Source organism: Sinohyriopsis cumingii, chromosome 6, assembly GCF_028554795.1.
Source record: "Sinohyriopsis cumingii isolate HCF-2022 chromosome 6, ASM2855479v2, whole genome shotgun sequence".
Taxonomy (NCBI): domain Eukaryota; kingdom Metazoa; phylum Mollusca; class Bivalvia; order Unionida; family Unionidae; genus Sinohyriopsis; species Sinohyriopsis cumingii.
In genome coordinates, this window is record NC_142966.1 from 75193247 (window position 1) to 75337425 (window position 144179).

At 35.2% G+C, this 144179-nt stretch overlaps 1 protein-coding gene across 8 annotated transcripts; it reads left to right on the forward strand.

Annotated features, from left to right (window-relative positions):
- The first annotated feature begins 32125 nt into the window (after positions 1-32125).
- On the forward strand, positions 32126-111723 carry LOC149797226 (KH domain-containing RNA-binding protein qki.L-like). 8 transcript variants are annotated; one of them, XM_089961916.1, is made up of 10 exons: positions 32126-32369; positions 59796-59929; positions 61204-61320; positions 62814-62957; positions 80029-80125; positions 86306-86386; positions 90957-91019; positions 92942-93229; positions 99843-99935; positions 104552-111723. In XM_089961916.1, the coding sequence occupies exons 1-9, from the start codon at positions 32243-32245 to the stop codon at positions 99920-99922; spliced, it is 1131 nt and encodes a 376-aa protein (XP_089818042.1). In that variant the 5' UTR covers positions 32126-32242; the 3' UTR covers positions 99923-99935; positions 104552-111723. The 8 variants fall into 8 exon arrangements, with proteins under 8 accessions (XP_089818042.1, XP_089818041.1, XP_089818045.1 ...); XM_089961915.1 differs by lacking the exon at positions 80029-80125 and adding an exon at positions 80200-80323; XM_089961919.1 differs by lacking the exon at positions 90957-91019.
- Positions 111724-144179: the final 32456 nt, after the last annotated feature.

The following is a 144179-nucleotide window of genomic DNA, read 5'->3' on the forward strand; positions in this document are numbered from 1 at the left end:
TGTGGCATCATGCCGCAGACATGTAGCATGATGTCCCACCCAGTCACATTATCCTAACACCAGGCCGACAAGTCCCTACACTAACCTCTTAATGCTGAGCGCCATGCGAGGCAGCTTTTAGTATCATTTTTTGTAAGTCTTTGATACGACTCTGCCGGGTATCGAACCCACGACCTCTCGCACCCGATGGGTCTATGCAATTTGACTTTGGAACGTCTTATAAGCAAGTAATTGACATTATAGAGAATGTGTACAGTTTGATGTTAATGAGAGTACTGTTTTACGAGGAAAATTGGCTAACCTGGATAGACTTCTGTTATCTTGACTAGTTTTCATGACGCTCGGCTTTTCCAAGGTCTGACGATGTATCTTCATTCTAGTGTTTTGTAGACCGCCACGGTGGTTTAAGTGGTTAGAGCGTCCACTTCGGGTGCGGGAGGTCGCTGGTTCGAACCCTGGCCGACTGATATCAAAAACTGATAAAAATGGTACTTGCGCTCAGCGTTAAGATATTAGTGTTAGGGCTGTCAGGATAATGGGACTGGGTGAGACATGATACTAAATGTCTGGGGCATGATGTCCCATTGCTAGACATCACTTTAAATTGCTACACTGCAGACGTAGCGATATGACTGAACAAATGTTATGTTCAAAATCACACACACACATACACACGCGCGAGCGCGCGCCCGTTTTTGGTAAACACAACGGTTGTCTGATAGGTTTATTCGGATTTGGAGTGCTGGTCAAGAGCTATTTACTTTATAAATTTTTACTCATTAGTACCATCATTCATATTTAGAAGATATATCAATCCAACAATAAGTAACTGTATTAACTAAATTAAAAGTGTCACTACTTAGACTAGAAATTTAATCTGGCGGATGGAATAGACCGAATAAGATGTGACGATCCGGTATTATATCAGTAATGCTGCAGATGATGTGCATTAACGAATTTCGAGCCCTCCAACAGCGATGTTGGCACGCTAAATACATGTAACAACTCAATAATGTAAAGAATAGCATTAATAAACATTTTCAACATATAGACTTCAACTTCTTTTCATTGAACAATAAACTATAAACTTAGCAATTGACTTGGTTAATCCGATTCCCATTGAAAACGTTAATTCATCATTCGGAATTTTATGATCTACGTGTGAGAGAGTCACTATTCTTTGTGTTGTCCATGCTACTAATCTGCTTCAATATTTCTCCTCCTTTATTCCTTCTTTCTTTCGTCCCACCTCTTCCTCCTTTCCTCGTGTTCCTGCCTTCTACTTCTTCCCACTTCCTCTTTCCGTATTCCTTCCTTTCTACTTCCTCCTATCTTCCACTCTTGATTTCTCCATCCTCTTTCTGAACGAATACTACAGTAGACATAATTTCTGGCATCACTATCCTTTCCTTCAGGAATCCATCATTCTCTCACATACCTACGGGGCCCCGAGTGGCCGAGTGGTCTAAAGCGCTCACCGTTCCGGATCACTGCCATCTCACCTCTGTCTGCGTGGGTTCGAGTCCAAGGCTCGGCTAGAGTGGGTACGTGGGAAAGCCTGCCAGTAGCTTCTCGTGGGTCGGTGGTTCTACCCTGGGTTTTCCGGGGTTCTTCTTCCACCAGTTATACTGGCCGCCATGTATAGCCTATCTTGTGCTGAAAAATGGCGTTAAACCCTAGAACAACAACAACTATAACATACCTTCTGTCGGATTACTGGGCGACCAACCTGACAAGGTTCCATGTAGAACTACAAATTTCTGATGACATAACTCATACAAACCTTGGACTATTACGTACGAATAATATTACTTCTATGAATATTGTAACAATCATACGCCATAGAAATAGTGATATATTCCTACCCGGTAATCTACAACGTAATTAATGAAGTATTCATACATACCATATGCGTCATAATAATTAAGAAATATATATCTAAATCATGGTCTAACTTCGCATAACGGGGGCCCCGAGTGGCCGAGTGGTCTAAAACGCTCTCCGTTACGGATCACTGCCATGTCACCTCTGTCTGCGTGGCTTCGAGTCTCGGATTCGGCTAATGTGGATATGTGAGAAAACTTGCCAGTAACTTCTCGTGGTCGGTGGTTCTTTCCGGGATTTTCCCGCGTTCTTCCTCCACCATTAATACTGGCCGCCATGTATAGCCTATCGTGTGCTGAAAAATGGCGTTAAACACAACAACAACAACTTCGCATAACCATCAATCTAAACTTATTACAGTCTAATAAATGCCAATCCGAATCATGACACAAGTATTATAAGGCATACAAATACACGTCATACACGTCAAGTTAAACCTTAATTACAGCAACTGAAGATAACAATATTTCGTCTTACATTTCGACGATTTTAAATCCAGTCTCAATTCTCCCTTACGAGAGAAGTCACCACGAATCTCAGAGAGGCCTTTGGTTAGAATTCGCTTAGACACAGTTTCCCTTTCATAGGACACCTTGAGCTGAGTCAGATTCACGTATCTGTACCTTTACCGAATTCTCAGCACACTGAAATCTTAGTGAAGTTCTCCAATACAAATGCCTGTTCCCGCTTAAATTTAGACAACGCCCACATTCTCTCTGAGCCCTCTAAGTCGACTATATTTGATAGGTCCGCTCCCCTCGTTTGAATTTATCTCGGCATCAACCGTCCCACTCTGGTCTGCATTCGCATGGAGGGTATAAGACCCGACTATGCCCGCGGCATAGTCGAAGTTAACCAAAGGATTACGTTCCTCTGAAGCAATCTTGCTGTCTCCGAATGGCGTACCGTCTAAACAGAAAATCATGTTCACAGTTATACGTAAATTAAAAATTCTTCCACGAGTTCGTTACACAAGACTCCCTGAGAAAATTGAATTTGTAAACCTTAATAGTATTCTCTTCTCGAATGTTCGTTGTATTCAGAGCTTAAGAGGTATAGATCTGTGTTTTATTAGAGAGAATTCAACATGTTAACAATTTATCAATTTCATATTCTATTCTAATGCATGAATTGTTGGGACGTTAGGAATCTTAATTTATAAAGCGTTTCAAGACTGATACGATACTTGATATCAAATAAATATCAAGTAACTGATGAATCTCTCTCTCTCTCTCTCTCTCTCTCTCTAACGGTAAATATCCGTTACATCTGCCTATACTAATACATTACATCAAATAGTGAGAAATTATCCGTTACTTTTGCCTATACTGATACATTACATCAAATAGTGAGAAATATTTCGTTAGTTCTGTCTACACTTATGCATTACCTAAACAAAATACTAATAATTAATGCATTACTTTTGCCTAAACTGATACATTACACGAAAGAGTGAGAAATCTTCCGTTACTTTTGCCTATACTAATACGTTACATCAAATAGTGAGAAATTATTCGTTACTTTTGCCTAGACTGATACATTACATCAAATAGTGAGAAATATTTCGTTAGTTCTGTCTACACTTATGCATTACCTAAACAAAATACTAATAATTAATGCATTACTTTTGCCTAAACTGATACATTACACGAAAGAGTGAGAAATCTTCCGTTACTTTTGCCTATACTAATACGTTACATCAAATAGTGAGAAATTATTCGTTACTTTTGCCTAGACTGATACATTACATCAAATAGTGAGAAATATTTCGTTAGTTCTGTCTACACTTATGCATTACCTAAACGAAATACTAATAATTAATGCATTAATTTTGCCTACACTGATTCATTACACGAAAGAGCAAAAAATAATGTTTTACTTTTGCCTAGACTGATACATTACATTAAATCAAAAATATATTTTACTGACAATTTTAGTAATTGCATATATTACTTTCTCACACGATACTAAAGTATTCACACAACGTTCCGTTTGTTTGTACTCCACTACCGATTTTAAAAATAAAATGTTTCAAGGATATAAAATATGCACAAAACGCAGTCATTTCATTCATTGATTTAAATGTTCTAACATGATTGTTGTCAGGGATTCTCAAACACTGTCAAATTGTTTGTCGTTTATAATCAAACGGGAGTTTCTTTAGTAACACGGTCGCCATATTTGCATCGGCGAGTCTTCAAACAACACGTGATATAGTTCACCGTCTTTGTTATGTTTATATCAATAATTCCGTACATTTTGGATTAACGTTTGTTGAAACACATGTATACAAGAGTTCCTCCTCTTATTTGTTCGATTTGTTTTAGAAATATCACAACTAGACATTGTAAATATTCGACGTAGACGGCACAGTATTACTGAAATCGACTGTTCTAGAAACAGTCAGTCTGTTTACATCGAGAGCTTCCGTTGTTTTGAAATGCCAATAAGTCGACAGTCTAAGCGACCTCTTGGCGACATTCAGGTTCGAAAATATAAATCAACGTATGAATTGACTAAGTTTTATGCATTTTTATATCCATGATGCTTTTCGTTTTTAAAATCGGTGATGCCGGTCCTAACAAACGGGATTGTGTGTAAATACTGTAAAATGTTAGGTCATCACTTTCTCCCTAGCCGAAATTATTGAGATGATGCGTGTTTCACAGCTGAAATAGGATCTGTATTTCACTGTCAATTTTTAAGAAACGAGAGAGAGAGAGAGAGAGAGAGAGAGATTAATAAGTTACAATTTCTTGCTATAATATATCTAGGTCAATAGTATATGCTCTAGGGCAAATTGGTTCATTGCTGTTAATAAAGTGCTTTATCCTCCAGTAATTCTCATTTGTTTGTGCATCCATGTATTTCAAAATCCAGTCTCCAGGTCTCCAACATAATGAAAGCGATGTCCGATTTTAATCTGATTGCGTAATTCTCCCGTTTGTTTCTTTTCACTCTGCTATTACGTTTGTTTGTTCCTTGTTTTGTTTGTACATTTCTTTAAAAACTTTACATTAATTTGAAGATGACTTAATTGGGTTAATTAGATCAAATAAATCGTTTAAGGCGGTATGTTAAGTATGAAGAAACCGATTGTCAGTAAGACTTCAACGCATATCATGATAATTAAATTGAAAGTTTTTTCGTTGCAAAACAATTGCTTTTGACTTGTTAGTGAAAAAATATATACTAAGGAATACAGAGAATCTCAAAACTATCTTTTTTAAAAGTAACATTGGATAAATGCTCTCTCTCTCTCTCTCTCTCTGATCTAATTAACCTTTATAAGTCATCCTTAAGTCAATATAAGGTGAAAATAAAACAATCTACATACGAAGCAACTAAAAAAAACAACATAAAAAACAAAACACGTAAGAGTAGAGTGAGCGAGTAACTATAAGAACGAATGAATAACTGAACAAAGAAATTCATCTACATGAAAAGAATCAAATGGGAGAATTACGCAATCTGATTAAAATCGGACACCGCTTCCATTATGTCGGAAACCTGGAGTTGAATCAGTCTGGATTCCGAAATACATGGATGCACAAACAAATGAGAATTACTGGAGGATAAAGCACTTTATTAACAGCAATAAGCCAATTTGCCCTTGAGCATATAATATTGACCTAGATATTTTATAGCAAGAATTTGTAACTTATGAATCTCTCTTTCTCCCTCTCTCTCTCTCTCTCTCGTTGACGGCTCCTGCCTAAGTGGTTAGAGCGTCCGCCTCTGAGAGATCGCGGGGTCAACCCCACTTCCGGCAGAGTAATACCAATCCACACTAATAAAATTGATCCTTTCAGCTGCATCGCTTGGCGCTCAGCATCAAGAAGCTTGTGCTAGGACCGGTCGGAAGGCGTCAAGATAATGTGACTGGGTGGGACAGCATGCTACATGTCTGCGGCATGATGCCCCAGTGCTAGACATCACAATAAACTGACACACTGCATTCGTCGTAGCGATATGACTTAGATTGTTAAAGCTGCGTTAAAAATTATTTTTAAAAACCCCACAAAATCTAGCTTTTTATCTAAACAACGACAAGAAAGTCTGTCTCAAAATCTCAAAAGAAGAATCTATTTCACAACTAATAATGATTTTTCTCAAAGAACGATACATTTATGAGAACGCAGTCCGTAACTTTTAGAAGGCTAGAGCACGGCTGGAAATTTCATTCATTTGATTTTCTTTAAAAGTATTATTGCAACATTCCTTGTTTTCTATGAAGATTAATATTCGAGTTCAAATGTTCTTTACATTATTTACATTGTGCGAAAATTCACTTACCTCGGATCACTGAAAGCATAACAGATGTTTTTAAAAGTTTCAAGGTGATCAAGCCCCACCCCAGTCACATGCCGCAGGTTGCAAAAGATTAAAGGTTATTATTCGATTGGAACAATTCAGTAGAACAAACTGTAGCAATAACAGATCGCGGTAAAAGATTTCCATATTGGCACCAATGACCTCACACGCGATCAGTGCGTAGGAATTAAACAGAAACTCTTACAAAAGAGGTTGTACGTTCACTGACCTTCACCATTAATGTTTTGTTGAGTTTGTAGCAAAGGTCAATATATCATATTGGTTGGCTCATCAAGGGTACATCTGAAGTTGGACATGTCTAATGACCAAAACAAACGATGATGAGGAGAATTCTGTGAACTGAAAATTTAACGAAAACCATCAAATATGAGCATACAGGTAAACAAACGTAATCCTTTGATCATATATTTGGTAATGATAATTTATAACTAGTTAAAAAAGATGATAAAATGAAGCTATAATTATTGATATCATGCACAAACAACTTTCGTTCTCACAGCGTTGTTGACAAACTGTCGGTGTTTCAACAACTAAGTTTAGGAAGAAGTATTACCTTTTATGTTGCAGAATAAAATGAGATACTATATTTAACACAAGGATAGCTGCATTGAATGTGTTCCCTAGATAGCTTGAATGGATGAATAATCATTAAGTAATATAGCTATTCGGACGGTTGTAAAGACAAATCATGGTTATTTGTACACATCGATTCAAAAACTAGGTATATGTGAGTGTGATTACTTTGGGATACTTGCAATACAGGCTGGTTCTGACTGACTGAACAGGTTAATAAGATTAAAAAAATTAAGAAATTTCCTTATTTTAACTTTAAAACGTATTGACTATTACACGATGTAGTAAACGCTTTGTTGATTATCGGAATGGTCAATTAGCAATGATTATGCACCTGGATCATTGTATAAAGCAATCCTAATAAACCATCAAGTCAGAAACGAATTGGAAGACCCATGTACAAAGACAAACTAGTGTTAGATTTAAGAAAATGTTAAACAGTGGTAGTTTATTAATGAAAAGACAACAAGGAGGTAAATATCAGCTATTTCGTATGATGTCGAATGAGCGAAAATCGTTTAAACCAAATTTTAATGTGATGGAACGAAATTAGATAAACGGAATTAGTCTGGGAAAAGAAAACAATCAACTTCTACCCTAGTTGCTTAAAGTTAATTATCAATTCAGTTCGTTTCCATCACAGGAAAATACTATTACATAACATATTACTGTTTTCATTTTTTTTTTTATATATGCGGTCCATTTCAATGGAAATCACAAGTTAAAGCAAGGTCCTTAATTAGCAGGACGAAATAGACCAACATAATTTTTAAACTTTATTCTTCATTTGCCCAAGTTTGTTCTTGTTATGGACGTGTTGAAGGAAACAAACCGGCTAGTTCAACAAACATTTGACTGTTTACTTAATACTTTTCATTTTCCATCTTCGTTAGCCTTAGTCTAATGACAAAGCACATAACGTGATTGATGTGGCTTGGCACGAACCGACCCAACAAATGATTTTGGCTATTTTTATATTTGTGGTAATGCCATTTGTCGACTGGACTCGAGAACTTAAGAGGGGAATGGTGGTTTGGGGAAGAGGTGAAAAGGAACCAAAATATGTATGCTTGTTTTCCCAAATTAAAGCCATATAGCGATTAGCCGTCTTCTCTTTTATACGTGTAAAAAATAAATAAACCATGAATTAACTAGATTGGAAGTCACCGCTGACAGATCCGGGCAATTACTATCATTTCGTGTTAACTTCACATTAGACTGAAATGAATACACCTCTTGACAAATGGGTGCTTCTCGATGTGAAAACATTTTATGGGGGCTTTTTTATTTATTTTGTTCGAGGCTGTTGTGACACTAGTCTGGTCATCTGCTTCGGTGAATGTACGATGATCAATAGTACTGAAAGCACAACGGGGAACAATAGCAAACCGGAAAGAAAACACCCTTTTGTCAACGTAATTGATTTTATACCTTTCATTTTGATAAACAAATAGGGATTATTGGTGATAAACTAGTGTTATTTGTTTGTACAGATAATAAGGCAATATACTATTATCCCATTAAACAGCAGCAAATCGACTCTTTGGTCCCAAGCTGATCATTTGAATGCATATAAATTGGCAATTTCGATGCTGACTTTCCTAACATCATACATCACAAGGTTGAATCTGATACACGAAGAATCAAAGTTCAACGATAATAAAGTTTCTGATAGGTAGAGTCAGAATAAATAGCGTTTTAATTAGCGGTTATAAAATGGATATTGGGTGTATGTTACTGAGATTGTAGAGTATATATATATATATATATATATATATATATATATATATATATATATATATATATATATATATATATATATATATATATATATATATATATATATATATATATATATATATATATATATATATATATATTCAGAGGAAACTCGGACTAGAGGGGAGGTATCAACCATTTAATCGGGCACAGCTGTCCTGATCATGTCAAAATAAAGATTTGTTGTTAAGTAATATAAATCTTCATTTACCGATTTGTCAACAGCTGGTTTTGGAATCCGCTTCATGATATAATGTGCACACATAAGTCGTTGATGTTAGGGTGTCATGGCCTGCTATATCCTGTTGTTGTCCAGGCCTGGAGATCACAAACCTTCAGTTTCAATCAAAGATTGCGTTTCTATTTCCAGACAATCGAGACTGATTTTCAAAAGGTAAAGTTGCCTGCGATTTGCAAAGGTATACTTTCAATTAAAATTAAACACAATGTTAAAATTGAATGATCTCCAGGAAAAGCATTATATATATATATATATATATATATATATATATATATATATATATATATATATATATATATATATATATATATATATATATTAACTTGTGCATAGCAAAAATTCTTTCATCTTACTAATATGCATTATTGAAATATATTTTATTGCAAGTGATCCAGATGGGATAAAGAATTATACCGGACGTCTGAGACAAACTTACAATTTAATTCCGAAATTTAATTCCGAATTGACCAATATGAAACAACAAAAATGTACCTGTTCTCGATTTATACAAAAATAGGTCAGCGAGACCAATATACACATAGGATCAGACAGGCAGAAAATATAGCTTATATATATATATATATATATATATATATATATATATATATATATATATATATATATATATATATATATATATATATGAGAGAGAGAGAGGAGAGAGGCATGCATATTTTCAAGGTTATTAAAGCTGTGTCTTGCTGTATGAGGCAAACATAAAAAAGTATGGAGTGCAGCAGCGTGTAGTTGCAGAAACAAATTAGTTGACCAGTTAAATAACTTGTTAGGTGATCTGCACGTATTTAGCACGGTTGCTTCACTAATGTCAAAATACATTTGCTCTAAGAAATTTATGTGTGTGACAGAGTTAAATTGGGGGATACTTGTATTCGACAGGTGTCGCTGAGTGCGGATTCCGGTTATTCGAACTGTATTCTAAGGTAATTGAAGCCAGTAAGCTGAACGGATCAGTTTCTTTCAGCTGCATCTTATTCGGATAGTGAGGCGGTAGTTACTGTTTTGGCTCGTTCGTTATGATCAGGTAGGTGCGGAACGAAGTGGATTGACGACCTTTGGCTAGTGATGTCCTCGACCTTGCAAAATATCACTGACTATATATATATATATATATATATATATATATATATATATATATATATATATATATATATATATATATATATATATATATATATATATATATTTATATATATGTATTATGATACAAAATAAATAAGTTCTGAATTGGACCCATATTCCGAATGTAACTGTGTCAAGCATGGTTGATATGCAGGTGATGAGAAATAGAATATACAGGTGGACAGGCAACGGCGTCAATTTTACTTCCGTAAAAACTTCCTGAATTATCGGTGAAAGAACAAGGTCAAAAACAGTGAGAGGAAGAAGTTCACGAAACTTTAAAACTTGTAGATATCGTTATTGTTTTATTTATTATTTTAGACTAAAAGTGGATAAAACAGAAATGGTCTCTTCACACTTCTTTGTGCTAACATGATTCCTGATAAGGTCACTAGCAGACGATATTTCTGCACATTTTACCTGGACCATGGGCAGTTTTTCCTAGATGCAATCACCAAAAATGTGCAATTTTAAACTAGGCACACTGATGCAAAATCAACTTATAAATTACAATTATAGATACTAACAGGAAACCTGATTTGTGTTATGTTTATGAACGTATTTTATGTAACGATATCTTGAGATTAAATGAATTTATTTCAGCTTCCAAACACCATATAAACTCAACGGGGGAATCTGCCAGCAAATCACGTATATGGCGGCTGATGACGTCATTCGGGAACCATTTATAAGCATTTTATGCGATGATTTTCTCATAACAAGTGTTCAAGAATTTCAAAAGGAACTTTGTGTCAAAAGTGAAACTCTGATCTCTATTCTTCTGATAATTCAAAAAGTGGGAACAACCACCAAAACCAGCTTTTATATATTGAAGGAGTGTAAGGGTGTAATGTTTGAGTTCCTTTTATTTCCTACCTTTTCAAAATGTTTCACTTCATTATGCTATCAAAATTCAAATGCTAGTACTTCTTGAAATGTAAACGGTTACCCCAGGCCTTTGAAATTCTATCACTGTAGTAATAAAATGGCAGAATATCACAGGAGGAAAATACCACACACACACACACACACAAACACACACACACACACAAACACACACACACACACAAACGCAAGGTTGGCAACGTAGTCTCTAGATGGGTAAGGGTAGAATAATAAAATTCATCATTTTTTTATATGGAATTCAAAATATGTTTTCAAATCCTACTTCACCTAAAAGAATGATTGCTAGTCATCTATCCAACGAGGTAGCATGACTGTGAGGACGGTAGTTCCACAACAATCAATAAAATAATCATTGTAAATTCAACGTTCCGCCATTTACTTTCTACACTGACAGAATTTAGAATTTTGAAGATATGTGGATTCCCTAATATTCAGTGGTGGTACGAGGTTACGAGGGTTCGAGATGTACGGGACAATGTTCTTTAGTGACGCCCTTACTTTGATACACAGAACAAATGCTCTGTCAGTTTTCACCCCACCCCACACCCACCTCCTGAATGTTTTATGAAGAATTCTCCCCCCCCCCCCCGTTGGATTCTGATACTCATCCATGAGAATGACAGTATCGTGTTAGCGCAGAATGGCACACGCCGTGCAAACAGCCCGTAAGTCTACTGAATAATTAAGAAATAACACAACGGATATTATCAAAACCTTTACACACTTTCAGTACTGCATACACATCACAATATTTTTGTATCCTTCTTCTATCACTTTCATCTTTTTGATTCTGAGTTTTACTCACATCAGCAGCCGTGGTGTTGAGTAAAACTCAGGATCAACTCACTTTTGGCTGCAAACAAAAGCGATATAATTCTAGCATGGGAAAGTGCTTCATTGATGTTTTGAAGTTTCTACAGTTTGGTTAGCATTGCAAATAACATTTTGTCTAAATAACTGCGGTAAATTAAAGATGTCTTTCACGTCACACATTTTGAAAAATTAGAAAACTGTATAGACAGTAGTCATATTTATATAGACAGCAGTAGTCCTTTCTCTCATTTTGACTTGCGAATAAAGCTACTGAAAATGTAAAACTTCAGGATTAGAAATATAGAATTTATTTAATGTTATATGACAGTATCTCGAGTGTCCTAGTTTATCTTTCCATGCATTTATATAGTGCTCTACAGGATGCAAGAGAACCCTGTCAGTTCAGCCAGGGCTCCTTGAACAGTGAGTAATACGCATAATTCAGTAAACGATCATCTGTATCTTGTATACAAGTATAAGATACATATACAACAATGGACTGTGCCCATAGTAGAACTGGCTATTCCGAATATAACTATGTCAAGCATGGTTGGTATGCAGGTAATAAGAAATATAAGATTCAGGTAGACAGGCAACGGCGTCGATTTTACTTCCGTGTAAACTTCCTGAATTGATGGTGACATATATATATATATATATATATATATATATATATATATATATATATATATATATATATATATATATATATATATATGCAATCGGTTCCTCCAACAACACGTCGGGGTCACCATTCCTAGAGCGTTTCGGTGCTGACCCACGGCACTCTCCATGATTGCGCCGACTGAGTTGATCAAACTCAACCCAGAACCAATTAGTTTTCCATCGCTTCTCTCTTTTCCGCCAAATCTAATTTGAGGCTTTCTCTGCCTGTTTGCCAACCTTGGTGACTTAACTTCATGCGGCTAACTCCTTTAATCTGATGATGGTGTTACGGATGTCTTGAGAATTGTAGCTGTTTCTTAACCTCTGCCTGCATCTTCCAAATCCTGTGCTGTTGTCAGGATGCCTCATGGAGCAGAGTAAAGGATAGAACCCGATGATAACGGTGGCGTGTCGTTTGGCATGGTTGATTGCTTCGAAGGAAAGATCCAACTAACACGAGGCGCACGCTAAGCGTGAGGAAATGATCGCATAAACGGCTCCCGAAATACCGAAATTTCTAAACCAGAAGGTCCAGACAGTGAGGAAACTCTCACAGTGAGACACACGGCTCTGACCACAAGTATATAGAATCAGGGTGAAAAAGATTTCATTGTCCTATCTTACGTTAAAGACGTGTTCGACCAAATTCTTGGTGCTGCTTATATAGGCACAAACTAGGTGTTTTCCTTCAAGCCCACACATTAGGGGGCAGGGGCCAGTTTTTATGTACAACTGTAATGCCGCAATCAGCGACCTAGTATAAAAAAAAAATCATAAAAAAGTCAAATACACAAGTGAGGTCAAAAAGGTCCATATATTTGGATACCTATATTAAAACAAAGCATAATAATATTATCCACTTGACCAAAGAAGTCAATGGAAGTTCATAGCAAAAGAAGTTTATGCACCCCAACCCAAAATTTCTACCTGCAATTTTCAAGTCCGAAGGTCATTTCTGACACCATGTGAAGCTCACAGTGCAAACACAAGCCCTTTTACAAGATGACCATGCTGCAAAACAGTGTGTGTACTAAACAGGCTGATGCAGCTGAAAATATTTGTCATCCAAGCCGTTTTTGAAATATTCTACTTTCTCCAAACCCATATGTTTACTGCTATGGGAGGCTAGCTCTTCTTCCTAGCCGACTATTGGTATTTCACTATCAACATACTGCAGAGTAACTATGGAAGGTGTACATGCCTGACGTCAATTTTAAGAACAACACAATCCCGAAACACCCAGTTCAGAAATATATCCATATCTTCAAATAGTAAAAATAATAGCTGAAAAAGTCACACCATAGCCTTACGTTAAGAAATTTAACAGGGGCCAATTTACGAAACTGGACCCTGCCACCTTAAGAGACTAAAATGAGACACACAAAACAGCCGCAAAACATGCAGACCGCAGTACAAATAAATAAATCGCAGGCTTTTCTCTTATTTTAGTTTTTTTTATTATTGTTATAATGAAAATAAAATCACAAAAATGTCATTCATATACGTTGACTAGGTCCTATCCGCACATTTGTACACGACAACGTTGACTAGATGCTATCCACGCATTAGTACACGACGACGATGACTACATGCTATCCACGCATTAGTACAAGACAATGCTAATTAGATGCTATCCGCATATTAGTACTGGACATTTGAATAGATCTTATCCTCACATTAGTACACAATAACGTTGACTAGTTCCTATCCGCGCATTAGTACACGACAACGCTGACTAGATCCTATCCACACATTAGTACACGACAACGCTGACTAGATCCTATCCACACGTTAGTACACGACAACGTTGACTAGATGCTATCCGAGCATTAGTACACAAAAACGTTGACTAGATGCTATCCACGCATTAGTAAACGACAAAGTTGATCAGAGGCTATCTGTGCATTAGTACACAACAACGTTGACTAGATTCTATCCACGCAGTAGTACACAACAACGATGACTAGATGCTATCCACGCGTTAGTACACAACAACGTTGACTAGATGCTATCCGCGCATTAGTACACGACAACGTTGACTAGATCCTATTCGCACATTAGTACACGACAACGCTGACTATATACTATCCGCGCATTAGTACACGACAACGTTGACTAGATGCTATCCGCACATTAGTACGCGACAAAGCTGACTAGATCTTATCCTCACATTAGTACACGACAAAGTGGACTGGTCTTATCCTTACATTAGTACACGACAATGCTCACTAGGTCCTATCCGCACATTAGTACACATTAACGTTGACTAGACTGTATCCGCTCGCTAGTACACGACAACGTTGACAAAATCCTACTGTACTTATCTTTTCACAGATTGAAATCCAGCCAAAAACTAACGTTACAGAACAACTCTTCACGTTGGCTCCGACATACTTCATTGTGATGTCATAACTAGTATATTGTTGCGTCAGCCGCGAATTCCATTTTATCACATAGTCGATACACTTTGCCTATAGTGTGTTTAGTTTAATATTTGTAATATTATAGCATGGGAACATATCACTTAATGTGAATCTGATTGGTCCAAATAATCCCATGAAATAATTGTGCAGTATTCTCTTTACTAATTAGCTGCGACCGTGGGAAAACGTTTTAACCCTTTATTCTGAAATATTTTGTTTTCAATGAATATTATGGCGGAAATTTTTCGATTCGAGTCACGAATGAGATTGGGGGAAAATGGTCTCGCTTGTCTGAATATGGTCAGTTTACCACCTTAGGGACTTGTTATGTCATGTATAACATATAACATGAAAAATGTATACAAACCAAAGACAGCAACAACAAGAAGTAAACTAAGGGAATTGCTCAGCAGGCATGTGGGGTAGGGGTGGAGTGTGGCGGTATACCTGTAGCATGCAATCCACCCTATATACATGTTAACTTACAGAAGTAAATAAATTCACCTCTGTTCTCAGAAGGATGTAGACACAAACTGGTCTCCAAACGGACAAGTTTATGCAACCGCTGCATATTTACGCGGTCAATATGTGATGTAATTCCGACTCAAAATGAATTTTGTTTACATATTCTGTAGTCTACTGTTCCAAGTCAAGTACTGCAAATATGTGGTCACAAATACGTTGCAGTAAATATGGGAATTTCCGCATCCAGTAAACTTTTTTTCACATGAAAATTGCAACAATGTAATGTTTAGTTGCGAAAGTGACACTTTCGGTTATCAAAACATGAGGATCATCAACTGTACTCCAACGGGTACTGCATCAAACTATTCGACATCACGCGCATTGCACATTCTATGTTGAAACATGATTTTGTCTGTGTAAAACGTTCTGTTTATTCGGATGGACGCTTGTTCTTTGATTTATAGTTTGTAAGAAAAGTATAATCTACTTTTAAACGTTACTACTAGTTCAACGTTGTTTGGGACTATTTTTCTACGCACAACAAATGAAAGGTACAACGTCTGTAAGAATGAACGAAATTATTCGTTTTTCTTTCTGTCCACATAAATTCCACTTAAATAAAACTGAAAAAAGAATCTCAAATGGGTAATGATTTAATATTAAATTTATGAAACTCGTTGAATAATGTCCAGCTTTTGCTCACCAAGGCTCGTAAAAGCGGGACATTATTCAACTCATTCCAATAAATTCGATATTAAATCATTACCCATTTGAGATCCTTCGTATAACATCGTCGGCCCTGTGTTCCATGATAGCAAATAAACAATTCCTGACAATAACATCCTGCGTATTAGGCAAAAATCTCCTCACGCTGTACAAAACCGTTTGAGGGAAAAGATATTTTAAAAAATCAGTCTATATTAACTGTGAGGATTTTCAGCTGCAAGCCCCATTTGATATTATTTTATCATTGAATGTTGCAGTCGAAACCCCTAATGATCACAAGTGTTGCATTAATAGTTAATACCATCGTCAGGGCGTTATCAATAACAGTGCTTCATGAGAGTGTTATATTATTATGATTTGTTTATAACACTTTGCAGAAGAATAATGGAAAACACATGATAACAAAGGTGAGTCGTATTGTTGTTGCTGTTATTATTATTAATTTTATTTGATTTTGTTGTTGTTATTGTTGCAAAGTATGACATTTACTGTAAATTGTAACGAAATGAGTGGTAAAGAGGTCATTATAAAGGTAACAGCTAAGTCGTCTGGATTTAGTTTTGTCTTTATATATTAAGTAAAAATCAATATAATATCAATCTTGAAAGCAAAGAATAAAAAAGAAAAAGAAAGAGAACAATCTCAAGAATGTATTAGTCATGATCCTATCTCGCCTCGTGGTAGGTCAATTAGAAGAACGTCTGACTCGTCATCTATGGGTCACAGGTTTAATACACACCCAGCCTAGCCCGGGTCGGCTGCCTCAGTCTGTCCTTTGGAAAGGCACTAAGCTCCGGTTTCCTCGCCATTAGTGTAACCAATATTGTGTTAAAACAATCGTTAAAACCACCATGAACATTAACAAGTACAACAGCAACAAAAGACTACCTTCCTCTAACTTGAGCGCATAAGTGATCAAACGGCAAGGAAATAGAGCTGAAACATATACCGAATTGTTATGTTAGAATGCTCGTTGAATTTATTTGAATGAGATTCGATTATTGGTTGAATTTCTTTCAATAGAATTTTAATATTTGTACATTTGAATAATAGCATAAAGTCCATCATATTTTCGTTGCCTACTTTAGTCTTTATTCACACACACACACACACACACACACACACAAGAAGCATTGAAAACACTTTGATCCATGTCACCTAAATCTAATTAAATAGTATTGTAGGGTCTTAAGGCAAGTTCATGAATATTCAAACGAAAACTGAAATTAATATAGGTGTTATATTTAACGTTTGTCTTCAAACTGACCATAAACGTTAACAAACCTTTAGTGCTAACACGTGCGCTTATGGGTAGAAATTCAATTACCTATTCATTTAAATTCGAGGACAATGTCAAAGATTTACCCGCATAATGATCTCATCACAATCAATATCACACGGACACAGAGTCAAATTAATTAAATTAAATTTGATTACGTTGATTGCAAGTCAATGGAATTTGTCATACAAGTGAATTCGTGACATGTCCGATTAGACGTACTTCTTGACTGACCATAAAATGCGCAAATCGGACTATGGAATTTTCTGCTATATGACCCCTATTAGCACGATCTTTGTCAGCACGTTATCTTGTCAAGAGTGCAGTGAATAGCAATATGAGCAATATGACTATTCGGAATGTTGCCATTATGATTGCCTTGTATGATGGAATTTGAATTTCGGGTGATTTAGCATTCCTTTTTAGTTGTTTCCTTCTGAACGAATCAATTCAGTGTTGTTTGCTTACATTTCGCCTTGTTCTGTGACAAAATGTTTCCATACTAGCTGCGTAAAGAAATGAATATTCATATTCTAATGTTCTATTCGAATATTCACAAAAGGAGTATTCGAATACTTGGATATTCGTTGCAGCTTTACACAATGAGACGAAAGCCATTTAAACATGGCAAATTAAATATCTATGAAGTACAGAAAGAAATCACCATTTGTCATATGACTATAGGGGTTATGGCTGATATGACCTTGCACGGTATTTTCTATCGTTAGGACTTGATATCACAGTAAGGAAACTGTATACAATTCCCTAATGTAACAGGTTGTTGTGTATCAAACAAAGCAACCCCCTTAATGACACGATTATATTACTATGGTTTCCTACAGATGGGCTTTCAAAGTGCACAAGTCTTCGAACCACTTTAGATACCTGCAGTCCTGAAAGAAAACGTTCCACGTAAGAAAACAATATATATGTCAACACGTCCGAGTTTAGTCTCTTTCGTTTTGATGACAGTGGATGATGGTAAAAAGCGTGTAAGTATGGCCCCAATACAAAGCTTACCCATGGGCCCCTGTCTTATATATTGTGTAAAAAATAGTTCGTGGGCCCCTATGCTTTACATACTCGTGCTATATGTAGTTACGACCCTGAGGAAAGGGCACCTGTCTCAGTTAAACTGCAGCAAATAGACTCTTCGGCCTCAACTGGTAATTATAACGTACACGTCAAGAGCTGATGATCCTGATGATTCCCTTCGGTAGTCCCCTAATGAGTATATGTAAGTGTATATGCGTTTGTCAGCTATTTTGTATGTGTATTTTAACGCTGCATACAGTTATACAGTAGGTCTATTCATACAAATTGATTTCTCTAAACAAATATATAAATATAAATTAAACAATTTACTGAGGAAAGTTGGGAAGTTTGGAATATATGTTGGCATAAAAGCATGATTATTAACAACTAATTACATTATTAAAATAAATTAAACACACTTGTGCAACAAATCGAGCGTGGTTCGTACGAAAGAATATTGTTTCGGCAACTATTTTGTAACGTGTTCTTAACTTTGTTTTGTATTTTTGTTTTAAATACGCTTTTCATGTGGAATATAGTAGTAAAAACAAAATCGATATTATTTTCAGTGAAGCTCAAATAAGTAGTATCCGTGGTATGTCTTTTAATGTTTATACTATTCTTTTGTTGTCAACATCTATTTTTTAACACTAACTGGCCAGTTTATTGGCAATTAGTGTTTCTCGGTTTATTTATTATACATTTATTCCATCAGGAAATCATGCAATCGATTCTGTCTGTTTGGATATCACAAACGTCGTTCTTCTTTAGCTTCGCTCTTAATGAGGTTGGAATCACGTTGTTTATACCTACGCCCAAACTTCTGTATCATGTGTGAATGTTTTGCAATTTTTATCATGCATTAGACAGAGAACCTTAAAGGTAAAGGAATTATCATTTCTTTTTAATTTCTCTTTTTCCGTCGGAAGCTTTATCGGATAAACTCAATGCTATATAGTTATTTTGTTTAAAGACATTACTTGTATAGTCCGTGATTCGTGAAAAAATATTTTTTTTTATAGTAATCAATATTGAAAGGTCGGGCAACTCTTAAGTTCATAAAATGATATTTCTGTCTCGTTTGTAGGTCAAACGCGAGTGAAGTTTATCGTCGCTTTCATTATTTTCCTTGTCTCTGTCATCGTAAAGATCCGTAGCAGATACTTTATCATGTGGAAATTGTGGATCCGTATGAATTTATTGGTAGATATGGTTTTTTTTTTCCTCCAGTTTTCAGATTTTAAGGGGCCTGTTTCCAAACATATTTTACTGCTTTTAAAGTGTTTTGCTTTATGGTTTGCGGTTTTAATATTTTCCTGATATTTCAATAATTATTGTGATACTCGCAGAGGGCGACACTTGACAGCAGTTACTTCCCTTTGCCCTCGCTTGCGATAGTACTAACATGTAACAACGGAGTTAGGTGCTGTAGTAACGAGATGATTAGCGTTACAATCGCCTATAAGCCGTGTCCAACTGCAAACTGCACAGACCCAGATCTATTGCTCATAATGCGCAGACAAATCAGGGTCTATATAGTTTTTTTTTTTAATGTAATCAGTAGAACATACTGCGTAGATCCAGATCTGCTGGCTTATTATGCGCCGGCAGATCTGGGTCTGTGCAATTTGCAGTTGGGGTCTACTTAGAAAAGCGTATGGACGGCAGTTCTGCACGTAATCTCTCGAATGTATGTTTTGGTGCAAATTGCATAAAAAGGGCACGTAATATTTTACAATATTTGCTACAACTGAATTTTTAATATCACTTTCGAGTATTGCTGATCTAGTTCGGCTTGTTTTAAATTTTAGTTTTCCAAACCTTACTCAGGACTATAATATTAGTTGTTACTTTCACAGGCTGATAGAAGAACTCCTTTGATTATCAAGTTCCATTCTTTGTTTCTTTGTGAATCGGTCGGTCATCACGAAATCAGGTTTTTGTCAAATTCATGGATGACCGGCAATAATTACACTAAACATCGATACTCACAAGGTAAATACTATTACATATCACGTCTATGCGCAATTTCACAAGCGCGCTAGTGAAGGACATGATCAAAACAGAAGTTAAAGGGGGGGGGGGGCTTGTTTGTAGCAAAGAGGAAAATTCAATTAGGTTTGCATGTTCTAATAAAAAATAATATTTCGATTCGCGTTATGTTTACACGGGAGACAGTTATGTTCCGAGAAGGTTCACACAGTTGGGTAGATCTAATGAGTGTCGTATACATTTTCTGTCCTTTTCAAGGAATGAAATGCTATATTTGCTCTTGTATATAATAGGGACTGCAAAACTGCCGTCGCGTTTTGTACCGATAGGCTAGCCCAGGCTGTTCGTGCTTACAATGAGTTGAAGCAAACGGGTAAACCCTAATCTGTCAGTATGGGTATATGAGGTTCGCATTTCACGATAAATAAGGCACTCTGGAGACAAAAGAACCATTAGTCTCCAGGTACACCCCAAATCTCGAGGTCGAGCGCATATTAAAGGGACCTTGGGAACGGAATGATTTGATACTGAAGTACCTCTAAGCACCTAATGAGTTCTTACCATTTATGTAGCCGGATAGAACGGTCTGCGGTGTAATTGCATAATTGCCAATGAAGGTCCTTTGCCGATGAATGAGATGAAAAATGCTTTGAAATCTGATTAACTTTTTAGCTTACACATAGGAACGCTTGTCATTTGGTCAATAATACAAGGTTCTTAAACCAATACAGACCTATTCTATAAAGCAGGCAATTGATATTATGGACCCCACCGGCGATCGAGGTTAAATAAATATAAATGCGCCTGAAATGAGATTTTGAATAGGAGCAGCCCATCCCCAGGTGGTTTAGATTTGAAAAGTTTGATATTATTGAATATTTGGAATCGACTTGATTGTAACTACTGATCCAAATTTATCGGCTGACTGAATTTACTCAAGGAATTGTCCGTATGGACCAAAACGTGCTCTATTAAGTTTCTGGAAGAAGACAAAAAAAAAAAGACGACGACGACGACGACGACGATGGTGTCTTGATGATGTTGGCGATGATGACGAGGATGGCAAACACGACGAAGATGGTGGTGACAACGACGGTGGTGGTGGTGACGACGAGGATGATGATAATGACAATGACCACGATGAAGAAGAATGTATACCGTAATCCATAACATGCCAAGAAGAAGAATAAGTAGTAGTAGTAGTAGTAGCAGTAGCAGCAGCAGCAATTCGATCGATCGTTCGTGATATCATTAGCGCAAAGTGTGGGTCGAAATTATTTAAAAATACTGCATAAAGACGACGGGTTTTAGGCATATTCAGAGTAAATGGTTAGTGTCTCTTCCAGGCAATCTTGTATGTCTAAACTGATTTTGATTATTGAATACGAGATATATACATGTAAATCCTCTTGTCATCGGTCACTGCAATAACTCGGACACCATTGGCGCTAGCAATTTATACGTCACTCAGGGCCGTATCAGGTCATGTGTTGGGTGGGTGGATGGTGGTTTCAGGTCATGTGTTGGGTGGGTGGATAGTGGTTTCAGGTCATGTGTTGGGGTGGGTGGATGGTGGTTTCCAAAATTTAAAAAGGGCCCTTATTTTCCTCGAAAAGGTACCAAAGCAAAATTCAGTGTGTCTATTTACTCAGAGTGTGCATAATACTCAATAAACTGGGCAAGAGTAAACAGATGGTCAATTTTCAAATGTACACTTGAACCGTAGCACCGCTTTGTCAGGGGTGGGTGGGTGGGAGGGATGTATATCAATCATATTCACAGTGCGGTTCTTGTAACACACAATAGCAAGGAACCTCGGAATTGTAATTAATGTTGTTATTACATTTCAAATCAAGGTAAAGCTTTAAAAAAAAAAGAGGTGATAAAAGATTAGCCCTTCCTAAGTATGAAAAGGTAATCACTGAAAGACTCATACAGCTGCATATTTATATATCTACATGATCGCAGTCATGATGTAATATCATTTGTTTTATGTTTGCAAACACATGATTTTGAAAATTCCGAGGCTATGTCAAGCATACGTTTTCTTATTTTGTGTCACAATCCGCCAAAAATTGTGCTGAAAATGGCGTTAAACCCTACAACAACAATCCGCCCAAAAAAATACTTGTTCTTAAGTAACTACTTAGGGTCTTATTAGTGTACACCTTCCCTGTCAGTGATTTCAGTGTTGGATGCTTCCAGGACACACGGTACTAATTCAGTTCGCACAGTAAACCTATGCAAACATTAAAATTTAAATAACTTTAAATTTCTAAGTGCTCGTGATCAAACCTATATTTATCAGTACAGATGAAACCTGTATGACAGCTTCTCTGCAGAGAAAAGGATATGAGCCGCGGCATTTTCTGGACCCACGTGTGTTTGAAAAATTTGCTTTTGAATCGGCACCAAAGAGTCCGGTGCTGATTTCAGTAATGAGTGTTCCAAACTCAAGTCTGTTAAAAGATGAAATTCTCCATCAAGAAAACAATGTCTCTGTTTTTCAAACAACTAGGTTAAGCTCTCCAAAGATTCTTTTTCCTACAAAATCATTATCAACCAATCCTGGCCAGCCAAACCCATATATACTCTATTTTATGTTCACCTAGTTCCTGGCTGATTTCCCATTTTTCCATACAATTAGTACCGTGTGTCCTCCAGGCATTATGGTCCACACTGATCTTTTGTGTATTGCAAAGCAGGGGGTGGTTTAGTGTACTTCTTTAAATAGGTGTTTAGTAATAAGTTTTGAAAAGAGATCTACAATTATCTTGTCATGTTAAATCCAGTGATATTTTTCAGATCTTTTATATTATCGGAATTCTTCGAGGGTGTTCACAAACTGAATAATGCCACCAAACAGTAAACTTCCAAAATCTTGTTGAGAAATTATTGGTGATAAATTTCGTCATGTTAAGTACACACACACACACACACACACACACACACACACACATATATATATATATATTACAGCTTACATTTTCGTTTGTATGTACATCTTTACAACCGTGCATGACATTCAAAGCTTAAATCAATATGAAAGATAAATAATAAATAAAATACAATAAATAAATAAAGAAATAAGTAACTAGATAAATAATTAAATAAATTATATTCGGAACTACTTTTGTTCCGATGGTACAATATAGTGAAGGAAGGAGTCCAAGGCACAAATATAATAATGTCGGCCTTGTTAGATCTTCACGTAGAACAGTAGGGATGTGATTTTAATCAGATTTTTGTTTATTTTATCTTACATTTTGTGTTCTTTATTTCTTCCTGTCTTTCTTGTTTACTACATTTCTTTACTAAACGGAAACCAGGAAAATAAACCAGATTCAAAACTTGTCTCTTGTATCTTCCCTAACATTTAATAGGAAGTTAAGGTCGTGCAGACGTGGAATGCGTGTACTATTACATAGCACATTGTACCTATTCTTGCCTAAATAGAACTCTGAACTAAATGAAAAAATGTGGTTCACAGGGAATGAATTACAAAAGCAATATGGGAACCGTCAGATTTATGTCGTACTTTATTGTAAGAAATAATGAACTAAGTATAAAGTTCAACATTAATGTATTACAAACACTGCTAAAAATTAATTAATGCTCAGTCTCATTCAAACGAATATGCTTTGCATGGTCTCTCCCAAATATGATCCCGGCTTCGTTTTGGTAAGAAAAGACGGCATTGAACTAGACAGCGATATAGTATGCTTCGTCTTAACCTGTCATGCGGAAGATAATTTTCCTACATGTCGATATTCTTTAGGGATTGCTAATTCAGGTTAACAAAATGTAAAGTGTGTGTGTGTGTGTGTGTGTGTGTGTGTGATTTAGATTTTTAACGTAGCTTTAACAAATTTTCAGTCATATCGCTACGATGTCTGCAGTGTGGCAGTTTCAGTGTTTCCCTTTACCCTCATTTGTGCTTCAGAGACCCCCAAATTCTTAATTTGACTCCCAGTTTTGATACCAAAGTTCATTTTTTACTCAGTCTGACCCCCAGTTTTGACACCAAGGAGATTTTTGACTCTCACTCTTGCACCCCTAGGGGATACACTGAGTTTATAGTGATGTCTAGCACTGGGGCACCATGCCGCAGACATGTAGCATCATGTCTCACCCAGCACCCAGTCACATTATCTTAACACCAGGCCGACTAGTCCTAACACTAAAACACTAACCTCCTAATGCTGAGCGCATAGCGAGGCAGCTGCTACTACCATTTGTATAAGTCTTTGGTGTGACTCGACCGGGGCTCGACCCAGCGACCTACCGCCTCCGAGGCGAACGCTCTAACTACCTGTCCACCAGAGCGCTCTAAAGTGGAAGATGTTCATTTAAAACAAATAAATAAAAACAAAATCGAAATGTATCTAGGAAACAGAGCAACATTAGTAATATTAGGAAATGAGAGTTCCAAATGACAACGACAACAGTTACGACGATAAATATCGATGACGATGCCGATAATGGCGACGATCATTATCATGATAACGGGATTTATAATCATAAGGACATGTGTTGACAAGTTGTACAAAAATAATGGCAGTAAAGAAAATTGCTTTAATTCTTTAACGCGGTTGGATCTAGAATAAAGATACTGCTACACTGCTTTTCATATGCGTGTGTCCAAATGCCCTCAGATTTTTCCGTCACATCTAAAAAAAAGACATTTGATATAACACACTGCTCCTCAGGTGCGCTCTAGTTTCATTCAAAATGATATTGCCTCCACTAGTGAAAATTAGCCACTCTCATGAAGAAACGCCTGCTCATGGTTTTACATTGTCATCTTAAAGAGTCACTAAAATAACGAAAATATAATATAAAATGTTAAGCCTTTGGCCATCAACTTTAGCAGTGTCATTATCGTTTTCTTTTTTTCTTGCCAAATTTCGACGCAAAAAGACTGAAATGACAACACAAAACAAGGCTGACTCCAGTGTCAAACGGTCAGTGGCATTGCTTATCTACATAACTTTGCATCCCGGTGGCCTAAGTGGTTAGAGCGTCCGCCTCGGGTGCGGGAGGTCACTGGTTCGATCGCGGATGAGTTATACCAAAGACTTATAAAAATGGTACTAGCAGCTGCCTCGCTTGGCGTTCAGCAATAAAAGAAATAAGTGGGTAGGACTGTTCGGCCGGGTGTTATGATAATGTAACTGTGTGGGACATGATGCTACATGTCTGCGGCATGATGTCCCATTGTTATACAATCACCCCCCCCACACACACACACACACACATACCACTGGAGAGCAGTTGCAGACGTAAAAACTACTCAGCACATGCGTCTCTAAGTTAGCGCCTCTGTTGCCTGTCGATTCACTATGGGGTTTCGTACATTATCCCCAACTCGGCGGACACGTATGTATGTTGAGGGTTTAGTAAAACGATTCCAAACATTTGACACCTGTACTTTGATTACCCTGATGACTTGCTAAGGGATTACTTTTAATATGAACTAAGTGAAATTGTTTGTGTTAGCATGTGATGTTGCAAAACGTTAAATTGACCGTGCTAGAGATGGAGCTATTCCGCAGTCAGTTCTTCAGTTTCGGAGGTGTTTAATACCTGTAAACAAACGGAACATCACGGGCGTTTTCCAACAGTAGCTAGAAAAATACTCATATAAATAATTGCTATTTTGAAAGTCCCTCCTCAAGCCCTTGGTTATTATTGCGTCATAAATAACTTCAAGAACGTCACAGTAACTTGATGACGTATCATCAATAACAGTTACTTAAGTAATCGTTTAATGCTATTGAAACAGAAAGATTTTTTAAATTATTTCATTGCGAAGCTGCAGGAATAATACGATAAAAACCAAAAGTGTAGGTATTTCAATGAATGTTGAAACACTGTCCAGTGTTATTTTTCAGCACCAATCAATTAGGAAGAACCTGTTCCTCGTAATCTAACCGCATATTCCTCCGCCAAAAAGTTATTAGTCTGGAATACCCCCGAGTCTCTTTCAGCGAGTCGAAATGATTTGAGTCGCATCGGAAAGAGACCTGCATGTTCAGAATGTTGTTGCACGTTGTCAAGTTCTTCAACTTCAGTGGTACGTAATTAATGCATATCGTCCGCAATCCCATACTGCCTAAGGTGGAGCTGTAAAGTTTCGTATTTTGTTTAGGTTAGATTTTTAAAGATAAAGAATTCCACAGGTTTCAACACAGGTTATACTGACTAATTAAAAAACCTTGCACATCTTAGGTATTGTTAAAAGAAATTTTAATTCCTTTAATTTGGTGTATGATTAATTGGTGTAGTATGGGTTATAGAGTATATATCTTGACCTTACTTTAGATGTTCAATCAAAAGAAAAAACTGCTATCTCCACTTGGTCAGTTTCACTTCCTGGACTTAGTAGAAAATTGTAGAGAAAAAGAGGTGATAATTTTTTTATTAAATATTTTACATATTTGTGTTTTCATTCGTTGCACTTTCACAGGCTGTTTTCTTCTAGTCTGGCTAAGTTAATTTTCCCTATTGTAATAAATGCTAAAGATAGTGTACATTAGACTAATACAGACTGATTTTCGACGGATCAGTCATTTGGGGTAGCTATATGCACTGATCATGTACGATTTCCACAAGAACAATATCCAAAGAAATTTCAGCCAATTTACATGAAAGTAAAATAGAGGTATGCCAACATTCTGTCCAATGTGCATCTTGCAAATGCGAACAACTTCAACTTACAACTGACACTCTCTCAGAAGTTCATAATATTTGTAAAAGGGAAGTGATCGGCTTTGAAAAACACTGGAACTTAAGACAACTAATTACGAACATCCATTGGTCCTTCTCTGTAAAAAGCTATAATATTCGCACACCCTCCCGTCTTTTATATTATCACCTACAGACTAAAGAAAAGGCAAACAGGATGTAAAGATGCAATTAATAACTTCTAATCTGACTGTGTTATTCATAATATCAGTAAATAAACCACATTGCAAAAATCATTTGATTTCAATAGCCTCAAACTATTGCTTTTGTGCTAATGGTGATGACATGTTCTTGTGTCTTTTTGACGTCAGTGAAGCTGTTATGATCCGTTAGCAGCCACAATCTTGAGGCAGTTTAAAATTGCCGTTATGTCATCCGTAGTTAATATCGGTCTGCCCAAACTGCATGCGCCTACAAAACTTGTAGATATCAACCTGGAAAAAAATATGTTAAAGACTGCGCCCTCTTGCGGATTATTTGCGTCAAGCGGTTACGCTCTGATTTCATCGCTAGGGTTTGAGTATTGATATCATCAACGTCTTATTGTGCTTGATTAAAAAAAAAAATACGCTAATTTTAAAATAAAAAGACACAAACAACCAACAACTAAATTAGTCTGAAAACATTCTTCCCGACTGGCATATATCTTTGGTTGTATTTATCTTGAAGATATGAATTGGTATGTTTTATTATTTACGTTTCTTTTGTTAATGCTCACAACGACGTCTCCTACTCACAATTGAGGCGCCGCGCGTTTTCGTTTCACTTGTTTGTATCTTTGCTTTTTCCCCCAGGCTCCAGATTTTTGTTTTATCTTTCCACATGAATGTAATCCGAAGTTGACCGTGTGACGATGTAAGGATATTCTACAATCAGAAATATTCGACTCGCGTCGGGAGGTTGAGAATCTCTCTCTCTCTCTCTCTCTCTCTCTCTCACACACACACACACGTTCTCTCTCTCACTTTGGAAAGAGTTGGTTGATTTGCGAAGATCTACCGCGTTGCGTTTTAGGTCTTAAAACAACGCCTTTGGTAAATTGTTAGTGTTAATAGGTGCATCGGCAACCTGAGGTGCATTTTTTTTTTACGTTTGTGATAAAACATAATACTCTACAGTCTACCTTGATCAGCACACAGATCTTTTTTTCTGACTTTGGTTTTGACAAAGGTTACCATCTCACTTGAGCAACAAATAAAAATGTAAAACAATTATTTATTCGCAGCTTCAAAAACACCCCCCCCCCCCCCGTGTAAATTACAAGGGAAATAAAACATAACCAAAGCATATGCAGATATCATTAAATACATGCATATATAACTTTTACGTTTAAACTATTCAATAAAAAAGCCTTACCAATAGAATTTAACATGCAGCATCTTATAAAAGGAAGGCTTAAGGCTTTAGTCATTCATATTGCTAAATGTGTTTCAAATATCGCTATTTTACTCGTGCTCAGAGTTTGAATACAAGATATAAAGACTATTCATGGCCACTGAATACGTTGACTTCACATTTTAAATACAATTCGGGAGGTTTATTCCGTATAAAAAGCCCGATTAAGGTAATTTCTTACAGTCCGTCGCCCTTGTATGGTTGTCAATAATGACCCAGTGGCAAGTTACTACCCGATTTCATTTAGATGCTCTAAGTTATGAACTCGTTAGTTAAAAAATAGGTTTATCAATGTTTCGGCCATCAAAAATATAATTATCGTATGACCGCATCGACCCCTGCTTAAACCCCAACCCGCTCAAAAAATTATTATAAAGAAAATAAGAAGAAGGAAAATAAAAATAAAAATGCGCCGCAGCTACATCACTTCGCTTATTAAAGTGTATTATTAATGTATTTGTCGAGGGATATAAACTATAATAATTCGTGGCTAAGCAGAACATATATATATATATATATATATATATATATATATATATATATATATATATATATATATATATATATATATATATATATATATATATATATATATATATATATATATATATATATATATATATATATATACATACATATACATACATATACACACACATGCGTGTGTGTGTGTGTGTTCTAATTTCCACCATCGGATGATCCCAGATAAGCTACCGTTGTGTCCTTGGGCAAGACACTTAGCCACCAGAGAGAGAGAGAGAGAGAGAGAGAGAGAGAGAGAGAGAGAGAGAGAGAGAGAGAGAGAGAGAGAGAGAGAGATGGGACCCTTTTTCAAAATTATTTTTCAGTGCATTACAGTTTCCTTTAAATTGATCTGTATCTAAATTTCTTTTAAATTCTTGATTTGAATCCGTCAGCATCAAATCTATATCCGACGTTTCTGAACATGTCTGGTATTGCCTCTGAGAACTTAACTACAGTCAAAGGTAAGATGAGTAGAGTATTGTGGTCTGCTGACAATGACAATCCGATAGGAATCTTTACCAAAAGGCTCAATTACGGACGCTTTGTCATCATAAGATACTGTATCGAATTGTATCGGACTGTTTTGATTGTTTTACTCGGAAATTCTTTGCTTAGCTAAAGAGATTGCCTTATTTTTCAATAGTAATTTATTACATCACGCTTAGTCGAAACAGAGGCAAAGTTACAGGGGCAAACGGATCAAGACAATAACGTACATTATTCTTGTGCATCGCGCCACTAACTGCGCACGTCAACTCAGATCTGTTTCACACAATGTGATGTCATATCAGGGTTTGTATTCTAGTAATGCCGTATTTGACATGTATTGACAAGGTTCAAAACTGCATAGACCCTGATTTGTATTCGATATAATGCCGTATTTGACATGTATTGACAATGTTTAAACCTCATAGACCCTGATTTGCATTCTTGATAATACCGTATTTATCATGTTTTGACAATGCTCAAACGACATAGACCTGATTTGAATTCTGTGCAAATCCGTATTTGACATGTACTGACAATGTTTAAACGGCATAGACCCTGATTTGCCTCCGCATTATATGTTAGCATATATGGAGTCCCGACTGTTCGCATTTTGTGATTGTTATACGCGGATTCAATTGAAACAAAATATTACAAGTTGGTAAGCAATAACGTACAACATTAACGAAAACTAAAGAACGAATTGTATGTTACAAGCTTAAAATTTATTAATACAATTTTTATTACTACAGGGTTACGAATATTGACCATAAAATAATTAGAGTGGGGTCGCTAATATTAGCAAATTATGTGTGTGTATGTGTTTATGAGAGAAAAAAACAAGATTTGTCAGGTAATCGACTCGAAATTATCATTCATACAATTTATACTTTTCAATGTAATTTTATGTTTTTATCTATTTCATTTCGTTTTGAACTACACAACGAAAAACTGAATACCAGATGACGATCAACATCAAGGCTTTCTTCTAGTTAAAATATAATGCTTTGTTTACGCAGATTTTTTGGAAGAACTCAGAAATACCTTAAAAATAACCCTCAAATATGTTCAATGCTTTGTATTAGATTGTCAATTTGAAAATTACAAGTGCATGGATTTTAATGAATTTACGGTTATCTTCTCATGCGGGAGGAAGGCCGTAATAGCACACAGATACGTGATTTCCGAATTCATCCAGTATTCTGTCTCATTAGCTTATAGAAATAGGATAATTTACATTTACATTTTTGTTCACTATACTGTGGTCAACTTTAGTTTTGCTACCATGTTAGGTTTTCTTGTGCATCTCTGGGTACAGGTAATATCATGGAAGAGCACACGTACACACACACACACACACACACACACACACACACACACACATGACTTTAATAGTTGACATTTACCTTTTTGGTAAACATTATTTCTTTTCCTTATCTTTCTGTTCAACATCAGGTCGTCAACATCGTCAGTTAAACCGGATTTTTTTTAATACAAAATCTCAGATACAATAAATTGAGAGTTAATAACAGTATCATAATCTCTAAAAAAAAAAAAACAATTCAATGAGCGTAAACAAAACCTCATGGACATTTTAATGAAATATATATTTTGTTGTTAGAGGAAAAATGCCAAAAAATATACATATGTAGTCAGGATTGTGCTGATGTGCCATGATACGTTATATATGCCCACGCATATATACAAATACGGCATTACTAAGAATGCAAAATATACCGTCCCAAATTTACGAAAATAGTTTGATTTTCAGAATTTGTTTTACTTCACAGAAACTGGTAACATTAAATAAATTATCAACATTTACATCTCGATGGATCAAATTTTTAATTTAAAGTTGAGGTACCTATGAGTTATTGTAAATTCACTGCAAAGGAATTGACATTGTATTTTGAATATTTTTTGGCATTTTTCCTCTAATCTTGTGAATATAGTTTTTGAGAGATTTTTCAACTTCGTTTCCTGTTTAATTTATACCTCTTGGTGCATATTTACGTTTTGGGTGGTGTGGAAGGTTGTCAACGTTACCATTTTTGTTAAACAGGTTTTTGCTTGGTACTATATAGTCAGGATTGTGCTGATGTGCCATGATACGCTATATATGCCCACACGCATATGTACATCGTTTTGTCATGTCAAAGTAATCATTTCGTTTGTCAGGCAGACATGCGAGGGCTTATTTCCTTATGTGAGAGTAAATCTTTCGGCATTTTAGAACTCAACTTTTAATTAAAACCATATGGCCATTTGTGCGCTGAGGTGGCGTTAAACCCTAATACCTACATACATAAATCTTTCGTCACTTAAGCTTATTCGACATACTTGAAGAATGCGCATTCTATAACGTTATGTCAAATGGAAGAAATCTACATACTGCATTTTTCCAGGGGCAAAATCTTTTCACCTATTTGTCAACAGACACCGTCAAACATAGCGTCGTTACATTTGGACTGGACTGTTTCATTATTTATTGCTAACAACAATTATACATTCGTCATGTTCTAACATCCATATACACGTCAATGCTATCAATTATCTGATCTCACAAATATGTATTTTGAACCAACTTCTACAGAAATAGTCTCATGCTTTTCGTGTTCAATTCTACAGCAAAGAAAAAAACAATCTGCAAACCCAATCCCCCTACTACTTAAGTGCATTAGTCCATTGCGAGTCATGCGCACTGCAGCACACGTGTTCATAAACAAATTTCGACGAAGGAGGGATCGCATTAGTAGTTTTTGGTTTGTAGTTTGGATCCTAACCCCTCTTAACTCAGGTATCTTGTAGAGTCAAAGCTGAAAGCTTGTTAACATGGGAACTGAAACTAACAAAGACGAGCGTAACACGCCAGAATATTTAGCACAGTTACTAAAAGACAAGAAACAAATTCAAGCATTTCCAAATGTTTTTATTCATTTGGAAAAGCTTTTAGATGAAGGTAAGTTGAGTAATTTCTCATTTTCTGCACATCGGAATTTAGATTTCAGTGGCTGATTTTTCATGGATTGGAATGTATTTTACTTGATTAAGTGATTTTTATTCAGGATAAAAATAGTTCGTTGATATAAGCAAAGGCAAAACTTTTCACTCATTGATTGGCCCCGGTCGGTAAACGTAGACTGTAGTCTTGAGGAAAATATATCAGACGGTAATGTTTTATCTTTCGAAAACTGATAAAAATAATTTTTTTGAATATTAGAAGTTTACATTTATTGTATAGTCAGCTTTGAAGTAGAAGTAAGTGTGACATTCACTCTAATGCTCACAGACCTCACAAAAATTCCGACACAACTTGACCAACTTTTTGGGGCAGCCATTTTGGAAATTCCCTTGTACTGCAGCTCGTTTCTTGGTAGATAATGTGAACCATTTTTGGCAGTGCCAAAACTTGCATCACACTATTTTACTTTGACTTGAATTCATGAACTCGATCATGTAACTTTACTTCATTAATGTATTTCTTCAGCATCGAGAGGTCACTTTTGTTTAAACTAGGGAGTTTAAACTCACTTGTGCGGTAAATGTGCTAAAATTTGGTATCTGCAACGTGGTGTTTATCTGCACCAGTTGCTGCAGGGAATCATTACCATGCAGTTGTAAATTACTCTAAATTTATTAATGCTTTTTATAGTTTCTGATACAAAATATATCTCGTGTTCCGTAATTTGTCAGCAATAGCTAGTTCAAAATATACTGCACAAATTGAATTTGTTGTAACGTATAGAAAGTGCTTCCATGTAGTAACTGGTGTACAAGCTTACTGAAACAAGATTCTGTTAAATTTTTAAAATAAATTATCATTGATTTTATTTGAAAGAGTTGAGTACTAATTGTTTTCAATTCATGAAGTGCGGAAAATCTGACAACTGTTACATGTTTGGAAATCATTCTTCATTGTCCATTAGACTTCTCACTCAAAATGCAAAAAAAAAAAGGGACAAAGCTTATTCATCAGCTTTCATTATTTTGATCCACTGAGAATGGTGCTTTTACACAGTAGTATCATCTAAAAATTGATCTGAAATCATTATTTAGGGCTAATCATCAACCCTAATGCACGAGATATGGTGTGATGTAGAACTTGCTTATTGATGTATCTTAACTAGCCCATTACAGTACAGTGGCAGCAAACACATATCATAATATAGTAGCATTTTAATTGATGTTTTTCATGCACTTGTATCAGTCCACTGATACAAACCACTGCAATGTTACCTGGCACGGTATATGAGCATGTTGATTTTTTTAACCATTTTACAGCTTGACCACCACATGGATTGGAGCTTGATGGGAGAGCAACCTACTTGATTTAAATGACCACAGTTCAGATCATACATGTTTTGAATATGAAGTAAAAAAAACTATTAACAGAAAACTATTTTGCAAAATTAAGGCTGAGGTGCAAAAAAAGTGTAGTTGCATTTAATTATGTATTTTTTAAATAGTTTTTTATATTTAAAATTTAGCTGTAAAGCCATCAGATTTACTTCCCATCGTGATTGAAGCAGTGTCTTTATTCTTTTAATTTTTTTGTTTTTTTTCTTCATTTTAACTGCTACTGGATGGTCATTTGAATCAGGCATGTTCTCTCTACAAGCAGTGACATAAGTTCTAATTGTCTCCTGCATCTATCTTGCTTGTTTGTCAGTATTAACTGGTCAAGTATAATTATCATAATAATATCTCCTATTGTTGACTTACAAGTTGGGTTATAGCTACTCCATACTCTTATCTGACTTGCGTCACTCCATATCTTTTGACTTTTTTGTATTGATGGTATCATTATTATGTACTATAACAAGTTCCAAGTAGACTAGTTAGTGATCAAACTGACTTGTTTGTTTATCCACCCCCCACATTTGCTGCTGCTGAGAGTTGCCATGTATATTATCATCAAATGGGAAATTTGAACTTCAGTGTGCTATTATACAAGTTGTTGGGTTGAGCACCTGTTTCTTTTTTTTTTCCTCAAAAATTAATCCACTAATAAAGGTTCACTAAAATGTCAGTATTATCTAATGGAAACAGTAAAAGAAAGTGATTCCCATGTTCTGTGCAGTAATCACAAAGTGGACATACGAGGATGCAAGAGGAAATTAATGGATTTCAGCTTGTAATGGCTTGTGAGCCATGCAACAGGAGACTAAGGTAATGTTAAATTTGCATACCTATAGTATTTGATACTTTAGATATTTCTTTTTTTTTCTTTTTTCTTTTCCTCTATATTTTAATTCGTGAACTAGGGTTGGGAATGATTTACCTGCGAATTTGTATAGATCAGTATTACTCACTAATATGATAACTGTCAATAGTTCTTAGTTGTGTCAGCTCAGTGAGACATTTTAGTTCAGCAAAGCTCGTTTTATCATAAAATTTATGTCCAATAACTGAAAAAAAAGCATTAAAATAGTAAGTTTCCATGTGATTCCATCACAGTGAGATGTAAACAAAATGGACGATGTAGGATTAGATGTATTGTGTTACTTACCATTAGTCCACACAACCATTTGTGCAGTTATGAAAATATGCAGAATTTTTTTTTTGCATTCTAAAGTAAAAACATTAATCAGTACATATTATGTTTCACAAGTTGTGTATCTTGATACTTATGTATGAAGCAAGCTGCAGATACCAAACCCAAATAGCATCATATTTTACAATATAAATTTTTTTTCCTATAAGTGAACTTTCACTGTACAGTGAAACCTGTCTACAGAGGACATTGGGAGACTACAGTAGTTTACCCGTTATGACATATCTTTTATGTGGTTAAATATACAGTGGAAATTTTAAGGTGCAACTGTTTAGGTATATATTCATTTGAGTTGTACACAGATAATAGAGGTAGTTGTTACTTCCATTACTAATTAAAATGTATGGGAAGTAGTGAAAAAACTAATCTGATTACTCGATTTTCAGGGAAAAGTAAATACCTCCATAGTATCTGCCACTTTATTAAAATAGTACCTCTTTGGCTGCTTGAAAAATGATTCCATGAAAGAATAAGTACCTAAGGAATCTTTTTACAAATGTTTTCATGCCCATTTTACTACTGCTACACTGGGTTTCTCATTGTTTGAAAAGTGCTGTATTAGCATTGTAACCTTTTCTGTTTCTTGGTACTAAAATGGAGATAACCCTTTGGGTATATATTATATTTTTGCAATTTTAGTCAATATTTTATTAGATAATTTTTTTTTAACTATCTTTTTAATATGGAGTGAATAACATGACTAAAATAGATATTACAAGGTTTATTTGCCGTATGTATAATGTATGAACATTTTCTACCTGCTGCAACCTCAGAGGAGCCGAATTTCTTTTCTTTCAATAGGATAGTTACACTGTATGCATGAGGAATTGTTGGGAAAATGGTGGCTAGACCAAGTATAGTCACAGTATTTTTGTCAGTTAAACCCATTCTAAATTGTAGTCCATATTTTGGTTCATGCAAATGTGGTTCTCACTTAGTTATATTTTATTTGTAATATTGCTATTTTTTTCCACCTGTATATAATGTACATGTACTGACTTTTGTATTGCTGTGTGCAAGTCGGCATCAAGGCAGGCACTGCACCTCATATTTATTTGGCTGCTGTCCCCAGATAGCATGGATATAAAGTCTGTACTTGCCGTTCTGGTTGGTATTTTTTCTAGGAAAGGAATGATTTTGAAATAGGCAAGGTTTGAAAAGATTAAATCATTCTAAGCTAAATTTTTAACAAAGATGGGTAATACTTTTTCAAAGTTGAAAATGGGTTATGATTGAGAATGGGTTGGATCCAGGTTGTATCCATCCTTTATCAATATGGGTCATTTATAACTTCAAGTTTCAAGATTAAAGACACCCATAATTGTGAAGGTTTAAGTTTTAGGATTAGAACCTAACATAGGACTGCCATTGCCCTCCAGCAGAGTATGGATTGCATGTAAAAACTTCTATATTACTTTTGTATATTCTTGTCTTGCAGGGTGCAAATACCCCATTTCACAAGCAACAACTTATTTTACAACCAATTTCCTTAGAAATGGTGTCAGAATTTATCACAACTTTGGCCATACAAATTTCCAGATTTTTTTCAGCCACTCCCAAACAAGCATCGTTTCCAAAACAGTGAATGACATTTCAGTCTTTGCCAAGAAGCAAACCAGTACAAGTATTGGTACTGTCTTTTAAAATGACTCATTTTAAGCAAAAAACCCCCCCCCCCATTTCTTTTCACAGCATTTATATTTTTCTTATAAAAATCTTGTTTGCAGGTAACAATGGCTTATCTGGAACATCTATTTTATAATCTTTAATGACAGATAGGTTTAGAATGGAAGTAGAAATATAATTATATGCTATAAAGTGCTTTCTTGGTCATGCTTGACAAGGTGTCAAATTTGTATGAAATAGGTGACTCACATAGAGTATCACACAGTATCTTATGAGATTTTTTTATGTTGTATATGATTCTGTCATGAAGTTTTTGGTATGCTACTGGTTTGAAGGATTTTTTGGACATTATGAACACATTGAGATTGTATTAATGGCAAAAAAAGATTCAATATTTGTTTTCAATGCATATCTTTTTTGGTTTTGAGCAAAATTGTTAGGCTTGAGATATTTATCTGCATCACAGATTATATGGTTTGTTTGTGTATTTATCACGTTATGACATGAAGTGTTAATTTTCATCAAGTTTAAAATGTATCAAAATATGTTAGTCTGTTTAACTATGCAACATTTTTATTTTTGTCACAGCCCATGGATTGCTAGGTTGTGTGTGCTTATGGGGGTTGGGGTTGTTTCAAGCAGTATATGTAATGAACAACTATGAGGTTTGCCATGGTAAACCATCAGCACAGAATTTGCTTTACATTTTGATGTTTCCAATGGTCAATGCTATATGACAGTGGTTTGCAAACTTTTTTTTTCACAGACCACAGGAACATAACAGAGGGCCTCTGCAGACCACTTAGTGATATTTCTTAATGTTGATTGTACTGTTAGGTTTAGTTGTGCAGTCTTTCCAAGGACCACCTGAATGAAGCTCATGAATGACTGCCCTTTTCTATACAATGATTTAGAACAGAAAGATATATATATATATATATATATATATATATATATATATATATATATATATATATATATATATATATCCTAAGTAAAAGCCATTATAATGTGATGCACAGGGTCCAAAGAATAACATTGTGATACAAGTGGGATCTCATTTAAAGATTTTTTTTCAAAAAACTTCCCCATGGAAAATTTGCATTGAAATTTCACTGTCATTGGTGTTAACTAACCTCTGGATCATGTATTTGTTTTGTTCGCAGCATTTTATCAGACATCAGATATACTGTTAAGTTTTGAATTATATACATGCCAATATGGTGGTAACTGTACACTGTGAAGTTAAATCAACATAAAACACAGTGCTGGAATTATAAATCTGCTAGGGTTACAACTAATCGTCTTTTCTGAGAGCATGTATTTAGGATGTTAAAAAGATAGGTTACCTTAAATTGAAAAATGGGAGCCATGGTGCCGATGGTTTTATATATATATATATATATATATATATATATATATATATAATTTGTGTGATTGAAATACAGAAATGTTGGAATTCTTAATGAGATCAGGCTTTTCTATTGAACTTGTTCCCAGGTGTTCACAGTTCAGATGCACCTATATGTACAAGACCCTTTAGACTGCTTTGTAATGGTTCCACCTGTGCATTTACATTTAGACAAGCCAATCCCATCAGGAGGGGGATAAAATAACAATTTTGTGTCTTTCATAACAAAAGCTGGATCTGAAGTGGCATTCTTCAGGCTGTGGTGGTATTCTTCCTTTATAGGGAGATGTAATTACACTGTTCTAGTGCGAGGTAGAACAGCATTGTGACAGCGATTGCTGAAATGCTCAGTTGCCCATACATAAAGGGGGTAGCCAGTTGACGAGCCACAAAACACGACTGCCATTTATGTTGGGATGTCAGCTATCCAAAGGATTCTTTAGAGTTTATGATGCTATTCATATATTTTATATAGACTATCAGCTTGTCATTATTCAGTTCTGGAGTTGATCCAAGGGGGAATTGTTTTTAGCTGGTTTTGTTTTTGCATATACATTATGTATTGCGTGTTTATTTAGAAATCTCGTGCAAAATGGCTCTTTTATATTCTATGGATGTTGTCAGTTCTATGAAACACAAGAGTTGTTTCAGTTCTTAGTGAAAATCATTGTTCCACAGTGTCTCTTCAAGGATGCGCAGCTGCAGTGTTCACTCTAATTTCTGAAAAATTGTGTCTATAAATAAAGCATTTACAGTAACGAATATTTTCAAGCTCACCATTTTTGTTTTCATTAAATTCTTCTTGTATTTAGAAACCAAATCCCACCCTTTTTTTCTTCTTTTGAAATGTAGGGGAGTGATTTTCCAGCTCCTCATTTCTAGAGTAGACCCAGATTTTACTTTGGTAATTATATGAAAACTTAAAGTTTTAGTTTCTTCCAATATATATTGAATGTTATAAGGGATCAAAACCATAATTAGAACAAGTCCGTTGTTGAAAATGATTAGGATTGTATGAAGATTTTCAGAAGTTTCTGGCACAGAGATCAGTTTGTTATTGCAGGGATTATTACTGCTGGGTGTTAGACCAAGAACACATCATTACACATGAACTGCAACTGAACACCCCTAGCAGTCCAGCATATATAGGATCCATCGTTGTTTTTCTTCTAGACTATATGAAACATATTGTAGTCCTACTAAGTCTTGCATTTCCAAGTAACTACTTTGTGACTGGATTGTTAATCATAAAACTTTGTCTCCCCCTGCAGTAGATTTCTAGACAGAGATAAGCATATCAATTTTTCCTGCAGTAGCAGTAGTGTTCTGTTAGGACTTTGTGGTAAGAGTTTTGAAAATCTGGGGTAAAAGACTGTTTGCATGTAGATGTACAGAAAGTATACAAGTGCCTGCTTTTGATACTGTTGGAGTCCCTCAGCTTGTGAAATATCAGGAAAATTGGTGAAATTGGACATCTCTTGCTTATGATGTGTACATTGATGCAAAATGCAAACAAATTGTCATTTGTTATGTAGAGGTTTCATGAGTGCTACATGCATCAGTTAAAATTAGGTTACTGTGACTTGTTTTCAGTCTAGCCATACATACTATGGTGGTTTTCTTAAGATGTATATGGGTCTTTTTATTCACTGTACAGACAACAACATAAAATTTAATTTAATACAAGAGACCATTCTTGTCCAGTCCACCTGTTTAAGTTGAAAATGATGTACATAAATGGAAAAACTTGAAGATTGAGCCTTTAAATTAATCATGGATGTGGATGGCTTGATGTGCACATGGATGTCAAAGGCAACACGAATGTGGAGTAGATTTGGAAGGTGCCTAGAATGCATAAAGAAATATAAAGCTTCCTGACCTCAAGCAGACAGTCTTGATCTATGGTAGCCTGAATGTGTGAAATGTACCTGTATAACTTGGTGAAAGTAAAATCATTGGTTATGAAATATATTAAGGTAGTCTTTGTTTTGATTGTTTGATAGTGTATTATACATCATTCATGCATGTTGGGAAGGAAACCATCTGTTACTTAAATAACTTTATTTTCTCCCCTGTAAGATCAAAGTTAATTTTCTGTTAGAAGTGCTTCAAGTGCATATCTACTTTACAGTGCTTGTTAGTTTTTCATATTGTCCATGAAATGGTCAGGTTAGTTTTCCCTGCTATAGTACTCTGGTAATTTCTGAACTTGTATTTATTGCTTTGAGTTTAAAGTAGGCAAATGATAGAGAGTTTAGGTGTGATGAGTTTAGGTATGACAGATTGTGCCTTTTATCCAGATTCAAATTATATATACCACCAATTCCACCAATTCTGTGCGGCGGGTAATTTTGCGTAACGATACATCATTTATGTACACATTGGATCACTTGTTATTTTTGGTCAAAAATCCATTTTGTATCAAGAAAGAACGATCACAGTTTAATTAAAAATGATATAAAGTGTATAAAAATATCCTACATTCTGACTCAAAATGCATATGAAAATGTGATTTCTAGATGTCAGCATGAAGACCCACTCCATGACCTTCTTGAACCTGTAACCCAGAAAATCCTATTTACTATGTGTATTTTGGAATCATACAAATAAATGCATTATATAAAAGATGGAAATGTATACCTTAAAATAAATTCTGCATCTTAATCCAAGTTTCCAATCCTGCAAAAAGTTGTCCCACATGTACAAAATCATTTGCTACCCAACATGTCAACTTGCCACTAGAACGGCATTCTCAAGAAATTCACAGGCGTATAGTCTATTTCTAAATATTTTAGTAATTCTTTCCCTTAAACATGACGTAAACACATTACATCCTATTCATTGTTGTTTCTATTCCACATAATAGCTTATTTTTTTTAATAATGTTGAACTGTACTAAGTTTTTTTACAAGATCAGTTTAGTTTGCTTAATATCTCTTGCCATATATTGGCATTGTTACGTTGAATTTTGTAAAACTAGTTATAAACCTGACCTAATTACTCGACTGAAATGTTACAGAAACAGTCGAAAGTAATGTATTTCATTTCTATAGCCCAATAGATAAACACATCTTTTCAAAGCTGTGCACAGAATAAGCTGACATACTGCCAGTCATGAAAACATGGGTGTGGTATCCCCTGTGTCCAAAATTAATATTATTTTAACAGAATATTCTGGTGACAATTGCCTCTTTTCAAATGGTAAGCATTGCAGTATTTTTTTTAATTTTCATCAATCGGTCGAATTTGGTAAGCATTTTGCTTCAGTATTGGAGACGGAAACCTTAGGTGCTCAGAAATGCCCGACAGCATTGTACATTAGTTACAGGCAAATTCTCTACCCTTTATGGTTATGACATTCAATTTTAAAAGATGTGCATCATAGATGTCTGTTGTTGATTTGACCAGCTGTCTTGATTGAGACTGTTGGCACCTGTCATATTTGACCCAAGATCTAATTGTGTATCATGAACTTCCATACATGAATTTGCCCTTGCTGCCTTCAAGGAGACCCTTAGCACTTGTCAGCTCATTCCTGATCAGATTGTGTATTAATTGATACCAGAGTAGAGACTATCACTTGTCTGCTTAAGAGATATATAAACTGGCTTATAGTGGCCATCTGGCAGATTTGACTGCTTAAATGGACAATAGACTTTTGCTGGCTATCTCTCTCTGGGGAATGGTCAGTTAATGGGCAGAGGTGCTGGACGTTTTTTTCCCTCCATTTTTGTGTACATCAGTTTAATTTTTGTTTCTGAGGTGTGTCATCTAGGGGTACAAGATTGAGAGTCAAAAATCTCCTTCCCCTTGAGTCAGAACTGGGGGCCAGACTGAGTAAAAAAATAACAACTTTGGTATCAAAATTGGGGTGAAATTAAAAATGTGGTGGTCTCTGAACCACAAAAAGGCAAAGGGAAACAATATTTTTTATATATTACAGCAAGAATATTTCTTACAAACAATTCAAGATCTGGAGCTGTTTTTCTGCACACACACACACATGCACACACATTGCTGATTAAATGGTTGACCCATTAGGCTCATGCCTTTGACGAGTGAAAAGATGGAGTTCACAAATCATTTTTTAAAAAGAGTAATACAATTTAAAATTTGTGTTTCAAAAATGTAAAATTTGTGGAGCAAGACGTGTTTGAGGGTCAAAGACTAGTGTTTGAGGGTCCAGGAAGGATAGGAAGCACATGGATATCCATGCACTGATCTGGCTCTAAATGGGGATTGGAAATTTGTGGTTGAGACTCTGTATCGGTTGAAAATTTACTCATCTGTCCCTAAATGGGGAGTGAAAACTTCTGGTTGAGGCTTGAAAGTGATTCTATACCAGGGGTTGGCAACGAATGCCACGCATGCCATAAGGGGCACACACTATTAAGTGTTACTCTCTTGCTGAGGTCACAGGTTCAAACCCTGGCCAAGTCATACCAATACTTACAAAAATGGTACTAACAGCTGCCTCGTTTGATGTTCAGCATTAAGAGGTTAGTGTTAGGACTGGTCAGCCTGGCGTCAGGATAATGTGACTGGGTGGGACATCATGCTACATGTCTGCGCTGTGGCATGATGCCCCAGTGCGGACATCATGCTACATGTCTGCGCTGTGGCATGATGCCCCAGTGCGGACATCACTATAAACTGCCACACTGCAGACATCTTAGGGATATGACTGAAAATTGTTACAGCTACGTTAAAAATCCAAATCACACACACATACTCTCTTGCTGATGGCACACTATGTAAAATAGATTGCTGACCCCTGTTCTATACCTTGCAGTGGAGCAACTAGAAACTATTGTTAAAGTCAAAAGGAAGTACTGAGTAAAAATCTACCTAAGTATAGTTATGTATTTTAGGTAGTTTGACATGTGATAAAAATGATCAATCCTATACAAGGTAAAAATATGTTGGTATGTTTACACAAACTTGACTTCTTCAACAATGACAGATAACATGAGATTCACGCTATATTTCATTAATTGTTGAATGACATTATATTTGAAGCAGTTAAAGGTATTCAACAAATACCTCTTTTATCTCAATTAAATAAAAAATGGTGCAAGATTACGTGACAGATTAAATGAGATAATAAGATAGGAAAAATAATCTCATTTAAGATTTACTTGAGTCAAGTTTTATTGGTTTTACTTTAATGATAATAATGCTTACTAATGGACTTCCTACCACCCCGACCACTCCATTTCTGGTTTGTGCATTCTGGACTGCCAGTGTCAAAATCATGTATACAGCCTCATAAAATGAGAATACTTCTTGTGATCTATATTTAGGAAAAAGATTTTATAGCATAGTCATGGACTTCAATGAAGACCTCAGTTATGTACCTTTGTAATTGTTGAAGATGCAGTGCAGTTGATGGGTAGGAATGTAAACCTTGACATTGGTGTATCACTGACATACTAGTAGTTAATCCAGATATCGTGTACATGGAGCAATAGAGAATTTGTCTTACAAAATGTGGGTTACAGAGCAGTCTGAACTGTTCTGCCAAGTTGGTACTTCCTCCATGCCCAGCAGCCTTTTGTGACAAATCAGCAGCTGGGAAAAACTCCAGGAGTTCCAGGATCAACATGTATATGGCTCAAGTTCCATACAAATGGCCAGGTTCTCCAAAATGATGTGATATATGTATGTACAGGAGGTCTTTGGGGAGAAAGTACTGTGGCTTATCAGATTTGGCCATACATGACTGGAGTTGTTGATGTCTTCTGGAACAGAGGTGTGCTTTTTCAGCTTCCATAAACTGCTTGTATCAATTACATACAGGTAGAAGAGCAGATTTTTATATCAGTTCTTGTACATAAATTTGCTGTATACTTTCTACAAACTTCCTGCATAGTGTATTATTTTGTTTTAATTTCCTGTCTTCACAAGCTTTTTTTTTTTAAGTAACTCTCCACATACACTTAATTCATATGATTTTAAAGTATTGATCATTTTTGTTGTTGTTTCCTGGTATAAAAGATCCGAGTCATACAAATAAAATTTATATATCAGTCACAGTTAGAACCCAAAACTTGAAGGGGTAAATTTTCCCTACATTTGAAAATGGATGGAGAGCATAATAAAATGGTTTGTGGGTGGTGTACATCAATTACCAAATTAAACAGGTATGTAGATCATGTGTACATTGGTTCATTTGGTCAATTGTTTTGCTGAGCATAAATTAGCATTGTCATAGAGTACAAGTATATCCAATTTGCCAGATAATTAAGCCACTATCTTTTCTTACAATATCTAGGCAGTCATTTACTTCAGAGTATTATTCAGGGGTTGAAAAATCTGTAAATACACTTCCACCAGGAGACATTGTTTGTCCTAATTACATTCATTTTCAACCAGTTATTATAGAAATATTAAAATTGACAATTTAAATGAACTACATTTTAATGTTTTTGTGGAGCTTATTGTGTGTCTACTGTAACACTAGTTGGATAGAATTACGAACTGAGACCATCTTTTATCCCTCTGGTAAACAGATATTGTTGTTGAAGAGTGACAAAGCAGCTCTTGTATAATTTTGCTCAAAACAATTAGAAAAGATACTTCCAAAGGAAACTTTTAGCTAAACAAAGTAAGCAATATTCTTGAAAGGGAAGCCATTTCATGAAAGATAAATACTGGTCAGTCCTGAATTAGCACTTGCTGAATTGAGTGAGTGATACAGTATACATGGCTGCCATATGATTTGACTTGGCAGTTTTATGTTGGGCAGACGAGCTTTTTAGTCCAATAATTACCTTCCAAATTTTAGCAAAATTCATTCACCTTGATCTCTTGGGTAGTCATGGTAGACATATTGTAAGCGAGAACCTGTAACTAGTATGTTGCTAAATGACATGCTTTGTTATACAGCAAGTTGCATAGGGGTCATCTGGGTCAGAGTCTAATTCGTCAGACATGACCTTTTGTCATGTGAAGTTCTTTTATCATTGACTATTGTTGCTATTGTCTTGTTATGGGGTTCAATGCCATTTTTCTGCTCAAGATAGATTGTACATGGCAGCCAGTATAACTGGCAGAGGAAAAGCTTCCTCACCTACCTGCATTAGCTGAACCCATGCAAAGAGATGTGAAATGGCATTGATCAGGAATCGTGAGCGCTTTAGATCACTCAGTCACATCAGGCCCCAACATGGACTATAATGGTTAATTATAATGGAGATAGTAAAATGGTAACCTTAATTGATGGAAACCATTTTGATTGTAGTAGTGTTGACTGATTTTCCCAATGCAAATATATTTTGTTTAGTATTCTTTACTAAATGTATGTTCCCGTATTAATTAGCATCCTTACTTGATGAACAAACCTTTTATTATTGTACATTAGAAATGTGTAATTAAAATCCAGATTCTTGATGGTATTGTTACATGATATATCCATGCTTGATAGTGAACATAGCCAGGCAAGGATCTTAAACTTTTGTATATATTGGGTATCGAAATTAAAAAAATTTGGAGAAACCTGTCTAACTGCAGTTATTTCTCAAAGAAAATATACATATTTTTTTAGAGGAAAAAATGAAATTCATATGCACATTTATTTTTTTAACGGCCTTTCAGGTAATACATAACTACATATGCCAGTTTTAAGGACAGTATGTGGCACAGACTGACAGAAAAGGTAAACATCTTGGTTGATAGATTTATATTGTTGTCAACAGAAAGCATTGTATGCTGAAATTGGTTGGTAATTTGTCCGGTTGGTATGTTGCTGTCTCCATGTTGTTGATTGACAAGATGTCTTGATATACTGTGTTCTCTCTTTTTTCTCTGTTCTTTATGGATCTTACAACTGTCTTTTCCACTCCATTTCATCATATTTGACCATTTGGGATTTCAGCAATGGTCATAGAAGATGTCTTGATACACTGAAGCATTCTGATTAATGTCCTAAACAGCATTTGACAGGAATTTATACAGCAAGTAAATGCAGGTGATACAGTATACACCTGGCAGTAAGGCCAGTTGAGCTTATGATAGGGGTCCTTCTTCATGTGTAATGTGTGTATTTGCATTTGTTGTTTATAACTTTTTTTAAGAAAAACTTCTCGACCTATTTATACCCAATTTCTAGAAAAAAGAAAATTTAACAAAATACATGAAGCTTGATACTTAACATTTCACGATTTCAAATAAAATTTTCTGGCACTAACTGCTGTTTTCTGTGATAAAATGAGTGATACATGAAGGTTTCATTTACCAGTTTTGATCATGATTTTGTAAACATTCAACAAATGGGGAGGGGCCTTATTTTTTAAATTTATCATTATCCAAGATGCTAAGATTGTCCTAAAATGAATAACTGAAAAAGAAATGTCATTTATGTACTGGAAGGTACATTTCCGGTTCAGATCTCAAATGATTTCATTCTGCTGTTGGAGAAACAGACAAAATGAATGCAAAGATTTTCATTTTGAAAGCCTCTTGGTGTCTAACAAACCCTGTTTTAGGCTAGTCCTTTTCTGATACTTTCCTGTAACTCATTAACCAGTGGAAGTTTTTGTCATTTCGCCTTAAATGCGGGTAGGGAACATTTTGGGGGATACTTCTGAATACATCCAAATAAAATCAGCTTGCAAGAGATTTTAGGTTAGCCTGCGGCCTACAAATATTGTTTTTCATTGGCCATTTCATTCGTGCATATGCAGAAGGGTAAAAGTGTTTGTTTTTTTGTTTTTGCTTATTGGACCCATCATTTTTGTGGCCTGATCCTTTTTACTCCAAAGCCTCATCTTATCCCACTTATTGCAAAGGTTCTGTGTGTGCAGTTCAGACCAGTTTGCCTTAGATGTGAAGCCAAAATGTATAAAATTGGGACACAAAATCGGATTCCAACCAAAGCGAAGTTTGAGTGTAAAAAAAAAAATGGTCTCAAAACATGTTTCTTCCTCTGTATTTTCTAATGTGACTAGAAAGCCCAGATTATTTGGTATCATTGCAGAGCTACATCTGTCTCCTTTTTTGTAATACTACCCTCTTTTATCTTAAAAGACCTTGACACTACAGAGCTTGGAAGTAGGGCACTACCTCCTGATGCTTAAATGGGGCACCAGGAGTTAATGAGTTAAATCCATTGTGATACAGCATGTCTTGCTGGTTTTGTTTTTGTAACGCTTGTGACTTTATAAGTACCTTTAACAGTGAGGATGTATTCACATTTTACTTTTATTGTATTTAGGAACCATGACAACTCAGTTGAACTTGTAATCCAAAGGTAGCACATTTAATACCTGCTCTGTCACCCCAGGTCAGCTTCCTCTGCATTTCCTTACGAAGGGCACTTGGCTTGTCTCCTTGACATGATATAGCCGTCGATATGTTCACTTGGTCATCTCCTTTTATACCTCTGGTGGTACAGAAGACTTAAATGAAAGTGTGCCACTGCTGATGGTGTGCAGTCATACTCATCTTTCTCTATACAGTCCTTCTCTAAGTCTCTTTGGGCCGACCCCTCCTTTGTTGCCCATCTGGGGTCCAGTGGAGTGGCAGTCTTGGATGGTGCATCCAGTGACATTCAATATACATGCCCCAGTCATCATCCATCTTTCTTTTCACAATATGGACAAGAAATGTTGATCTGTCCTCTGAAGATCTTCATTTTGAAATTGCTTGGCCAAGTCTTTCTCTGACATTTTTTGTGAAGATTTGAAGCATTTGTACTATTCTTGATGTTAGCTTCTTGTATACAGAGCTGCACATTTCCAGTGACATTGCTTTGGTAAATCCTCAAGTCTGAGTGGATTCCAGGTTCAGATTTGTGTTTCAGTATACTGAAAGTTTGAATTGCTTTGTTAATTCAGTGTGCTGCATTGTCTCGCTTAGTCTCCAGTTTGCTTCCAATGTATGTAGATTCCTCTGTCTTCTATTGGTTTGTTACTTACAATGATATGATTGTTAGTTTTATAGTTTTTTCTTCATTAATTTGGTTTTTGTTTTCAGTTCTATCTTTATGGCTCAGAGTTTGTGTCATTTCTTGTCTATTTACCGATTAGAAAACAGTAGAATGTGATCGGTGTAGTCAAGGCTTTTGAGGGTTGATGTAAGGGCCACCAAGTCCTCTTTTGCTGTCCACAATTGTTTTTGATCAGCCAGTTGATGGCAGTGGCAAAGATGAAAGGTGCCAGCATGTAGCCTTGTTTCAATCCCTTGTTGATGCTGAAGCAGTCTGTGAGATGGTTGTCACAGATGACTTTAGACTGGAAGTCTTGGTGCAGAAGCTTGATTATGTTTACAGTCTTCAGTGGGATCTCAGAGTGAGTCCTGGTGAAGGCTGTCAAAAACATTTTCATACTCTTTGAAATAAATGTTGATGGTATTGTTCCACTCAGTTGTCTGCTCGGACCAGTATTTGTTAAGTGTGAAAATCTGGTAAATGCAGGATTTTCCTTTCCTAAAACCAGCCTTTTCTTTTTTCTTTTCTGACAAGGGCATCAGCAGTGATTGTGATCCTCTTCTCATATGATTCTGTAGGTGACAGATAGCAGGGTGATGCCTCTCCAGTTGTTGCAGTCCCCATGGTTAACTTCTTATTTAGCAATTTGATTTGGCAGTAGAGTTTATATTTCTCAATCATTTGCAGAATGAATAGAGGAGTGCTCTATTTTAAATTTCAAGTTATCATTCATACTCCCTATGCTTAGAAAATTTCATATAGAGCTGTAGGCTTAAAGAATATCATTATAAACATGTACAATTCTTATTACTACAGCACTATGCAAATGAGCTTTCTTTGACTTGAAAGACAAAGAATGGTATGTACAATACTGTACCTGTATGAAGACTTTCTTTGTGTGGTGCAGTCAGATGAGTTTATGATTCTAGCACAAAATTTCCTGGCTTATTTATGTGTTTTCTGACATTACTCAAATGTTCAGCTGTAACTTGATCATTGGTTGATGATTGAAAAAGGCTTCTGAAAAGGCCAGTAATTAGTTTTCCACAGGTTGTTTGTTGGATTGAATACAGTTCTAGATGATAGCTTTGTCAGACTTGATTGATGGCTTTCAAGTTCCTTTCCTTGCAAATATGGGTAGAGTTCTATATACAGTTGTTGCACCTAGGATTTCAAGGGCAGGGGACATTGTTCCCCATCTTTTGGGGGACGCATAACATTCTGAAAGGACAAAGGAATTAGTAGATAGTACTACATGAACTAGTGCAAAAATAAAATACAATATAAAATAATTTGTTTTGACTGTTTGCCATTTTAATTTTGTTATTTGTAGTGTCCTGCTTCTTGGACACGTACATTCTGTAATATTTATAAAGTGCTCAAATATCACATGTAAACATTAACATGTTGTTAGATCTGGTTTGCCTGGGGTGCAATTTTCCGATCTGGATTTTGCTATCATTTGACTTTAGTGTTCACTTGTCATCCACCAGCATTTATTATAATTGTTCCCTTTTATGTTTCAAATTGATTAAATGACATTGTGTATTTGCATACATTTAGTCCCTTTTGTCATTAATTAAACATCATACTAAAACTGAATTGAATATTAATTGCCATCTTTAACGACTTTGGCCATTGCTGGTTCCAACATAGTGGATGATGCACACTGCAGAAAAGAATGTAGGTGTATTTAAATTTTGTCTTGAAAAAGCACACCAAGGGGTGCACAAGGATCAAGATTTAGGTGACAAGGAGTATTCAGCAGGGGGAAGGATTCTCTGGTCTGTGTGTGCTTCTCAGGATAAAAAACAGTTTTGACTGTTTCATATATTACACCATAAATAAACAATGTATTAATTTATTAATCCATTAGGGATTTGGACAATTCCCTTGATCTCAAGAAGTGCCCATGTGTTTGAATAATCCTGTGAATTTCAAAAGTGCTCAAGTATTTCAGTAATCCTTTGAATTCCAAAAGAGCTCAAGTCCTGAGTATTTGTTTTAGTATGATGAATCTTTTAAATAGTCATTTTTTCCACTGTTAATTGTGCAAAACCATTTTATAGCTGATCCGGTCTACTCTGAATTGTTATAAAAACTTCTGGACCCAGATATATCATTATTTGATGATACCTTACGTTCTAGTCTCAGTAAATATATTTTTGGTCTGCATATGTTCAGTTTGCTGATTTGTACGTCAAATTTATTTGCATTCGGAATGACATAACATGGATTGCTGCTGGTGCCAGTTCACCATGGTCTGCAGATATGTACATGAAGTTTATAAAATGTAAAGAGATGTTGATTTGGTAACATTACAGAACTAATTTTAGGACATGTGCTTACATTACATTTCTGTTCAGAAATTGCTAACAGGTAAATATTGAAATAAACTGCCACTAAAGCAAGCAATTTGCATGTTAGTTTCTAAAACTTTTATAAAAATCGAAGTCCAAAACATTTCAAATCTGTTTGGAAGCTGTTGATGTAAATGTTAATCAGAGCACATGCACAAATGTCTTGATACCTTGATGCCATCAAGTGGTAACTGATATTATAGGTGAATAACCTTTAAATGACAACTACTTGTTAAAGTGGTAAATTTAAAAAAAGCACATGATTGTTATCAACTGTCAATTTTTGCTAAAGATTTAGAAGCTGCAATTTTTGTTGTTGTTTTCGTGCAGTTTTAGAAAAGATATTTCTACATGTACTTACTATCAGTTACCATAATGCAACCTAAGTATGACCAGAAATTAAATTGATTACAAAGACATGTTTTAATTCTTCGAGATAGTTATGGTAGAGTATTGGACTTGTAATTTTGTAATCCAAGGGTCGCAGGTTTGATACCTGCCTTGGCCAGACTGGGATGGCCGTGTCTTGTGTGTTCTTGGGAAAGGCATTTGGCCACTATTTCCATTTTATGACATAGCCACTAATATGTTAAAAGTGCCATTAAACTGAAGAAAAAAAAACCCTTCAAATTTGTTTCATGGCAGTTTGTAAAGTGTGTATTCACAAATTGTTGTCGATTTTGTGGTTGCTGCAAACCGTGAATTGAAAAACCCACTCAAGAAGTTCATTCCCTTGTATACAGTGTGAAATACTGAATTTAAAACCCAGTAAGAAATTCATTCTGCAGTGTACAACATGAAATACTAACAGTTTATTAGCCACAAAACCAAAATAAACTGATACCAATGAAAATAAATTTTCAAACTTCTTTTCTTAGTCATTGACCCTAGGATACAAAATGACAGCTATACTGATGTGTTATTCCAAGTCATACTAAACACCAATCAGGGTTTCTCCATCACTCTGTCCTTAATTGGATCCCATGTAAAATGAAAGCCTGGTAGGCAGTGAGCAGTGTGGGCACTGAGGTTTGGAACCTTACTGTTTTCTCCTTCAGGCAAAACATGTAGGAGTAATCTGATCATACTGACTGGTTGAGCTCATGCATCACACATGAACATGACCTTGTTGAACTTAAAATTTAGTTTTATCATTCTAATTTTCTGACCCCCCCCTCCAGATGACCATTCTTTTCTTACTGTAATAAATTTGGAAAGATGGTCTTCCTGCTTTGGAGCCTCATTAATTCATGTGTAGATGTTACTCTACCTATTACAGAAGTTCAAACTGAAGTGAAGAAACCCCTGTAACACAATAGTTTGGGTACACAGTACTATTGTGCTGTCTAGCATGTTGCAAAGAAGTGTTAAAGGTCAGTTACCTGAGAAAATGAAGTCTGTATCCCCCTAGGCTATACAAATTGAAGCGGAAGGGTACTACAGTAGGTGCAGAGCTCATGCTTCAGTGGCTCAGTTACCATTTTAAATCATTTTAAACAAGAAATACTGAAAACTGATTACATATTTTAATGTTTTTTAAGCATAGAACCATGCATTGGTAATACAGGTATTATGAGCATGAATAAGGTATGAATATGTATGTAAACTTGGCATCTGATCTCACAGCATCCATTAATAATTCCATTAAAAATATGTGCATACAAGGTTAGTTTTGTGTCAGTTCATTATAGATCATGATGTGTCTGAATCAAATGCAAAAAAAACAACCCAGGTATAATTTAAGGAAATATGAAGACCATTTACGGCATGTGAATACTGATGAAGTTTATTTACCATGACATGAATAATTGTTATTGGGGTAATGGATTATGTAATTCAGTGCTTGATTTATTGTGTGATGATTTTCGGACAACATGACAGCTACGTGCACATTGGTGATGTTTTGTTATAAAGAAGTTCCTGACAACCTCAGCAACCTTAAGTTGCGAGATTGAACTCGATTAGCAGCTACATAATTAGCTAGGTAAATGGTTTGATTTCTAAATTTGGTTAGAAACATTTTTTGTGCACTTCATTCATTGTTTGGTGCTTGGTTTTGTGTGTTGGTGGACTATTGAAAAATCTGCTTCCTATTGTTTACCATGGACTAAGCAACAATTCGACACAGGATACATTGAAGACAATAACCGAGAAGATTTGGTGGCTTTATTCTTAATGGTTAAGTACTAAATAGGTTAACAGTTGCCGGCTTTTTGAAGAGCTTATCTCAAAAATAAGTGATCAAATTGTAGTTGTTGACTATTGACAAAGTTGAAATAATATTCATATGAATATGCAGTGATTAGAATTTTTTTCCTTACTAATTGTAACCCATCTTGCCAAATTATTAAATAATTAAATCAAGCTATTTTAATGTACTGTCATGTAATTTATGACATTGTTCTAAAATTTTGGTAGCTATTGCCACAGTTGTGTTAAATCTGAATTTGTGTTGTGTGTTATTGTAGGGCAAGAACACATTCTGTATGCAGAAAACAACAGTTCTCATAAAACAAGAGATTCATTAAATGTATAAAAAAAATCGAACAATATTTATTGAAAACAAAATTGTTTTGAAGAGAAAACTGCCCTGTCATAAATAAAGCTAGATTAACGTTGAAAGGGCAAGAGGGTGCTCATTAAAAATGACAGGGTGCAAGCTCTTTGTGTTCTTCCTTGTTTAGTGGCATATATTTAAGATAGGGAAATGTTTACATACTGCTGTTGGAAAATGCTTGCATAGTACCAGTTATATAACCTGCAACTGAGGCCTTCTCCCTCTAGAGTTCTCATAAACCACCACTCTTTAAAGTGCAGATCAATTCATAATGTAAACATATTGGTATGCAGATTGACTAATAGGTGACTTTGATTGAGGGCTGATGACTCAAGTCAAGAGCATTCTCTTGGATGCTGCATAGTTGTACTTCAGTATTTAGTACTAAACACTTAAGACTGCGTCATGAACACACTGTTGAGCATCTACTGTACATATTGAGATTGGCTCAGAACTTGGCCTAATGAAAGAGAAGGGGTAAAAAAAAAAATGGTAGCTTTCAGAACAACTGGTACAATGTTGCTAACAAAATATTATTGAAAGATACAGGATAATTGAATTTGCCTTTTGGCTTGGTTGATGCATGGATAATTGTTATTCCTATGCAGTTCCATTAAGGGGGGAATTAAATGTTATCCTTTAAACATGCATATTTGTGTGGACAGTGTTGATTGTACTATGGGATATGTTTGGGAGTGGTTTACATATGTACACGATGGATTTAGAATTTTGACCCAGGGCGAGTTGGGGCAGAGATAACTTAGAAAACATACAAAATATACTGATATGCTGCATAAGCCCAGCTATTGATATATTCATTGTTCATAGGACTCGAAAAATCCTTTTTAAAAAAAAGTTTTCATTCTTTGTACAATATTCAGAGGAGACCACAAGTGGCTTATTGGTCTAAGGCACATGCCTTTACAGATCACTGACATCAAACCTCTAAATTGTTTCACATCTCAAGCTTAGCCAATGTGGGTATGGAACAGAGCCTGCCTGCTAGTAGCTTCCCATGGGTTGTTGGTTCTCCCTGGGGGTTTTCTGGATTCGTCTTCCAGATTTACTGGCTGCCATGTATAGCCAATCGTGTGCTGAAAAACCCATAACAACCAGCCACCCAACAGAATTCAGAGCAAGTGATTCCTGCCCAGCAGTTTTACATGTTCTGAAAAGCTTCCAGGCTTTCTGTCCCTGGGATATGGTTCAATTATTTTGTCAGAATGTGTTTTATATTGTCATTTGTCCACAGGGGTAAGTACCTACAGATGACAGACTGTTGACATTAACATATTGTAATCAGCTGTGTGCAGCATGTATTATGTTTTGGTGACTGGTAAATACTTGTTGTCCTGCATAAAGAACAACCATATATTCCACATAACACTGGTCCATGCCATAATACATCATTACATGTACATTCCCATTTTGTTGCCCAACAACATTTAAAATACTTATTTCATGATTTTCTCAGAACTACCCTTATATATTTACTTTCCTTGTGCATTGGTCTGTGTTTTTAATTTCAGTATTGTAAATGAATTTTCCCAAGTTGGTTATGTTTGTATCTTGCTCTAATTTATGGAAGTGAAACATTTCATGCTGTGTCATACAGACTTTTATTTCTGTTTTGAACTGTGCCTATAATAGAAATGGGCACCTCGAAAGATTTTGTTCTGTGGTATACCACAATTGATGTTGATTTTAGTTTTTTAATCCAAAATGTTTGCATAAATTTGGATTTGAACCAAAAATCATTCATAACATCACATTTGGCCACCACATTTGCATAAGTGACTTATGTCAAATGTGATTAAGGGATCATGAATATAATTGTTTTGTAAAAAAAAATATGAAGATTTTGAATTATTTAGTTATGTATAATCAAACCATGCTGTTAATAGCACTCAGTTCATAACGAGATTAATATCCATACATTCCTTGCTGATGGAAATTACTTAAGTCCATTTATAAAGAAAATGTACCATGGTACATAACACATGAAAAACATACCATGGTAAATTTGTAATCTGATAAAACACCATTCTAGTCTATAATAGTGATATTACATTGGGTGTGATGATGCATCACTATGTATCAGAAATGTGATATTATTTCTGATGTCTTTTCTATGTGTCCCCACATTCAACGTTCCTGTTCTTCTCCAGTTATTGTAGTTAATCACCCACATATTCACTAAATTATGGAAGACTATCAAAAACAATTTATGTTCATCTTTCCATATACAATGTAACCTTAGAAAATGTCCACAATGTTGCCTTTTTAGCATTGTCAATAAATTCGGGTATGGATGTGCTCATGTCATTCTTTTGTCTCTGTTGTAGTTAAAATCCGGTTCAAACTGGGTTTCTGAGAATGTGTAAAATAGATAACCTGTACCATATAGTCTTGTGTACAAGTCCAGCTGCAAACTGCATATACTCAGATCTGCCATCACATAATGCATCTGCTGATATGGGTCTATGCGTTTTCTTAGGAGTAATCAGTACAACAAACTAAATAATACCCTGATCTGCCGGTGCATTATGCGATGGCAAATCATTGACAGTGGTTATGTGCAGATTGACTTGACTTACAAGCAAGTGTACGTCAAACCTAATACGACAAAATGGTTTTAACATTTGGATTGAAGAAAATTCTGCAGGTCGTATAAGATTACAGTTTAAAAACTGTAAAGGGTTGGCAAAGAGGCGAAGTTTTTTATGCTTTGTTTCGACATTGCAAAGTAGTCAAACTTTAAGGTCAGTTTATTAACTTTGACGTTTATAGTTGCATTAACTTGGTATCCTTATTCATGTGATTCCTTCCATTTCTGATAACTTGAATAATTTATGTGTGTACAAATTGTAGGTTAATTGAGACAAGATTTTATGATTGTTATGATGATGATTCTCTGTAAAACTGAAAATCTGTTTACAATTTCTTTTTGTACAATAATTGAAGCCTTCCACCATCAGCGGTTAGCAAACTTTGTGGATGATTTGCACTTATAGAAAGGTAGAACCCTATTAATTTTGGGGTCATTTGGCAACATCGCTGTGACTAAAAGAAGAAAAGTGTTTTGTGCCACAAAAGTTAATCATCTATCTTTACCAAACTTTGTGAATAGTTTGTACTCAAGGTAGTTAAAAACATCATTGGTTTTGTGGTAAAAATGTCAGCAATTGTGGTCACTGTGTCTGAAATAAGAGAAATGGTTTCTGCAAAATAGCAGTACATTTATTTCTACATAGACCTCTACTATGTGGATGGCTTGCTCATGTGGCAACAGAAGGCTTATCGATTCTCATGTGGCAACAGAAGGCTTATCGATTTGGGGGATAAAGGTCAGCATCACTGTTGCAGAAAGGAGAAAAATGGTTTCTGCTCAATAGTTTCAAATCTCAACCGGTTATTTGCACTAAAGTTTGTAGATAACTTGCATGTTGTTTGAGAAAGAAGGCTTTTGACTTTGAGATCCGACTATCAAGGTTACAGTGATTGAAAGAAGAAAATTTAGTTTTGCATGCTGTCTTCAGCTATAGACCTCAAACTTTGATCAGAGTTTGTGGAAGGCTTGTACTTAATGTAAATGAAGAGGCTTATTTATTTTTGGGGGTCCATAAGTCAAGGTTATTGTAGTTCAGGTTTGCAGAAGAAAAATGTTCTACAGTAGATGCCTTTACTGGAAAATGGATGGTATACACTTAGGATAACAAGGAAACCTATTGATTCTGGGGTATATAGTACTTTCCTAGCCCCTTAGGATTTTGTACTCCTACCGATTTTAAAAATGAAAGCTTCCATGATATAAAATAATGCACAAATCTTGGTAATTCAATTCATTAATTTCTAATTCCTTACATGATTTTTACCAGGGGTGGGGGTGGGGGGTACTTGTTGGTCCTGAAAGAAAATGTTAGCAATATGGCTACCACTGTAGTAATCTTGAAAAAGTTTTCTGTAACTCTGAGATATGTATCGTGTTTTTACTAGAAGAATACTTGTCGTATCTAGTTTGGGGGTCTCAAACACATGGCCTGCGAAGCCATATCCTGTGGCTCACAAAATGATTGGCATAACAAGGTGTCATGAGAGATAACGAAGGTGGTGTGGCCCTTGAGCCATCAAAAATCCCCTCATGCGGCCCTTAGGGTGGTTTAAGTTTGAGACCCCTGATCTAGTTGGTACTACATGAATATGGTGCCAATCGGATCTGCGATAATTCTACAGTGGTACCCTTTTTGAAACTCTTTGCTATTCCTGACATGGATAGTGGTACTAGCATAAATGAAAATTGTGCTGATTTGACATTTCATCATTTAATATGGCAACCACTGCAGTCATTTTGAGAATTGTTATTGTCACTCCTTCTAGATTAATGCATTAAAATGGAAATACATTTTTCAAAAAAAAAAACCCAACACTTTGATTGTCTTCTTGTTGTTGTGGAGTTTAATGCCATTTTTCAGCACATGATAGGCTATACATGGCGGCCAGTATTAATGGTGGAGTAAGAACACGGGAAAATCCCGGAAAGAACCACCGACCCACGAGAAGCTACTGGCAAGCTTTCTCACATACCCACATTGGCTGTGATTGTCTGGTTGAACCTAAACGAAAACGATGCCAGTTTGGCAGCCTTTCTGATAGTCCTCCTGAATGGAAAATTATATTATCATTGGTTTTTTTTTTTTTTTTTCTGTTGTTTTCTACTTAAAAAGCATGCAAGTCTAATGCCCAATTTGGCCATTTTGACAATCATTATTGCTGCTGCTGCTGAATGGTTGGCCTTATTTATGTGGGGTTTTCACCATACAACTTTTAATGACATCTCTCTGGTCCTAAATGAAAACTGTGCCAATCTTGCATCCAATAATAGCCATCACAGGGGATAATATGAAAATTTGTTACAGCTGAAGAATGTCGGATGATTTTTGGTACTCGGCATTTAAAAAAAGAAAACATCATACCTTGCATTCCTGAAAACTTTCTTAGCTGTCAGTTCCTTCAAAGGACTTTTGTTTGTTTCCTTCCAGCTTGTTCTTTCCTTCATGTATCTACAGTTTGCTAAATTATGTGGTCAATTGATAAGTTTAAAAAATGTTAATAATATTTGAAAATGATTGATCCATTATCGCAACTATTAATTCTTGTTGGACCTTCTATGGTGGAAGGTCAATGTCTGTCACTTTGTGATGTGCACATCAATCCATTCATGATCTGGATGAAGGTCAGTGGTGGCATTTCTTTAGATTAAGCGCATTGTTAATGTTTTATTTGTAGCTAAATCAAATGTGGCCATGACAGAGTTCCCATTTAAACAGCATAGATTTTACTTCTAGATCTACATTTAATTACATTCATGTTAAAACTTGAAGGGGGCCTGGTGGGACTCAGTGGTTTAAAGCGCTGGCCTTACTGATCACTGCCATCTTGCCTCTGTCTATGTGGGTTTGAGTCTTGGGCTCGGCTATTGTGGGTATGTGAAAATGCTTGCCATTAGCTTTTCCTAGGTTCATGGTTCTTAGTGGGGATTCTCAGTTTTTCCTCCATCAGTTATACTGGCCACCATGTGTGTAGCCTATCATTCAACCTGAAACAAGAAGAAAAACTTGAAAAATAGTGGGATGCATGTAGCTATGATGTACATGTTAGGCTGAGGCATGTAGAAAATCTTGTCATGACTAGGCCTGAATGGATGGTCATATCAGCATGGCATTTTCACCTAAAGACTTCTTTCTAATTATGTCTATTTGGACATGAGTGAAAATGGAGCTGGTCTGACATCCATTATTACCACCTCGGCAGTCATGTTGAATCAAAATGTTTGCTGCTACTTCTGCTGAATGGATGGTCATATTGACTGGTGTTTTAACTGTGAGACTTTCTATAGTAGCTAGTTGGTTCTAAATGAAATTGATACAGATTTTGCATCCAGTCTTGGCGCTGCAGTATCTTGTTTTTGCCCAAGTTAGTTTCAATACTCCTCAGTTAAAATGTAGAAACGGTCTTAATTTTGGATTTCTGGAAATTCTTGTGATAAATGGAGCATTAATCTATTCAAGCGGCTCATATTTGTTTTTGTTTTTGTTGCATTACTGCTAGGATGATATTTAAAGGGTATATTATGAAGGCAAATAGAGTAATATGCTTTGGCTAACTCGTTTAAATACCTTTTCCAGGATGATCTGATAGTTTGAATCTCTAACTTGTATCCTTTTGATCACGAGCGCAACATCTGAACATCAACACAAGATTAATGTTAATTCCCATGGGTGACTTTTAAAATATATATCATTAAAATTTTCATTTTCATTGAGAGGGACCATTAAAAATGGAGGCTCAAGAGCTGTGTCAAAATGGAAACCCCAAAATTGTACTTTGGTATTAAAAGATCTTTCCCTTTGAAATGGTAAATAGACGTATAATACGGGGTTGTAAGTACACAAAACAATGTGAATCAAGGAATATGGAAGTTAAACTTTCATTTTTACCAGGTGTTCCAAAGTTCTTTCATGTTTTTACTTGCCCATGGTAATTAAATTTTGGATTGTTACTTACCTGTTTTTTTTAAAATTGTTTACTTGTAGAAGTATCTTTCTGACTAAATTATAATCTTCCTATCATCACAAAGAAAAACACATAAGATACATGTAAAATCCTTGCATGTTTCATGCAGATGTTTCATGCACATTACTATACCACATATACAAAAATGCCCTACATGAGTAATCTTCATCAGCTTGTATGCTTGTGGACATGAAATTTCTCTTGCCCATGGCTACATGTATTGAGGACTGTACTCTATTTTCCATGTTTCAGATTGGTTCTTGACCAGAAATAGGAGTATGCTTTGGATGGAAGAAAAGTAATGAAGACTTGCTGATGTTTTCATTAAACTTACAAAAAATTCACATATAATTTTTATTTATTTTAACTCTTTCAGAAATAAACCGGGCAAGATTATCACTTTTTCACTGCAAGAATGGTGGCCGGGAACCACTCAGTTTGCCTGAACCTTATGGACCAGTTGTCACATTGTCAGAAAAGTTGTTTGTTCCAGTCAAAGAACATCCAGAGGTAAGCATGTTATCCATTGTTCATTTCAGCTAGCCTTCACAGTTGTGGCGGGGCCTCTAGTGGCCGAGTGGTCTAAAGCGCTCACTGTTCCGGATCACTGCCATCTCACCTCTGCATGGGTTCAAGTCCAAGGCTTGACTCGCGTGGATATGTGGGAAAGCCTGCCAGTAGCTTCTCGTGGGTCGGTGGTTCTTCTCTGGGTTTTCCAAGGTTCTTCCTCCACCAGTTATACTGGCTGCCATATATAGCTTGTGCTGAAAAATGGCATTAAACCCTAGAACAACAACAACAATTGTGGCATGTAACTTGATCTCCCCTCCCCATTTCAAGTTATTCACAGTATGTCTGTACAGGTTCTTGAAAATACATTAATGAATCCCATTTGATTGTGTGGACATACAGTCATGTAACTTTTGATAATATTTTATTTTATTTTATTGTTTCAGCTTGTATAAATAAAAAGGATTAAATATACTTTCAGGGAGTATTTATTATATTTGTGTTGACCGCTCCAGTGGCTTAATGGTTAGAGCATCCATCTAGGATGCAGGAGGTTATGGGTTTGAACCCTAGCTGAGTCATACCAAAAGACTTTTAAAAATGGTACTAACAGCTGCCTTGGTAGGTGATCGGCATTAAGAGGTTAGTGTTAGCACTGGTCGACCTGGTGTTGGGATAATGTGACTAGGTGGGACATCATGCTACATATCTGTGGCATGAAGTCTCAGTGCTAGACATCACTATAATCTGCTACACTGCATACATCATAGTGATACGACTAAAACATTGTTAAAGCTATGTTAAAAATCCAAATCACACACACACACACACACTCATATTTGTGTTAAAGCTTGCCAGACAACCCTATTTTGGCTAAATGTGTTTGTTTATGTTCACTGCATATGCTTCAGTAATTTTCCATTTATTTCATGTTTTTGTGAGTGTTTTTTTTAATTGTTTTTCTCATAATTTTGAGGTACATCATAAAAGTAGAACAATCCCATCAAATTTTGTTAGATTCACATAATCTTTTCTATTAGATTCTCATTGTTTTATATAATTTGGTTATTGGAATAATATAATCTTATTCTTAATTATGTACATTTTGCCAGTAATAGCTAAAGAAAAGAGAATATTATAATATTTAAATTTTGTATTAAAAATGGACAAAATGTTTTATCAGCCTGGAGATTTCCAACCAGTGTGTTATTTACAAGAATAATACATCCCATTATTAACTAGGAAATAAATCAATTTTATTTGAATTCTTTCAGTTTAACTTTGTGGGAAGGATATTGGGTCCCAGAGGAATGACTGCAAAGGAACTGGAACAATTTACAGGTTGCAAAATCATGGTCAGGGGTAAAGGGTCTATGAGGGACAAACAAAAGGTGAGGATATTTGTAACTAGCATGCTTTTGAAGTTAGTGATTTATATACAGGGTACATTAATGTTGATTTACTGCAGATGAGTTTTACATGACATAATCTCATTATCAAAACACCGGTGATGGACAATGGCGGTTGTTACTTAAATTTATAATTGCTATAATCTATCATGTACCCATAACTGAGTTTTGCAGTATACAAGGATACTTGTAACTTGCATATTGCAGATGTAAAATTGTGGAAGTGAACGTGCAGAACAATTTCTGTATCCATTACAATTTATTTGAAGGACAAGAAAAATTAAGAGTCCTTTGAAATGCTTGAAATTAGTGATGGCTTTAGTTTGGAACAGACTAAACTGGGCTTAGACTGAGAAGATGTATCTTGGCAACAATTAGCTTCTTGATACTTTGTATAATACATCATTTGTTCACAGCAAATGACCTTTAGCTGTAGAACAGATACTAAGAAGCTTCTTTTCCATGCAATAATATAAACAAATTAAAGATTTTACTAAAATAATGAATCTTTTATTTCTTGCTTCCATCCTTGTATTAAAACTGTTTATTAATGGTGTCATTATGAAAAATAAAAATGAGCTTGATTAGAAGCATGGCTTGTGCTTGTGCTGTAAGAATTGCAAACAGTTGCATTTCAGATCATCTCTGAATGATCCCAGCACTAATTGGTATTTACCAACTTTGCAACCAATCAAATTTGTTTTGTACAGGGTTAGAAATTGACCTCAAAAACCTTAATCCCCCCCCCCCCAATTTCATTTTGACCTTCAAACGCCTTAAAAAAACCCAAATTAAACCTAAATAAATAAATAAAATATTTAAAAAAAATGATGAATGGCTCTATCCCGATCCACAAAAAAGTGCTTTTCTGTAGTTTTTTATTAGGCTCACCTAGTAGCAGAGAAATTATATAAAACATTTGAGGGTATTTATTTTTATTTATGTAGTAATTTTCACCTTTTTCATTTCTTTAGAAAGAAACTTGAAGCATACTTTATGAACTCTTTAATAAATGTTTTGCACACCATAGAGATAATCTTGTAACTGCTTTCTCTCTTGAATATCGAAAGAAAACTTTAAAGCCTTAAAAATACCTTAAGCACGCCCCCTCAGATTTGAAAAATTTAAATTCAGTTCAAACCCTGTTTATACATTGTTGCAGTTTCTTCTTTTGATACATGCTTGTTTTCTTCAATGAGAAGGAGCAAGGTCATTTTGCTTACCCAACCATATAGTTCTATGGAAATGGTGCAAAAAGCCAATATCAATACATCCCATTACATGGCTTTGCATCCAGTCACATCCAGTCCATTGTGATTTTCATTTCTGTTCCTGAATTTTTTAACTGCATGGGTGAAACAAAGTAGAGCAGTTGGCCTTACCTTAAAGAACTTTTATTTGAATTCACTTTCTTTATTGCTTTACACACTTCAGCTGCTGTGCATTTTATTTTAAATGATGAATTTTATTTGCAGGAAGAACAGAACAGAGGAAAACCCAATTGGGAACATTTAAATGAGGATTTACATGTATTGATCACAGTAGAAGACACAGGAAACAGGGGAGAAATAAAACTGTCCAAAGCTGTAGAAGAGGTTAAAAAACTATTGGTTCCTGCAGTAAGTACTTTGTTATTTCATCATTCAGTTTGTTTGTTAATTTATTTTTCTTTTTTACAGGAATTGGTTACTCCTAACTGGATGAATTCACTCAAAAGAATTCTCCAGGTGACAGGATAAGTTTTTGGCCTTTCATTTTGTCTAATAATGATTAACATTTGAGAGATATGTCATGGATCAAGAATGATTCACTTGAAGAGTATTTTTGGTTGATCTACTCAGCTTAAACAGTTGATAGATACTCAGATATTACCATTGACATATTTCAAGACTGTAGTAGTTCTTTTGTTGAGGAACAAAGAAAAGAAATCAGATCTGTTTAACTTACCCAAGTATTTCTGTTAAATGAAGTTGACAATTTTCATATCACAGTAGAATTGTTAATTTGTCTATAAAGAGCATTTACCTGTTTTTTTCAAAAACATCTTAATCTTTTTAATTTAATAATTGGCAGAATTGAAATTCAGTAATTTCCACACAACAAAATTTGCTGTATTCACAAATCAGAATGACTCTAAATAAGGAAAGAAACTTTAGCATTAGATGAATTCTTTAATGCTTCAAAGGATGTCATTTGGTAATAGAGAGTAAATGATTACTTAATACTAGATAATGTGTCAATTGAGGGCCCACTTAGGCTGTGGCAAAGACTTGTTACTGATCTATTTTGACTTCATCACAGATGATTAAGATTTCTTAAATTGATTTAAAGTGTTCGGAATGCTAAATTAAGGCGAATATGAGGTCTTTATGGACTTAGCTATCTTCTAGATAACTACTGGCATGTGTGTAATATACTTTCTTAAGTGAAAGAATTTGAAAATGGTTATAATAACAGAATGAATTAGCTACATGTAGATACCTGTATTTGTCACAAGTAGGTTTAGCACACCAAGGTCTGACTAACAAATATCCAAGTTAATTGTGCTGTTGACTGACATCTTTTCTTTGGAATGAGATAAATAGTGAAAATGACCATCATTATCTGCTGTTAAGGTTATGTATTGAAAACAGTTGGTAGTTTGTAATGTGGCCTGGAACTGAAATGGCTTTTGTGTTGAAAAATAGAACTATTGCTATTGCTGATAATGTTATGTTCATTGTGATGTGGAAGAGGAGATTGTTTTTTAGAAGAAATTGGTGGTAATTATCATTCTGAAATGGATATTCACAAGGCCTGTGGCTTACCTTGACAAGGTGTGGTATTGAAGTTGGATTTTGAGCATGTGGTTAGGACAATGCACTTTGATTAAAATCACCTGGTTTTTTTTTCTGTAATCTTCCTTGTTTCTGGAGCCAGACTTCCTATTTTGCCACCTGTATTTGTTTAAGTAGTTCCTGTTTGAAGTATTTCCTTTTAGTTGTTCAACCCCAACATTAATGAGGTGTTCCTCAGATTCCACCCACCAAGCCCATGTCGATGTAATTTACTCTTTTGACCATTTGAGAGATCTGTATTTTATAGTTTTCATGATACAGTTACAGTCTATCCACACTTATAAATTTGATCCAGCTGCAAACTGGATAGACTTAGATCTGCAGTCGCGTAATATGCAGGCAGATCTTGGTATATGTAGTTTGTTGAGACTAGTCAGTGAACAAATTACATAGACCCTTATCTGCTGGTGCATTGTGTGATGGAAGATATAGGTCTGTTTTTTGCAGCTGGACTGGACTTGTAAGCGAGTATGTATGTAAGTTGAACACAAATGAGTTTTTTTTTATACTTGGAAACTGTTTATCATGACAAGATGCTTCAGGATTAATGAAATACTTGTTTGAGTACCAATTCATCTTCATTCATCCCACTACTGATTCCTTCTACAGTAAAGAGTGTTTAATGCATTTCACGGGAAATGGGGAGTTTTATAATGTTAGAGCCCAGCGACGTTACTTTTGTATTTATCTTTTATTTTGTAAATGTTTATATACTTGTCCATAGTGTCCATGGCAATGATTTAAACAGACATTGATTCCTCTGTGAGCTAAACATGTTTTTCCCTCTGCATTTACACACGGTGTACAACATGCTGCCCTTTTCTGTCGGAGGAAGCCAGCTGAATTTGGCCTTCGATCATTGCTGTGAATTCTTGGAGCCTTGGTTTGTGACAATGAGGAAACATTGATAGTTTTATCAGTTAAGACAGTTTCCAGAGTCTCTTTCTGCTGGCCAGAAAGGTCAGTTCCTTTTGTTCACTCAATCGAGAAAACTCGAACCTGAACACCATGTTGTTCTGTGCTGGAATATTTTCTTAACAAGAAGCAACAAGATTAAAAGTTCATTACACAGTTAATTTCATATCTGACTTTTTATCCTGAATTATTTCCTGAAAATTCATTTATGTAAACAGACCCTTTGAATTTAAGAGTAGTATGCTTTTCACGAGGCTAGTATATTGATCACACAAAATTTTACATGATGGACGCCACTAGGTGTATTCAATAAAGATCTGTCTTTCTGATTACTGTTGCTGCTAGAGATCTGTGGATCAGATTTGATGATTTCTTTTATCTGATACTAAACACAGTTTATGTTCTAGTGGTATTGATTAGACACTGGGTTATCCTTTTAATCCTTCCTCACATGAGAACACAGATGTTCAGGTGCCAAGGTCTTTACCTATAGGTAAAACTAGCTCTTTTGAAGAAATACTTTTCTTCAATTACTGCCCATGCATTTGAATGATTACATCATAAAAAGTGACACGCCCCTTCTTACATCATAATGTCTGGTGGTTAGAGCATCTGCCTCGGATGCGGTAGGTCACGAGTTCAAACCCCAGCCGAATCATACCAAAGACTTACAAAAATGGTACTAACAGCTGCCTCGCTTGGCACTCAGCATTAAGAGGTTAGTGTTAGGACTGGTTGGCCTGGTGTCAGGATAATATGACTGGGTGGGACATCATGCTGCCCCAGTGCTTGACATCACTATAAACTGTTACACTGCAGACATCGTAGTGATATGACTGAAAAATTGTTAAAGCTACGTTAAAAAAAATGCCAAATCCAAATCATATGGTACTCTGATTTTTCTTTTTCATATTTATACCATTTAATGCTAATTTTGTGGCTGCTACACTTAGGCAACCATTTTTGTAAGTCTTTGGGGATCAAACCCACGACCTCCCACATCCAATGTGGATGCTCTAACCACTAGGCCACCAGTCAGAGTACTGTATGAACTTGGTGTAAAACAAGATTTGTTCACATTTGTCAAACGTATTAACTCTGATTTACACTCAGTGTAAAACAAGATCTGTTCACACGTCACATGAATTAACTCTTATTTACAAGTACATAATGTGGAATCTACTGATGGTCCATGCAGTGACTATTATGGATTAGTCATGACTTTCAGGTTCTGCTGGATGATTTTTGTGAAATGGCCATGTTTTATTGAGCATAGCAACCATCATCAGCTCATGTTGCTTCATATTGCACCTGTCTTTTATACCATATATACTCACTTACATGTCAAGCACAGACCCAGATCTACCAGTACATAATGCACAGGCAGATCATTATGCCGTTTGTTTTTTTGTTAGGAGTTATTAGTAGAACAAACAACATAGATCCTGATCTGCAAACACTGTATGCAACAGCAGATCAGGATCTTTGTTATTTTCAGCTTGCCTCAACTTATAAATGAGTTAGATATGGTAAGTGAATACCTTCAGTCTAAACTATACAGATATATATAGCTCCAACTGTTCGCAGGTTAAGAGGGTCTTGGATAAGATTTCTTCTTCCTCATCTATTATCATCAATCTACTGAAAGATGTACAACAAGGAAGTGAGAGTTTATGCATTTGCATTTTTATGAGTATTGTGATAAACATCAGAAGATCATGTTGGGGTGGGGGTAAGAGGAATGAGGAATAAGGACAATGTATAATGTGAAAATGGTTGTTTTTGTCAGTATAGCATGATTTTTCAGCACATAATAGGCTATACATGATGGCCAGTTTAACTGGCGGAAGAAGAATCCAGCAAGTTTTCTCATTGTCCCGTAGTGTCCGAACCTGAGACTCGAACCCATGCGGATGGAGGTGATATGGCAGTGATCAGTAAAGGCAGGCACTTTAGACCACAGAGCCACCAGATGTCCCTATGAGAAATAAGCGTGTTTATGAAGATGGTGTTTCAAATAGTACTACCATTTGAGCTTATGGATATGGTCCTTTGTTTGTCCGTTCGTGATTGTTATTTACAACTTTTCCAAAAAATGCTTGACCAGTTTGCACAAAAATGTATGGGGAGCAATTTGGCATCCAGGCCTTTAAATTTGTTCACTTGATGCCACTCGATCATCCATTATGGCTGCCAGTACTACATATAGCAACATCTGTAAATGTCTTTAAAAAAAAACCAACTCACTGAACAAAATTTAAACCAAATTAGACATAAAGCATTTGGGCATAAAGATCTTTCTGAATTTAAAAAAATTATGCTGGTGCACGATCCTAGTTTCTGCCTACTTTGGTAAAATTGTCAACTTCGTATGTCACAAAAATTCATAAATTCAGGACTGATTCTTCTAAACTGGTATGCCAAATGTGCACAGTTTTTAGATGTAGTCAGTAACATAAACTCAAATGAGCAGACATTACACTTTTGCTTTTTCTGTTGACTTTTTTAACTCTGCAAATTAAAGTATGTGTCAAACTTGAATAAGCAGATGATTAACCAAGGAAAGATTGGATATAGATGAAAGGTGGATTTTGAAAACTGCCCTCAATAATGAGTTAGATGCTGCTTCGGATCAATGCCCTATTTTGTGACATAACTTACTTCGCCATGCTTCCATGATTCCATGATAGCTATCTACATTTATTTTGTCCATATATACTCAATTATAAGTTGTTTCCAGCTGCAATCATCTTGGATTCTTATCTGCCGATGCTTTATGCAACAGCAGATTTGGGTCATTTTGCAGTGGGAATCAACTTACAAGCAAGTATATATGGTACTAGGAATACTGCAGAACCCAACATGGTTTGAAGGGTTGGCAATCAAAGTAGTACTTTTTCTCTAGTTTCCAGATGCCAGACTTGTACAAAGCTCGTTTTATAATGATAAGTAACTTAATATTTGACTTGTGGAATAATACAGTATGGAGGTTAAAGGCGACTTTTAAAAAGGACTCCATTTTATTTGTCTGCAGGCTAAATCTTTTCCTGGTTCACTTTGGCCAGATTTACGTGAGAGGTAAGATATTTTTGCCCATGTACAAATGATGCCCAATTGTGAAAACTGCTGTCACATCGTTTATGATATTCACAGAACTTGGAATCGGACTGGTATATCTTGATGTATGTTGTTCAGCTGAATTTGTTGTGTGCATTTCAAATGTGTAGGTATGGTAGTTATACAGTGGGATGGGTAGCATTAGGGCAGTAATTTCTGGCACAGTAGGATGAACCCAGGTAGAATAATTAAGCAGTAGACTTGCTACAGGCAATTACCAGTGAGAGCTTTATGGATGATACCTTACAGGGACTCTCCTGTATCAATGTTGTTGATCAGAGAGGTCTGGATCTCTGATCTACCAAAACCTCTTAGATTGTTGATATATGATAATGGGGATGCTTTTTGGCAGTATCACTGCTTTACTGATAGCATCTAATACCAGTAGCCCAGGTTGAGCCAGATTTTCCATGTACTGTTTTCACAGCAAATTAATCTGTTTCTGATTGCATTTTCTCTCCATGGTTATATTTCTTCAATCCCTTGCTGATGAATGTACATGTATCGAATAAAGAGTTTACAACACAAAACACTGCAAGTGTAAATAATTGGTGCAGAGTACACACACAATGTTTGTATGTACTGATCTTGTTGTATGTATTGTTAAATTACATTGATGAGCATTATCATGTGTATTAGTGGAAATCCTGGTTCATCCTGTAATATCTATAGGGTATGTAATATTTAGAATTAAAATGTATTCAAAATTATTCTTAATGTCTCCTAATCTTAAACTGGTGAGTATCTGGTATTCTCAACCCATGTGACAGAAATAAAGTCGTAGATAATTTTTCTTGTCTCGATCATGAAAATCTTAAGCTTGCGTGCAAGAAGTAAAATTTGGGTGGCTTAAATTCCGTAAAATGGAATGCAAGAAAATAGGGCATATAATTGTATTTGAATACAAATATCTGTTAAATCCGTAGTTATTTTGTAACAAAAAATTAATATATGCTTATGACAAGGACAAGTTTGAGTTTGTACCCACTTAGTTGTAATGCTGTAAATGTTTACAGAATCTGTCTGCTGTTGGTTTGAGTCTCGGGTTCGGCCAATGTGGGTGTGTGCGAAAGCTTGCCAGTAGCTTTTTGTGGGTCGGTGGTTCTTTCCTGGGTTTTCCCGGGTTCTTCCTCCATCATTTATACTGGCTGCCATGTAAAACCTATCTTGTGCTGAAAAATGGCATTAAGCACTACAACAACAACAACAAAAATCTGTAACTGAGCAAATAAATGTACATGCATGTGGCTAACAGAGACATGGTCCTTACCCAATCCAATTGACCTGTAGCAAAGATCAACATTCCATCCTGAATATTTTGCAGTCAACACAAGTTTTGAAATGGCTTAAAATACATATGACTGTACAAACATCGAGCAGCAAAAATCGCTGAAGCTTACTTTAATGCTGTACATCATGAATGTTGTAACTAGTTGACACGTAAATAAGAGTTATTTCATACATACTTGATTATAAGTTGAGTCCAACTGCAAACTTGACAAACCAAGATCTGCTGTTGCATAGTGTGGCTGCAGATCTGGGTTTTTGCAGTTTATTAGGAATAGGATCTAGAACAAACATAAGACTCGTCTACAAATGCATTATGTGATGACGGATCAGGGTCTCTGTTTAACTTAAGTTATAGTAAGTATGTATGGTAATTTGCTTCATTAATATTTAGACAGTTCATTGTTGATGATGATTTGCATGGATAGATGCGTGTGTGTACATAATGAGTATATATGTTAATTTGCTCAACCCATTTTATCCTGAATACTTCTATGGTTGTAATACTTCATTCTATCCTGAATACGCCTGGGGTTGTAGTTATCCCATTTTATCCAGAATACGCCTGTGGTCGTAGTATCCCATTTTATCCTGAATACCCCTGTGGTCATAGTATCCCATTTTATCCTGAATACAACTATGGTCATACTCTACTACATATGTGTGTAATGTCTCTAGAAACGTGTTATACATCACAGATATTTGTGTACTCTTCACCAACACAGGAAATGGATGCAGCGCGCATGCACAGTGAAATTTTAAAAAAAACATGGTTGGAAAAGAAATTGTTGGCTTGAAAATCGATTGATAAAATGATGGACAACTCAGTAGTAAACATGGATGTTGATAGCGAGGTTAGCGACATTGAAGTAGACAATTTGGATGATTCTGATGATAATATTGACCTAAATGATGGGTTAGAATTGAATCAAGTTGATGAAAGAGATGATGCTTGGCTTCGTGTACTTTTCGACAGTGATTCGGAGAATGAAGCTGACTTTGAAGACTTTCAAGAGAAATGGGTCCCGGATAATTTTTCACCTCAGTTGCAGCCACGATTTAAATTGATAGAAGGGGCAACTGTTCAACACCCAGAAAAAGCTGATGCACAACATTACTTTGAGTAACTTTGGGATGATTTAATCTAAAAAAAAACTTGTTGATGAAACCGTTACGCTGAACAGGAGCATAGAAAAAATCCCATCACTGCCACCAAAGTCACCAAGATGGACAACAGTCAATATTCACACAGTGAAGGCCTTTATAGGCTTATGTTTTGCCATGGGAATAATTCATCTTCCATCAAGACATTGGTGACAAAATAAGTATATATTTGTCACATCCTTTAGGAACATGACAGATTTGACCTGATTTGGAGATTCTTGCATTTCCATGACAACGAAGAACAGGCTGCAGAGCCTCAGCCACAGGGAAGACCAGATAAATTAAAGAAAATTAGATGGTACCTGGATTATTTAGACAGAGATTTTCATCCAATTTCATACCCAAAACAAATGCATCTATTGATGAAGGCATGATAAAAATTAAAAAAGGTAGAAATTAAAAAAGGTAGACTCTCTTTTAGACAATATCTCCCAGCAAAGCCAACAAAATGGGGGATGAAACTATGGAATATGGCAGACAGCTCAACTGGATACATACACTGATTCCAGGTATACACCAGCAAAGAAGATGGGCAAGAAAAGGGACTGGCTTACAGAGTGTTAATGGAAATCTGCCCACACATGTTTGGAAAAAATCTGAGTCTATTTTGAAAACTTTTGCACAAGCACAGATTTATTGAGAGACTTGCATACTAGAGGGGTGATGCCTCGTGGAACGGTCCGTAACAACAGGAAGGGGTTGCCAAAAGAGTTGCTGCCAAAACAGCTGAAGCTGAAGAAACATGAATACAAAGTTGCACAGAAGGATGAACTTATATTTTATGCTTGGCAAGATACAAAAGCAGTTTGTGTCTTGTCAAATTTTCATGACCCATCATCACGTGGCTTTGTAAACAGACATTCTGGTATGACTCTTCAGCAACAGGTTGAAGTTCCCAGAATGCTATCAGATTACCAGCAAAACATGAAGGGAGTAGATCACTGTGTCCAGATGGTTGGGTACTATCTTCATCATCACCGGTCAAAAAAATGGCGGCGTCAGATTTTCTTTTACCTAATGGAAACTTCAGCGTACAATGCATATGTGACTGCACGGGACACAAATCCTGAGAAAGTATGTGGCCAACATTTCAGAGCTATCTGGAGGAACTAGTTGCATCTCTGGTTGGTGACACTAGACCAGGAAAGGCTGCAACACTTGTTCCAGACCCTACCATAGGAACAGTGCAACATACCATTGAAAAAATGTTTGACAGAAGAAAAAACCTCTCATGAATGTGTACTGGTTGCTCAACCTGGAGAGAGAAGAGGAGTGACAAAATTTGGTTGCAGGGAATGTAATGTCCCTGTTTATACCAAATGCCAGGGAAAACATTACTAGGTATATAAATGCTTAAAAGCTGCTGTTTAGACAACAACTGATGTAGAATTGGCAGTTTTACAAATGAAGTACATTTCTGCAATGTGATGTGGACATTTTTATTCACCATTAAAGTAATATTATTATTACTGACATAGTGAAGACGTGAACTTCAAAATTTGGACAAACACTGTACTGATCACTTACCTTTGTCTTACTGAAAGAGTTCTAAGATTAATTTGTGACAAGTTTTCCTGAGAAACTGCAAGCTGAAGTACATGTTCTAGAATATGAAGTAAACAAATTGTTCCATGTGTTTTGTGTCCAATTTTAGTAACATTGTTACAACTTTTGAATTAACAGTGCTAGAAACTTCAAATTTGGACCAAAATACTAGAAAGAGAATTCTCTTTTTTTAATTCATATAACTATTGGAGCATTTCATTCATCATGAACAAAAGATTCACTGAACATCATGCTAAGTTTTTTATAAAAAATTCCTTTTGTCATATTTCAAAAATACAATTGTGAGCATGTACAGTCGTAAATGATCACTGTTGCAAATTTTATTAACTTTTCAGAGATACATTAGTTTTATATACTTTAAAAAAGAAATAACTGTTACAACATTTTTAGTAAACATGGTGAAGGTCATCACAATTTCTGCTGCAGCTGCTGTATGATGCTGTTTTACCACAATGTATTTAGAATTCTCAGGAATCAGGCACTGCAGTTGAAATTGATAAATAGGATAAAATGGGTTAATTAATATTTAGACAGTTCATTGTTGATGATGATTTGTATGCACATGCATGCATGTGTGCACACGTACAAACACAGTCTCTTTTGGGACTGATGATGTGCCCCTTCCCCATTAGACTCATGTAAAAATCATGCAGCATTTAATTGCGACAAATAATTGTTGTAGTAGGATTTGATGACATGTCAGCACAATACTTGCAATATGGTGCTGATGAAAACCAAACTTCCAAAAACGCAAATATAAAGTCCCCTCCCCCCAAAAAAACTTCTGGGAAGGTAAAGCATTCCCAGACAAGATAAACAAAGTATGAAAGGATTAAAGTTAAGATGTAAAGATGTTAAATTGCTGAAAGAGGTTTCCAAAAATAAAAGATAGATTACACTTATAAAACACATGGTCATTTAACTGCTGAAAGTTTAGTTAAATTTTTCTAATTTTCCTTCCAAAATGACAGGTGTTATTCCTTCTTCCCTAGAAAAATCAACAATTTTTAAGCAAGCAGGAAATGGGAAAACCAGCTTTTCCACTGTTTTTAAGGCTCATCTTCATACACATTCCACAAAATAATTATTATTAAAAATCCAGATGATTTCAAGATGTCTCAGATAAATGCTCTTGCCTAATGGGAGATTGATTAAATACTGTGGGAATGCTCCATCAAGGCTTCTATCTCAATGAGCGATTTATAAAAAGAAACTTATTCTAAAAATGCATTCATTACATACATATTTAAAGGTTTAAGCATTTGTTCCAAACAGGCTGAGGTAATATATCCAATACAGTGCATACAAATTATATCCAATACAGTGCATACAAATTAAGAGTGTGTTTGGTTAGCTTTAAAAGCACTTTTAAGACTTTATTGGTCAATGCATGCAGAGGAATTACTTTTCCCTGAGGATACTCATTGGTAGCAGACCTGGTCTGCCCAGGTGGGTATCAAACCCAAATACTTTGAATTACAAATGCCAGCCTCCATTGATTGAGCTCCATGGCTGTCTTAAAGAGAGTGCCATTAAAAATACTGTACAGCAAGAGCACTGAATTCTGGTAGAATTTTTGTCACTACCTAGAAGTAATTTGTGGCATTTTTATGACAATGTGTAGGGAGTATGGATTGATTTTTTTTCTTCTTCACAAGAGTGATTCAGACCCCATTGGGGGTGGGGGTGGTCAAAGAGCACCCTCTGATTTCAAGAATATTGCACAGGTAGACATAAACTTTTCTTTAATCCAACATGGTCGCTATGTCATGCCTTATTACTGGGTCGTAACTTGGAAACCATTGAGATGTCTACTCTATTGCCATATACGTCTTTCACATAAAGAGGTAAAGTTGTTAGTACAACTATTATTGGCTCCTAGGTCTCATCCCTCCCCCCCCCATCGGAAACTGACCACAGTGTAATAACCTTGAATCGCTTCATAGTCCTGTCCTTAAAAAGTTCCATGTACACTTACTTGACATTACAAGGTGAATTAAATTTCACAGTCATTACAAGTTCTTAGGTATGTCCTTACTACACTCAGCACAATCCCAGGATTTGGACCACCCTATAATTGTGTATATAATTCCATGGAATGAAAAGGCCAAGTTATTTATGCAACAGAGTACTGTTCACTGTCTTATCCCTTGGGCTTATGCCTGTATGTCATATCTTAAAGGCTGTTAATAGACCCACTCTAAAAGTATATATTTATATGCTTGCTTGATTTTAAAAGGTGGATTCACTTAGTAAACATCAGAAAGAAAGGTGTTATACTGAGGCTGTATGAAGCAGGAAATAGTGCTTTGTAGAACTGTTGTTTTAATAGGTTCATTTTGTTTGTAGCTTTGGAAGGAAATGGATAATTAGCTTTTCTTTATGCAAGAAGTTAATTACTGGACCTTCTTGATTGTACAACCTGGGGTATGTGCCATTTCAGATAGAGATGTGAGGCAGACAGTTGTAAACTTTGGTTCCTGCAGTCTGGAGTTTGCACATGTTCTCCATCTGTCTGTTACAAATTCTGTTTTTGCTTGTTAACCACCTGCAGTTATCAGACCTTTTGGAGGTCTTGTACTTGAGATAAGGAAGAATACTGACAATTTCAGGCTCACAAGTTAAAAGTTCAGGGTAACTGACTGAAAAAATAAATAAAATGACATCCACACAATAACTTTAATTAATATGATATTTTTCATCATATTTGGTTACCAAACATTGTGGCTACTTTCACTTGGGATAGAGAAAGGTCTTTTTGATTTTGGAGTCTTAAATGTCAAATATTAAGGTCACCAACTGAAACAATAAACAAAGGTTTCTGCATGATAATGCAAGTTCAACATCCCAAACCTCAACCAAACTTTCCAGACAGCTTGCACTTTGTGTAAGGAAGTGGCCTATTGAACAGGGAGTTTCAAGTTCAAAGGTCAGGGTCACTGACTGAAAGAAGAACAATGATTTCTGCACAATAACATTTGTCTAAAATGGTGCAGGTTGAAATATAAGATTGACCTGGGTTGATTACTGTGGTGATTCCTTGGCTAGGTACTTTGCTTTAATTGCCATGGTGTTAAAGAACCTACTTCTTTCTGTACCATAAGACACCAAACCGAATCAAACCTCCACATCTCCTTCCCCTGTCTAGTGCTCTTGTGAATCTGTATCGAAGTGGTATATGGAGTCAACCTCATGTATTTGATTATACACCTGCCAATGGATATTTTCCCTTGACACAAGTACATGTACATCAAATGCTTTTCATTTTTGATGTTTTAATGACACCATTATTACTTTAAAGCGAAGTTATAGGACAAGGACAGCTTGCTGTAAGATTTCAGTTAAGCTTGTGCAGGTGATATCTGCAATGATCAAATAGACTACTGCACTTATTCTTTATACTGTAGTTTGATTTTTGGTATGCACAGACTTTGGTACAGGTTTCTATGTAATGGATCAGTGGGACCTTTGTTGCATTCAAGAAATGTTTCCTAACTTAAAAGGCAATTCAGAATTGAGAATTCCCAAAGCAAACAAACCACTGGGATTGTTGTATAGATTGTATTTATCATTTTGGTTCCCATTTACATTGTGCAAATAAACTTGTTCGGGGGTTGAAATTTTAGAATATTCTTAGGGAGGTTGTTGAATTGATATAATTATACAAATCTACATTGATAGTTCTATTGAAAGGCAGAGTGGTCATCTTATGAGAGCTTCCAAAGTTGTATTTGTATCTGCCTACAATGTAAAAGTGGCCTTTTCAGCTGGGAAGTGTAACACTTTGTAATTGAGGGACACACTGACCTCTAGTGTAGTTTTTGCATGCAAGGTCAGAAGACTCCTCATAGTTGGTGCTTATTAAACTTCAAGAAATATAGTGAGAAAATTTTCTTTTCATACTAACATTGTGAAGTTTTAAAGAAATTATCAAAACCTTGATATATTTTTATAAGTTTTGAAACTTTAAAATTTTCAAGATGTGGAAAAATTATCTCAAGAAACACATTTAGAACTTGTGTTATCATAAATTATGTATTTTTCCAAATGCCATATGCAGATATATTAAGGCCAGTAGGCATCAAGCACCTGTTTTGCTGAAAGTTAACTTCACAGGCGTGTAAGAACTCTAAGAGCATTTGCTGTTGGATTTTAAGTAGAACTTCAGGAATATTTAATATTATTATTTTCACTGACTGTTAAAGTATAATAAATTTTGGACCAGGTATACTATATGGTATAGACAGTACAATGGTTTTTCTCGGATTTAAGTTTACATGTACTAAATTTTGAAAAGGAAGGAAATGCATGCATTTGTGACAAAGATAAATGTAATCTGATGTTCAGAAGTAATGGCCAAATCAAACACGTTATAGTGTTTTGACTGTCACAGAAAGTAAAATTATTGAAGCGTGCCCAAATCATGAAGGGTGTGTACGATACATTGACACTTTCTGCTGCACAGTTGTATTTATAAATGATAAACTTTGTGTAGAATGAGCTAATTCACATGTCTTTGTTAAGTGTTGAGTATAAATTATAAAGGACCTTAGAAAATTTTACACATTTTGGTGTCAGTTCATTTTGCATATATACAGTATCACAATGCTGGTGTTAATAAGAAGAATGCCTTTTAGAATTTGTTTTTAATTCAGCAACTCTTGTCAATTTAATACACCTGTAAACTGACTGCACAACATGTAATTCTAAAATACATGTACAGAAATATCTTAAGAGCAAACATCCTTGGATTCAGCTGTACAAAATTTGGGTTTTAAGAGTTTTCAGTGTACTGTGGTTTTGGTTATCGCAATGATATACACATTCAGTTTGTAAAATAGATATTTATGATCATCATGATTGCATTGCATCTACTGTGTGTGTGTTCTCTGTTGCCTTTAGCTTTGGATTGTTCAAAGACCTTTCATTTATCGTTTCTTTTGGTTTTCAGAGTTGAGATGTTTTGGTTTGCCGAGTAAAAAGTTATTGAAATTGAAGCTAGAAATTTTTTTTCACCCAAAAATGTTTTGGTTTGCAAGAGATTTCAGTTTAATGAAATTTCAGCCTTTGTTAGTTTTATTGTGGATGAAATACTATACAAGAGAATGTTCTTTGGAATCTTTCAGAATTTGTTTCTCTGTTGGGGTAGAAATGGAGATTGGGAATTTTGTTTGCTGAACTCTTTGATAAGTTAGTATTACAAGTTTTATAACTTCCCAGTGTCCACAGAAAACCCCATTGAAAATGAAACTAGTTCCACACCATGGAGTAAAATGCCCAGTCTTGAAAATTATTCTCTAGAGCTTAGTATATATTGTCAAGTAGGGGCCCCGAGTGGCCGAGTGGTCTAAAGCGCTCTTCGTTACGGATCACTGCCATCTCACCTCTGTCTGCGGCGGTTCGAGTCTAAGATTCAGCCAATGTGGGCATGTGAGAAAGCTTGCCAGTAGCTTCTCGTGGGTCGGTGGTTCTTTCCGGGCTTTTCCGGGTTCTTCCTCCACCATTAATACTGGCCGCCATGTATAGCCTATCGTGTGCTGAAAAATGGCGTTAAACCCCACAACAACAACAACAATATTGTCAAGTAGTGGTAAGAACATTTTGTAAAGATGGATTTGGAACACTCAAGAGTAGACAAAAAAACTTCCTGCCAGTTGCGAGGAAAACTTCTAACTAATCCATATGGAATCAAGTGTATCTATTTTAAGCGCTTATCAGTATCAGCAGTACTCTTAGTAGCTGAAGAAAGCATTGATGATTTGGTAAGATGCATTCTTTGGTGTTACAAGAGTGGTTCTGCATATCATTATTAAGATAAGTGTACCAGACCATTTTATTGCAGATGATAACATGTTACTAGTGGTTGTCAGAATTATCATGTCAGATGCTGCTACACATGATGAAGCAAATTTATGGTGTGGAAATGTGACATAGACCTGTTTTAAAGTGTTTTTCCCCTCCAGTTGGTATGTCTACTTAATTTTCCTTGATTTGTTCTTACTTTTGTTGATTAATATTAAGAGTATTAGCAAATGTATGAACATTGCTGACTGGGTATAACATTGTCAGCTTACATTTAAAAGGTGAAGCTGTTTCTTCCAATGAAGAGCACTCATCTGGCAAAGTTGTACATCATTTATGATTGGTGCAAATGAGTATCACTCAGATCTTATACAAAACAGTCAGGTTTTTTTCTTATCTTAAAATCACCAATTTAAACCACGTTGTGCAGAATCTTAGAAGCTGGTATACATGAAGAAAGAAAACTTTATAATAAATCTTTTGCAACACAACATTTGATTCTGGCATTGGAATTTCATGTACTATATGTCTGAGGGCAAATCATAGTGTTTGTGTACTGGATGGCTGAGGGCAAATCATAGTGTTTGTGTACTGTATGCCTGAGGGCAAATCAGTGTTTGTACTATATGACTGAGGGCAGATCATAGTGTTTGTGTACTATATGACTGAGGGCAAATCAGTGTTTGTACTATATGACTGAGGGCAGATCATAGTGTTTGTGTACTATATGACTGAGGGCAAATCATAGTGTTTTTGTACTGTATGCCTGAGGGCAAATCAGTGTTTGTACTATATGACTGAGGGCAGATCATAGTGTTTGTGTACTATATGACTGAGGGCAAATCATAGTGTTTGTGTACTGTATGCCTGAGGGCAAATCAGTGTTTGTACTATATGACTGAGGGCAGATCATAGTGTTTGTGTACTATATGACTGAGGGCAAATCATAGTGTTTTTGTACTGTAGCCTGAGGGCAAATCAGTGTTTGTACTATATGACTGAGGGCAAATCAATGTTTGTGTACTATATGACTGAGGGCAAATCATAGTGTTTGTACTATATGACTTAGGGCAAATCATAGTGTTTGTACTGTCTGACTGAGGGCAAATCATAGTGTTTGTGTACTATATGACTGAGGGCAAATCGTAGTGTTTGTGTACTATATGCCTGAGGGCAAATCAGTGTTTGTACTATATGACTGAGGGCAAATCATAGTGTTTGTGTACTATATGACTGAGGGCAAATCGTAGTGTTTGTGTACTATATGCCTGAGGGCAAATCAGTGTTTGTACTATATGACTGAGGGCAAATCAGTGTTCGTACTATATGACTGAGGGCAAATCATAGTGTTTGTATACTGTATGCCTGAGGACAAATCAGTGTTTGTACTGCATGACTGAGGGCAAATCATAGTGTTTGTGTACTATATGACTGAGGGCAAATCATAGTGTTTGTGTACTGTATGCCTGAGGGCAAATCATAGTGTTTGTGTACTGTATGCCTGAGAGCAAACCGTGTTTGTACTATATGACTGAGGGCAAATCATAGTGTTTGTGTACTGTATGCCTGAGAGCAAACCGTGTTTGTACTATATGCCTGAGGGCAAATCATAGTGTTTGTGTACTGTATGCCTGAGAGCAAACCGTGTTTGTACTATATGCCTGAGGGCAAATCAGTGTTTGTGTACTATATGACTGAGGGCAAATCATAGTGTTTGTGTACTATATGACTGAGGGCAAAGCATAGTGTTTGTGCCTCATTCTTTTAGTGGTGGAATATTTCTGGAGTAAAAAAGTTCTTCAAGGTAGCAACATTTCTAAATGTATTGTAACATGTAGAGTTTAAAACCCTTGGCTTGTTCAGTCATAAATTTCAGATGGAATGAATATTTTGAATGCTTATGTTCACAATTATTGTCTATGGAAAACAGATCTCTCTATTACATGGAATAAACTGTGCCATCATGTTGTACACATGTTATAGAAGTTTGATCTATTTTCAGGCAGAAGGAGAAGATGAGTTGAAGAAAATGCAATTGATGGAGTTAGCAATATTGAATGGAACCTATAGAGATAACAAAATTTTCATTCCAGCTACTCGTAAGTTTCTTTTGAATATGTATAATGTTGTTTGGTATTCTTGATAATCTAATAACATTGTTGAATTTTTTCAGCCTGATGGAGAGGATGATTTAAAGAAACGACAGCTAATGGAATTAGCAATAATAAATGGCACATATCGTGACACATCTAAACCCTCAACATCGACTTCACAACAACAAACCACGCCAATGTCTCGTAAGTCAGAATGGCCGCATCTTCACTCCCAGGCCTTCATTGTCTTCCAGAGTGTGCTGCTTATCACCCTTTTATAAAAAAAAAAATTGTAGCCTTTTCTATTTTCATTTTCATGCAGAGATGTTTTGTTACCTGGTTGAGTGCATGATACTTTTGCATCTTTTAGTTTAGTTCTTGTTTCCTTCTTGCTTTCTGTCCTAGATGTGCTATATTATTTCACTTGTCCCATATATTTATTGTTACAAAATCCACTTGAATAGCCTGTTGCTCTCTTTTTTTCAACTGACTGATTCAGTGAAATCCACTTGAATAGCCCACTGCACTCTCTTCACCTGACTGATTCAGTGAAATCTACTTGAATAGCCCACTGCACTCTCTTCACCTGACTGATTCAGTGAAATCCACTTGAATAGCCCACTGCACTCTCTTCACCTGACTGATCCTGGCAGATGTTATTTGGTTACATATTTACCATCTGTACTTGCTTATATGTTGGGTCCAGCGGCAAACAACATCGATTCTGATCATTTGGTGCATAAAGCGCAGGCAGATAGGATCTGTTTTGTTTATTCAACCGATTACTCCTAACAAACTGCATAATCCTGGATCTGCCTGCTGATTATGCAGCAGTTTGCAGTTGGACCTGACATGTAAGCAAGTATATATATGTATATTAAGAGATGCAGATTTGACTTAAAGTCAAAAGAGAAAATGTCTATTCATATAAAAATTACTGGGATTAAAAGTAACACCTTATTTTCCTAAAGAAGGGATGAAATTAATTTGTATTGAAGTTTGTATTGGTTGTTTCTGGCTGCAACAGAAGAGCAGATTTCGACAGTTCACAGTAAATTTGGACAGGCTTTACTGATTTGCAGGTGTCTTGTGTTTATTTTGACAGGTCAGTTTAATCATGAATTAAGAATTCAATATGGAATCTATATATATACTGCATAGAAAATATTTTACTAAGATACAAATTTTTTGAATCTCCTTTCCATTCATTCAAACTGCTCACATCACCTTTGTGTCTGTGCCTCCAGCTCTTTGCACCCTTCCAGGCCAACTTGAAAGCATCTCAGATTGCCCCACAACTTCTGCTTGGCTACTGTCAATCTTCTACAACCTCTTCTTAGACTCCACCCACGTATGCCTAGATTATTGTCTCTTCACTCATTTCTGACTCTGGTTTCTCCTCCTTTGGTGATGGAAATGTAGTGTAGATTGAACTGGCAAAGGTAGGGCGAAGGACCCAAGACAAACACATGTACACAGACACTTAGAGCTGAAACCTAGTACCATATGGTATTTTGTTATGCATGGAGGCAGTTTGGAGGAAAGCATGATGTTGACTTTTATTTTGCCTTCAGATTTTTATAGTTTTTAATCAGACATTGGTGATGGTTGGTCTACATTACATGCTCAAAATTTAGGAAATCAGATTTTCAGTATTCTAAACTTTAAAAAAATTAAGCATATTTGGAATCTTAACACTAATTTTACTTAAAAATGCCAGGGTAGGGTCTCTGGCATTTTGACTGTAAGAAAACATGTAATGTAGCTTAATTCACCACTCTTTTGGTATCTGTTGTAAGGTTGTTATTCATTATATTTCAGCATGTTGTCTGTTTTTATACAGTCTTGAATTTTTGTGTCATTTATTATATCATAAATGTAATGTGCAAGTATTAATTTTCATTGGCTGTCATTCTTAATTGCGATAAATATAAGATAATAATAGTGGACAAAAAATGTATAACATATATATATATTCAAAGTCCCCTTCACTGAAGGCCATTAGGACTATGAAAACATCTCACAATCATTAAAAATTAATATATATATTACTAGACTGTACCAAGTTGAAATCCAAGAAGTGGACTAAATAAGCAAACAAATACAAGTTCTTATCCATTTTTTCAAAAGAATTACCAAATATTAAGCCATTAAATGACAAGCCATCTTATTATTCTGAAGTTGCTTGTTCTGAACAATTCTTTATATTTCATCTAAATCTGAGATGTGTTTGTTGTACAGATAAACGACAGTGGAAGCCTTGCATTAAACTAATTATTGCCGTCTTGAATCAAATTTAGATTTATTCACAACTTTATGGTTTAAGTGCTGCATATTTATGTCAATGGAATTTTATAGTAATTTGAAGTTTTTACAATATATTTGACCAATATCTATGTTGTTTATCCATGCTTTCAAGCTGGTGGGTAAGTGAATTGTACATTTTCTAGTTCCACTTGATGCTTTTATATGCATATTAAATGGTTTAAAGTACTTTAGGATATGGTAGTTCCTAAGACATTTGATCTTTGTTTCATCATATATGATGGTACATATTTGAATTTTTTGTGTGCAGATCAAAGTTCTTTTGATTAGCACACATACTTATCATAGGCATCTTCAGCTTCCTGGATAGATGTGGATACCGTAAAGGAAAATATCAATGTTTTTTCAGTCTGTGGAAAATATCAAAGTTCGAAAGGTTAATATGATCACAATAATGAAATGGTATGGCAGCTTTACTCCTGAATAATGCAGAATAAATAATGCATCCTGTATGAAGTTTGGGATACAATAAGTTTTAGCGTTTTCATTGGATTCACATGATTTTTCAAACTTGACATTTATAAAAGTAGTATTGCTTCACATTTTACTTCTTCATGCACAAGTAAATAATCCCCTTTCAGATTGGAATTTGTATTAGCTCTATTGGTCATTCACCAGAAGAGCTGATGAGATGGACTGTTGTCTGTTGTCCATTCGCCACCTGTTGACTTATGTCCAGCCATTTGCAGAATTTAATATCCCTACTCTTACTAACTTTTTGGAGGATTGTCTTGCCTTTTATCCCAAGTTTTTGTCGATCCTAAATGACGACAGTGCTGATCACACATCCTATACTCACTATTGCTATTGTCTTGAAAAGCTTGTTATCACTGCTACTTTTGAATCGATGGCCATACCAACATGGGGTTTTCATTAAAAGACTTCTTATGATGTTGGTCTTAAATGAAAATGGTGCCATCCTGTGTCTTGAAAATGTTGTTAAAGCTACTGCTCTGGGATGGTTGGTCAGATCAACATGGTCATTTTAGTGACCATCTTGAAAATATTACCTGTACTCCTATTAGATGAATGGTCATACTGACGTAAGGTTTTCACTAAAAAAACTTCCAATGATATTAAGTTGGTCCTAAATGAAAATTATGCTGATCTGAAGTTCAATATGGACACAATGATAGCAATCTTGAAAATCTTGTCGCTATTCCTGAATGGATGGTCAAATCAGCATGGAGTTTTCACTAAAAGACTTATGTCATCTAGCTGTTCCTAAATGAAGATGGTGCTGATCTGATGTCCAGTATGGCTGCTATAGCGACTTGGGCAGAAAGCCATATTGAAATGAGGTTTTCACTAGAAGACTTCTTATAATGTCCATTTGGGCTAACAGCTCTAATAATGTCAGCTTTGTCCTAAATGAAAATGGTGCCAAGCTGGCATCCAGTGTGTATACTAAAGCAACTCTCTTGCTATCACTCAAGAATATCATATTGTTTCAACATTTGGTTGCTTTAAAAAAAAAAAAGTCTTATCTTAAATTCCTGAAAATTCATTTGATGCAGTAGAGTGTCAGACCCTTGTTCGGTGTTCGTCTCTTATATGTCCCTTCTAAATATAGTATACATAGTATGCCAACTGTCTTTGCTAATTGCTTTGCTCATTAATTATGACATGTGAATGATGAGCTCTTCATTCGACTTGAAGCATCAATGCTTTGAATGAAGCCCATAAATGTTATGTACAATAAGTATGTTTTTCTTTATTTATTACCATTAAAATTCTGTTTGAGTATTTTGATTATAATATCTATCCATTAGCTGTGACTAACATACATAGACTGTCATTTCCATTACTAATGTTACATGATGTGTTGACTAAATGGACCTACAGTAGTAAACAACAGCCCTTGTGTACTAATACAGCTGATGGTTGGCAGCTATGCAAAAGGCACACATGGAGAGTAGTTAGTTGTTACTATAAACGTATGCCTGTAATTCACTTGCAAATTAAGGCTGATGGTGTAGAGATAATTTGTAAAGATGTCATTAAGTGATGAGAAAGAAAAAGATTGAAAAATTAAGGCATTTGTTCAAACTGGAATAAGATTTTTTTTTACATGGCATGTAATTACGCATGTTTGTTTTACACACTGATGTGAATGCCAGTATCGGCTGTAACCATTACACTTGACATGATACAGCCTATAAATCGGTTTAAATGCCTCAGCATATATTTGACTTCAGTTTCAGTTGAAAATATATTGTATTGGTTTTCAGTTCTGGGTTCTCAAGAGTAAGAGAATATACCCAAGGTCTCGAGTCATTTAGTATTTTGCAATGTAGCCTGGTTCATAGCTTTTATTGGGGATCAGTTCCTGGGACCTGAAGGGTGCGGGCCGGAATCCCACTGTCAGATCTGCTACCATGACGTGTCCTGCGGCAATCATTTTACTGTGCTTGCATATGCATAATACACGTATAACCTTGCAAGTCTTGCTGTGCCATAAAAATGACTGTAGACCAAACCAAGCCAATGATTGATTTCATTGCCTAACACCTTACTTCCACTAGGTACCCAAAGTACATGTTTGTAGCGTTATTTAAGTAACCATGCTTTAAGCATATTCTTATTCTGATTTTGATGGTCACATTAGCATTAGATATTTTAATTTCACTGCTTTATGTATGCCTTTGTATGGGGAGTGGTTGAATCCATCTGTTTATAGTTATTATTGGAAAGATAGTTAAACTTGTAATACTTGATACAGTCTGGAAATTATGCTGTAAAAAACTAAATTAAGGAAACAGGCACAAATTCGGTTGGATGCAAAAGGATCAGCTTTATGCAAGCCATGTGAAGGACTGTTATTTATGTGTATGAAGTGTTTAGACAAGCCTCATTTGACAACACCAGTGGAACAGGACTACTCATTTATTATTAATGTGTTCGGGACAAACCAAATTTTTGACAACTAACATTGATTGTTGCATTATTTATCTTACTATACTTGATTAAATTGACATTCTGCAGATAATTCAGGTTTGTAATACAAAAGAATTTGGAAAGTTTTGGCCTTATCCCCGTTATTACAATGCTTTGCCCTAAAATCTAAGACAATCACTATTCTCTTCACACATTCCATCATCACAGACTGATTCTTAAAAAGTTTGCTATTCCCTCACCAACAGAGTTGGAACGAATATAGCATTTTTCCTATTCACATCATTTGTCTTGGTGTTTTTTTTTTCTTTTGTTGTTATGACCTCAGTATGTTGGACCCATTTTGACCTGCAGCTTTGAAAATTGGGTTGTGGATGCATGTCAAGGATAGTGACTCAGCCTTAAAAACTATAATAATGTCACCTAATTTTCATGAGATGTATAATTTCAGCCATTCATTTGTTACATCCTCAGTTTCACCTGTACTCAGCAGTTGGTTTGTAGAAGTATTTTAAATAGAGTAGCTTGGCCATAGCAAGTCTGTTAGTGTGATGAAATTTCAATACTCCAGTGACTTTTGTATCTAAAGCCATCAGCTCATTACAAATTTACACTGATGAAGATTGGTAGGTGGAAACCCAATTTCTACACTTAAGTTGCTCTTTATTATGTTTTACGCTGTTGGGTCATTAGGCATTGAATTAATTTAACCCTAGTTCACCTCAACCTGAAATTTGGTATGTGGATGCATATTTGGGAAAGTAACTCAACCATGACCAAATCAGGTCACTGTGACCTAAGTTTCATACTTGAGTGACTTGTATTGTCAGCTGTTAATTACACCCTGTTTGACCTACACCAATAAAATCTGGTTTGTGGATACACCTCAGTGCAAGTAACTTGTCCATACTAAAACTAGCTTGGTGTGACCTTATTTTCACACTGGATTGACTTTTGTATTTTCAGCTACCTGCTTGTTACGCCCTCAATTTCTTAGACCCTATTTCACCTATACTCAAGAAAATTGCAATATGGATGCATCTAAAGGTGAGTAATACTAATCCTACCATATAAAAACTAAGTCACTGCAGCCTAATTTTCATGCTTTAGTAACTTTTTGTATTTTCAGCTATCCATTCATTACATCCATAATATCTTGAACCCTATTTCACCTCCACATTGAAAATTGGTATGTAGATGCATCTTAAGGAGAGTAACTTGCACATATCCAAATTGGATCAATGTGACTAAGTTGCAGTGCTTGAGGGAATATTTTAGCCCTGACCAGCCCAGATTGAATACCTCATGGTATCCTTGGGAAAGGTATTTTAAATCAACAAAAGCAAAACAAAGCAGCTATCTGTTTGTTACTTAATCAGCATTTTTGATGCTGTTGCAATAGTACTTTAAAAAAGTGGATACATTTCATTGAGAGAAACTCTCCCTTACCAAAGCTAGGTCACTGTGACCCAATTTTCACATGAAAAATCGAGGTGCAAACCATTATTAAATCAGCTTTCTGATTTAAAGTGAAATACTGGGGAAATTAACATTTATTGTGACAGTTTTATGTAGAGACCGGTGGAGACAGTAGTTCTTGAGCACCAATATGATGGACCGGCACATATAATTAAAGTTTGTGAGTGTAAAACATAGGCTGCAAATGACAGGGAAACCAGTCATCTAGGCTGTAAAGATGACAACAAAAACATGGCAAGGTGAAAAGAAAAGGATGATGCATATACTTCACAACTAAAACTTAAGTTTATTATTTTGGCTCAGAATATTGAAGAAATTCAGTGTTCTGGATTGGAGTAATGGATACTTATTACATTCTTTTTACTTGACCTCCATTTTAGCTGTCTGTATAGGTACATAATAGGATAATAGGAATATTATGAATGCAAAGAAGGTCATTACTTCTTAAGAAGAAAGTTATAAATTCCTTAGGGTCTGTCAAGATTTTGGAAAATTGATGCTAGAGTGCTCATGGGTTGGCATCTTAGCTCTGATGTCTTGTACACACTGTTTCACATACACATGAAAATTTATTTGTATGTTGCTTAATTAAACCACACTAAAGGTAGGTCACTGTGACCTTAATTACACATTTGAGGGACTTGTATTTTCCTCAGTTCAATACCTATTTGTATATTGTCAGCTATTCCAAGTGTGCTTCTTTTGGTGAGGGGATTTGTGTTCGCATGTAAATAACTTGTGCCTATAAAGCATGTTTATTTTTAGGTTTTTTGCTTTTTGTGGTTTTGCTCCATGGTCTCTGAGGTGAATACTAATTGATGGACTAACATCTAATGTGCATGGTAGTTTATTACTTACATAGTTCTTGCCAATATATGCATGTTTTTTAATTTGTTTTTTTGTTGCTCTTTATTGTTGAAATTTTTAGGCTTAAACATGACATTATTTGCTAGAAGACACTTGAGACATTTTGTTTATTGTAAAAAGCAAACTTGCTTTCTGTGTTTTGTATTTCTCTCTCCATAATCTTGTTACACTGCAAAATCAAATTGCTTGCACTTTTCATGGGACACAAGTCACATGAAAAACGATGCTTTAGGCCTAAAACAAATATATCACAGCACCAGTTATGGATTATTAACATAGTTGATATCTTTTGAGATACTTGCACAGACCTGCCATTTATCCCAATTTACTTGGAATCTTCCCAAGTTTTTGTTTAAAACTCCAAAAATCCAGATTTCCTGATTTTTGCCCCGAACCTTGATTTTTAAAAATGCTAAAAATTTTACAAAAATACGTTTTGATTCATGATGGCTGTGCAAAGAGAGCAAATGTGATGCAGAAATTCCACGAGGAAAAACATAGTCAGACCATGAAAATCTATCATTTTCACATTTTCATATTTTATGCTGATGTTTAATGTGTTCATTTAATTAACACTAGATATCAGTTTTAAAGCTGAAAATGGAAACATGATTTTCATGATGTGACTATTAGCATACATTTTTTACGTTAAATAGCATAAGACAGCGGAGATGTCATTGCCTTTGTAAAGTTTTTTTGTAAATAAATGGTTGCAAACACTGGTCATAATTTATTTTATCCAAATCCTGATTTTTTCCCCCCTTTGGCATCCTGATTTTCATTTCACTCAGGGTGGCAGGTCTGCTTGCATATCTAGGTTTAGTACATGCATGGTATTTGTCTGCCTAATTCACTGTTATAGACATGATGTCGTTTCTCTGTAATATGTTGATGATGTTCATTTATAGACGATGTACAATTGATATAAAAATGAAGGATGACAGTTTCGTCATGCTGGTTGTTGAAATATGTAGATAACGGTTAATTGCATTACTTACGATCTTCAAGATTGAGGGATTATTAATTCAGCTTTCATCTGAATAGTTCTGTTTTTGTTTTTTGTTTTAATTTTTTATGTTGTGTTGGTTAAATATTTGATAATTTTAATTGAGTTTGCATGGTAGGGATTACTAATTTAGATCAAGCATCTATGGGGCAGCATAAAAAAGGTTATATCTGGCTAGTGCCTAAACCACCATTGTAGCCAACCCATCATGTCAGGGTAGGATTTAAAACCTATGCCTTTGTGCTTGCAAGTCTAGCATGGTTTCGACTGAAGCCTATCCACCATCTTTAGTGGAACATGGCAACCATTACTTAAAATAGGAAAACCTTTATGTGACTTGTATAAAATAGTATAGCAGAATTTAGCCAAATATGAAGTACACATCCTGACTTTAAAGTTATTCTTGATGCTTAATCACAATCCACAATAGATAGCATTTCTAGAAACAAAGGCATTTTTTTTTATTAGTAAAGAAATCTTGAGTATTAAACAACAAAACTTGACCAAATTTGACAGAAAAATCCAGACTCTCAAGTCATCCAGGTGTTCTTTTTAGAGCAGCTGGCCTTAAGGCCCAATGTGCCTATGGTATGTTTCCACACTGATCATAGGTCCATTTAACAGTTGCATCTTACTACTTTGGAGGCCACATTTCTGATCTCATTTTGACCAGACTTTGAATATAAACGAATAACGGCAAGATTTTGGATGAGTTTGATAAGAAGACATATGATTTTCATCAAACTTAGAATGTGGTTTTATATGATCATGACCTCTGACAAGTTTGGTAGTGAGCAAGATGTGTGTGTATAAAGAAGTGATCATGCATCTGTTTGGCTGAGTTTGTCAATACTCCAGCAACTCCATTTCAGATCAGACACTAGTCAGATTTCAGATCAGACACTAGTCAGATTTCAGATCAGACACTAGTCAGTCAAAGTAACTAACTGGTCTTGTATTATCAGAATGTCAGATGAGTTTAATTATGAGCAAGGGAAACACACTTATGAAGTAATGTGATTGACAGAGCTTGTTACCATAAGGAAGACATAATTAAGATTGGATTTTGCTCATGTGTGGGAAATAAGTCTATATGATCATAGTAATGGGTTCCTGAACTTCTGATATCTGTCCGTATTACCGAGTTGATCTTGCTTATGGATTGGCTGGACTTGCCACTCATTTATAGACTAAATCCACTTGGAACTCTTGTTTTTTTATGTATATAATTTTGTTGTTTGTTGGTTTTCTGCTGTTTTTTTTTTGTTTGTTTTTACAAATGATGTAGATTTACAATCCAATGTAGCAGTATTTAAAAAAAAATCCAACCATTTTATTATGAAAAACACATTGAACAGTACTGGACCAAATTTGACTACATTCAGCCACAAGGATCTTTTAGATTTAAACAAATGGTATAATATAGGCTCCATCGTTACAAAATAGAAGAACTTTGAAATTTAAATTTTCTCATACTGCTCAACTGATTTTGAGCAGATTTGACAGACATACCAGTATAATGGTCTTTCAAGGTTGTAGAAACTTTTATACAGAACGTAATTGAGGAGATTTTATTTTTTAAGTTATTTTGTATGTTTATTATTTATTGAATGATGCCAGTCTGCTGTTGACTAAAATGAGAAAAAAAGCATTTGAACAATTTCTTCTCCAATACCACTGAAAAAATTCAACAAAATTTGAAAGAAAGTATCCTGGGTAGGATTTTGATCTGTGATTAAGTATGGCTGCTGATGCAGAATATAGAAAAACCATTAAATTTCTCAAACGTCACAAAAGAATTGTACCAGATTTCTCAATCATCCCAGTTTGAAGGTCTTTAAATTATGTCCAGACAATGCTGATCTGCCATCAGATATGGTTGAAGATGCTTAAAGTATAAAAGTTTTCAAATAATTCTTTTTTATCACTATGCAAATGTTTTGAAGAAAATTGATACTTCAGTTTTTTTCTCTCTTCATTTTGTGATACATAAGGTTTGCTTTGGTTTTACGGTAGGTTTATTTTTGGTGCTGAGTCAGTTGGAGTGGAGTTCTTACACAAGGACACACCATGGTAGCCGACATGCTGATCCAATGGTAGGATTCAAACCCACGTCTTTTGGTCGCAATTCCCAATTGCCAACCACTGAGTCATATAAGTGAGATAAAAATGAAATGCAATTGTAATAGAAAATCATTTAGGCTTAATATTGACATAAATGTGATAATTTATTATTGTTGTTTTTTATTTAAACTCTGTGTTTAGGTCGCTGTGGAGAGGCGTTCATGTTCCATGAACACCAGAACTACCAACCTTTACGATTTGACCGTAAGTCTTAATGAAATGACCCTCTAATTATGGCTTTACAGAAAAATAGCAACAAAATATGAAAATATGATTATTGTGGTCAAAGCCAGATATTGGTTTGTCCAGTTTTTTATATCCAGAGCCCACTTTTAATTTAGATTTAGTGGAGCTGGTCAGGAAACTAGACTAACTTTACAGAAAGGAGTACCTCAGGTGCTTGAATCCGTCCATGTTTTTAATGCAGAATGCCTGTATTCTCAGACTGCTGCTTATAGCATATTTTTAGATGTCATCCAACAATGAGAAACACCTTGTACCTCATACTGCATCATCAGTTTGAAAGGCTCAGCCTGTATCCCTGCTAGTCTAAATATTTCTTGAATGCAAACAACAAAGCAGTGAGCACAGAGGATAAATTAGGGTGGTTTAGATTTTTGAAAAAGGCAGGTAAGATAACAATTAAATGTTCCTGTTGATTTGAATATGTTGTGGTGGGGGAAACAATTGCCATCACCAAGTGGGAATTTATATTAAAATTAAATGAACATGTTACATCAAGTTGAGAGTTCTAGCAAAAAGTCATTGAGCTCCATGGTGTTCAGTTTCTGAAACTGTACTAGAGGTAATTATGTTTAAGAGTACTTTACAAATTTTTTAGTTGAACATATTGATTGCCTTTGCTTGTCATATCACATTTATGAATTTTTCAAATTTTTGTTTTGCAGTTCTACATTTTAGTACATATTTAATTAAACCTTACTGAAAATTGGTCTTAATTTACAGAACTTTTGTAAAAATATTGACTGTCTTGATGTCCTTTTTATTGTTGACAGGTCTGGAAGACATTTTAGTTTTTTGTTGTTGTTGTTGATAAATTCACACATGAATAGAAAATTTCACCAGAGGTTGTAAAATGTACATGGAAAGTACATTGAAACTTTCCTAGACTGGACAGTGCATGGCCCCCAGATGTCTGTCATGTTATGGAGGTGACCTGCATACAGGGGTCTGATTGGTAATATGACAGCCATTGGGACTGAAATATGGGACAGCTAACTGTTTTGCTACAGGGAAAGGGGTGTGTGCTTTGTACATTTCACTGTATTTTAGGGTTTGTTTCTTCCTTAAAAGAAAAACATTGGAAAGCTGCGTACCTCATCTTGCAAGAAAAGAACTGTTGGAGTGCTTGAATGAATTAGGTAATCATTGGCAAAAAGTTGGTCTTTGTCTGATATGGTCATTGACTTGTTTTGCATTGCTGTGAAAGGTATTCATTGGGTGGGAAAATAAATCGGTGAATTCTGTTTTTAAAAATTTGTCTGTTTATAGACTTATTGATCATTAATAAGGAAGCTTGCAGTTGTCTGTTGGGTAGAACACAGCATATATTCAGGCATCAGGGGCATATAGTTTAACTACAGGGAAAAAGAGTTAAAATTCACAGGAATTGCGACTCCAAAACCTTTGGGCTGAACTATTTGGACATTACATTAAGGTTACTACTATTTAGACTCATTTGAAATTAAGTTATTCATATTGTGAAAAGAGTCCCAAAAGTTTCATAAAGTTTCACATTACTGTTATGCTTGGACAGCACTGCTTTCCGTTAAGGCTCTCTTGTAGATTTTCTTTGATTGCATTGATGCAGATAATTTGGAATCGGGCATTGGGATTCCTCATTGTTGTGCTTTTTTTAAGGTTACCACATTGTACACTGGTTGGAAAATGCTGATAATCTTCTGAATATTTTTCACTACTATTATTACCAAAATTGTTGATCAATGAAGTAAAAGCCATGAATACAAAAAATGGGGGCGGGAGTGAGAGCATTTTTAAGAGATGGCCTTTGAATATAACATCAAATTCATTCGTTCATGATAGTTCATTATATTGTTTTCTGATGTGGCATTTCTTTTGAAATCCTAATGACTTTTTCATTCCAGAAGCACAGAGATTCATCACTTCACCACTTGCTCTTCAACAAACTTTACGATCCCCTACTCCTACTGGGGCCCCAATAATTCTTGCTCCACGAATGCCTACATTGCCAACTGCTCTCCACACCTCTTCGGGCAATACAGCAGGCCTGATGAATGGAGCACCACCACCACTGGTCTCTCCGACAGAAGCACCCAGTGGCCTCATCTATAATCCATATGAATATCCCTACTCATTTTCTCCTGCTACAGCAATATTTGAGTATCCTGGAATGATTGAACAGAGTGCAGCTGGTATGTCACTCTCATTTGTGCGATGAACTCTGTAATTTAACAGAGAAAATTTTTCATGTGATTTATCTTGTCTTTTTTATGCCTGAATAAGCATATGGTATCTATCATTATATAAGCTTGAAGCCACAATTAAAATCTACCATGAATATTATTTATTGAATGTAATTTTATTGTCAGTCATTTAGGTTTTTAAAAAAAATCTTTTGCATTGAAGATGAAACACAAGATTAATGCCACTGGTTAAAAAGTAATGGAAGCACTTAAACTAAGTAAACATTTTGAAAGATCTTGTACAGAATTGAAACATAAAAATAAAATGCGAAATTGAAATATTCCATGAGGTCAATTATCTTGCAGTTGTTTTAGTGGCATGTTATAGATTATTTTAAATCTTTGAGCAGTAGTTTTTAAAAGGGTAAAAGTATGATGGATGACAATTTATTTACATGAGATTTAACATTTTTAAAATATGCATTTATGTGACTGTTCCAATTTTAAGTTCATTAACATTACCATAACTTTGAATTTTAATACCTGTTGAAGAGAATTTTTTACCCTGCATTTATTTACTGTTTGTTAGTTTTTCATGACTTGTAAATAATATCACCATTTTTATTTAAAACAACATTAGTGTGTGCAAACAATCAGCATTCCAATATAGCAATATTTGCTCAAGATGATCATATCATATTTTGTATATATGTATATATTGATAAGCATAATAATTGCACATACACATATTGGTCACCTAAGATTTTGCTGAATTCTAAGCCAATAGTTTCATTGGTGGGCTTTTTCCCCCCATTACAAATATTTTATTTGTATAATTCATTGTGTAAAGTGTTCTTGTCAAATACATGTACAAAATTCAAGCCTTTCTGAACAGCAACTGACATGTAACCATTTTCTCAAGAAAGAAAAAAGGAAAACTGGGAAGATGACAAAAATTAAAAAGCATTGAATCTGTTATGAGTGACTTTGTTCAGATACTGGGAAACAGCAATTATATACTGTAAATCAACAGTTATTCACTAGTTTGACAGTTTGAGAAGTTTCTGGCAATTTTGTAAGGCATAGTTTTGCTTTCTTTTCTGCAATCAACAACTTTTCTGATGCACAGTATGTTGCCAGAGGATTTAACCTTTGGAAAAAATTTGATTTAGTTTTGAAAAAATTAACTGTATCAGTTGTATCATCACAAAATTTGAAAGCTACCAGTAGCATCCTGTGGGTCGGTGGTTTTTGCCAGGGTTTTCCTTGGTTCTTCCTCAACAAGACATACTGCCACCATTTTTAGCTTATCTTAGACTGAGAACTGGCTTTAGACCCAAAACAAGCAGAGTTTTATTTCACATAATGGATCATTGATGGCTATCTTGCTGTAATGACAAGCAGTAGGTTCTCTGAATGGACTGCCTTATAATTGGTTTTTGTTATATCTATATAATCTCCATTGTTTACTTTATTGTTCAACATTATTATTCTGTGAACATTGTTTCAACAGCTGCAAAATTAACTTTAGGGCAACAGCAAATCAGTAGACTAAAGTATCACCTATAAAAAATATGTGACTTATGATGCACAACTTGACTGCTCATGGCAACTTTTGTAGCCCAGACTGTTGACTTGAATGTTTGAAATTAATCAGGCTTTTATGGTGCTCAGTGGATTTGAATAAAACTTTGATATATTGTTCCAATCGATTGGTATATTCGTTTAAGCCATGTAAACTGTTTTATTTTTCTTCAGTAATACTTAAACTCATGATTACACTCAAGGGTTGAAATGCTTCTTAAGATTCTGGTATAAATTTTGCTAACAGAAATTCAGTCCTGACTTTAATTTAAGTTTAGAATTCAGTGAACCAATTGGCTGAAATGTAAGTTTTACATAAAATTAATGACTGATATGTCTTGATTGTTGACTTAACTGAAGACTTGTGTTGATGAAATTGATGCTGCAATATACAGGAGATTCTTTTAAAGAAAATTCAGAAGAGATTGGTTTCAACAATTTTTTTTTAATTAAAAAAATGAGTGTGATACACAAATGCAAATTGAGATGGAGTGATAATAGCAATAGCACAAAGCAATAATGCATACCATATCTGTTGTTATAACTACACTGTATTTGTAAAAATGTTCCTATCTGGGTGTAGTTTGAGGTCAAAGCTCATAATAAATAGAAACAATCATGCTGTTATCAATGTCCCCCATCATATATATTTACGTACTTGAATAATTAGCTACCTTTGTTTTGAAAGCTCTCCACTTTGGAGGAGCAATCTCTCTGTATGGTATAAAATGCATTTAAGATCATTTTGGCTGTGACACCATTGGTTGTAGTGTTTAAATAGATGCCTCTTTTCTACATGGATTTTATCAGGGTCTTTTTCTTTCCCAGATGGCATATTATGATTGAGATTTGCTTGTAGAAAAGGAAACTTCTAAGTTGGTTTTGACCAAAAGGATGGGCTTACACTTAAAGCATGTGTGGGTCTTACAATAAATATTGCAATATAGAACTGTTTGGGCTTTATTCAGGTTCATTGGAATTTTGACACCAGGTTTGGTATTCTTGTTTAGAAATTCTTAATAGTTTGCTCAGATTCATCCATTTTTTTACACATGTAACAATTTATTTTCTCATTTTGTTGGCCCGGTCATAGAAGTTTACATTTACCTCGGTGTTAAAGTGTGTTTGGCAGTTTCTTGCATGTACTATATTATCATTATTGTTTTGAATGAAGCAAAATATTTTAATGTTTGTCATAAGTAACTTGGTTATTGTAAATATTTCATATAATATTTTCATATATATAAAGCTTTACACAATTTTGAGAGGCATAAATCAGGCACATCATTTCAGTTTGCACATAATGGTAATATGTCCAAGTATGTGTTTCAGTTGCTGCAATATCTACATTTAAAATTGATTTTTTATACAAATCTTTGTCCTTTTGGACTTGAATGTAATTTCTTTAGATGACAATCAATTACATGACATTTTAACAGGTTTTTTTATTTTAAAGAAATAACTAATTTGAAATTTGTTACTAACATAAAATTGATTCTGGGCTGTTCGTGAATATTTTGTGAACTACAGAAGAATTTTGAAAATGACTCTAGTATGATGTTACAAATCTGAATATTATATTGTTTTCTCCATCTTGATCATCCTTTAATATTTAAAGTGTGTGGTGATTAACGCTGCAAGGTACTTTAATAGGGCTGATAAATTGGAAGATTTGAGTGCTCTGTAGGTATAAACTAACAACATGATACTAATAGCTGAACACCTTAAGTGGACTAAATGGTTACATGTCTGGTCATGGACTCTATATTTTTTTTTATCCATAAATAACCTTTACCTTGGATACTTTTCTAATGATTATATCTCTATTTTTGGACAGGTAATAAATAGACCCATGATCTAAGTCCACAAGAAAACCTCTTTCATTTAGATCTTTGAAAGGTAGAGCCTTGAGCTTTTGAAACAAGATACTACTGGTTTTAATGCTGTCCATTTTTACTCCATTAATGTGTAAAGTAATTAATTAATACATTAATTGTATTATTCAGTAATAATTTCACCTTTTCCATTAATGAAGTTTACTAGATTTTTTTTTTAATTTGGTGGTGGTGTATTAAATATAAGTTTGCCTTTATCTTAGCATCTGCTTTTTAATGGATATAATTTGTCGTGTTTTCTTATATGCTGTTCTTTTTATTGCAGTTATATGCATCTCCTGGCTTTTTTGTACCCTCTGAGTCCCTATATACATTATTGATAGTATAGGAGTTATGAATACAGTTTAAAAGATAATTTCTATGGCAGAAGTTATTTGTAATAATTGAGATATTCTCCTGGTAATGCAAATATATCGGGAGTGTTCAAAATAAAAACTTGACATCCACATTAGTTGAAGCTGAAATAACCAACAGTGTAACCTGGCATAACCAGTTGATATCATCAGCTATGGTATCTCGGCAATATTACAAAGACATGAAGTAAATTATGGCCCTTATGTCTTTAATGCCAGATAGTTCACACAAAAAAGATGTAAAATCAATGAAATAAAGTTTTAAAGTGTCGAAGGTTTAAAAACAGTTCTTGAAACATCTAGGTGGTTTAGCCTCATCAGTTTGTAAAGGAAACAAAAAATAAAAATCTTAAAGGATATACTATCCTGTCAAAGTCATACATTAAACTGTTTAACATTACACTTTCAAAGAAAAATTATTCTTAGTTGATAGATGTTTATTTCACATATTTCACAGATAATTTTTGCTCGTAATTTTTAGCTCCTCTGGTTATATAGCCCTTCATCCATCATGCATAAGTAGTATTTCATCCATGCACAGTTGCTATTTAAAACTGCATGACAAATTTGCACGTAATTTAACAAGAAGCATTCTGCAATCACAGTCTTTAAAATTCATATAGTGGGTGCCCTTATATCTTCCATTAAAGCAGCCAATAATAAAAATAGAAAAACCATTAAGCAACAAGTGCTCAAAATTGCAAAACAGAATTGGAAAAAACTACACGAAAATCAACCTTGCATAATGGTCTTCAAAATACTGCTGACCCATAATCAAATATAGCCTCCATTCTTAAAAGTCAAAATCTTTTAAACAATGACATCTTTAAAACTGCGAAAGAAACTTTATCCAAATTTGATAGAATTTCCATGGCATAGGCAATTTTTTATTGTTTTTTTACAAATGATGAATGTCTGTGTTACCCAGTATGGCCACCAATACACACTCGGCTGAGAAAACTTTTAAATGATTTGTACCAAATTTTACTGAATGCAAAATGGCATGTATGACTTTTGACAGTTTTGCACGTGAAGATCAACCTTCCAAAAGGGATTTTTTCAAACTGTGGACCAGAATTTGACCAGATTTGATGGAAATCATTTGCAATCAGATATAGCCATCATTATGAATAGAAAAAAACTTTTAACATGCAGCTAAATATAGAAATAGAAATAGAATTTATTTGATCAAATTAGATGGAAAGCATTCCTGGTGTAAATGCTTTTAATTTTGTGAATCCTTCCTCAGATGTGGCCATTGTTACTAAAACTACTCAACATAATTTGACAGGAAAGATTCTGATATTAAGGGCTTTCAGTTTTGTACAAATGCTATAATGCCATCAGATATATTGCTGCCATCACTGAAAATATACAATCTTTTAAACCTCTTGTGAAAAACCATGAAATTTAATTTGACCAGATTTGACAGAGCCATTATGTTAAGGGCTTTTTGCTTTGTAAAAAAAAAATGATTCCAGTGTGTCAGCAAATATTGCACACAAAAAAAAAAAACACCTCGGAAAATTTGTAATCACTTTTTGTAAAGGGCCATTTAAAAAAATTTGATCTAATATGTTCAAAAATATCCTTTGCAAATGATGCCAGTCCAGCATCATATAGTGACACCATTACTAAAATAATAAAGAAGCACGTACATAACTTTTTCTATTTAAGAGGGACTGCTTTACAGAATTTGACAAAGCATCCTGGCATGGAGGCCTTTCAATATTGGTGCTGAAGTGCTTTCGAATATGGCAGAGAAAACTCGAGAAACAAAACTTTGAAACAAATGTTTTCAGAATGTGTGGAATCATCAGCATTGAAACAAATTTCTACTTTAGTTATACTAACCTTGATTACTTGGCTGACTTCTTGCATTGGGCTATTAGGCAGATGTCAGTCTGGCAAGCAATCTCGGATCAACTCGCTCTTGTTTTGGAAAAGTTTGATAAGTTGCATGAGTTTAATATTTTATAGTTACACTCCATTATGATTGAGCTCTCACTACTTTATTTAACTTGAAAAAGGTCATTTTTAGGTTGGGTCCTGCCACAGTGGGTAAAGCTCTGTTGTAAATATTTTTTTCCAATTTTAATATTTGTGTATTTGTTGTGAGTAACTTAGTTTTCCCTGTTCCCCATAGATAATATTGGAAAATAAAAATAATTTAAAAAAGCATCGTTAACACTCACTCACCTTTCTGATTAACAATTAATCTAATAATCTAACCTTAGGACCAATAATCTACTTGTTGTAATCATGAAAAGACAGTATGAATTATTGTCAAAGAAGCAGTAGATATGTAAATGTCATTTTTATAGAAGTAAAGCTGATGCAATACTACAAACTGTGAAAAAAATAACAACATTGTGATATAGAGATTGTTTATTGTTAATTTATTTAAAAGAATTAAATCACAAAGTTCTCAGAAATGATTGTGTATGTATATTGAATTGGTACCAGGTCAGGAGATGTGAAATGCCAGATAATCTAAGAGAGTGGGGGGGGGAGAAATGGTAATCATATTAATTTATTTGCTGTTATTCTCAATTGCTTTAAAACTTACTGTGTTTTGGCAGCAACAGTTGACATAAAAGTATTTGTTCAAACATGTCAAGTTTGTGAAGCTCTATTTTAAAAATTTCATTGTTAGTGCAGTTACACTAAAAGTGTTAGGTCTGAACTGGTATCCACCCCCACCCCCACTCTCTGTGTCATATGTTTACAATGTTACTGCTCAATATATGGAGGCAAACTGAAAACCTGTGGACTGGTGACTGATTGTAGGTGCAGTACCTAAGGTCAGAAGAACATTAGCGAGTGTGCGAGATCACCCTTATGCCCCAGTGAGGGTGTCACTCCCATAATGATCAGTGGAAGGTTAGTTGTTGTCATGCATAATAATGATGATGTTTTAGAAATAATTTCATACAAGACCCAGGTTCTCATCAGGTCTTTGTTGTTTTGCATTCAGAGTGTGAATAGTATAGACCCAGACTAACATCAGATCCCGACTTGCTCTTATACAACAAAGAGCAGAGACACTGGCTCATTATGCCAGGACAGATTTGTTCAGTAAACAGTTTGAAGTGTGTTATTGAAAATAAAGTACCCCAGCTGTATATGTAATAGCAAGTAGTTTCTGATTCATTTTCCTATCAGAATCAGTGCTTATGAAAACTTTAGATAAACCTTGTGTAGATGAGTCACAGAATGTTGGACAAGTTTTTCATAATGGTAAATATTGGCATTTTCTATCACCTTAAGCATTAAAAAAATCTAAATAGTTAAAATACATTTTTGATAATGATTAATAAAAGTGTGGTTTTTTAATAAAAAAATTTGAAAAAGATATTTTCGACTGGAACACTGTTATCTTACAAAATTGATTATGCACTGGGGAAGTCATCAGTATTTTTTTTTCCTATACATGCTTACCGAGGTTTTTTTTAAATGGAAATTTTTGTTGTGCTAATGCCTTATGCAGGCACTTTATGAACAGTGCTGTATATACCTGCTCATAAGTTGAGTCGAACTGCAAACAACAAGATCCTGATCTGCCACAACATGATGCACCTGTATATGAGTCCATGTTGTTTGTTCTACTGGTTATTCCAAACAAACTGCACAGACCCATTGTGCAAAGGCATATCTGGGTCTGTACAGTTTGCACATGGACTCATAAGCAAGTATATACAGTATATATTCAGATTTAGAATAAAGTAGTTCACAGACTGATCAAAATCATCATGCACTGTTTTACTCTGACCTGAAACTGCCAGTACTTAATGTGACAGTAGATCAGGGTCTGCAGCTGTTTGCATTTGGGTGTACACAGATTAAATGCTTTTTATGTATAAAAAAGACATCAGAAGCATAATGGCATACACTATGCATTTTAGAGTGTAAAGACACATTCCTGATGAGAACCTGCAGTAACCTTCCTTTCTTCATGATATTTACTTAGAAAAGCTTTACAAGAAACACCGGTACAAGTGTTTAAATCATGATGTGAAACACAAGGAATATTTTTTTTTAATTGATTATATCTTGAGGAGGACAACAGATGCAAGAAGAAATGCGAGGGATTTTTTTCAGGGAACTTGCTCTTCTTTCATTTTAATGGGATCTTTTGTATATTGAGCATTTTATGACATGATGTTTTTAGAATTTACAGTTTATCTTCTGAAAGATCTTTTTGAAATTTACATAAACGTGTTCAATTTGCTACATTTTTTTCTTTTTCATGAAATAAGTATTGCATCAGAAAATTGGAAATTAAATCCCTGTTTCTCACATCTGTTGTCGGTGCTTAATATATGATCAAAATTACATTCTCTTGCAAAGGACTATTATTATTATTATTATTATTATTTTACTTTTCAGCAGTTTTTAATTTTATATTTACAGATTTTGCCTTTTGTAAATTATTTATATTTACACAAGTTTCTTTTGTATTATGTCATCACCCCTCTTGGGTGTAAAATTGTTATTTTATTTGTCCATATTTGTGATAGTCGTCAATTCAGCATGTTTGGAGTCTAGATTGAGCTTATATCAAAATATTTTATTTCTTAGTTGACTTCATTTCAACACAAAGGGTGTTAACAATACCACTAAGAAATTATTTTTACAATGTGACAGAAGATCACTGTTTAAATTTAGAATTGAATTATTAATATAATTTTACTTTGAATAATGTTTCATGTCAAAATAAGATGGTGAACACAGGCTGAGTCCAGCATGTCAAACATTATTTAGATTATAATTGGAATAAAATGCACAGTGTTAATTGCCGGTCTATTGTAAGGTCTGTTATTACACTGAATATAGCCTTAGTTTTAAACTGTTATTACACTGATATTACACAGGAAGAAAAAAAACCACTGACTGGAACATGCAGTTCGTAACAGTATTATGAAATTGACCAACTTGGGCATGAAAATTGAGAATCAACATTTGATTTGTTTAAGCAGTCCGCTTTAATTATGCATTTATTATGTTGCATACTGTATGAGACGAAGGTAATTTTTGCATGTGAGAACTGAAATTGATGAAAGTTTTAGGTGAGCAGAAACAGCACTACTATTCTTGTTGCATTACAATAAAAAAAAATGCATTCTTCATCTGCCACAACACAGCTGCAGTTGGAAAAGGTCAGGCATTCATGATCCAAAGATCGCAGGTTCAGTACCCAACCTAGCCTGGGTTGGCTGCGTTGATGTGTCCTCAGCAGAGGCACTTGGCTCCTGTTTGTGTTCAAAGTGCCATTAAAATCAACCAACCAGACATTATCTCCGACAATTTAGTTTTAATTCCTTTTAAGAGTTCTTGCATACTTTCATATTTTTACATACCATTTGGTTTGAATTGTTGAAATCCATCTATATTAAATATCACTGAATAAGGGTCACATGGCCATGTTAGGAGAAATCTAACAGTTTATCATATATTTAATGCTGATTTATCACCTGTTTTGTATAGTTAATCGTGTTTACGGGAATTATGTTTTGGTGGATGGCATAAATCTGAGTGTACAATGTGCAATCTTGTTTATAAATGTAAATCAAAATAAAATTTGATCAAACAGTTAGTTGTTACATTTGTTATATTTATGGTGGTGGTTCCCGAATTTAGTGTACATATGTAAACATTTAATACCATTAGAGATATGTCCATTTTCAGGTCTTGATCTTTTAATACACAAAATTCTGGTTTTAACCCAACAATAAAGTATGCAGCAATTTATCATTGTTTTGAAATGGATAAATGAGGATTGGTCTCTGGTGTCTGTTGTTAATAGAATACCGTTGTTAATAGAATACCGTTTCTTAAGTGAATTTGAAAGGAACTGGAATGCAAACAGTAGATTTACAGCTTACAAGGAGTGGTGAACAGACACTATAGTAGAGAATCAAATCTGGCTTCCAATTATACTTGCTCATAAGTCGAGTCCAACTGCAAAATGCACAGGCACAGATCTGCTGTCACATAATGTGTTAGAAGATATGGGTCTGTGCAGTTTGCTTGGAGTAATCAGTAGAACAAACATCATAGATCCAGATCTGCGGGTGCGTTATTCTACTGCAGATCGTCATTGTTTGCAATTTGCCTTGACTTATAAGTGAATATATATGTTGTATGTTACATAGTTTGAACCATTCAGTATGGCAAGAATTGCCCATACCGTATATACTTATAAGTTGGATGCACTGCAGAGACCCAGATCTGCTGTAGCATTAAGTGGCAGCAGATCTGGGTCTAGGCAGTTTGTTGGGAATTATCAGTGGGGAAAAAAATGAGATCCTGATCTGCCAGCACATAATATGGCTGCAGATCAGGGCCTTTGTTGTTTGAATACATATGGTACCTACAAACCACAACCAGTTTAGACCCTGATCTACCATTTTAAACATATTGGAAGAGCAGGGTCTACTATTTTGTAGATTGGTTTGGATTATTAAATAATAATTACATTGAAAACAAGGATTATGTAGCCAACAATTAAGGCACTCATTTAGAATTGCTACAGATTTTAATAATAATAATATCACATAAAATTGTATGTAATGTACACTAATTTGGCATTACTAACACTTGTGGATTAAAGTTGTGCGCTAAATTTATTTGTAATCTGTAGAAATTATTCCTATTCCACAATATTAGCTCAACTTTTCCAGTTTCTAACAAACTCTTTCTAGCAGCATTTATTTATTAAATATAAATTTTTCTGTCTTGCCTGTACATTTCTTTTCCTTGTCTCTTGTATCAAAATGCTTCAGCCATGTTATTAGAGTTGAGTCTCTAAGGATCAATTAGAGAAACTTGACAATGCTTCTTTGTTTGGTAGCAACTATTTATAACCATGTTTCTGCTTTTGGTGGAAGTATTGAAATATATGCTAGAAAAGTTACCTTCTCACACTTTTCCTTTGTGTTAAAAGTTTAGAACGTTAACATTTCTTATCACTTTTCCAAGCAGTAGTTTCAAAACCGGACAGTTGACAGTGCAGTATTGTCATAAAATTTTTTGTTTTATATTTTCACATTTCTTCATCTTTAAATTATCATCAGTTAAATTACTTCCCCAAAAACTCCATGGAGAAGAAAAATTAAAACTGTATCGGGCACTGTGCTGCTAGAAAGAGTGTTTATTGATGAAGGCGTGATTTTTCAATGGTTCTTGGTGGATTGACCATTCTTAACTGTACAGTAAGCTATCCACAGATAGTCCTTGTTTATATATTGGCTTCTCTGACACCACTACATCTAATAATTATCAAGAGGCTGGCCAGGTGTGTTCCCAGCAAGCATGCTTGACCTATCGGCAGCTATAGCATGTTATTTTGTTCCTAAACCTAGCACACTTTAATCAACAAACTACTAGTAATGTCAACGGGAATAACCACTTCCATAACAGAAAATTTATGGTGAGAATGTGTTATATGGTAGCAATATTCACTAACAATTCTTTTTTTTATTTTACTAAATCTTCAGCTGCCAACTAACACCTCCTGGGCACAAAAAAAAGCCTGACCCCTACCCGCTGCCGCACCTAATCGAGGGTTGTTAGCTGCTGATTGATCTCTCTGCACCCATGACTACTTCTGACATGTACGCCTTCTCTTCATCATCACCTTGTTCCCACTCAGTATTAGGACTGGGTCAACCTGCTTGGCCTGCTCGGCTCAGCTCGGCTTGCCAGCAGTAGCGTTACAACAGCCACTAATCCACAGCAGAGGTGGACTTCAGTTCAACCTTATTAACCTTACCTAACAGACTTGTATCATATCAATGCCTGGGTCCTTGAGGCCTTGGTGCTACTGTAGCAATCCGGAAATTGTTAGAAATTATGTGCCTTGAACTAATATGTATTGTGGTGAGTCTGGGAATCAGAAATGTGAAAATATACTGTAAATTAATCAGTGTCGCCCAGTTTTTGGAGCTTTACTGCATCATAGATATGTGTCACGTTGGCTGGTTTTTGGTTGTCATGTTCATCGTGAATTTAATACATACTGATGTTTGTTTTGTTTTTTTCTCTGCAGTTGTGTCTTGCAAATGTACTATATGTTGGTTTAAGCAACATTCAGATTCCCAGACCTTCATAACTAACTCTTTTTGGTGATTGTATGTTTATATCATTTATGTACAATTAATGTAACGCCAATGTCAGTTTACACTTGTTACTATCAATAATTCAATTGTAAATGCTATTTTTATACACTTATTCAATGCTGGATTTTGAGATGTGCATTGTTATCATGTAGAGTTCTCGTTCCTAACTGTGACAGTACGAATTCGCATTTGCATATTAATCTCTTAGGGTAGAATCTCCCAGATTTTCAAGTACTTGTATATACATGTACAATGAGCATGCAAGTGCACACAGCACAGACTCACATCTGCTGACACTTTATGCCATGTCAGGTCTGGGTCTTGGCTGTTCACATTTGTGTATATGTTAAACCAGAGTAAATAATGGTACATTTAATTGTTAAGCCCAATGATCGATATGCATCAGGGTGTAATTGAACAACGTACTTAGGATATATTGTATAGTTCAGATGTATTTTCAAGAGCTGCTGGTTTTTTCAGCTAAGACTTACCTAGTACTATTGTGAGAAACATTTAAATCATTTGTTTTCATTTCAGTTCATTTTTGTTTCTTTACACAAACATGAAAATCTGTAATTTATTGATTTTTAACAGAATCAAATGATTTCTTTTTTTTAAAGTACTAAATATCAATGTGAAATCAAATTTTGCACATTACATTGTCAGATATGTACGTCTCTATTTAATCTTTTATGCAGAACATTCGCCTAACCACCTTTGTCTACATGTAGTTTTAGCCTGTCTGAACTACTCACCATTTAACTGTTTTGAACTACAAACCATCCATAAACTAATGGCTGTGACAGAATACCCTGGAACTCTGACAACAAGATAATAAGCATATTTTGGCCAGTTTGTATATATAAAACATGCACAGTAGTTAGTAATGTGGAGTATTCGTGATATTGAAATATTTTATAAGCATTTAATACAATTGAAATTTGGTTCTGATGTTCGTAACCACTAGTGAAGGTGGCACTGACATTGCATTTCATTTTCACTATTTTTTAGGAATTAGGTTGTGAACAAAACATTTTTTCACTGGTTTCTAACTTGTTTTGAATTTACTTGTTCATTTGTGTTCTGAACATTTTTTAAAATTGTTTTAAAAGAACTGGCTTATCTTTCGTTTTAATATTTAAGTGCATTTACATCAAGTTTAACTCCACCAAAAATCTTCTGTACACTATGGAAATCTTTTTTCTCATTTCTTTACTTGTGTGAGATAGTTTGTTGGTGTGAGATAGCCGTGTGTGATGCCTCTGTCAAAATGACCTGAAATTAACATCATGCTGCCATTACAAAATAATCTGCCACCTACCAACCAATGAATAGATTCACATTATTTGATAAATGAATGAGAGAAAAGAAATCAGCCCTCTGTATTAGTATGTGATATGGAAATCCAGCGTAAACAATGGCAAGAACTGTAAAACCTTGTTCTTGCAAATAAATTCTTCTTGGGTTGGATTTTCTTATCACAGACCAGTGCATTTTAATAAATGTTAATCTTAAATTCTTTTTTTGTAAGGCTCCGTCCTTGGATTAGGGTGTTGGCAAATTGGAAGTGCTCATTTCCATTCTTGATGCTGTTACCTCGGCAACATTTGTTAATTGGGAAAAACCTCCACCTTAACTTGTTTACAATGTACATATCATTGAATGTATAGCTTTTTGTGTTTATAAAAGTTTCTCCCATTTACATGTTGCTGATATAATAAAAGTATTGCTTAGGGATTAAAACTTGATTAAGATCTTGATGTAAGGAACAAATAATTAATGTAATTCATATTTTGAGATGGAGATTCACAAGACAAAAAAAATTTTCAAATGGAAAGTATACGAATGCTGTTGTATTTTAACATGGTTCCCAGGGAAGGTAGTTTTATAAAAATTATATGCCAGGGTACTTTGATTTCACCGAGTTCATATTAAAATTCTCAGTTGCATTTATGGTTGAGTACCCCGCATTAAAAGTGCCTTCACTGTGTCCCAAGTATGTTTTACATGAAAGCTGGAAAGTAAGATAGTGAGAGTATAATAAATTTATATCATGAACAAAGACAAAAACATTGATGAAGAAAAAAGGAACTGCCCCAATAATAGGACAATGTTACATTTTTAAAAAAAATAGAATTCCACTTCAAATTGAAATGAGATCTGTGAAAAGAGATTAATTATTCAGTTTGTTTATATCCTGTTAATCAGATTATTGACACAAAAAGGATAATACACCTAGATAATCAAAAGTTTGAATACCTATAGAGAGAGATGTATATACTGGTGCACTCTATCCCAGAACCAAGATGCCAGCTCACAAAGCTGTAATTAAGAATAACTAGTTTTTTTATGTGATATTATAGTTACTCCCTATTTTTGTGAAGTAGTAGTTGAAACAATTTACACATCAAACCCACCCAGAACTGCTATGCAAGATATAAGGAATAGTCAGGTTGATAGATTCTATGCTACAATCATGTACATTTATATTGTGGAATTTATAATGCTTTGTACTGTTTATTGTCTTCCATATCAATATTTTTTTTATTAATTTTTTTTCCCCAAGTATGACTTGTGGTACCTGTGTATATACTCATGGTCTTCCTGCAAGTGACCAGATGCCAAAAGATGGATTGATATTAAGAGTATAACTTTGTATTTCACAGTATGTAAAAGAACACTTTGGATATGTATTTAGGAAAAAGATTCTCTCTGCTATATTATTATTATCAAGATTTATTTTGGAAACAAAATCGTTTATTTTAAGGTTAAACTTGTTTAGTGAAAATATTTTATAAGTTTCTAAAATCTAATAGATTTGCTTATTTGACCATTAAAAGTAAGGTGCCGTTTTAAAATTCTCCTCTGGTGATAAATGTGAAGGAGACAAGGAACAACCATGCCTTATCCATCTGGTCTTGCAAGCAGTGCACTTGCAATGTATATTATAGTGTTGTTATTGTCAAATTTCTTGTCACTTGATCGGCTTGGAGCATGATGTTGCATTAACATGAGATTCACTGAGAAGAACAAGGTATGAATACTACATACTATTTATAACAATGTAGAATACAAAGTAAATTTAAGTTAGTTACTGTTGCTGTAGTACAATATTCAGACTCATGATTATTAATTTTGTTAAATATGAATTTAGTTATTCCAGAGGTAAAAATAATTGTTCGCTGAGGTATATTTCAGATTTTCTAATTGATAGTGTGATCAGTTTTTTCTTGTTATTGACAATACTTCTTGTAATTAATCAGTATTCAGTAAAAATATTTCACAGGATTTATTTCAAGTAATCAGATATATAAAATCGGACCTCCATGGGGAAAAGTAATATTACATGTACAGGTTTTGATTGCAGTATAAATAAGATGGATGATACAAATGGAGTGATCAGCTTGTTGTTTGAAAAGAAAATTGCAATTAGGTACATTAGAACAATGAGATTTTTAAAAAAAATTCAATACTCAGGTGTGCTTGTATTCCACATGTGTGAGACAATAACATGAAGATAAACTCCGCTCAGGTTTTTGTTTCTTACCATGTGTTTTGTCAAGACTATAGAACAAAGTTGAAATTGCTAATTCATGTTACTAGTGCCTTATTAACTGCATGAACATTTCAAATGAGGATAAGATGATGGCAGGCTTGCCCTTTTTTGCATCCAAATGGGAATATCACATTTTTTTGGTTGTATTTTAAACCTTTCAAAATGAATGTAAATCCTCTAAACGTGAATACTATAAATTGAATGTGTACTTTGGATCTTGTGCTATCTAGCATGAGATAGGAGTCATGTTGAGCTGAATGTATTTTGCTCAACCAAAAGAAATAAACAGTTGTATGTTTGGAAAGCCACCATTGTAAGATGCCAACAATGTTTAGATACTTCTATTAAGAAATGTTGACTTCTCTTCCTATATGAAAAGGGTGCTAGGGCACCAACATCTTGACCAGCTTGCTTGTTAACTTGACATAAAATTACTTTTATTTTAATTTCCTTCAATGAAAATGGTAGTATTGCTTAACATATTAGATTACCCTCTCTGAATTGCAAGAGAACGCAAGTCTGCCATGTTTATATTACATGCTCGGTTTACTGCAGCACACTACTAGTTATTATTCTTTTCTTAATTATCTTGTATGCAAAGTTTGACCATCTGGTGCATAAGTCAGCATAATATACATTAGTATTACTATATATACAGAGTTATTACTACTAACAACATGCTTCAAAGCATTGAATGTTTTGTTATGAATCTCACTTTGTACTTAACATTATACTAACTTGTTTTGAGTAGAATACTCTTTTTTTTTTTTTTTTTAAATTGTTCACAATAATAGAGATGATATAATCTGCCGATGCTATGTTCTGTGGATATTTGTGACATATTTTGTATATTTACTAAGTATAATCTAACCATGGATTTGCAATAAAAGCATAGTGCATCATCCTCGGACTATTTCTTCACTACTAACCAAACTGACACCTGTTGGCCTACCATTATTGAGGGGTACAGAGAGGCTTGTAATTAGAATACACAAAATAAGCCGTTTATAAAGGGCAGTTAAATTACCACCCATGTTCATTATTGGCATGTGTCCCTAATATAATGGTTAAACCCATTACAAAATAAACAAAAGGGATCCTGTATAAGATGACTTTTTTTATGAATTTGACCACTTAAACAGGTTTCAATATATTTTGATTTCAAGACTCTGTCAAAACTTGATTTGACAATTTAAGTAACAGGTTTCTTCAAACTAAAAAATCTTACTCAAAATGTATAAATGCAGTCATAATATTTTAAAGTAAGATTTTGAGTCAAATAGTTTTATAATAATAGACTCTTGATATAGACCAAAGAATTTGAGCATTGACTTGAAACTTAAGTCTGTAATCTGGAAATCTAATTGGTTGAAATGTTAGTCTGATCTTTGTTCGACGAATCGGGTTCCATAGGTCGTGGCTTGCATGATTTGTTAGTGAAATGCGAGCCTGTCCCAATTTTCATCAATATCAGGAAGGCAAAAAGGACTGGAAACATCTATCTGCAATTTCATCTAATTGTATGATTGGATTTTAAACTAGCGTCTCAGAGGCTTAAATTATTTATGTGAAGCCTTAGATATTTTTCTTTTCCATACATTAGCAAAACATCAACTGATTTTCTTTCAATGAAATTGTGGCATTTATCAATGCTTTTCATGTGTCCTCTCTGAACCCTCAGTAGAACCTGTCTTTCTGTTGATAAAGAGGCGTACATGTAGTTGCAGTCCTTATGAAATCCAATTTTAAAATATCTACCAGCTTTTCAGTATCAAATCTGTGCTTGTGTGTGCTTAAAATCCCTTTACCTCTGAGCACTTGCTCATTACTTCAGTCCATCTTTATTTTTGTATTAATAATGTACTCTTTGATATATCATATGACGGGACAGGTTTTGCATGCACAGTTCCATTAACTCACAATAACCACTCGGTGACATCTTTTTTACAGAACTGCGTGGTACACCAAAGAGACTGGCTTGCAGGTAGAGGCTTTAATCATCTTACAATTCAAGATAAATATAGCATCAGTCCAGAATTTTATCATGGACAAAAATTAATAAGAATTTAGGTATTTTTACCCTATACTGAAATTTTTCTGACATTTACAAATGTTTTGTATGGAAATATACATATCGCTTCTGTCACAAATGAAAAGTTGCTAGAGATATTTTAAACCTAAAAGGTTATGTGAAGAGAGAGTTTATAATTTGCTTTGGGATTATTTTCCCCTCAATTCATTAGTGAATAATTAAATCATTATACATGCTCAGTACAAATGATATACATCATCTTTATATATCTATATATATATATATATATGGATAAATGTGACTTTTTTTTTTTACATGGTCCTTTTGACCTAGCTTTATTTCCCTTACTTGAGGTTCATTGTTCTATATACTTGGTTATCTAAATATGCATTTCAGTTTAGTACACTTGACATTTGATTTATATGCATTTAAAATTATGATAGGTTATTACCTGACTCTTCATGACAATTAGGTTGATTGCCAAAATATACTTGTTCCCTAGTTTAAATTTAAAACAAAAAACAATTTTATAAACAAAATAATATAAGGAATTCAGGACAGGAAAAAAGACTGCTAAAGAGATTTCATACCCATTAAAATTTATCTCAATCCAGTGCTTTAGTGTCTTTAGTAGGAAATTTGGGATTTATGGTTTGATATATTATTATGCTTTTTAAAATTTGTTACAATCATACGGATATGCTCATATTAAGAATTTTTTAGGCAAAGGTTAGTTGCATGATTTCACTAACAGTTTCAGTTGGAGTCCTAACTTTTCTATGTATGACAACCACTTACAAGCTCAATCTTGCTCAAATCTGTATTAGCAAGGGTACAGTAACCCATAATCTTCACACAAATTGTTTTATTTGAAAGGTCGGCTATTGGTGCCAATTTTTTCACCATGACAAGTTAAAATTTAATGAATTTTCATTTATTATTGCATTAAATTTATATACCATTTTTTGTGTTTATGTTTAACCATTTATGGTACTTTCATTGCTCACAGTGTCAGTGTAGTTGCCCTCGGTTGTGTATTATTTGCACATGCAGATATATATATATATATATATATATATATATATATATATATATATATATATATATATATATATATATATATATATGTGTGTGTGTGTGTGTGTGTGTGTGTGTGTGTGTGTGTGTGTGTGTGCGTGCGTGCATGCGTGTGTACATAGATCAGTACTGATAGTGCAGGCTTCAAAATGACCCCTTAGAACATCCAAGTCTGTGGAGAGCCATACTGTTAATTGACCTAGCAGTAAGTGTGAACCTGGTATGTCATCAATGAACCCATTGAACCGCTGGCCAGTCTGATTGCAAGGCAACTAGCCATTATTATGCAGTCATCTGTTGCTGCTTGTTTGTCCAATTCCTTGGTTTTTGGACTTGCAACACGTTACATTTTCACCTGTATAATGAGTAAAATTTAGTCTTTGTCTGTTTTGACCCAAGTTTAATGAAATGTTCAGTATGTACTCAAATTGCTACTGAAATTGGAGTGTATGTAAATTTGAACGTTACTCTTTCATTTCAAATTCTTTAGGTGGAGTATAGCCCATAGGTCAGTACTTCATTGTCATCAACCAGACTGGATCAAAACAATTTTTGAAAAGCAAGATTGTGTTCTAATCTGTACCTCTAATGGACCAACTAATCAACATATTTGAGATGTAACATCTGGCCATCTGTTTGGTCCTTTTTTCATTTCTGCAGAATATTTTCAGTTCTCCACCATCTGACATTACTAGACTATAAATGGCTTGTATTTTGACATGTTTAGGCTTTAAAGGTCGAAGATGAAAGTTATGTAACTGAAAGAATATAAACGTTTTCTGCAGTCGTCCATTAGTTCCACATCACAGACCTGGACCAAATGTGGATGGCTTGCACTCGTGGTCATTAAGGAGTTAGTATATTTGGGGGTTGTTAATGAGGTCAAAGTTTAAGGTCGCAAATAGAAAGAAATTAGTTTGCATAATTTTATTTCAATCTTATATAGCTTCACTGAAATTTGTGGAGGGCTTGCACATAAGGCAAGGAAGATGCCTACTTATTTTGAGGCCAGTGGTCAAGGCCATTGTGACACATATAAAAAATGGTTTTGCACAATAACTTTTGTTCAGTTGCAAGTTCCTTGACCAGACTTTGTCAATGGTTTGCTTTTAGGGTATGAAAGAAACCTATAGGTTTTGTGTACACTTGTTTGACATTGGTTTTGATACCCCATTTTAAAGTTTGATTATATTTGCTGGGCATTTAATGTAGTCCCTTGTAGGATGCCCTAAAACGCAAGCTACATTTTAAATGTCTGCATTATTTGCTCATTTGGATGTTAAAAAAAGTAGAATGAATACATGGAATATAAATGCTAGAAAAACATGGAAAATCATTTAAAAAGTAAATGCTTGACAAATGCCAACGTGGTTGCTACCCAGTATGCAAGGATACTTCAAGGGTGCGCTGATTTTAATTTGTAGTGTCCAGTTTATGAACCTCTGAATGCAAGTTTTTAAAGCTGGCCAGTATTTCTTTCCTAGATTTCTACAAAGATTTTCAATATTTTTGAATCTTGGCACTTTTGACAAAACAGATCTCACAATGAACAGTGTGTGTGTGTGTGTTGATCGTTAGTGAAATGTCATTTATATGTAATGGGGTATTATAATAAAATACATAACTATGTGTACATCTTCAGTTTAGTAGTTGTTGATTGAATCCTGTATAGGTATGTTTGAAAGGAGCAGTGAAAAGTATTTTGTATGTGTAAATGAACTAATGTTTCTGTAATAATTTTTCTGAATATGAATCTCATTATTCCCCCCCCCCCCCAATTTTTGAAAGTGACGACACTGTTTTAAAGAATGAATTAACAGATTAGACAATATTTAGCTGTCCGTTTTTATTTAGTGTTGTTGCATATAGCACACTAGTCTTCTACATTCAACAAAGCACTGAAACCTTAATTGATATTGAAGAATAACATCAACAACAAAACAAAACCATTTGTATTGTAAAATATTAGATGGAGCACGAGCCCTCTGTCATTTTTATGCCTCACTATGAAATTGGCTGGGTCATTTTGTGTTACCTTTGGCCATCCACCCATACATCAAATTGGGTTAATTTTTCACCTAGGTTGGGATCATGGGCACAGTGGTGGGACATTAAAATTCCATGAACACATTCCTTCAGTCTTCAGTCTTTCTTTCTCAGTCTTGTTCCTTGCTTGAAATTTGTGATGAGAATTGGTCATGAAAGGTCAGTACTAAGATACCTTTCAGATGATCAAGGAATCAGATTTATGCACTTTATAATCTCCTCATAACATTGCGGCTTCAAGGCAACATTTGTGTAAAATAACATCCTTCTCATTATCAGGAGTTGAGTTTCCTTGTTCTAGAACACCTGAAATATGGCCATGTGCTGCGGTGCTAAATCTTTGCATAAATAATGACCGTGCTGTCTCTTTGGAAACATTCTTTGTTTTGTAGATTCTTTAGTTTTCCCCTCTTCTACCTCAGAATTGCTTTGGTTGTTGCAGAAATGGATAGTGCACTGTGATCTTGATTCAGCTTTTCAGTAATAATTAAGACAGTCGTAGTGTTCTAACAGAAAATAATGGCGAGGTTTGATGTCCAGTAGACGAGCTGCTCACTATGTTGGCCTGGTGTCAGGATAATGTGACCGAGTGGACCTCGTGCTACATGTATGTGGCATGATGCCCCAGTGCTAGATACCACTGTAAACTGCCACAATTGACATGTTAAACCATACATATGACCACTAATCCTGCTCATGCACAACAAAATGAAGTGAAGAGAAACTACGAGAGGGAGATTTTATTTGTACCTAACACAGAAAATGCAGACAAAACATTTGTTTAACTAAAATGGCCATTTCTCTTTATGCTTTTTAATTTTTGAAAATCAAAAAATGTAATTCATTTTTCTGATAATTCCCATGAACTTGTCCTGTCTGATGTCATATTCTTGTGACATAACATACCCATATATATAATACTTCACCACTTTTAAGTTTGCACCTAATATTCACATCATGCAAAATTTTTCAAAGAGAAGAAAATCTAGAAACTGGTAGAATTATCATTGAGAGTTTTGAAACTTGATACCCATAAAGTGAGATGACCAGGTTAGCTCGGCAACTGAATGTTTGCATTTCATAACTTAATGTTCCATCTCATGGTTAACTTGTCATAGTATTAGAGAGATCATTGGCTGTGATATGTAAATCTAGTCCTTAGCTTGTTAAATCGGAGTTTTAAAGGAACTAGGGAAGCACAGGGATCCACCTGGGTTTTGCACTACTGGGTTTTCCCCTAACAGTTCTTCCTAATATATAAATATTAATACACACACCTTGTTTTCCCTAATTAATGGGAGGGGTGGGCATTAGAGCACAAAAATGACAGATAAAGTTGTTCTTTTGATGTTCTCTTATAAGGTCTAGATGGGGGTCTTTCTGCCACTGAATTCAGTCATTGTAAATATCAAAAGAGTTAAAATGATCAATCAACACATTTTTGGCATTTAGTAGCTGGTTGAAGTAGGACTGGAAAGTCTTTTAACTTGCTGCCCAGATACTGTGACTTTCATTTGTACATTGATATATGCATTGTAACAGCCTGCTGCAGCATTTTGATGTAATATGGATCAGAAGCAGTTGGGTATTGAAAAGCACAGATCTTGCAATGCATCTTTTAAATTTTGCATTAAAAAAAGGAAAGGCAGGCATTATTGATTATACGGGGTGTGTGTGTATATGTAAATAGATGGAATGGACAGGGTACCTGACCTAGCCACCCAGACACATCCAGGTTTTGCAGTACTCTGTAAAAGCTGACCTGTCCAGGAGGTTCCTGTCAGGTACTCGGACCAGGTGCATGGCAATGGGTTAGCACCTGCACTTGATCTGCTGGAAACGGGGATCAGAGTACTAACCCAGTGTTTATTATCTGAATGCCATCTTGCTCCCCACCCCAACGCTGCAAGCATAGAAGAATGAAGCGTCTTTTTCTTTCTCTCACACACGTGAGTGCCCATGCCCACACACACACACACACACACTTCTCAGTATTGCCAACGGAGCATCATTCATGGTACATTTAAAAAAGTCTGCAAAGAAAACAAGATTTTGTTAGAAACTATAACATCTTTCCGTACAAAAAACATACTTTTCCATGTAATTTAACGGGATTCAGATATGATAAAGGGGTTCATTAGCTCATGTTCTCAAAGTTGAGAACTGCTGTACTACCCCTGGTGTCCGCATCAGCATCCGTGCAGATTAAAGATACATTTGGACACTCACATTAGTGTTTACCTCTCGGTAGAGGCTAATGGGGATTAAATTTATGTATGTATGCTACTTGTACATTCTTGGCTTCATTTTATGTTTAGCTGCAGACTTTTGTACACTGTAAATACTGTTATACCAAGAATAATGCAATATGGTGAGAGGATGCATCTTCACGAACACTAAACCATTATCATAAAGAAAGGTCAAAGTGACCAATATTTCATGCAAAACTGACTGGTTAAATTTTGTGTTTTAGTTTATTTCTTGGGCACTGTTTATGGTAGAACCATCATACCAGGTAATATATTACTATGACCTACATTCACATTTATTGGCTTAGGTGAAGGTTTGGCCAGTAGTACATGACCAAATAGTTTTGTGGACCCAGTCTGTGTATGTGTAACGTGTGTGTGTTATGATGCTTTGGTCTTAAACTAAGCAACAGAGAAGGCAAAACTGACAAGTTTAGTAAAATTCATCAAATTATTTCCCTAGAATACAAAAGTGGAAATCAAAAGGAACTTTACACAATTAATCCTGAAAGTTTTATCACAAATTCAAAGTGTTCTGCATAAACTTCAGTGGTGTTCCAAATGAATTTCAATCTTGAATGTGCTGATGTACCAATAGTCTTGATGTATCACACTGGTATAATCCAGATTGTCTTGGAATACGTCCTCAATAATCCCCAAAGCGTTTTAGCCCTAAAGGTAATGAGCATTTTGTAATTGCAATGAATATATAATTCTTTAAACAAACGATTCCTCTCAAATTCTATCTGAACACCACAATAAACACTTATGACTTACAGATCAGACGAAAATCACGTATGCACCAAAACCAAATATCATGGACAAAAGTCAATCACACTGTACACACTAAATATACTAAAGACCTCCCCTTCCAAAGAAAGATTTATACAATATAATACTATATTTAAGATTGATTAGGATGTGTTAATAAATGTCACAAAATATACATAAGCAATAAAGTAATTCTGTACGCGTTAAAATACATCTTCAGTCGGCATATCTTTACCCTGAATGTGCCAAATGTAGGTGTTGTATTCATACATCATCAAACTCTATCTCAGCAACCTCTAATTTTTGTTTTTCGTTGTGCTAATGAAAGTAAGGGGATTGTGATCACTGGATACAATAATCGGAGGAGCTGAACTAATGTACACTTTAAAGCCAGTATCAAAGCCAGATATTACTTCTTGATTGTGGAATAGTTTATCTGGTGCTTTAATAATTTTTTTTTTTTATAGAAAAATGGTACACTGGGTGATCTAGAATGTTTTCATTTTCTTGAATCAATACTCCACCAAACCCAACATCACTTGCGTCAACATACGTTTTAAATGAGGGATTGCAATTTGGAGCTGAACAAACTGATGCACTCATTAGTATGACCTTGAATTTATCAGAAGCCTTTCGACATTAGAGCAATGAAACTAGTTTCTTACTCAACAAATTTGTTATGGACTCCACAATTATGTAAAAATGTGAAATTTACAATAATAGCCAGTCATAACCAAACTTCGTAAAGTTGTAACCGTCAAAACTATCTGTATCAAATCTTATCCCGTTTATTAAATGATGCAATGCTGATGGAGAATTTTTCATACCGAACGACATTACTTTATTTTGCTAAAGTTCATCAGGAGTTGCAAATACCGAAACTTCTTTTTCTGTTTACGTGAGTGGAATTTATCAGAATTATTTGAAAAGGCCAAACTTTGTGACATATTTTGCATTTCTATTTCGTCAATGCAGTTCTCCATTCATGACATTGGAAATTAATCTGTTTTGGTAGCACTGTTAACATTTCTGTAGCCGGCACGCATACGGAAAGTATTATCTGGTTTAGGTACAAGAATACATAGTGAACAATGTTACTTTTACTTGATTCTATGAAATCATTCTCTAGAATCTTGAATTTCTATTTTCAATCCTTGAGAGGATTCATCCTGTAAGGATGCTGTTTCATAAACGTAGAAGCTACAATCTCAACGTAATTTGTGTTTGAACATCAGAAAACAAGTGCTCATATTCACTTAATAGCTGTTTCATTATTTTGTGATGGATGTAGATGTGACAGTTTTCGTCCAGATTGTTTAATATTTCTGAATTCCCAAAACTGGTTAAACCAAAAAATCACAAAAGTTTGCGTTCCACCGTTTACATCCCGATTGCAGACATCGTTGTGATAGTACTAAAATTGAGAAAAATTATTCCCTTTGAAGTTCTGTCCTACCTTAATTTAATGCTTGAGTTCAGTGAAGTTTATTCTATTTCACAAGCTTTGGTCAGCTTGTATCGGAGACAAGATCAAGAAGATTAATCTCATAATTTTAGGTTGAAAGAACTTTCTCTTTCGATAAATGTAATGGTCCACGGACAATATGTCCAAAAACGTGTTCAAAAGTACTAAACCTAACGATTTTTGAACTGATTCCCTAACGGCAAATCAAAGAAATAAAACTAAATCATATTCTTCCAAGATTTATAAGATCTTTCCAAAGCCCCATGACTCTGAGGGTTGATCTGCAGAAGATTTAAACTGCCCAACGTCTAATTTTTACACAACTTGTTTGGAAAAATCAGATATAAAATTTGACCCTTGGTCAGAATTGGCAGATTTGATAAGGCTTAAGTATTTTAAAATATCGAAGCTTTTACTGTGGTTATAGTCTTAGTTTTAATCTTCCTCAAAGGAATTGGCTTGGGAAATCTTGTGGACGGTCAACAAGTATTGATTTTATATTAGGAAAGGGACCGATACAATCTATCATTATTTCACTAAACGGTTCGTCACATGCAGAAATAGGATGCAGATGAACCTTAGGTAGCTTCTGATTGGGTTTTCTTACAATTTGACAAGCGTGACAAGATCTACATTATTTAGAAACATCACTTTTAATTTTCGGCCAATAAAAATGATACAAGATATTGTGATAAGTTTTATTGACTCCTAAATGACCAGCCAAGGGAGTGTGACTGAGGAACAACAATTTGATAGCTCACTGACCACTCGTCACCATCTGATACCGCATGTCTTCACCATTTTCTCAGAAGGACCCAATGTTTTTTTCTCACAAAAATAACAAGCTGGTACGTAGGTGGCTTCAAATTCGCTAATAGCCCGCAGAAACATATATCCGGACCCTGTTCGACAACGAGTGTTACCTTGATCAATGCCAGTAGCTTCTCGTGGGTCGGTGGTTCTTTCCGGGGTTTTCCGGGTTCTTCCTCCACCATTAATACTGGCCGCCATGTATAGCCCATCGTGCTGAAAAATGGCGTTAAACCCCACAACAACAACAACCTTGATCAAAATAAAGAGAATGAGTAGTAAAAATGCAATAACTGATCAATTTATCTTGATTGATCAATACGAGCTGCAAACGTTGCCTCATGAAAAGACTGACCAGTAGATGCGTCCGCTAAAGGAATAATTTCGTGATCAACATCGTTCTCAAGAGCTCTTTCTTGCCATGGCTCTGGTAATTGGAAACCGGGTATAAATGCTGGAATAGAGAATTCATTTTCAGTAGGATCAACTTTTCGATCCAAATAAGGCTTGCTGGTTACAAGTGGATTATGCACAAAATATATATATCTCTCTCTCTTTCTGAATTTGCCATTCCATCATTTCTTTCTGAAGCTATTGTTTTGATATTCCAATTACATGGTGTTTTTTTGAAAAAAACTAATTATTTTAATTTCCTATTAAAACCAGTAACAATGTACGTTTCTCCAAAATTCCAAAAGTTTCTTTCCTATGAAATATTACACCAAAATATTATTTATTTCTTGTCTTGTAGAAGATGCTTTTTCTTCGAAATATCAAACTCCACGAGCTCGTCCTTTTTCCTAGACCGTTCTGAGTAGGATTTGAAGCAAAATTCTGCACTTGAGAAATCATTGCAAAAGCTTCCTAGTTTCACCAATATTTTTCAGATACGTAAAACAAAATCTTTACCCGGGACAATGAAAATTGCGAAACAAACTCAAATTTAAAGGACACTTTTTGAATATATCTGAAATTCAGTTCCATCGTCTTAAACTACGTTACAGAAACAAGAAAACTCTTAGTAAAATTCGAGAAATAATTTATTTCCCCAGACTACAAAGTTAAAATTGAAAAGGTATTTCCAGTATTGTGAATTGAATTCCAAATAATCTTTAAAGTTCTATTCAAGTCCAAAATTATAGTATATTGAATCCATTCCAATCTTGAACGTGCTGATGTGCCATTAATCTTAATGTATCTCATTGACATAATCCAGAATGACTTTTAACGAGTCCCCAGTAATTGCAAAAATCAATCTTGAACTGATTCCCTAACAGCAAATAATAGTAAATGATTTGCCTTCATCCCAATCTTTACCCGTATCAAAACAATATGATCGAATCATATTTTTCAAAGTCTGATGAAATCTTTCTAATGCCCCTTGGCTCTCAGTGTGCTAGGCAGAAGATTTGAATTGTTGGATACCTAATTCATAATAACTTGCTGGAAAATTCCAGACATAAAATTTGACCCTTGATCAGATTGAACAGATTTGGGAAGGACAAACTGAGTATTAAAAAAAAAATGTATCAAAGCTTTTACTATGGTTTTAGACTTAATATTCCTCAATGGAACTGCCTCTGGAAACCTTGTTGACGCACACATTATGGTCAAAAAGTATTGGTTACCTAGTATTGGTTACCTAGTCAACAGGTATTGGTTACAATCTTCCACTCAGCAGTTTCTAGCAGAAAAGTATTTCCGCCTAATATACGAGCCTTTCTAAATCTCAAACTGGCACAACTTCTAAAAATCAAGCTTCAGATAAGCTTGATCAATGATCCTTGTCTCTTCCTACATGTCCCTATTCCAAGAAGAAAGGACACGTTATTTCTGATTGCTACAGATTGAAAAATAGGCATCAGAATCCAGACAAACCTATTCCAAATGCTCTTATTTCTAAGAGGTCAAGGTCACCGTCATGTATTGAAAGCAATACATTTGTTGGGTCTAATAAACCCCAATCTGATTTTATTATGGTGAATTATGAACCATTTATATCAAAGGGTTATATATCACTCTTGGGTGATTCGGCCAATCCTGTCCCTATTAAAATGTTAAGGGACACGGGAGCTTCTCAGAGTCTTTAATTGTCATGTACTTTCCCTTTTTCTGAAAAGTCTTCTTCTAATGAGAGTGTTCTTATTCAGGGAGTAGAGTGCGGCTTTGTTAATATTCCTCTCCATTGTGTAAATGTGTCATCAGACTTGGTCTCAGGACCTTGACAGTAGGAAGTGTATCCGTTACCCGTTGAGGGCATTCATTTATTACTAGGCAACGACCTAGCTGCAGGAAAGGTTTGTGGTTAATCCACTTGCAATTGACAAGTCTTGTTGGATCAGAAAGTCGATCTAATTGAAAAGCAATTCCCTGATTTATTCCCAGCTTGTGCAGTTACCAGAGCTATGGCAAAGAAAGCTCTTGAGAATGATGTTAATAAAGAAGATATTCCTTTCGCTGACACTTGTATTGGTCAACTTTTGATGAGGTCACTTTTACTCCTTGTTTGGATCAATCAAACGTTATTGATCACAGTGATCATCTCTTAACTACTCATTCTCTTTATTCTAATCAGGGTGATAAACGACAATCAGTTGTCTTCGAACAGGAAAAAGATCATGAGATCTCCCGTTTGTTTCAAAGGGCCATTAGTGAAACTAAACCCACTGATATACCTATCTGTTTTGTCATTAAAAATGGATTTCTTATGAGAAAATAGAGACCTCCCGAGATACCTGCTGGTGACGACTGGTCAGTGAACTATCACATTGTAGTTCCAAAATCATACAAACAGGAAAATCATAGTTTGACCCATGAAACTTCTTTGGCTGGTCATTTAGGAATTAATAGGACTTATCACAAGATCTTGAATCACTTCTATTGGCCAAAAATCTAAAGTGATATTTGTAAATGCTGTAGATCTTGTCATACTTGTCAAATGGTAGGAAAACCCAACCAGAAGATACCTAAGGCTTATCTGCAACCTATTCCTGCCCTTGACGAACCATTTATCAGACACACTGTGCGTGGACCATTGAAGTTGTTGAAAGAGAAACTTCCTTCTAGTCAAGATACCGAAATTAATCTTCTCGATTATGTTTCCAATTTTAAGTATAAGTTTTCAAAGGTTTGTAAGGGTGCAAGAGCTAATCTTCACTCTACTCAGTCAAAAATGAAAATAAGGTAAAATAAAACCTCAGAGGAAAGGAGTTTTCAGCCTGGTGATAGAGTTCTGGCTCTCTTGCTCATACCACAAAATCCTCTTCAGGCCAATTATTATGGTCCCTACACAGTTGAAAAGAAAGTAAATGATTTAAATCACATCATAAATACTCCTGGTAGGCGAAAACAAAATTAATTTTGCCACATAAATGTATTAATGGAGTATATTGAGAGAGATAGCCAGGTTAATCATGCAATTAATTTAGTTGTACCTGTCCCACTCATTAGGCCGCTCCGGTGGCCTGGTGGTTAGAGCGTCTGCCTTGAATGCGGGAGGTCGCGGGTTCGATCCCTGGCCGAATCATACCAAAGATTTACAAAAATGGTACTAACAACTTCCTCGCTTGGCGCTCAGCATTAAGAGGTTAGTGTTAGGACTGGTCGGCCTGGTGTCATGATAATGTGACTGGGTGGGACATCATGCTACATGTCTGCGGCATGATGTCCCAGTGCTAGACATCACTATAAACTCTGACACTACAGACATCGTAGCGATATGACTGAACAATTTGTTAAAGCTACGTTAAAAATTCACACACACATCCCACTCATTGAAGAGTTAAGTGAAAGAATGCAATCAGACTATACTAATTTTGGAGTGACATATCTTCTGAATTCGGAAATTATGAATGATCTGGTCCAGAAACTTTCACATTTTCTACAGCAAGAAAGGAATGAACTTGAACAGTTATTATTTGAATACGAGCACTTATTTCCAGATGTTCCTACAAGAACAAACACAATTTTTCATGACCTTGAAATTGTAAATTCCACACCTGTGAAACAACATCCATACAGGATAAACCCTCTCAAACAGGAATACTTCCCATAGATCCCAGTACAGGTGACTGGAGCTCACCAGTCATACTTGTTCCGAAACCAGATATAAAAAAAAATCGCATGTACACTGATTATGGAAAGGTGAACAGTGTGACTAAAACAGATTCATTTCCATTACCAAGAATCGATGACTGCATTGATAAAATCGGAAATGCCAGGTACGTCACTAAATTTGACCTTTTGAAAGGATTTTGGCAAATTCCACTGACTGATAGAGCAAAGGAAATTTCGGCATTCGTGACTTCATATGGACTTTTATCAATATAAAGTGATGCCGTTTGGGATAAAATGTTCGCCAAGTACTTTTCAACGTCCAATGAGTATGATTATCTCTGGTCTAGATCATTGTGATGCTTACATCGATGATGTCATCATCTACAACGTCACCTGAAGAGAAAAAAAAAAAAAACATTTAGCGACAATTCGGAAATTCTTTGACAGACTCATTGATGCAAGTTTGACAATTCATTTATCCAAAAGTGAGTGCTGCCGTGCTAGTGTAACATTTCTAGGACATATCGTGGACATGGATAAGTTAAACCTATAGATGCTCAGGTCAAGGCTATCTCTGAATTCCCTGTGCCTGTTAGTAAAAAGCAACGGATGCGAATTTTAGATATGGCTGGATACTATCGGAAATTTTGTTCCAATTTTTCCATAATTGCTGAACCTCTGAAAAATTTATTGTGCAAGAAAAACAAGTTTCTTTGGACTGAAAAATGTCTGGAGGCTATTGGTAAGTTAAAAGCCATACTTAAAAGCGCGCCACTTCTTACAGCTCCAAATTTAAGTCAGCCATTTAAACTGTCTGTTGATGCAAGTGATGATGGTGTTGGAGTAGTATTGATTCAAGAATACGAAAATGGTGATGATTATCCAGTGTGCTATTTATTGAAGAAATTAAATAAGCACCAAAGAAATTATTCAACAATCGAGAAGGATTGTTCGGCTTTGATATTGGCATTACAACATTTTGAAGTTCACATTAGTTCAGCTCCTTCTTCGAGTATTAGTTTAGTGATCACAATCACCCCCCCCCCCTACTTTCATTGGCAAGATGAAAAATAAAAATCAAAGACTACTAGGGTGGAGTTTGCTGTTACAGGATTATAATATGGACATTATGCACATTAAAGGAAAAGCTAATTTAATAGCAGATGCACTTTCCCGTGTATAAAAATGTATTATTTTATGTATACTTTGTATAATTCAAAACATGTATTTTTAAGTTTTATACAAAAAAAACTTATATGTAATTAAGCTATGGTAAAAATAAAGCTTTATAATATAAGTCATTTTTTTCTTTATGGGGAAATTTTATGTATATTTTATTTAATTTATATTTGATTTAAATTAATTGTTTGTTTTTAAGTTTTTAAAAAATATATTCCATTACTTGTCATTATAATATAATTTTATTTCTTTGAATAGAGTTCAGTTTTTTTATTTTTTTTATTTTTGATGTAAACAACTTTATAGAAACATTGTATCTAATGCTGACATAGTTCCTGACCTTGATTCAGAACCAGTGATAGTTGATAGTAAACAACTTCTTTTTGTTTATTTTTTGTTCTTTCTCAGGGTAAGATTCATAAAGTGGAATCGAGGACATACTTGGAGTACGTGACAAATAACATGTAACAATTGTTACAAACTTTGGTTTGTCCAGAGGATTGAACCACATTTGGGTATCTGTTTTGCGTTGTAGCTAGATTTATTGCTGATGTTTTGAGAAATAATAGTCATACTTACCGTAACACAGGAGACGTCAAGGCGTTTTATGTTGTGACCAGTTTTGGGGCTAATTATTTTATTTTATTGTAAAGAAAAGTGATTCTATTCCTTGGAATTTCTAGGAATTAATTATTCAAAGACATTTATCAAAATTGACACAGAATTCAAATTGGAATATTATTTTCTGTGATTCAACAAAGAACTTGTGACACATCAGTACGACGCTGACCACATCATACGTCATCGCTTTCCATTTTGGATTTCATCGGAATTCGAACTCATTTCATTAGGACTCTTTGTTTCTAGGACTTCTATTTTTTAATTCTTGGACTATTTTTTGGATTTGAATCGTAAATCCGTAAGTTCTTTTTCTCATTTTTAACTTGTTTTTCTATGGAAATAAATTATTTGTTAAATTTTATCAAGCTTGTTGCCTTCACATTATTTTTTTTTTTTACGATTTGTAAAAGCCTACACACATATCACTGGGAAATTTTATAGTCGTAAACCTTGATACCAACCCTCATAAGTACCACACACTTATGGTATGGCATAAGGGGGGAGGTAAAGGGCAAAGCTGTTTTTTCAACAAGTCGCAGTGTGAATGAAGCTAAGACATTTATAGGTCTTTTACCTGCATGGATTGACAGTTAATTTTTATATGACTATTTGGAAAAATACGTGCTCTCTGAGCAATTAGTTCCTGAAAATTACCGCTCCTATGTGCTCAGAAAATGAACTCTGATGCTAACGTACCCGTACATTAAATGCAGAAATGAATTTTCATAGAGTATGCATTATTATTCCTGCCGTTTCATTTAGGAAATTTAGATATATATATAAACCAGCAAAAACCTAAAGCAATTTTTTTCGGGTCGTGTTTTTTCTTTTTGATTACTTCTGAAGTTCTGAAAGTGTGGGTTTGTGTGTGTGTGTGTGTTTGATTTGGAGTTTTAACGTAGCTTTACATATCGCTACGATGTCTGCAGTGTGGCAGTTTATAGTGATGTTTATCTAAAACTGGGGCATCATGCCGCAGACACGTAGCATGATGTCCCACCCACTCACATTATCCTAGGCCGACCAGCCTAACACTAACCTCTTAATAACGGGCGCCTGTTAGTACCATTTTTATAAGTCTTTGGTATGACTCGACCGGGGTTCGAACCCGCATCCGAGGCGGACGCTCTAACCACTAGGCCACCGGAGCGGTAGAACTCAGAAAGTAAAAATGGTCATGCAAAGCTAGCAGTCTTATGAGATGCACGCGATAATTAAGGCCGAGCATGGTAATCGCGAACCCAAATCAACTCCCAGTCATTTCAGATATCAAATAAAGATAATTGGGTTCTTTACACTCTCTCTTTTAAACACCCACGTTCCTTTTTTATAACCTGGAATAACCAGAATACCAGTGTGGATAACCCGGGAAATATCTTCTCTTTACATGTTGAAGCGTGCGTTGTTAATAAGAACGGAACTCGGTGTGGAACCAATACTAAAAGTAGGTGTTGTGGCATACATTTCTCGCTTGATTGATTTCACGTATTGGTCAGCATTAATTTAATATGTACATCTATTGTGGTTAGGCAAATGTCTCGAAGATATGACGAAGCCATGAAACTTAGCATGCGCATTCGTCCCGAGGAGCATTTTACATAACTTTATTGAAAGTATGTCAGCATGACCTATTTTTCACACTATATTGAAGGCGCACATCAATGTTTAGGTCATTTTCTGATTTCTGTTGGTGATGCAGCCATGAAACCTGATTTGCACACATCGTCAGGAGAATTACAATATTGTACAATATATATATATATATATATATATATATATATATATATATATATATATATATATATATATATATATATATATATATATATATATATATATATATATATATATATATATATATATATATATATATATATAGGTAGGGTAGAGTAGGTTTACTGCTCTTCGAGAAACTATCTTTATAATGTTTCAAGATGCGCATAAAACGTGATTTGTGTTTGTGCCTGCTGTGGAACAAATTAATCAGACAGAGATTGCACTGCACTATTCACAGCTATAAATCATGTATTGTCATTTTTCTATCTGTCTCGGGCGTAATATGAAAGATGGTAATCTTCATCCAGTGTAATTCCAGATGTTAACTAAATTCATTTTCAGATGGCCCGATTGCAGGATAATCTTGATGATAATATATGAATGATGTTGATTGTGCAGATTAGCAAGGTTGCTTGTTGGAGACAGGCATTTTTGTTAACTCACTGGCTGGAGGGAGGAGGTTGTTAAGACTTGCGCCTAATCAGAGCTAAAGCTGTAAATCTCTTTAACTATGGTGATTCTGAAGATCGGCGAAGATAATCTGCGCTTTCGTGCCAACTTCTAATAGCCGAAAGGTACATTTATACAAACCCCTGTGTGCAATTTCTGCCGATCAGTTCGGGAAGGATTGACAAGAAAATTGTAAATACATTAAACCATTGCTTGAATCGCCAATCACTTTAAAGAGATATAGAGTCTGAGTCAACGGGGTTCAGTATGATTATGAATATTCTTCTAGTTATTGGGCAACTGTTCGAGTTATCCATGGTGTTCGAGCGAACAGAAAAAGTTTTCTGGTTGGATTCGACAACATTACTGACCTAATAACAAATATTCAATAATGGCACATATTAGCCCTGTTTGAATCGGGCGACTTTTCAGATCGAAAATGCACGTGTATCACACATAATATTTGCCAGTTATCAATAAGATCGTTTCCCCATATTCAATGTAAATCCTTCATCAAATACGTCTTGATTAAAAAAATAATTATGTCTGAAATATCTGTTCGTTTTAATTTATCAAGAATTAGAGCTGAAGAAGTTTTGAAATAACAATAAAAAGGACCTCTTATCATATTCAGTGGTGAAACTTTGACTACAGTATGTGAAGTAACAATGACGTTTGCAGCATTTCAAAACAAATCATGGTAGACAACTCGTCACCAGTTACCATTTCCTGGTTTTGTTGACTACGAATGATGAATACGTTCTCAAATAAATTCTTTATCTGTACTTCAGAATTTTTCTTTTATTTTCAAGAATATTTATACGAGTTGTATAATTAGTAACTGAGAAGAAATAAATATTTATATTATTGACAAAAAATATCAGGCTAAATGATGTTGTTTTTTTGAAGAAAAAATTCCATTTGATGTTTCTTGAGCAAGTATTGAGATAAGATTCCGCGTTCAGTTTCCTACATTTGGAACGCCTGTAAGGTCATTCGGGTATAATGCTGAAACTGTAAGAAATTTAAATTTGATTTAAATTCTTGTTTACAGTGTTTCGTAATTATCCAAATAACTATCTGAATGTGTAGCACCATCATCCATGTCATTTTATTTAAAATTTGTAACATAATTACATTTAATTTGTGTTTTAAGAGATCGTTAAGACAAATTTTAAAAAATCATTTGTTTTATTTTTATGACATCAGCAGAACGTATGAATATCATTGAAACTGAGCTGTAATCTCATTTAAATGTTTTAAAACTTAAACATATTGACAACTAAATAGCTAGCTATGTCTTGAGATCTCTTTATTTTTATCTTTTTCTTTGAAAGTTTTGTAAATATGGGGCGAAGTTGTTCGGTTTTTGGTAGAAGTTTTCTGAGACACTGCCAAGCTTGACATGAGTTTAATTCAAGAGTTATTCTTTTGGTTATGAGCAAATATTATCATTGTAGTACTAATCCTTTATCTGAGCAATACATTCTTCGTTGGTGCAAGCCTACAACTGACACTATTTAAATTTGATTGATTTACATCATTTTCGTTGGGTTGATTTTCAGATTTTTCATTTGCCTTTTTTTTTTTTTTTTTACTCTGTGCGATTTATTTCAATATGTCTCAGCAAAACCCGTCTATTTTAAATGCAGTTGTCTGTCTATCGTTATTAGTTAACGTCTTACGGCTGCTGAAAATTGTAAACGTGTGGTGGGCATATTCACATCAATTAATTAACTGAAGCCGGAAAGGCCAGGTATATTAATTAGCATTCTCTGTACAATAAATTAAAATTCTGCTACTTCATGAGAGAGTTATGGCATATTAATGATTAAAAAGTTGTTGAAATCTTAAGATGAATCTATACAAAATGATATAGTGAGAAAACAAAGTCCATGCTGCATCACGTTCCATGTGTGGTTATGTTATGATTTACACATAGCCTGACTTGAGTCTGGTTAGTGTTGCACTGGGATTTCTTAATAAAGACTGACTGACTGTTGGTGGGAGAGTTTTGGATATTGACAAGCCGTCAACCACCACGCGTTTGCTATTTAGTGCTATATTTAATGCATACGTGTTGTGCTTTTAACGCCATTTTCAGCACACAATAGGCTATGAAAGGCAGCCATTATAACCACCGCCCCACGGGAAGCTACTGGCAAACTTTCTCACATACCCACATTGGCCGAGCCCGAGACTCGAGCCCACGCGGACAGAGATGAGACGGCAGTGATCGGTTAAGGCGAGCCCTTTAGAACACTCGGTCACTCGGGCCCCTAATGCCCCACCCGTGGCCCCTAATGTTGAAGTGAAAAGGTTTTGCGGATTAGCAGCAGAATCTCTTGTCACTAGTGTACTCCTGATTTACTGTGTGAAGACCTAAAAAACAAAAATCAGTGCAGATGTCATACATGTCCGATTATATTGCGTTCTGACTTGAACAGGTAGTGTGTCAATATGAATTTAGATTTTTTTTTAAAATTCAGCCTTCTTCAATTTTACGCATCAAAAGACCAAAACATCGCCTCTTATTCAACTACCGTTTGCCCGATAATAGTGTTTAACTAGTCCATGGTTTGACTGCTGTTAGTGTGACCTTGTTTCGACAGCTGACAGCTTGTTATGACTTTGGATTTCAGTTTATAGTAGAAAACGAATATTCATCTGAAATAGCATTTTAAGTCAAAAGATGGCACCTCTCACATTATATTGGTTTTTTTTGAAGTAATTAATCTTCCTTGAAGTTTATTTACTCACAGAGAGAATGGGAGATAAAACCCACTCCATTATCACATGTCTTTACTAGTAATGCAAATAAGGTACATAGCAATCTCGCACTTGAAGATAAACATACTATGGAGTATTCATATCAGGAAAGCTGTTGGGGGGCAGATACATTGATAGTAATTATCTTGCTATTCTATATACACCTTTTTTAATAAAAAAAAAATTATTGATTGGACCTATCAGGTAATGCACCCACCGTATATTTAGAGGGTCTACATTTATTTGACTACCCGATATTCAGCTCCGAAGTCTGATCTACATTTATGGATATTTGTTTCAGATGAATAAAGACCCCGAATAAAGCTCTTTATCCAGATAGATTACCTTATTTGGCAATGAGTTAATTTCAAGCTGGTTGGTTCTTTTCATTTAATAGTATGCCTGCACGCAATGGTGGCCGTGACACGCTAGATAAAATGATACGGCAATTTTGAATTTGTAAGGCGGGTTTAAGTCATTATAATACATACCGTGTAGAATGAAAGACGAGCAAAATAGGTGGATGCCTTGTAAATCTGATCCTTCATGAACAATAACGGGTGTACTGGAATTATCTTACACTGTGAGGGGCACAGAAAGAGGTTGTTGAATTCCGCAACTAGGCCAATGAATAGATTTGCATAGCCATACAAAGCGTGGACTGATATTTAGATAACAGATGAATAGACAAATTCAAATAACGATACAAGCAAATAAACAAGAGTAAATAATGCTTGGTAGGTATGCTGGATACTGTATAATAAGTTCATTAAATTCATATGCAGAAGCGGGATGTCCAGAATCGTGTCTATACTGTCAGGAGCACGTGTGGTCGTTTAGGCATGACTTTACAACATGGTTTATTATATATGACTGTTTTTTTGGGGCTACAGTTTTTACAATATCCTGCCGTTTGCCGCATAATCCCCAAATCTGGTGTCTAAATGTGATTAGACAGTTGGAAATACGGTATTTAAAACACATATTTTGCACCTCAAATGTTCCAGGTTCTTGCAATCATTGTTTGACAATATTAAACAATAAAAAAAATATTTAAGGTCGCATATCTCTCTGGGTATCTAAGTTCAAGAAATGAAGTTTAAACTTAGCAAGCAAATGTGCAGTGACAGATCTGCCAGGAATAATACAACATGGAAGGGTGGCTACATTATCACAATGTATACAAATGTTTAACATAAATGTCACTGAGTTTGCAAATGATGAACATACAGCCTAAACATGAAATTAGTCGAGTTCGAAGATTTAACCCAAGGTTTGTACCCACCCACCCCTCCCGGATAGACGTGCTACGTACCTAGTTTCCGACTTTTTATGAGACTTTGTGGGTGTTGCATATTTAGTGGAATCCATGTCAGTCGAATTGGCTCATACCATCCCATTTAACAATAGCGGCCCAGGGCCGGTCTAAGGTTTAGGCGACCTATGCAAACTCTGACTATAGCTCCCTCCAGTAAGATTTTTTTAATATGCTTCCGTCTAATCTGGTACCCCATGAGGCTTAAAGCTGGGCGCCCTAGGCGACCACCAACATAGTTCTTCTATATGATCGGGCAGGCCCTGCATATAATATGCTTCTTTGGAACTCAAGCTCTGGTTCGATATCTGATAGCGCCAGCCACTCTCAAATCTCCTCACCCCTTGCACAGCTAAGCTGATCAGAAGACGGGTCGTTATGACAAATAGAATGGCCTAGACAGACCACCTTAATTCAGGAAGGCATGTTAAATTCACGTCGATAATACTTTTAATCTGGAGTTGTGACAAGTGGGTGTGAAACTAAGCAGACGGACCAATGAACATGTCTCCAATATACATCTTTATATTTCTTTGCTGATTTTTCAAAATTAACTTTTCCACGATATGCTTATCCGGTGAATGATAGACGGCAGCTGCTTCCGTGCATGCTTAGAAATTATTAATTTTTTTTTCGCGGATGTATGCACGAAGAGCACACGGGTGCACTTGCTTGTATATAAACCAGCGATCAAATGCGAATAGTGTATGCCTAGATCTTACCGTTGCGTACTGTGCCGACAAATCATGGGTCTACTTGGCTCGTTCTATTCATAAATCAATGCAGGTAGCATATACCTAATCTGGCAACGGTTGATGTGTGTATATACAGTTAGACACGTCCAATACACGTATGATGACGTTACGGTTGTTTCGACATGCTATATTTGTCAAAACTTCATCTTAAGGCGAGGGGGATGGAGGGGAGCAAACTATATGATTAATTGTCAGACATATCGGTTTGTTATCCGAACACTTATTGACAAGCATTTACTGTTCCAAGTATATGCACGACTCAGCTAAACGTCAGCGTTCATCTGATCTGAATGTATCAGAAAATGCTCAAATAATGTCTTTTACTTAGATAACATATAGTTTACTTACACGTGCAGTTTATCAATTTAATTCAGATAAATGAGAGAGAGAGAGAGAGAGAGAGAGAGAGAGAGAGAGAGAGAGAGAGAGAGAGGTGGGGTGGGTGGGGGCACACTTATTACGTGATAATCGGTTGACTCGTATACAAAATATAAGTAAATGCAATTAACAGCATGCAATTTACATCGAATTTTAACGTCATTAAATAACTGAGTAGACTTAAATCTACTTATTTCAAACATTTGAGGCGAAATAATTTCTATCATGGTTTTCAGAGTAAATTAAATCTCAAATCTGCCAAATGTGAGGAATCGTGAAGTTGAATGCTTTTACTGGCTGTGTTACCAGAAAGGAGCCAAAATTTTGAACAGATCCTGGCAAGTCTAACTGGCATACAAGAAGTTTAAAACCAACAGACGTGCAAGGGAAAGAACTTCAACATGGAGACACATGAATTCGGCAGAGTAATGTCCCTTTTAAAATTTGTTTTTTGTCTTTGCTTTGTTTTATAAAATAGAGTAATAAGAGTTAAATGGGTTCTTGTGCAGTGTGTGTGTGTGTGTGTGTGTGTGTGATTTATAAAATTTAAAGTATTGACAATACTACTTCTAACAGAGATCCCATCTTTATAGAACGCAAAGGAACAAGTCTCTAATCAGACAGATTTAATATTAACTTTCGCAGTCTGTAAACCAAACCCTTTTCCCATGTTATATGGAATAATTTAACCTAACGTACCAAATCGCACCACACTAAATCAGAAACCCCTCAGCTGGGACATGTTTTGGCGATAATCACCAGGACCTATATACATGAATAAATCTTTAAGATTAAAACAATAATAATCGAGTTCATTTTACAGTAACATAGTTTATGTACTCTGCGTTTTCAGAGAAACCAAAGATAATTACAAATTACAGAATGCATCATACATACGTGTGGTTTCACATAATGCAGGTTATCAAGGCTTCCAAAATAATTTTACGAATCAAAGTTCACAGAGTTATTCTTCTAAACACGATGTAAAAAATGTGAAATCGTTCTTTAATTACTTAAACTGATTTTCTTTGCTATAACAAATGTAGTAAAAGTGAACGAAATTCCTTAGTAACTCCGACGGAAAAAAAGGACCAAACTATTTTCATATGAACAGCGGTCAAGGAGTAAGGGGTGTCATTTGTATTGTTTTATTGGAAACCACGCAGGTATTGACGTATTTGGATTACGGACGATTTATCAGACTAAATTGTAGGGAACATCCAGAAGGGAAAATCGTGCAGTAGTAAAGTTATGTTTAATATGAGCGTTCACAATTTTGAAGATGTCTTTTGTTTTATACATTAAAGTAAAATTTTCCCTTACTTTGATGCACACATTGCAACGTGTACACATTGTTGGTAGTTGTAAATGTTTGCACCCAAAATGCTGTTGTTGACCAAATGTAATGAACCGATGTTTTTTATTTTGCTGAAAATGTATAAACTGTGAACACTGTTGCTCTCTACTGAAAACTTGTAACTCTTGCGGGTTTGTCTTTTTGAGGAAAGGTATGCACATTGAAAATACTAGTTACCTTATGGTTTTAAATGCGCGGGAACTAATGAAACGGAAGCTTGAGCCAACCAATTTCGAACCAGTTTCCACAGTGTCACCAAGTGTGCAAATTTTGCACGAAATGCACGTTGTCAATGCAAGAGACGTAAGTCCGATGTTACATTTTTTGTGGGTAGAAATATAAAAGCAGTTGAATTAGAACGATTTTTGTCCAACTTCATGTTTTTAAAGGAAGGAATTTCTCAAATTTGTGCGCAAGCTGCTTTCAGTGATTTTTGTGAAGAGTGTAAGTTGGTTATACAAATGTTTGCAAAACTTTAAAGCCAAATGTAGAAACTCTACGTCTTTTTAATTTTTTTTCTTACTCAAGAAATATACGTGTGATGGGCATCAGTCATCATGTCATCAGTTTGCAGAATAAATAATGTATAGTTAATATAATATCGTTTTTTAAAGTTAACGCTTACAGCAAGGCTCGAAAGGACAAGCAGCAACATACAATTTCGATCAAACTACATTGACGTCAATCGGAATGTCCTCGGTCTTTTCCACTGCATGCTATAAAAATACAGGTAGTTAAATAATGATCGTTTTAAACTGACTTCAAGCAGGTGGTCGTTATTACGCCATATTAACTTCATTGACGCAACAATAGCTTGATGACACGTGGTCACTAACAGCAACGTAAACGATCTTTTAATGCTTTTGAAATTTGAAACCAAGCGATTTGTTCAATTTTTTAATTAGGAAGTTGCAGGGAAAAACATAAAAGTGCAGGTATTTCATCGGTTTTCAGTTTAAACGTCACAATACTACTTACGCAGCTCTGGGAGTTTTCTCAGTCATGAGACTAGTGTCTTACGTTCTGATCACTGGCTTGGATAGCGCTTGTTGTTCAAATATGTAGCTTTTATTTATGGAACGGCTGCTAAATATGTGCACCCCCACCCCCATCGAAAATCTAATAGCTATCAATGCATAACCCTTACTAAATCGAGTATTCTATAATAATAATAATAATAATAATAATAATGAGGACTTTGTATAGCGCCTAATCTTTAGAAGCTCTAAGCGCTTTACAACATTAGACAACACCTATAAGATAAAAAACATATATAATGATATGATTACAAACACAAACACCATGAAATTAGAAAACATAGAAAAAAACATGTTGAGAATATTTAAGGTAGGAAACATTATTAGGTCTTTAAGTTTGTTCTTGCAGTCGAAATAAGCGAGTTTTGAGAGCACTCTTGAATTGGATCACTGTGTCTAAGTTTAGTGGGCAATTCATTCCACGTTGCTGGGCCCTGGTATGCAAAAGAACGTTGTCCGTATGACTTCGTTTTCATAGTGGGAATAATGAGTATACGATTGTCAGAAGAGGAGCGTAAGTATCTTGCTGGTGTGTGTACACATGGGTGAGGTCGGATAGGTATGTTGGACTAGAGTCCCTCAGTGAAACGTAACACAGAGAACAAATTTTGTATTTGATTCTGGATCGAATGGATAGCCAGTGTAGGGTACAGAGCAGCGGGGAGGTGTGCTCTGATCGTGGTACTCTAAGTATGATCCGAGCAGCTGTGTTTTGAACTTTTTGAAGTTTTTGGAGTAGATATTGACATGAACCAGACCGAACTGAGCTACAATAGTCCAGTCTTGAAAGTACTAATGAACACACAAGTGTTTTAGTGGCATCAACTGAAAGATATTTGCGAATTGAGCTGATGCGTCTCAGCTCAAGATATGGAGCCTTGCATATGTTCATCACATGTTGGTGCATTGTGAGAGTACGGTCCAAAGTAACACCTAGGTTTCGTACTGATTGTGTGAATTTAATGTTGGTGTTGCTGATATTTATTGTTTGAGGTAAAGGATGTGAATGAGAAAGTCTTTGTGTTGTAATCAGAATGGCCTCAGTTTTATCATCGTTCATCTGCAGCTTGTTACATGTCATCCATGATTTCACATCAGAGATGCATCTCTCTACACCTTGGATGGTGCATCAACTTCAGTTGGGTGGCTAGATTTGTATATTTGGGTGTCATCAGCGTACAATTGGTGAGACACTGGATGATGATCCATGACACTTGAGAGCGGCTGAGTGTATAGAATGAAGAGAACAGGTCCAAGAACTGACCACTGTGGAACACCACAACATACATCAACTGGGCTGGAATGTATTCCATTTGCAGACACAATTTGTGTCCTGTTGACCAAGTAGGACTTGAACCACAGTAAGGGTGTATCATGAATGCCAAATACATGCTGGAAACGGTGAAGTAATATATCATGGTCTATTGTGTCAAATGCTTCAGACAAATCAAGGAGGGGGAGGACTGTAATCTTTCCGCTATCCAAAGCAGAGAGAATGTCATTAACTACTTTTAGAAGAGTAGTTTCAGTACTGTGGTAAGGGCGATATGCAGATTGTACATTGCTAAAAAGACTGTTTGAATTCAGATGAGATACAAGCTGGGATAGAACAATCTTTTCTAAGATTTTTGATATGAATGGGAGATTAGAAACTGGGCGGTAGTTCTTTAAATCATTATTGTCTAGTGTTGGTTTCTTCAGCAGAGGCTTTACAATGGCAGTTTTGAAAAATGATGGGAATTCCCCTGATGAGAGAGAGGTATTAATAACATCAGTTAGTGAAGGCAATACTGGATCTAAGCACTCAATCAGCAGTGATGTTGGAACTGGATCAAATTCACATAACTTTGGTGCACTCTTCATCAGGATTGTACGTACGAAATCCACAGAGACAGGTTCAAATGCTGCTAATGGTTGCCGCTCAAATTCTGTATCCCAACTGTATGGTGGCAACGAGTCAATTTAAATTGTGGTGTCAAGGTTATCTCTAATGGTTTGTACTTTGTCACGGAAGAAATTTGCAAACATGTCCGGAAGGTCAACCGGAGAGAAGGTAGTTGGAAGTGGTGTAGATTTGTTCCTTGACATTAGCTTGTTAGTAATCTCGAAGAGCTCTTTGCAGCTGGAACTTTCCATGATTTTAGTAGTGTAGTGGTCTGATTTCGCTGCATGGACTATATTTGTGACATTCTTCTTAGCGGCGTCATAGATTTGCATATGAATAGTGAGTCTGGTGGAAAGCCAAACCTTTCAGCTTTACGGCGGTTACTTTTAGCAGTGCGAAGCTGGTCCCTAACACTGTACTACCATGGAGAACACTTTTGAATTGATACTCTGCACTTGGTAGCTGGGGCATGTTTGTCTAGCAATGAACGCAGGCAGTTGTCGAGTTGTTCTGCTGTAGGAGGTAAGCAAGTTGTTAGGTTTTCTTGGATATCGTGCATTAGTTTGGCTCTGTTTATCATACGGAGGTTTCTCTTAGTAGTAGATAAAGGTGGAGGGTTAGGGACTGATACGTCAAGATGGCATATAATGCAGAGGTGATCTGATGCAAGTTCATGGGATACCAGGGAGGACCGTAGAATGTTATGAAGAATCCAGTCTAAAATGTGACCATGTTTATGGGTGAGTTGGTTAACTGACTGTTTGAGGTTGAAAACATTAATGGAATCTATGAGTTTTGATGTTGTTGGGTTTCCGGGACAGTCAAAGTGAAAGTTGACATCTCCAAGAATAATCAGGTTGCCACCTATCGAATTTCCATACTCCAGGAGATTCGGAAACTGAGATTCAGTCAGCTTGTTTTTTCTACTAGGAGGAGGGCGGTATAGGCAGAAAAAATGGACTGACCTTTGCTCCAGTGTGAGTGTGGTTTGGACTAGTTCTAACGATGTGTGGTCGAAATTGAATGTTGTGGTGTGGTTAAGACGTTTGAACATGGAGTTCTTTGTGTTGACAGCAATTCCACCTCCGCGAGAGTTACGGGGGAACGACTTGATGGAGTAAGCAGTGGGTGTTAGATCCGCACACTTGGGCTCATTGCCTGATGTTTTTAGCCATGTTTCTGTCGGGAAAAAGACGTCATTATTATGGTCGTTGATAAAATTAACTATTTCTGTGCGCTTTTCCGGTGGTCCTACTGACTGGGCATTGAATAATGCAATACGCAGAGGCATCTCTTGGATAGCTGACAAGAAGGTTGAAGAATTAATAGGGATTTGAATTAGGTTATCTAAATTAACGGTCGAATTTTTAAATTGTCGAGCCGGAAAGGGTATAAGGGAGATAACAGGACTTCTTCTTCCTGTTCTACGCCGGCCAGCTTTGAAACAACGTTTCTTTTTTCGCTTCTGTTTACATTTAGGTAATGATGAATGTAGTCCCAGTTCGCTTAGTCTAGAGCACAATGTAGCGTGGAGAGCCAAGGAGTGGTCATTTAAAGCAATTAATGAGGGTCCATCATAGCATAAACTGGTTGACTGGCGCTTATCACGTGATATCGGTTTGTTCAAATAGAGATTGTAGCAGTGGAGCAAGACAGCTGAGAAAAAGTCTAATTGTTCTCGTTTCCAAAACAAGGAGATGAAGAAACACATACGAACTGAACAGCCAATACATAATGAACACAAAAACTAGACGAAGACAGGAAACAAGCACAAAGATCATGAAAACGGCACAAAAAAAAAAAAACAAAAAAAAAAAAAAACAACAGAAAAAAAAACGGAACAACTGCATCAAGCAGGTTAAGCGATAGCGGCCATCTTGTCAACACTTTGAATATTCTAGTTCAAGGTTATCTAAATCAAATTACATTAATAAAGTGCACAATTTTGCGTGTGCGATAACTTACCTATATAAACATATGTATCATGCAAAAACTATAAACAAATATACCCATATATTGCCAAATTGTAACTAAAGCAATGATTGTTATTACCAATTATGTCTGTACGGTTTTTGAATTCTTGTAAGGGTCTTTTCTCTTCTGGGTATCTCATAAGAAATAAATATTTTTGAAACTAAACAGGTGATGCTGTTTTAAAGCATTCTTCTTTTTTGTTTTTTTGTTTAGTTGTTTTGTTAATTCTTGCCAGCAAAGACTCTGGAACAGCACTTGACTAAAATATTGCATTGCATGACTAGCTATCTATTGTATTACCAACTTAATTCTACCCACCGATCCCGTTATCTGTTTCCTTAAGGCGTTCTATAAAACAAATATGCGCAATGAGATGAAAATCGGTTTACTATAAAATGTTCAAACGTAATGTAAAATAACGGTAAAATAATCGATACAATTTCTATTAAAATAAAGCATCTTTGACACACATAAAAAGCAGCACCATACGATTTCGCAATCTCTTAGCGCCCCCTCCCCTCATCACACATAATTGCTGAAAATGATAGTACTGCATAGTTACACTTTAAAAAACACTCAATACTTCTTTAACTGACATAATTGTAACTAATAAAAAAAAATATAAAAAAAAAATAAAAATAAAAAAAATCAAAAAGAAAAAAATCGTGGCGACAAAGCTGGAAATAACTGATTTAGTTATATTTCTTTATTCCAACGTATTTTTGTATTACAATCGCCATCTTGAATTTCTCTACAAGCATCGGCCATTCAGTGTAACATGTGCTTGGCATTGTGGGGGTGGCCAGGGTTCCATGCTATACTTCAAGGTCAATCCTACGGCCCTTACCTCGGGGTTTTATAAATATTACGACTATATGGTCTTAAAATATGTAATAGAACAGAGCGAAAACCAAAAATAAAGTTCAGTAAAATTCAACAAATAATTTATGTCCCTAGAAAACAAAATGAAAATGTAAAAATAACTTACCGTATTGCGAATTAAATTCCAAATGATCCTATAATTTTTAATACAAGTCCTAATGAATAAAGTTCTTAATAAAATTAAGTGGGATTCCAAATAACTTCCAACGCTGAAGGTGCTGATGTACCTGTAGTGGCTTGTAGTCTACAATGGACACATGTACCAATGCCCACAATTGTTATGTTGTCTCATCAGTCTTTTGACAAATTGCCGTAACATAATCCAATATATCCTTGTTTGAATTCACAATAATTCCTAGTTAATGTCTTTGTCCAAGAATATTATTCAGCACTTTGTAATTCAAGAGAATAATAATCTGAATGAATAAATTCCAGCCAAAAAGAAATACTGAACACAACAAATTATTCAGTTACAAGATCTACAGCATGAAATAAATAATTTTTCCAGGAGACAATATTGTAAACAAAAACATAAGACACACAAGAATAACCCAGATAAGGGCCATAAGTTCATTTATAACAACAATTTAAGTTATGATTAGAAGGTCTGTTACTAAAAATATAGGGGCCCCGAGTGGCCGAGTGGTCTAAAGCGCTCTCCGTTACGGATCATTGCCATCTCACCTCTGTCTGCGTGGGTTCAAGTCCAGGATTCGGCCAATGTGGGTATGTGAGAAAGCTTGCCAGTAGCTTCTCGTGGGTCGGTGGTTCTTCCCGGGGGTTTCCCGGGTTCTTTCTCCACCATTAATACTGGCCGCCATACATAGCCTATCGTGTGCTGAAAAATGGCGTTAAACCCCACAACAACAACAACAACTAAAAATATACTAAAGAACATGATAAACATAATGTCCTTCACTTAGACTAAAATACTTATCTTATTATTTATCCAACACCCATAGAGAAATATAAACTATGTATTAGTTGTGTACAAAATTAAAAATTAAAAATCAATGATTCTGGTCAGTTAGACAATGAACAACAATTTGGATGAGGTCAGTTACAGGACACAGTTTTACATAACCATCAACATGTAATGAATAAAAAACTAAAAAACAATGCAAATTAAATACACATAACATAAAACAAAGATTGTCAGAGAAGTTGCGAATGCATCGAAATGTGTTTGAATTCGTAAATTTTCGGTCAATCTTGCAATTAGTCCACTCATAGTAATAACCGGAGGTAGTCCGAACATAATGCGGTTTCTTTTTTTCCGGCGAACAAAATGTATGACTTTTTTTCTCAAAATTACTGCGGCAACGTACATCTGAAGCATGTTTTGGTCTAGCAGAAATAGCGGAGAACGTTCGGATTGCATCGTTACATTATGGGAGCTCTAAACAGATGTTAGATGATTCTGATAGAGTGACAGGTGTAAGGTGAAGTTGTTTCCATTTGCAACATGCTTAATGGACAGAAAGTTTGCACAATTCTGTGCTACTTTCATGAAATATGGCAGAACTGTCTTCACATATTGTACTTGTGGAGACTGTACATGATCTGTTCACACACCTGACCCAAATGGCCGCTCCGATGAGCTCGTTCGTTTTCTGTTTGTAATTTACCTTTGACGTCCAGAAGTGAAAATGACCAAGCGGAGCTAGCAGTATTTTTTATAGTACACATCTGATGTAATATCAAGCTGTATGCTCTATAACACAAAAATTACAACGACCAATCATACACCAAAATTAAGGGAACTAAAAGTTCTTTTAACAATCCCTAGGATACACAAGTTTTTTTTTCTCTTTCAAATAGACAGTTTTGCAAGTTAGAAAAACCTGAGAAATCCTCTTCCTTTAAAAACTAACTTTATACAAAATACGAAACTGTAGAGCTCCACCTTAAAATATCTATATGACGTCAGTTTTTATAAGTGTATCATGGCGCTTCAGTCTGTATATCGATCAACCGTTTTGCCCATTTGAGATATAAACTCGGATTTAGTTGTAGTAATACACATAAACTGAATGAGTTTGGCGATTCTCCTTTGGCGATGTGCACCATATATATATTGACAAAATTGGCCGACAATGTTCAGATTGTCACTTTGTCTCTCTCAGCTGCCACGTTATCACATGTGAATAAAAGTAGTTCTGAATATAGCTTTCAATGGCGGCGAATGACTACAGAAGTTTTTTTTCTCGACTTGACGGAAAAGGCCGAGGATGTTCCAATTGGCAGCACTATGAAATCAGGCAAATTAGATGTCAAATAACGCAGTTGGGACTTCGAATTTTACAACAATAACTTAAAAAATATAAGAAAAAATATATACAAAATTAATACAAGTAAAATAATTGCGATAATAGCCCTGTTACAAAACAATAATAGTTAAGGAAAAGCATTTATGGCCTTTGTAAAGTTGTAGCTGTTTACGAATTGTCGTTAATTGGTCGAATACACTTTCTGTTGCGGAAACCAATGCGATCTCAATGATGGTGTCATATTGAAAGAAAAAATTCACTTCGGCCAAAACGTTTTATGTTTGTATTCAAAAAGAGAAGTATATGATCTTCAAATTTGAAAGATTTGATGAATTTTTAAATATTATTTTAGCCATTATTATATGGGCAAATGATACAAGGTTATTTTCCCCCATACTTTTCAATGTAATTCTTCTTAAATGGGGATTGATATTCAACCAAGAGCTGTACGGTAAAATTCACACAAACTTATAGAGTCTTTTAGTAATTCTGGATTATACTATGGCTGACTTTTGACTAACATGTAAATATCTTTCCTACCACATTTATTTGTTTAAGACATCTATAGGTATGTCCTGCTTCCCCATCTGATGATTTTAAGGACGAAGCACTTTCATTAGTATGTGCACACCCGCCGCACGCTGCAGTGATCTCTGAATTTAAAGCTCCGCACACTGTAGCATGCGAGAAACTTAACCGAAACAGGAAACATTAAAAAGGACAGGCGATATTGTGGATGAACATTGAAAAGAAAGACATGCCAATTATTTCAACAGCACTTTCAAACACATAAGCACATACTTATCGATGAGCTGCAAAGGTCAAACGTTATTCGGGGTGAATGAAGTCTTAGTCTAGTTGTACTTTTGGGATGTAAAGTTTTGTTTGTTTTCACAATGCGTACGTTTGTATCAATATCTAAGTCATGTATTTTTTAATATTGTTTTTATTGACGATTTTTCAAACGTATAAGAATGAAGACCTCGCTCTGAGAGGTACTAACACTTTTCTTTGCTGGTGAACTGGTTGATCAAGTCACAGTTTTACTACACATATCTGGTCACCGTATTGCCACGCATATCAAGCCACAGTTTGACTACACATACCAGGTCACAGTTTTGCCACGCATATCAAGCCACACTTTTATTACACGTTACGTCGACTCTGTGGTCTTAAACTAAGTAACAGAAAAAGAGCAAAAACCAACAAGTTTTGTAAATTTCAAGAAACAATTTTTTCCGTAGAATACAAGTGAGAATTTAAAAAGAACTTACAGTATTGTGAATTAAATCCAAAAGAGTACTTAAAGTGCTATCACAAGTCCAAATGTATGAGTTCCAATTGAATTCCATTAGTGTTCCAAACGAAATCCAATATTGAATGTGCTGATGCGCCTGTAGTGTCAAATTTCAAATGTTCCAATGTTCTGGACTGTGGCAATATGTTAATAATCTTTTGATTGTCACAGTAATTTAATCGAAAATGTCCTTAACTGAATTCACTAAATTTTACAAATCAATGATTTAGTTCAAGAATGATTAATGAGCACTCTGTAATTCCATTGAATGATTTAAATAAACAAACTCACCCAAATTAAAAACTGAACACGTCAATAAGATTGATACCATTTTGAATGCTATTGTAGGATTAAATAATCCTTAGTTAAACAATTTTATTTACCCCTCCACTTGACATAGGTCACAATTACCATTTTCTGGAAATACCTTGTCAACTTCATGGAAAATCTCTTTTCTGGAACTATTCAAGGTCAGAATCTTTAACTCTGTATCTGAAGTAAACATGTTTAAAATTAATAATGATCTGAATATTCAATCTCATTCAGAGAGAAATATTAGCTATGTGTTATGTTGTTTACAAAATAAATGTCTCTAGTGAGGCTGACTATTAACTTGATTTTGGACAAAGGTCAGGTACAAAATACAGATCTTGATAACATATAATCGTTGAAAAAGAGCCAACATAAATACAAATTAAATAAACATAACAACATATCAAGTCAGAGATTTACTATACATATCAAGTCACAGTTTTACTACGCTTATCATGCCACAGTTTTGCTATACATATCAAGCCACAGTTTTATTACACATATCAAGTCACGGTATTACTACACATACCATGCCTAAGGTTTGATACACGTATCAAGTCACAGTATTACTACACATACCATGCCACAGGTTTGATACACATATCAAGTCACAGTTTGCTGTACACATCAAATCGTTGATTTACTAGACATATCGACTCAGTGGTATTACACATATCAATCCACAGGT

Excerpts from the sequence above, each read along its gene's own strand:
- LOC149797226 (XM_089961915.1), top strand. The coding sequence starts at position 32,243 with ATGGGAACTGAAACTAACAAAGACGAGCGTAACACGCCAGAATATTTA. Across the intron at positions 80,324-86,305 it reads ACAAACCACGCCAATGTCTC|CTACCTGCTTGTTACGCCCT; the intron begins GTAAGTCAGAAT and ends TTGTATTTTCAG. Across the intron at positions 91,020-92,941 it reads CCAACCTTTACGATTTGACC|AAGCACAGAGATTCATCACT; the intron begins GTAAGTCTTAAT and ends TTTTCATTCCAG.